The sequence below is a fragment of the Miniopterus schreibersii genome (assembly GCF_964146895.1).
Source record: "Miniopterus schreibersii genome assembly, chromosome: 20".
Classification (NCBI taxonomy): domain Eukaryota; kingdom Metazoa; phylum Chordata; class Mammalia; order Chiroptera; family Miniopteridae; genus Miniopterus; species Miniopterus schreibersii.
In genome coordinates, this window is record NC_138122.1 from 25,452,073 (window position 1) to 25,587,741 (window position 135,669).

Consider the following 135,669-nt stretch of genomic DNA (forward strand, 5'->3'; position numbering starts at 1 on the left):
GGTCACAGGTGCGGCGATAAGGCCCTGGGAAAGGCACCTGGCAGCACCAGGTGATAAGGGCCCTTCCACGCTCCGAACACACCCACCTTATGTCCATACCGTGGTGTGCCAGAGTTATTTATTTACAGGCCATTTTAGAAGGAAGACTGGGGGTTCCGCGAGGGCGTTCGCTCCTTCAGGCGTTTATTGAACTACTGTGTACACAGGCGCTGATTCGAGACAGCTGGCATCCAGTAGCTGCTTAACAAGTGTGCGTTACCTAGCATTCAGCAGGCACTCAGTAAGTGCTCCTTGAGTTGAATTAGGAACTGGCGCCAGGCCTGGCACACAGCTGGTGCTCAGTGACTGCTGAGCTTCATGAAGGAAGGACCAGCGCAGGGCCTGGCACAGAGGAAGTGCTCATTAAGTGTCGCGCTCTGCTCCCTCTCTGACCAGCCTCCACCCCGGGCCTGAATCCTGGACACTGAAGCCCAGAGACCAAACCGAAGGTCCAGACAGTCCCCTGTCCATTCATCCATTCAACCAGCATTTAACAGGGGTCTGCTGTGCACCAGTCACTGGGGGTACAGCCGTGGACAAAGCAAGGAGGGGGTCCTCTCATTTGTTCACATTCCAGTGGGGGAAAGAGACACTAAGTAAGCAAATACATTTAAAAAGCAAATAAACAGGTGAAGTTAAGGGCTTAGGTTGACATTAAGGAAACCGTGGTGATTTGAGAGGCAGCAGGGAGTGGTGGGTGAGATGGATTCATCAGGGAAAGGCCTCTCTGAGAAGGTGACACTGAGCTAAGTGAAGGGGAGAAGCAGCCAGCCATGTGAAGATCTGGGGGAACAGCATTTGGACCGTGGGAACAGCATGTGAAGAGTCCTTGAGGACTTGGCCGGTGGGAAGAACAGGGAGGATTAAGTAGCTCCAGTGTAAGTAAGCTGAGGGGAGTGGGGGATGTGCAGGAGAGAGAGAAAGGAGCTAGATCAGATGAGGCCTTCCCATCGCAGGCAAGGAGCTTGGGTTTTATTCTAACTCAGATGCAAAGCTGTTGGAGGGCTTTAAACAGTGTGGTCACCTTGCCCGGCTGGTCTGGCTCAGAGGTTGAGCATCGACCTAGGATCCAGGAGATTGCTGTTCAATTCCTGGTCAGGGCACATGCCCAGGCTGCAGGTTCCATCCCCAGTAGGGGACGTGCAGGAGGCAGCTGATCAATGACTCTCTCTTACCATTGACATTTCTATCTCCCTCTCCTCCCTTCCTCTCTCTGAAAATTATTTTTTTTAATTAAAAAGAATAATAATAATAAAAAATATATATAAAGGGGTAGAATATATATATATATATATATATATATATATATATATATATATATATATATATAAAGGGATATATATATATAAAGGGGTAGAAGCAGAGACACCAGGAGCAGGTTTTTTTCTGGGCAATTGATGATGGTGACCTGCAGAAGGTGGAAGATGATAGATGACGCTGGAGACAAGAGCACAGATTTTAAGAAAATGTTAAGGGCTACAGTCGACTGGGTTTTCTGATGGAGTAGGTGTGATAGCGGAAGGGCAGGGTGAAGGAAAGCAAGGTCTCAGGGGTGGCTCTTAGGGTGATCAGCACCCCAATTTCCCCACCTCCCCAGGGGCTTCATAGAACTGCATTGCACTTGCCAGGCTGTTCCTAGGAGCCTGGGCATTTTTGTGTGATTTGAGCTGGAACAGTTCTCGGCAAAATAAATGCCCTCAGTTAAAAGGCTTTTTACAAACCAGGGCAACGGATTAAAGGCGGCCCAGGGTCAGGAGACAGCTGAGCACGGAGACTTTTAATCTAAACCTTAAACGTTTTTATTTTGCAGTCCCTGGACCCAGGGTGTCACTTTAAATACATGTTTGGCAACATCGGCTGTTCTATTTTTCTTTTTAATTATACAAAGAGAGAGTCTGGAGACAGCTCAGCCCCGGGATGGAGGAAGAGAGGGAAGTTTGGCAGCGGTTGAAGGCAGAGACACTAAATAAAAATCCAGCGGATTTGAAATCCTTTGGAAGGAGCCCGAAGACCAAATTCCCAACTGCCCCGAGCTCCGGTGTGGTCAGCTCTGACTCAGGGTTTCTAAAAGGAGACTGACGGTGTCACCAGCTCAGAGCAGAGAGGACAGATGGGCAGGTCTCCGAGATAAAAATATCACCAGCGGCAGCCCTGCTCCTGTGCCTCGAGTGTATTCCCAGGCCTCTCCTCCCTCCGTTCATCCTCTGAGCAGCAAACGGCCGCCGGGCCCCTCACTCACCTGTGCAGGCTGCTCCCTCCGACCTGCCAGCGCGGGCCAATCGGCTTTGCGCTCAGCCTTTCGTGAGCAGGTGCCCTGTATACCATACGCCCATTTTCCAGGTGGGGAATCCGAGGCTCAGAGGGATTCAGCGTAACCCTGCTCCCCAGGGTTGGGCCTGGCCTTGTTTGTCCCCAGAGCCTGCCCTCTGCTTTGCTCTGTATCAGGGGGAGGCCCAGCCCTGCAGGCTGCCAGTCAACTAGCTTCCTGCACAGACCCACTAGCGGGAGGTGACAGGAGCCTGGGGGCGGGAAGAAGGGAGAAGCGGGGTATCTCCCCCCCCCTCTCCTTGGGCAGTATCTCCAGCGGCAGCCAGTTTCCTGTGTGTCCACTTCTCCCAGACAGGCCCACTGCGGGGCCAGCTTCCATCGGGTGACTCCGGTCCTTCCCGGTACCAGAAGCAGCTCCTCCTCCTGCCCTTCCAAGCCCAGGACTGTCACTGAGCCTTCGCTGCGTACGGATCGTTTCCACAAGAGGGAAACCAGGACCCACCATGTACTGAGCGTTGTGCTAACGGCCAGACAAACGTCCTTTCCTGGGACACTCCTAACAACCCCTTCTGCCAAGTCCCACTACTATTCCCATTTCGCAGGTGGGGCTCAGAGAGGTTGGGTTGCTGGCCCAAAGTGGCACGCTTATAAAGGGACAAAGCTGGGGTTTGGGTCAGGGTGGGCCTAGTTCCAAAGTCCGTGCCCCTGTCTAATCTCTGTTGACATCCGGAACACACTTACAGGCCCTGAGTAACCCAGCAGAACCCAGCTTCCTTGGCTGGCTGAAGATCCCACCTCGACTCTCCAGGACACTCGGGTCAGTCTCCCGGGCTGCCACAAACTGGGTGGCCGAGAACACCAGACATTCACTGTCCCACAGTCCTGGAGGCCAGAAGTCTGACATCCAGGTATCAGCAGGGCCCCGTTCCCTCTTTAGGCTCCATGAAAGCATCTGTTGCAGGCCTCGCGTCCAGCTTCTGGCAGCCGCAGGCATTCCTCGGCTTGTCGATGGCCACCTCCTCCCTGTCTTCGCTCTGGGCAGGTCTTGTGTGTCCAAATTTCCCCTTTTTATAAGCACTTAGTCATATCAGATTGGGGCTCGCCGTAATGACCTCATTTGAACTTGGGGAACTCTAAAGACCCTGTGTCCAAATAAGGTCACATTCTGAGATGCTGGGAGTTAGGACTTAAACGTATCTTTTGGGGGACACTATTCAACCCACAACAGCCCTCCCTGATCTCAGGTGCTCAGTCTCTACGGTGTGACCCAGTGGTCCTGTTTCTCGAATGGAGGATTAGATCTTCCAGGAAGATATTTTAATTCTGCTGACACCCCACCCCTTTAAAGATGCAATGACTTAATCTACTCGACTTCAAGACTTATTTTAAAGCTGGAGTAATCAAGATAATGTACATTGGCAGGAGAACAGACAAATAGAGCAAAGGACTAGAATAGAGTCCAGAAACAAAATCACTACATTTTATTTTAGTTTTTAGAAAAGTTACATGCTTTTTTATTGGTGCTAAGTTTTCCAAATTCATTGTGCACTGAGTCACCTCCTTTTTGACAAAACCATCCATGCATTTCAATGGGGAAACCTACCTCATTCAAAAATCAGTTGATGGGATCATACACCTGAACATACAAGCAAAAACTCCACAGTTGTTTTTTTAAATCTATGTTTTAAAGTTTTAAAACTTAGGTGAATATCTTCATGACCTTCAGGTTGGCGAAGATATCTTAGCCAGGACACAACACGCACTAACCATAAAAGGCACAGGCACAAAGCCAGAGACCCAGCAATGGCCTCTGACCAGGGGCAAGCGTGAGCCTGAGGAGCCCAGGAACTGGGGAGTTTTGTTCTATAAAGGCACATGCTTAAAATTATTATTGTTAATTTAGGGATTTCAAGACTCAGAGAAGTCAGAGGGGAGGCGTGGATGGGGGAAGGGAGTAAACCCAGGCAAGTCAAGCGATTATGATGGGCTCTGGCAAAATGCTCTCTTTTTGAACTGAAGTGAAAGTGATGATTTCTTTGAGGCCTTATCTGGGCAGGAAGGGGTGGGAGTGGGGGGTGGGGGTGATTCCTCTTCACTGGGGCATCAGATTTACCCTCCTAAACATCTGCCTGGGGGTGGGTGACTGGGTGTCCAAATTCAGGGTCCATGAATAGATATTTGTAAGATCTTCATCTTTGCTTAAAGGATTGGAGCTCACAGAGGTTAAGGTCACACTGCAGCTGAGTGGCCAAGGGGACAGCCAACCTTAATCACTGTAAAAGGCAAAAAGCAGTTAAAATTCAAGCTCATCTAGTTCGGTTCTCAAACTTTACCCCAAGACCTTGCTAAAAATAAACAGCTTGGGTGGGTTTTAGTAACTTGCATTTTAACAAAAACCTCTGGAGGTTCTGATGAAGTGGCAGAGGTGACTTTGGTGGTGGTTAAGCGCCGAAATCTGGATGAGTTTAATGTCCCGTACTACTATTTACTGGCTCTCTGTCCAGTTTTCTCATCTATAATATGGTGACAGTAATACCATGGGCTGTTGTAAGGAATTTCCAAGTTCAATGTAATATACTTAATACAATAAAATAATAATAAACAATAGTATAATTTAATATAGAACATGGATATAAAATTAATATATACTTCTATTTAGCCCTGGATGAGTAGCTTAGTTGGTTAGAGCGTTGTGCCCATACATCAAGGTTTCGGGTTTGATCCCCAGTCAGGGCACATACAAGAATCAACCATTGAGCCCTGGCCAGTGTGGCTCAGTTGGCTGGGTTCTGTCACATGCATCATGAGGTTGTTGGTTCGATTCCAGGCATGGGTTTTGGGCTAGATCCCCGGTGGGGTCGCGCAGGAGGCAGCTGATCACATCGATGTTTCTCTCTCCCTCTCCCTTACTCTCTCTCTAAAAAAAATAAAATAAAATTATTCTTATAAAAAAAAGGAATCAACCAAGGAATTGCATAAATAAAAAATAAGTGGAAGAACAAAAAGAATGGAAGGTGGGTATTCTTATTAAATATATTTAAATATATTATATTTTATACTATATATATAAATTATTTAATAATAAAGGGCTTAGCATAGCTCCTGCCATTGGTTAGTACTACCTAAGTGTTAACTACTTCTTTCACCCTATGTGATGGTGAGCTTGCTACCTGCCAAGGATGGTCACGCCATCTCTGACCAGCCCTGGGCTATACCCATTGGTCAAAGTGGTCGAGCTGGTTGCAACAGCCCTTTCAGTTGGGTCTTTACACCCTCATGCACAGTTGACTGAAAATTTCTATTTGGTCTCTTTGGGTATAAGCCCCAAAAGGCTGAGAGCACATGTCCCTGGCCACTAGGGGGAGCCACAGGCGGTTCTTGGAGGAACTGTGGATGGGCATCCTGGGTTCCAATTATGATTTTTCGCTGGCTCTTTGGTGTCCTTTCATAAGTGCTTTCTCTCTGAGATCTCAGTTTCTCCATCTGTTAAACAGGCATTCATGGTCCCACCTGGGTCTAATAGGGTGGGGAAAAGCTACTAACCACACAGGTTTCTCAGGACTCTAGGACCCTAGGGTGGGAAACAGGTTGTTCAGACAACTGCACCTCAAGTCTGGATAGCAATTTTATTATTATTATTAATTTTCTCAGTGCGGATGATAGGATTCAAACCCCGGTGAATTAGGAGGGGGGATGGGCATGACATATGAGCCTGAGAAAGGAAACCTGGCCCCCTCCTGCCACTCCTCCCAAGATCCTTTTGCTCTCCTTAATCAGCAAATCTCTCCTCCCAGCTTCCAGCCTCTTCCCCTTCTAGACCTGCTGGCCTCCCTCAAGCCCCATCAGCCTCCAAATGTTGTGTGCACCCAATTCTGGGCTGGAGGTTTCTTCGAACCAAGAACATTTTATTATTTTACTCATTAAACATTTGCTACGGGGAGTCTGCGGTGTGCCAGACCCTGTGAAAGGCCCTGGGGTGGCAGCAAAATTTGAATAGACATGAACTTTGCTCTCAGGACACTCATCTGTAGGGGAGCGGGGGCACAGCCAAACTGGTGAATATGTAAACTAGGTGATTTCAGATACTGTAGCCATCAGAGCTATAAAGGAAATAAAGCAGCAGGTGAGGTGACAGAACATGAAATGGGGAAGGTCTCTCTTTGGAGGTGACATTGGAACCGAAACACAGACGGTAAGTGGAGGGAGTAACAAGTACAAAGGCCACCAGAGAAACAAGTCCAGCGGGGTGAGATTTTGTTCTCTACTCTAGTGTTCCTAAAAACAGAGAAAGGCCTCTGGGGGGGAAATCCCATAGACGTTTTTGGGAGGGAGGGGGTGCTTCAACTTTATCCCATGAAGTGGGTGAGTGGAGGGGCGCTCTCTAGTGGTGACAACAGTTACATTTCACACAGCTGACCTGGAATGCCACAGGCTTAGGATTTGACTCTGGGCTCATGATGAGCTAGTTAGCTTCACTCATTCCCGTCTGTCCTACACTTTTTAAAAAAAATGTTTTCATTCACTTTATTTTTATTTATTTATTTATTTACTTATTTATTTATTTACTTATAATGTCTTTATAAGTAATATAAACAAGAGTAACGGAGAGGGAGAGAGAAACACCAGTGATGAGAGTCACTGATCGGCTGCCTCCTGCACGCCCCCCACCTGGGGTCGCGCCGAAACCTGCGCATGCGCCCTGAGCAGGAATCGAACCTCGATCTCCTGGATCCGAGGTTGATGCTCATGCACGAAGCCACACCAGCGGGGCCTGCTTTACTTTTTCTATACATTTATCACCTTCTAAACTATGATCATTTACTTCTTGGTATGTCGCCCCAGCTAGAATGAAAGCTCCAGGAGGGCAGGGCATCCGGTCCGCATGGTCCTCACCCCACCCCCACTCGAAGCCTAGCGCAGCGCCCGCGCCCGGTAGCGGCTCACTACATGCAGAATGAATGAGCTCGAGGTCGCAGCCCGCTTTTCCCTGCAGACCTGGAGCCGCCACCTGCCAAGGGGGAAACGGGCCTCAGGAACCGCCAGGGGTGACCTCAGGGGACCCGACCAAAGGGGCCGAAGTCCTGGAGAAGGGCCATCGGAGCAGCGGAGGAGGCGGGAGGCGCCGCAGCCCCGAGCGCGGCCGGGGCCCGGGGCCCCCCGCACTTCCAGGAAGACGCGAGGACGCCAGCGGCGTCGCGCCGGGGACTGTGGGCGGTGCCGTCGGAGGGGACGAGTCACATGACTCGCACCGGCACCGCCCCCCGTCCTGGGCGGGGTGTCAGGGGTGGGCGTGGCGCACGCAAATCACCCCGGGGCGGCGGCCAATCGCGGCGCGCGCCGAGGGTCCGGGCCGGGGGGGGATCCGGGACGCTGGCTCGCGCGCAGGCTGCGTCGCTGCCGCCCGCGGTGTTGCTGGCGGCGCTGCTCCCCCTGCGAGCGGCGGCGGCGGCGGCGGCTCCGCGACCTCCCCGGCGTCCTCGGCGGCCAGGCCCGCGCGAGGGACGGGCGGCGGTCGCCTCAGGCGGAGGCGGAGGCGGAGGTGCGGCGGGGAGCGGGGGCCGCTGCCTCCGCCGGCGCCGGCGCCCGGGCCGGCCCGCGCCTCAGCAGCGTGCTCCATGCATCCGGAGCCCGCCCCGCCCCCGAGCAACAACAGTCCCGAGCTTCCCCTCGGCGGCTGCAGCACCGCCAGCGGCAGCCACCGGAGCCGCCGCCGCAGCGGGGACGGGGAGCCCCCAGGGTCGCCGTCGGCGCCGCCCGCCGTCACCTACCCGGACTGGATCGGCCAGAGTTACTCGGAGGTGATGAGCCTCAACGAGCACTCGATGCAGGCGCTGTCCTGGCGGAAGCTCTACCTGAGCCGCGCCAAGCTCAAAGCCTCCAGCCGGACCTCGGCTCTGCTCTCCGGCTTCGCCATGGTGAGCTCGGGCCGCCCCGCCCCGCCCTGCCCCCTCTCCTGGCCCGGCCGCTGCCGCCCGCAGCCCCGACGGGGCGCACGGGGCCGCGGGCCGCGCGGGCCAGGCGGGCGGGGGGAGGGGCGGAGCGGGGAGAAGGCGGCCGTGGCCGTGAGGGGCGGTGGGCCGCAGGTGACACCTCACGTGAGCGATTGGGGGTGACCTACGGAGGTCCAGGGTTGGGGGGCGGGGGCGCCGGCACATGGGCAAACTTTGAGCGGCCAGGGTCCTCGGAGCGGGTCCGTAGCCCGCCGTCCCTCAGCTGTCCCGGGCCGGGAAGGGCACCGGGCGTCGGGAGGTGGGGAGGGTGAGACGAAGCCCCGAGCTCGCCCTCCCGCCCCCTTCCAGCCCTGGCCGGAGGGATTGGCCACGTTCCCTTATCGCCCAGTAGAGGGGATTTCCTGACACCCGCGTTTTCCGACAGCCTCTCACCCCCGGGGGGTTTGACAACCACTCGCCACCCTCCGTTTCTTCCCCGGCAACTTGCTCACTGAGTCACTGAGCGTGGGGGACGGGGGTGGGGACCGTTCCCGCCGAAAGGGGCTCTTGCTGGACTTAGGAGGGAGGCAGAGTTCCCTCTGCCGGTGCAGGGCCCGAGCTGGGGCTAGACGGGCGTGGAGTAGGTGAGGCTGCCGGTTGGGCAGAGCATGGCCCTGGGGGATGCCCTTCTGGCCTGGAGTCTTGGAGTCTCCCAGGGGCAGGGCGCTACATAATTTATTTCTCCATCACCTGCCTGCTTGCATGGGGTCTGCTGCCCTGCACACTCCCCGGGCCACATAATTTATTTCTCCATCACCTGCCTGCTTGCATGGGGTCTGCTGCCCTGCACACTCCCCGGGCCAGGTCTGTAGCCCAGAGCACACTGCTGCTGGTCCGAGAGTGAGCTCAGCCCTTAGCCCCGAGGGAGGGAGCAGCGGCTACACCCTTTGTGTTTTCTTGGGAAGGGAGTGTGTCTGGTCCTCTCCCTGTGTTCTATCTGCAAAACAAAGTGGGGCCCGGGACGGTGAAGCCTGAACTTTTCAGAAGCCCTGAACCAACCCAGAACACAGTGGGCCCCAGTGCCAAGGCCGGGTGATTGGGAGTGGGAAGAGCTCTCTGAGCTCCGTCGCTTGCTGCCTGTGTGCGATCTCAGATAGTATCCCTCTCTGGGCCTTGATGTCTAAATCCCTACATGAAGGCGCCGCTCCGAGGTTTCTCTGACGTCCCTTGATCTTCGCCAAAGGGCGGAGAAGCGATGTAGTTTCTCTGACTTTAAGAATTAAATTGAGGGAGGAGGGAGATTAGAGAGAAAGTGTGTGGATGAGGGAGTGGCACTCTAGTTTTTAGTTTAGGCTGATGTGATGAAATTCTTTTTTATCAGCCCCAGTTCCTAAGAGGCCAACCAGTCTGTGCCTTTGCCTGAAGAATCTCTAAGAAGAGCTGACATTTACCAAGGGCTCACTCTGTACGGGGCATTGTGTGGGGTTCCCTGTCTTCCACACTAACTCCATAACCACTCTGTGAGGTGACTCTGTCATGGGACTTCCCAAGGCCATGCATCTAGTCTGCTGCAGTGGGAATTGAACCCAGGTCGGCTGGCATCCGGACGTACAGAACTCTCCTGGGCACTTTTGTCGTTTGCGTGTATGGAGCTCTGATCGGTGCCCAGCCAGGGACATGTTAGGACCAGGCTCTTAGAGAATTAGAGCAGAAAAATTGTGTGTGTTTTTTGAAGTTTTTTTTTTTTTTACTGATTTTAGAGAGAGAGAGACATCGATTTTGTTCCACTCACTTATGCATTCATTGGTTACCTCTTGTATGTGCCCTGACCAGAGGTTGAACCTGCAGCCTTGGCATATTGGGACTATGCTCTAACCAACTGAGCTACTGGGCCAGAGCCAGAAAAAAAATTTTTTTAAGCAAAATAAAATTTTACAGTTTGGGGGAAGGGAGGTGATACCAGTGATTGTCAGCTCTTCACAGCAGTGCTCTGAAGATGGTGAGATTCCTGTTCCCCTTTTCTTGGGGTCATAAATTCACAGTTGCCCAGGCCCCTTCCCACTTCAGGAAAAGTGAGGATCAATGGGTGACACTCCTGCCTTCTCTAATCCTTTCTTCCGCTCACAGAAGCAGGCCTTCTAAACAAATGTCACCTCCCTCTTCCTCTTGCTAAAAACAGTGCGGGGGAAGTCAGGAAGCAGGGTCAGCCAGTAGCATTGGGTGGGCCTTGGCTCCCCCAGACTGTCTCTGGGGGACCTTTATTTTCCCGTCGGGGTGGTAAATCTGACTCTGCAGATGGAATCCCCAAAAGTTCTGCCGGCAGGGAAGGGCTGAATCCCATGACAGCCTCCGTTCTGGGGAAGCAGTTACAAGAGGGTACCTTTTCCAGGTGCCTGGAAATCTATGGCAGAGATGGGATTGGGATGGGGAGAGGGACTCAGGGCAAGTCTGCCTGCGCCCCACCCCCACCAACGACACCCAGCCTTGTGAGTGAGTCTCTGAGGGAAAGGGGTGCCACACAGCCTAGCACCATGGAAACAGAGTGAGTGAATTTCCTGGACTACTCTCCCTTGTCCTGTGAGTCAGCACTATCAACTTCCTGCCCCCCCAGGGCTTCCTTCCTAGAGACCTGGAAAACCAGAAGAGTTAAGGAGACCTTTGATCTCCAGGGATAGAAGAGTTAACAGGTGAGATTGAGGGTCTCCCATGAGCCTGGAGGAGATTGAGAGAGACCCCTGACACCCGCCCTCCCCACGGGTGGAAGGGCCTGCCCAAGTGTCCTCGTGTGCTGGGAAGATAGGCCGTGGGACCTCAGACAAGCAGCTTTACTCTATGGGGCCAGTTTTTTTGTGTGTACCGAGGGAGCACATATCCTCTCCCAGGGACTTGTCTGAGGATTCATTACAAGGCCCAGTTGGGCCCATGAGGAATTCTCAGGATCTGAGGATGTGATGTACACCTTAGCTGGACCCTCTAGTCTGCAGACGAGATTCCCTCTCCAGATGGCATTTCTAGAAAGAACAGGCCTTGTCTGGGCTCAGCATCCAGGCTCTGAACAAGGGACCCTGGATGTAGCACATGATCAGCATCCTGCAGGTGCTCTTAAGCCAAAGGTACCCTCGAGGGCTATGATTCAGTCCATCCTTGCCTCAGTTTACCTCTCAGCGCAAGGCTGCCAGCCTTGGCCTGACCCTGTCACCTAAAGGATTGTGGTGAGCACACGTGGCAATCTTGGTTTGCTGGGGAAAGCAGGCTGTAACGTTAGCCTAAGCAGAAGATAATTGGGAAGGTCAGCCTGCTGTGGTAAACAAAATGCTTTCCAGGACCTGGGATCAATTATTTTTGGATTATCTGCCTCCTCAAGTTCTCTGCCCGCCAGCACCCTTTGTTCCCAGGTTCCAGAGCAGGTTCAGAAGTTGCTTGGAATTTCTGTGAAAATGAGTTGGAAGGGAAGACTCAAATCATAAGACATTATTGAGCCTCTGTGACAAGTTCAGAATCCAGGGGGCATGGAGATGAGGAAGAAATTACTCTTACTTCTCATAGTGCTCGTTACTAATAGTGATCACTGCTGTTGTTGGTTGGGCTCTTGCAAGAGGTCTGGCCTTGTGCTAAGTGTTGTAATTGTACCATCTCTTGTGATCTTCACACAACCTAGAGAACCCAGGCTTGCCTGAGGTCATCTGGCTGATAAGCTGCAGAACCCTGCATCCGTGATGTAGCCCCATTACTGTAGGAGAGGAAGCAGCACAGTGGTGGGAGACTCGTGTATGGTCGAACAAAGTAAGTACAGGGACTCTGGAGCCAGGCATCTTGGGTTCAAATCCCAGCTGTTCCACTTACAACTGTGAGATCCTGGGGAAGTCACTTAATGTCTCTAGGCCTCAGTTTACTCATCTGTAAACTGGGGGTAATAGTAGTAGCAACATCATGGGATTTGGGGGTGAGGAGTCATTGAATTAGTACAGACAGTCCCCAACTTAAAGTGGTTCTCATGGATTTTTTGACTTTATGATGGTGCAAAACCGATACACATAATAAGTTACATGCGGTGTTCAACACTTTATTATAAAATAGGCTTTGTATTCATTGATTTTTGCCCAACCGTAGGCCAAGGTAAGTGTTCTGAGCAGGTGTAGGGTAGGCTAGTCTAAGCTATGATGTTCGATAGGTTAGGTGTATTAAATGCATTTTTTACTTGTGATATTTTCAACTTACAATTGGTTTATTGGGATGTAACCCTGTTGTAAGTTGAGGAGCATCCGTATTTGCAAGCACTAAGGATATACCTGGCCTGGTGTTGGGACTGCTTTTATAAGGGTTAACCGATTTGGAAGGAGAAGCCAGCTAAACCTTGAGGGCGGTAGAGTTAGAGCTCCAGGAAGAGCCCTCTGATCAGAGGAAGTGTTGGAAACAGTTACAAAGATGAGATTTATAGGGTCCCAGGGCAAGGCTGGAGTTGAGGGTATGTAGGAAGTAGTAGAGAAAGATGAATCTGTCCAGGTAAGACAATGCAGGGCCTAGAATGGCTATTTAGAGAGCTTGAACTCTTGTACAGGCAATGGGGAGCCATGGAAGGTTTGGGAGCAGAGGAGTTACAAGATGAATGCTAGAATAATGTTGATGATGTTGCTATTTGTTGAACAGCAGGCATGCGCTGTGTTTTTCTTTTGGTCTTATTTAACCCTCAGAACAGCTTTAAATGTCTGTACTATAGATAGGAAAACTAAGGCTCATAGAGGTTATGATCACCCAGCTAGTAAAATTCAAACTCTGCTCTGACTTGGAGCCTTTTCTACTCAACTACAGCCTTTCTACATCCCCTGTAGCTGGCTGACAAACTGGGCCTTTGAAGTCTCCCAGATGTCCAGTTCTGCACTCCGGGCTATGTATAAATGGAGTTTTGCTGAATGCCCCAAGGGGACAATGCTCCACGCTTAGCTGAGAAAGAAGCCTTTTGTAAAAGTTTACAAGTGCCTGTGGCACATTTCTGGAATTTTCAGGCCGCATCTGGTTTGAGCTCTTCTGGTTCCAGGGTCCTGGGCTGGTGAAGGACTCCAGGGTTTTCCAAGGGGGCACTGTGGCAATCAGTGCAGAGGTGGAAGGGGCTTGGAGACATAAAACTGAGAAAGTTTAAACCAAAGCCAGCTGGTTTCTCTCTGATGGGACTTCCAGGGGCCTTTAATATGCTCCCCAGAAGGGATGTCTCAACCTAATAGGAACAGACTTTTTTTCAGAGGAGAACCTCCTGGGACTATGATTGGACAGGCCTCTTTGGGAACATTGGTTTAACCCAGGAATCGGCCAACTTTTTCTGTAAAGGGCCAGGTAGTAAATATTTTTGGCTTTGTAGGCCATGCTATCTCAGTGGTACCTACTGAATTTGGCCATTTTAGCTTAACTGGTATGTAAATAAGTAGGCGTGGCCGTGTGCCAATAAAACTTTATTTACAAACATTGTAGGCCACAGTTTGCCAGCCCCTGGTCTCAATGATGGTCTCCAAACTTTTAGGTGCACACTTCTCTCAAATATTGTTAGTACTAGCCTCAATATTTGAATGCTTATATATCGAAAAATGTACACATATATGTATGTGTGTTATACCTTATGTATGAAATGCGTTCTGATAAAACATACATAAAAGTACAATATTGAAAATTTGAAAGGAATGAGCTAAATGAGAAGTTCATTTGAAATTCTGATACGGTCTTCTGAATTCCAGTGGGGTCACATAGGCTTGTCTGTCAGACACTTTAGAGGCCCTGGGTTAAAATACCTGAAGGTCAGGTCTTACCTCTGTTTAGAGGGCCAGGCCCAGTGCTGGATGCTGGAGGAACACAGAGTGGACTGGAGGAAACGTGGTTTGTCATTACATCTTCAGAACATGCTCAGTCAAGTGTGGTAGAGTTGCACTGATGAAGGACACTTAGTACATCCTGAAAATACATACTGGCCTGAATGTTCAGTGCCAGCCTTCCTCCCTTGGGTGGGGACTTGGCTATCTTCTGCTTTTCCTTCAGCAGAGCCACGCGACCCTCCAGGCACATAATAGATTCTCAGTGAACATTTTCCATGAATGAATGAATGAATGAATGAATGAATGGCTCTGCCCTCCATGGGGGACCATAGAATGGGGGTGACTTGGAAGGTAAAACCCGAAGAGTCGGAATTAGCCAGATGAAGATAAAGTCTAGGCCTCTTCTCTCCTTCACCTCCCCTAATCTGCAGATTTACGACATAAATTTAGTGAGTTGCAACCTGCAGGTTTTTTTTAATGGAATACGAGTGGAAAGAAATAGAAAGTAGCAGCGTGCATCCTGTGTTGTAAGAATTGACCTTCTTCGTGCTTTTAAGGATTAGTATTGTTTGGTGGAACTTTCGTTTCTGTTATAGATGTGTGTGCATCTATTTATAGAAACATTTGGAGTGCTGGAATTAGTGGTCAAAAGAGTTTGTAAACTGCTGGCCTGCACCTCAGCCCTCTCTTAATAGATGGTTTGCATCTGAGGTGGGACCTGCAGGCTCAGACAGCTCTGGGTGACCCTGGGTGACTGCGGCTTGGCGGCTGTCCTGTTCCAGGCTGCAGCCACCCACCCTCTTCAAAGTGAGCAAGAGGAGCCCAGGCTTGGGAAAGGAGAGTCCTGTCTTCCAGCTGTGGGCACTGGGTTGGACCAGGCATAGGAGGGCTGCCTCAGAAGGGCCTGGACTTCCAGGCGCCAGGTGGCCAGGGTCTCTGTGGAGCCCAGTAGGAGTGAGGAGAGGTGGTTGGCATTCAGGCATAGTGGGCAGACCCTGGCAAAGCCAAGCAGGCCCTATCTCTCAGAACCATATGACCCTCTTGGCTCATGTTTAAAAATTGGCATCCCAGTGTCCCATGTATGGGGAACCCATGGACCACTGTGAGGTGGGGCTGAACCCCTGTGGCCAGGTTCAAATAGGCCCTTGACTGGATGGGAGCTGTTTATTTTGGTTTAACGGGCCCAGTGCTCCAGCTATATTTACTCTGTGAAGCTGCTTGCAATCTGATCTATCTCTCCCGCAATCAGCAGGGCCCCAGGGAGTCGCCTGCCAGGTTGGTGAGGCCCCAGTGATTTTACACTCCCTTCATGTCGGGAGATTTCCCAAGTGTTGCAGTTGTTTCATTCCTGTGAACAGTTTTCATCAGGATCCATGATTTGTGCCAACCGTTCCTTTACAAAGCCCCATGGCACGGAACTTGATCCCCAATGTGGGAACGGTACGTGCAGCCAGCCTGCGTGGTCAAAGTTCCAGGAATTGTAGGGTCCAGTGAGGGTGATGGAGTTTCTTCCGGAGCAGGGCCTCGGGCCCCTCCCTCTTCCTCCGAGGGCCCAGTGTCACAGACTGAGCCACCCAGCTTCTCCCTGGCCCAAGAGCTGGGGGAGGGCCAGCCAGTTCTGGTGTCCCTAGGCCAGGTGTATCCCAACAGCTGTATCTGGCCCTGAGGCCTGTGGTTGTGACAAATGGTGTGCAAAGGGTGGTCTCTGTCCTGTTGACGTGGTCATGTGGTGGTTTGGGACACCTTTCTCCTTGTGCCCAGAGATTGTAGCTGGGGTAAGTAAGGCCCAGAGTGGGGGTCCAGCCCCTCTTTCACCCCAAGGAGTAGAACATGGGTATGTGGGTTTAGCTCTCTGCAGCCTGAGCTGAGGGCGTCCAAGGGCTATTTCTCTTCCACTTCACACCCTGTGTTTTTCTTTATAACTAAGATTTATTGAACACCTCCTGTGGGCCTGCCCTGTGTTAAACATTTACACGTCAAGACCTCATTTAATCTCCTCTGCGACTGTCTTAGTCCTTCTGGGCTGTTATAACAGAATACCACAGGCTGGGTGGCTTGTAAACAGCAGCCATTTATTCCCCGCAGCTCTGGAGGCTGTAAGTCCAAGATCAAGGCACCTGTAGCTTCTCTGTCTGGTAAAGGCCGACTTCGTGGCTCATGGACACCATCTCACTGTGTCCTCACCTGGTGGGAGGCGAGGGGATCTCCAAAGCCACTCGTATAAGGGCACTAATCCCATTGTGGGGGCTTCACCTTCGTGACCCAATCACCTCCCAAACGCCCCACCTCCTAACACCATCCCACTGTGGGGTTGGGCTGCAGCTTCTGGGTTTAGAGGGGATGGAACAGACATTCAGTCTGTAGCAGCATACTCGTGGAGGGAAATGCTCCTGTTACGCCTTTTCCACGTGCTTAGAGACAAGAGGACCTGAGTTCAGATCCCTCCCTCAACTGTAGCGTAATCCTTGGGTCTCTGACCTCACCTTCTGAGCCTCCATTCCTTCGTTTATAAAAGACGAGTAATGATGTTGCTAATAACCATTGACATTTTATTAAGCTCATTATACGCCAGCTATTGTTCTAAGGGTGAGTGAAGGAGCCAGTTCACTCTTAACGGCTATAGAGAGGGGGAGACACCAGGTAAGGGAGCGTGACCTGTGTATGCTGCCCCTCCCCCAATATGCTCCCAGTGTCCAGCTCAGGGCCTGATGGGTCTGGACATTTCCAGTGAGTGAGTAAGTAGCCAGTGGACCTGGGGCAGCCAAGCAGTGAGCTCTTGTCCCTTCTCTGGTTTCAGGTTCCGGGGCAGCAGGCCAAAACAGGAAGTGCTGGGGGTGGCAGGAGGCACCCCCTGCTGGAGGGTGCATGACCCCCTCTTTCTATGTGGGCAACCCTAGGGACAGAGACCATGGAGCCTCCAGAAGTGGCCTTTAATTTGCCATGTCTTGGTGGGCTGCCCTGATGCCCCATATCCCTCAACCACATGTACTAAAATCTTGGGGTTGACATTAGGCCACCAGTGGCCTTAAAAACACCCAAAGCCCTAATAGTGCTGCTCCAACTTTATGTGAACTTGAAACATTTTGTAAACTCCTGGGCTGAACAGTTCATACCATCCTCTATTATGGGAATTACAGAGTAAAGGTCCGTGAATCCCGTTGAATTTGTCTGAAAAGCCCTATGACTGTATAAACCTGGGCCTGAGAATCACCAGATTCTCAAAAGTGTCAGACCCCAAGTCAACTCTAGATTGTGTGGTCCCCAGCCGGAGGAGAGAAACCTTAGAGGATTTCACATAGAGACCATGGGTTTGGGAATGACGTTTCTAAACTGAGGCCCAGAAACTTGGAGGATCCTGCCAGAGCCCCAGCCTAATAAAAGGCAGAGGGGTCAGGGCTCAAAGCCAGGCTGCTTGGCTCCAGAGCCCATGCCTCTGACCACTGGCCCACACTGCCTCTCCAGGCCATGGGAAGGGTTCAGAGGAACAAGAAATGAAAGCTAACTGGACCAGGCATTACAGATAGAGGGAGAGCTGGTGGGGAAGGAAGGAGCCCACCACCATCCCCAGGAGTAAGGAGGTCAGGGCAGGGTGGCGTGGGGCTGGTGAACATATTTCAGCATTAGAACTCCTGCTGTCTGAGCCTGGCACACACGTAGTGGTCACTTCACAAAGGGTCACTGTCCCTAATGGTATTGCCATTGGTGCTCACTGCTCCAGGCCCGGCAGGCGGGCCCTGGCAGTGTGCCCACTGCCTGTTGCTCCCTGCCCAGATCTGATGAGGTGGCTCCTTCACATGGGGGTGATTTGCAAGGCCCAAGTGAGAAGCAGCGGGTGGCGGGCCCAGAGCATGCCCCTGGTGACCCTGGATTCATAGGTCTCCAGGAACTGGGGAGCAGCCAGTGCGTCAGCCTTGGGGCACTGAGCCCAGAGCTGGGGCCTGGGGAGTAGTAGATGGCCCCAGGATGTCCCACTGTATCCGGCTAGAGCCCATCTCTTCTGGGAAGCCTCCTGCAGTTCCTTGTGGGCTGGCGCACTGTATTCTCAGAAGGGGCCTGGGCATAACCTGGGAGGGCCTTCGTCTCCATCCTCACCAGCCTGCTTGAGGACGGGAATGTGGGCCACCAGGGAGGGTGGCAGGTGGTTGCTTTTTCTTTAATGCAAAATTTTTATCATAGTAAGATACACATAAAACCGTTCTAACCACTTGTGTGGTGAGAGGTTTTCAATACCTGGCTGGGTGGTAAGAGCAGTGGTTGCCATTTGGGAGGTGTTTGCCACGTGCCAGGAGCTCTCATTTAATTGTTAAAATAATCCTATGAATTAATACGATGTTCCTATTTTACAAGTAAGAAAGTGGAGGCTCAGAGAGGTTCAGGGACTTGCCCAAGGGCATGTAGCTATTGAGTAGTAGAACTAAATTCAAATCCAGGCAGCCTGGGCTCCAAGCCTACTTGCTAAACCAGTACTTTCTGCAGCTTCTCAGTCCCAAGTGGATGGGTCTTATGCTCTCCATTATACAGATGTGGAAACTGAGGCTCAGAGAGGCCAGGGGACTTGCCCAGGGTCACAGAGTTTGACAGGAAGAAAGCCTGTGTGAGTCATGACTATCCTGGTGCTCAGTCCCCCTCTGCTTATCCCCAGGTGGCAATGGTGGAGGTGCAGCTGGACGCTGACCATGACTACCCGCCAGGGCTGCTCATCGCCTTCAGTGCCTGCACGACGGTGCTGGTAGCCGTGCACTTGTTTGCGCTCATGATTAGCACCTGCATCCTGCCCAACATCGAGGCGGTGAGCAACGTGCACAACCTCAACTCGGTCAAGGAGTCGCCCCATGAGCGCATGCATCGCCACATCGAGCTGGCCTGGGCTTTCTCCACTGTCATCGGCACGCTGCTTTTCCTGGCCGAGGTCGTGCTGCTCTGCTGGGTCAAGTTCTTGCCCCTCAAGAAGCAGCCGGGCCAGCCGCGGCCCACCAGCAAGCCCCCGGCCCCCGGCGTGGTCTCCAACGTCAGCACGGGCGGCATCACCCCGGGCCAGGCCGCCGCCATCGCCTCTACCACCATCATGGTCCCCTTTGGCCTGGTCTTCATCGTCTTTGCCGTCCACTTCTACCGCTCTCTGGTCAGCCATAAGACGGACCGACAGTTCCAGGAGCTCAACGAGCTGGCTGAGTTCGCCCGCTTGCAGGACCAGCTGGACCACAGAGGAGACCACCCCCTGACACCCGGCAGCCACTACGCCTAAGCCCCCCTGGGCCCAGGCACCTCCTAGCTTTGGCCTTACACCCTTCCCTACAAGCTTGTCCTGCCCCAGCCTCAAGGACAGCCTGCACAGGGTGTGGGCTTTCGCCAGGGGACAGAAGTGGAGGGAAGAAGCTCTTTTTTAAGGAGAAATTACTGCACTTTGAAACTTTCCTCTTAAGAGAATAAGCACCTCCTGTTCTTCCAGCTCTAGGTTCACCTCCCATTAGGAGGCGGCCAATGGGAGCCAGAGCCGGGACAAATGCTCCCTTTGTCCCTCCTCCTCGCCCATGCCAGTGCCATCTGGATGCTTCCTGTCCTTTCTGTCTTGACCCCTTCCCTGTCAGCGTCGAGTGTGTGCGCGTGAGTGTGAGCACATAAATATACTCGTAAGGGATGCCTCTCGTGTCTCTGTTTGTTGGGTCTGGGCTGCCTGGTATTATTTGTCCTGGTGCCCCAATCAGGTGAGTCTCTAAGTAGATTGTTTTTCCAACATTTTGAAATTTCAAACCTACAAAAAAGTTGCATGAACAGGAACTGCTGAAATATACAGGGTGTCCCCCCCCCCAAAAATACACACTTTAACAGCTGATAGCTCAATTTTGAAAATGAAGTGTATTTTAATAAATACTGCCTTTATAATTATTCAAAGTTTGTGTATACCTTTTTTAGGGGACACCCTATATATACAGTTCATTCTTGTCATTCGCGGCGGTTCTGTTCTATAAAATCACTGTGAATGCTTGAATGAGTGGACACCGAACCATCTCTCCTATGGGAAATAGGGGGTTAGGTTCCTGCAAGCCTCTGGTCACAATATTTCTGTCAACAGATCAGTACGTACCCTTGTTTTATGTATGTTTCTATTTAAAGACACCTTATTTAATATAGTTGATTTATGGGCATTGAACCCAGGATCCACAGAACTATATCACTCATGCCTGAATGAAGCTTACCTGCCTGACAGGCATTTTCTCCGCTCTGCACATCACAGCCTTCCTGCGCCTCGGGTACAACCTTCAGCACTGCGCTTGAGAACCTTTTTAAGCGGCGAAATCAACAAAAAGCACAATACATGAAAAATGTGGCACTAAGTAGACCGTGGAAAGGATACTTGTTTACAGTCTGAGAGCTGAAACAAGGCAGAGGGTTTCCTTATTGACCTCAGCAAGGAGACAGATTCACAAATACAAAAACCGTGAATGAACACTGTGTTTTTGCCACTGAGCCCTATGCATTAGTTGTGGATATCATGACCCTTCATGCTTCAATACTTCCTCCAAAAACCAAAGACATTTTACATAACCACAATTCAGAAAATCTGACGTTGGTACAATACTATCTAATAGAACATTCGTGTTCGCTTTTCTACTTGTCTCAATCATGTCCTTTCTGGCAGTGGTTTTTCCAATCCAGGATCAGGGCGTTGCACTGAGTTGGAACAGCCTCTCTTTGTCCTTGTGACATTGATGTTTTTGAAGTGTCCAGATCTGTGGTTTGTAGAATGTTGCCTCAGTCTGGTTTCTCTGATATTTTGTCATTGTTACAATCAAGTTGTGCGTTTTGGCAGCAATATTTGTCTCCATTTTGCGGATGACAAAACTGATGCCCCAAGAGGTTAAGTAATTGGCCAGAATTCGAACCAGGGAAGTCTGGCCCAGAGCCTGGGCATTCACATGCACAGAGTCTGGCTTTGCTTAAGAAATAGGCAGATCCAGCAGTAGTACTGGGCCCACCCTCTTGTAGAGCAACAGTGAGCAGGAGCTGAGTTGTAGCCACCCTCTTCCTCAGGACATGTTTGCCACAGTCCCTACTGCTCCCTCTTGTCTCACACCAGGCCAGCTTCATCTATGCTACTTGACTAGCCCAAAGTCCTCTGGCTAAAGTGAAAATTGGTTGGGGGAAAGTGTAGCCTTAAGTTCTTGTCCTGTGCAGACTTGAACTTGGCCAACAGCAGCTTTGTGGGCTGAGGAGGGGGCTGGGAGCTGTCCTTTTTCCTATGGCAGCTTCTTGCCTTCATCCTGCACCACATGTACCAGGGCCCACCCTGGATGGCCTGGACCAAGTAGGACAATTAGGACAGGCCAGGGGCCCCTATTTGATACCTTCCACTGCTCCTGAGAGAAGATCAAGGCACCTTCCATGCATCCTCCTAAGAGCTCCACCTCCCCACTTCTACAGAGACCTGGGATCCTGCTGGAATCATTTCTCTGACTGCAGTCTTCTGTTTTCTTTCCTTAACTTACCTGAACTCAAGAATCACCAGATTGGCTCGTAAAATGCAGGTACGGAAGCCCAGGGCCCCTCCCCTGGGTGTGTCTGATTCTGTATTTTTAACTCCAGGGACTCTTAAATCCAGGCAACTTAGGGAAACGCTGGTAGTTAAGAAAAGTCTCTTTCATTTCAACTTTATTCATATTTTGAATGGGTAATATATTCACATGATTCCAAACACACGGTGAAATGTTTCCCTCCCAGGTTCCCAGTTCTCCCCAGAGACAATGATGTTGTTTTTGTTGTTTAAATGTTTTTATTGACTTGCGAGAGGGAGAGGAAGGGGGAGAGAGAAAAAAACATTGAGAGACATTGATCAGTTGCCTCCCCCCCCCCCCCCATGAGGAATCCAACTGGTGACCTCGGTGCATGGGATGACGCTCAGGCAACTGAGCCACACAGCCAGGGTGAGACAACCATTACTGCCAGTTCACTTTATTTCCCATAGATAGTTTATATATAAACCAGCACGCACACCCTACTTTTTCTGAAAAATGGCAGCCTGAACACTGCCACTGTTCTGTACCTTAAGAGCAGACAGACCTACATTTAAGTACAGTCACTTTCTACCTTGGTGACATGTGAACCTCCCTGCACCTCAGTTTCTTCTTCTAGAATGGCACTATTTATAGCAGAACACCTCATAGGTTGTTGAGGGGTCGTGGGAGAGGACACGTAAAGCTGTCAGCGTAGGACCCGGCACCCGAGTGAGCACTGTCCCAAGACGGCCAGGCTCAGCTCCTGGTGTCAGGGTACATGCCTTGGGTCAGGCCACCGTTTGTGATGTAGAGGCAGAGAACCAGTGTCGGTGAGAGTACTGAGCCTGCACTATGTGCCAGGCGCTTGCTGAGGCCTTTATTTCAGGGTTACACAGTGAGGGCGGGCTGAATCATTGTTCCGCAGTGTTCACACTGTAGCATGTTCAGCAGGATCCCCAGCCTCTACGCACTAAGCGCCAGTAGCATTCTTGCCAGCTCTCTCTCAACCAAAAATGTCTCCGGACATGCCAAATTTCCCCGGAGACAGGATTCCTTGTTTAATCCTCACAGTAACCACAACCACCCTGGGTGCTAAGTACCGTTATTGCCCCACATTAGAGGGGAAGAAACCTGGAGAACAGAGAGGTTGGGTGACGTACGCAAGAACACACAGCTGATAAATTATGCCAGGTTCACACCCAGGCGGTCTGACTGCAGAGCTTGTGTTCTTGCTCATTATGTAAGAGGCCCTCTTATCGCGCAGGAATGTTGTCTAGATGAGAGCCATGCAAAGCCCTTCCAGATATCTGCGTCACAACCAACCTCAATACATGGTTAGCAACTCAGCACCCCTGTGAGATCTCTCAAGTCCCATTTTACAGATGAGGCACGGAGGTCACTCGCTCGGTCACAAATCCAGTAAGTCGGGGGTTCTTGGCTCCAGCGGTATATTGAAGTCATCTGGGGGAGTTTTGAAGGCCCAGGCTTCACCCCAGACAGATGGGAAACTCTGGGTGTGGAACATGGGCGCCTGTAGCTTTTAATTTTTTTAAATCCTCATCTGAGGATATTTTTTCCATTTTTTTCAGAGAGAGTGGAAGGGAGAGAAAGAGAGAATCATCAATGTGAGAGAGACACACCCATTGGCTGCCTCCCACATGCGCCTCAGGGCCAGGGATCAAGCCTGCAACCGAGGTACGTGCCCTTGGCTGGAATCGAACTCGGGACCCTTCAGTCCCCGGGCCAATGCTCTAACCACGGAGCCAAACCGGCCAGGGCACATCTGTAGCTTTTAAAGCTCCCACAGGATTCCAAAGTTGAGAGCCCCTGTGTTCGGCCAAGAAGCTGGGTGGGTTGAACCCCACATCTTAGAGACAAATGTGACCAGATGCAGGCTTTCCCTCTGGAGTATCTCAGAGCTCAGAGGCTGGGAGACACCTCTCTCTCCCCCCCAGGACCAATCCATGCTGGCCATAGCGCCCTCTTCCCTCTTTGCTACCTGAAATCCCTCTTGTGACTCCCCCTGCCCCCCAAAACTCACACCACAGGCCCCAGGCTAATGCCACCAGGTTCTTTATTCTCATGCACTCAGGGATAGGGTCCTAGAATAAAGGCTGTAACAAGAGGCTCCCAAAGGCCGGCTAGGGAGAGAAGCATTCGCCCCTATTGGCAAAGAATGATCCAGTGCCGGGAGGACGAGGTGCCCTCTGAGGGTGCCAAGGGTGTGCCGGGAATCACCACTCACTCCTCCAGTGCGGGCCGCACCGGTCTGAGCAGTTGGGTGACATGGGCTTGACTTTCTCCTGAAACTCTGGTAGTCTCTGCAGGGGCGAGGGGGGGGGGAGCTGGCGTTTCAAAGACACCCTCTCCTCAAACCTCGTACCCACAGCAGGAGGGGCTAGGGCTGCCCGAGCCCACTGGACAGGTGCGCAAGTGGAGGCCTGGGGCAAACCACCTTACCCTCCTCCAAGTAGCAATCCTCCCACTAAGCCCAGGGCACAAACGGGAGGATTGGGGCAGGACTGGAATGAACTGTCTTCAGTGAAATGAGTTTTGAAGGGGAGGGACCAGAAAGGACCAGGAAACCCGCCCTCTCTGGTCCCGCCCCTGAATCCTTCTGCCAAAGGAGACCCCAGGATCTTCCTCGCCCACACAGAGGGTGACAGGTGTGCTCACCCCCTCACCTGGCATCAGTCTCCTTGCATTTCCTCTTTCTTGAACATGGCCATGGCTTCCTCCAGCACGCCATCGGGGTCTAGAAGTTTGACCTTTGGGGGAAGCAGCAGGGGTGGGTTTAAGGAGCCTAGAAGTCCCCGGCTGCCAGTTTTATGAGGTGCTGCCTGCTTTTGGGGGGTACTGCCTGCCTTGCGGGTGCCGCCTGCTTCCCTGGAGATGCCCAGACTGAAAACAAAACCTTGTCTGTTCCCTGGTTGGACAGGGCTGGGTCTGGGTGTGGCTGGGGGTGCTGTTTTCTACCTCTTTCCGGGTGTGGCCACAGGGCCCTGGTGAGAGCTGCCCACCTGAGGAATGGGGAACTGGGTGGGCTCAGGGGCCTCATCTCGGCCAAAGTCGATCATCGTGCCACACTTGGCTATGTCGTCCACCCAGAAGCCTTCAAACAGCTGACCATGGTCCAGGTGGAAGAAACGCCCAGACCCGTTCTTCAAGCCTCGCTGCCAGTAGCCCTCGTAGCGGTTCCCATTCTCTGGGAGAAAGGACAGGGAGGTGTGGGTGTTGGGCACGGCGATCCAGGCCAGACGACTAGGCTGGCCCCTCCAGCATGCCCGGCTGGCCCTCTGCCACTCCCAGGCTAGACGCCAGGCCCACCAGGAAGCCAGGACAAAACTAGGTTGATTCAAGAGAGCTGGGGTGGGGTCTGGGACAACTGACCTATAAACATCAGAGCCCTGGGGTGCCAGTGACTTCCAGAATCAGACCTGGTGCACGACTTGCCTCCACTACTTACTTGAACTTAGACGAGCCACATGGCGTCCTATTTGTAAAAAAATCTAGCTAATGCTACAAACCGTCAATGTTTGGTCAACACTTACTCTGTGCCTAGTCCCAAGCATGTTTCTGACCTCACCCCTCACAAACACGATTCTAGGAAAGATGAAGGACTCCATTTTACAGGTGCAGCTTGCAGAGCCCAAGGAGTTTGATTGACTTGCTCAAGGTCACAGCGTGGAGCTAGGGAGGGACAGAGGCATGATTTGAATGAAACCAAGGCCTGTTCATCAGGCTCTTAAGCAGGAGTCAGTTCAACTTCTCATCTGATGGTGTTGAGCTTAAGGGGAACTCCTTTGCACTTTTGGATGTCACAACTAAGGCTGTGCGACCTTGGTCAGGTAACTTAACCTCTCTGTGTCTCCTTTCGTTTGTAGAGTGGGGATAAGAGTACCGATGTCATAGGATTGTAGCGAGTACAGTGCTGTGTACATTGTAGCTATGATTGTGACCCTAAGAAAATGTCTTAATTGGGCGTGTTTATTGTTAGGCTCTCCTGGTAGAGCATAAACTCCCTGGAGCAGGGATCTGCACCTTAATCCATGCTGGAGCGGGGCGGGGCCTGATGGGGACCAGGTTATGCAGGGCCCAGAGGGGTGAGGCCCTGAGGGCATGGGGGCGTGGCCAGCAGCGATGGGCGTGGCCAGCAGGCCTTGGGGCGGGGCCTGGGCGGGGCGGGGCGGGGCGGGGCGGGGCACTCACTCAGGCGCAGCATGCCCTCCCCGTCCGGCTTGTCGTTCCACCACTGGCCCTCGTAGATGTCACCGCTGCTGTAGTACATGCGGCCCCACCCGCTGCGCTGGTTGCCACACCACTCACCTTCATAATACTCTTTGGGTCCAAAAAACTGGATCCCATAGCCCTGAAAGCACGAAGGTGTCCCCCTGTTGACGGCGCCCGCAGCGGCCTCCCAGGCACCCAAGCCGCGCACCTGCGCCGCCTCTCAGCCCTGCACCGTGCGCTGGAAACCACAGCTGCACGCCTTCCAGCGCCCGCCGTCCCTCGCTGTCCCTCCGCTACCGCCCGCGGGCAGCCCGCTGTCACCTCTCCCCTCCTCACGTCCCCTTCTCCCGGGCCTCGTGCATCCAACACGCAGCAGCTAGAAGCACCTGTCCGTGGCCCGTCTCATTACATCTGCCCCAACTCTGACTGGACCCTATTAAAAGCCACAGGTGCCTCTAAGCTATGGACTTTCTCCCCGGAAAAATGAGCATCATCACCAAACCTAGTCTCCAACCACAGAGAACCGTGGACTCCTGCAGAGCACACCTAAGGAGGCTGGGTTACTCAGCCTAAGCCTGCCCTCCAAACCCTGATAACCCGCCAACACATCAAGGCCCCCGCCCCTGTGGGCGCACAAACCTTGCTGACATATCCTTCCCTTTGTTTACTTCTGCCTCTCCCTTTGGCTACTTCCCCTTCTCCTTTTTTTCTCTCCTCGGTTAACTCTTTGCATTTTTTTTTTGGTGCCACCTCCTACAGGAAGCCAGCCGTGAATGCTCAGTGATGTTCCTCTGGGCTCCCTGTGCAAACCTCTGTCCTAACTCGGTATTCTATGTGAATTATTTCTTTTGGGACCTCTGTCCCCATTGGCCAATAAACAATTGGAGAGCAGAGATCATAAAATCCTGGGATCTGCCGCTTGCCAGCAGTGTGACTCCAAGTCAGGGACTTCTCGCCGGAGCTTGTTTCTTTATCAGTAAAATGAGAATGGTGGTGATGATGATGATGATGACGATGGAGTTAGCTAAGTACCATATCATGTTCCAGGATGGCAACAGTCGTTGTTCAGTAGCAATGCTATAGTTTTATCTGTTTCCATGGCCTATGGTAAGGGTTTGAGTGTTTATGGGCGAGGACATGCCTCTGGCTGGTTTCTACCCCTGGGACCTGGGACCTTCCTCTCTGGTCAGATGGCTAAGGGTGTGGCCTCAGCTTTCTTGCTCCCACTCTTCCTACCCTCCTCTTATCCTGGCCCAACAGAAGGGGGATTCTCAGAAAGGGCTGCCCAGGGAAAAGAAAGCCAGGAAATGAGTGGGGGAGAAGGGGGAGGAGACTTCCCCCCCACCCCCAGCCCGTAGCCTGGCTGGCTTCTTGTAGCCACAGGGTTTCAACGGCTCCTCCCTGGGCCCTCTCCTCGGGCTTCCTGTTTCCTGGGTTTTGTTCTGAGAAGCCTTAACGATTCCCCCACCCCTTCCTCCTCCTACCCGCACAGTACCCCTGTTCTCACGTCAAACCCACACCCCTACCCATGCCCACTTTCTCCCAGGCCTCTTTGACTCCCCCCCCACATGCACCCACACGCACATGCACACACACGCATGCACACACACCCCAGGGCATGATGGGAACCACTCACCGATTTCTTATTGCCTTTCCACCAGCCCGAATATACTCTCCTGTACTTTCCAGTCTCTTGGTCAGGAAGGCTGAGAGTGCCATAGCCATCTCGCTTCCCAAACTTCCAGTCCCCCTCATAGATGGCCCCTTTCTTCTTCCAGAGCTGTGTTCCTTTTCCTGATGACATACAGATGGGCCGACACTGCAGACACGGCCACCCTAGAGCTGGGGGGCAGTCGCTGGGCCTGCCTGGGCCTCAGGGGTCCCTAGACTCAGTGATTCTGGAAGACTGGGACAGGCTCTGTGCCCCGTCTCTAGACCCCCAGCACCCAGGAAAGCCCCAAGGAAGTTCCATTTCGACAAAAAGTGGTTCTCTAGCTCTTTGCCTTGAAGCCAGACTGATACAGCGAACCCCCAGGAGAAACAGGCCCCTCCGGCATTTCAGTTTCATCTCTTTAATAATAAGGAATGGATATGCCAGGTGGCCAGGGGTTTGTGAACAAAAAGGGGCTGCCTTGGCAAGCCTGGAAAGCTTGATAGCTAAAAGTAACCTCAAGGGATGTTTCCATCATTTGAAAAAATCATAACTGAGTAAGTTACGGTGGGAAGTCATGTCTTAAGGCCTGCATGACAGATGAATCTCTGCCTTGAACAAGCCCTGTCCATTGTTTTTGTGCATCTAGAAAAACAACTTAAAATGTCTAAATGATCTCTTCTCCAGTCCCTGGTACGAGGCAAGGCAACTCCAACAGTCTTCATTATTATCTTTTACCCGAATACCTCCGTAAACTGTATCTGTGAAATGTTGACTATCCTGCACCCACCAATGTAAAAAAAAAGAAGGGCCCTGACAGGTGTGGCTCAGTGGTTGAGCGTTAACCGATGAACCAAGAAGTCCCAGGTTTAATTCCCTTTCAGGGCACATGGCCAGGTTTCAGGCTCGATCCCCAGCAGGGGCCCTGCAGGAGGCAGCCCATGGATGTCTCTCCCTCATCCGTGTTTCTCTCTCTCTACCCCTCTCTCTCAAATCAATAAAAACATATTTTAAAAAAAGAATCTGGAATTTCGAGACTGGAGTGAAAAGTCATGCCACCTTTTAAAAATGAAAACTTTTTTTCCTTCCAGCCTTCATTTGTATCACAGAGCCCCCTGTGCCCCCGCTGGTTACACCCAGAGCCCAATCCAGCTGAGGTCTGAGCCCCAGCTGCTCGATGGCGGTGGGCGGTGGGGGGCTCCTCCTTCAGCGCCTGTTGGTCTGAACCCACATCAGGGCTGAGTTTGAAGACCAGAATCCCAACTGCAAGCTGATTTCCCAGGGCTGCCTTTTCCTCCTGCTAGCCAGCCCCATGCTTAGCCCGGGTCTCAGCGGGGTAGGGACAGAGCCAGTGTCCCCTGAGCCCCAGCTGTGACTGGGGCTGGTGTCACAAGGCTGCTTTGGGCCCTGCTGGGCCCTGAGACTTTCTCTCAGCTGAAGTCTGGGCGGTTCCTTTCCAGAGCCCCTGGCTGGTCCAGGTCAGCATTCACCCCTCGGAGGAGCCTCAGGGACACATCTTATGTCCCCAGTGACCTCTGTACGCTGTTCCCTGGGCCCAGAGCCCACACTGGCGTCCCCCACTCACCGTGTTTCAAGTTGTCTCTCCACTCGCCCACGTAGCGGTCACCATTGACAGCATGCACCTGGTGTCTCTGTCCGTTCTTCTGGGCCTTTCGGTCCCATGCCTTCCACAGGGGCTCCGACTTCTGTGGGCACTTGGAGATAGGCATGTTGGCTGCTCCTGAGGGGCCAGAGGGTGCTGGCAAAAGGTCAGGGACATCAGGGGCACATCCGTGTGCCCAGCTCTATGCCAGGGTTCTGGGGGTTCCCTGGGAGGCACTGTCTGAGCTCAAGTGGGATGGATCATGTGTGTTCTGAGTCCCTGGGGCAAAGGAGCTGCCCTCGGAGGGGATCCTTTTGTGTTGGACTGACCCTCGGCTGTCTCCTCCCGGCTTCTCCAGGGGCCCCCCGAGGGGAGGGGGCGGGCTCTGATGGCACAATTACCTGGGAACCCAGGGAAACCAGTAGAGCAGCTGGGTTTGTGATGGCATCAGGGAGAAACTGTCCTCCAGCAGGGGGTGATGGCCACGCATTTGCTAACCAGGATGACCAATCAGAGTGGCCTGGAGGGCTAGGGGACGGTTCCGAGACCCTGCCAGGTCGCACCTGCTCCCTCCCACCTGCGCCCACCTGCGCCCACCTGCGCCCACCTGCCGGGCGGAGCCTGGATCGGGGACCCCTGCCGGGGTCGCAGCGGGTCGCAGCCTGCACAGCCGCAATCGCAGCCTGCAGCGCGTGCTCCGGCGTCCTGGGCCCGGCCGGGGTCGCTATAGCAACGTAAATACACAGCCGTGCGGGCTGGCAGCGCCCGCCCCTCCCTGCGGAGGCGGTGCGCCCGCGGGCGGCGGCGGGGGGCGGTGCGGGTGCGCCCGCGCGCGGGGGGGGGGGGCAGCCTCCGGGCCTGCGGGGGTCGGGCGCCGGCTGAGCACCCACCTGGTGGCCGGGGGTGCGCGGAGCCAGGGTCTTGGCGCGCCCCCGGGAGGTCACTGACCTTTCCACCCCCACCCGTCTCCCCTCTGGGGTTCCCAGGGCAAATGCAACGCGGGAAACGGGCAGCAAAGGGTTAGAGGCGGCTCTGCCAAGAACCCAAGCCCAAGTGGCAACATTTGAAGGGAAAAAACCAACGTCACAGGGGTTCTTAGTCTTGGGGAGGGGGGGTTTCTAGCCGCCTTTGAGAATCCGAGGGAGGTCTTCTGGCCCCTCCCACCAGGGAAGGGGCTACATTTTACACGGACACGAGTAGACCCAAGTCGCTCCTCAGCTCGCTGCCTTCTCGGGGCTCCCCTGACCCTCAGGGGGAAGCCTCCAAAGCCCCGCTTCATCTGCCCGTCGCCTTCCCCTTTCCTGTCTGACCTTGTCCCCTGCTCAGCGCACCCGTGTCACTCCGCTCTAGACGCGCACACCTGCTTCCTGGAAAACGCTGGGCCTGTTCCTGCCTCAGGGCCTTTGCCTCTGCCAGGACAGGACCTCTTTTCCTCCAGAGAGCAGCCTGGCCAGAGGCGAAGGGGCTGCTTCTTCCATCGGCAGTTCTTCCTTGGGGGGGGGGGGGGCTGTCCCTGAGCTCCTACGGGACACTTCACTGTTTGGGCAAAGAACTGGGAGGGCTGGGAACTGGGGCTCCTGCAGAGTGTCCCATAGACAGTGACTGATACAGGAGCCTGAAGGCCCCGGCTTCAAGACTGATCGAACCCAGGTGTAATTTTTTTTCTTTTTGTGATTTCTTTCCTTTTGTTTTTTGTGGTAATATATACATAACATAAACATTACCATTTTAATTAAAATATATATATATATCTTTACTGATTTCAGAGAGAGGACTGGAAAGAGAGAGTTGAAACATCAATGATGAGTCATCATTGATCAGCTGCCTCCTGCAGGCCCCCGACTGGGGATCGAACCTGCAACCCCAGCGTGTGCCCTAATCAGGATTGAACCGGGATCTCCTGGGTCCTAGGTCGATGCTTAACTGCTGAGCCACACCAGGCTGGGCCCAAACTGAAGTCCTTATATCCATTAAACAATAACTTCCCATTCCCTTCTCCCCCAGCCCCCGGTCGCCTCTGTTCTGCTTTCTGTCTTCACACACTTGCCTGTTCTGGGGGCCTCGTTTCACTGGATTCATGCAATATTCGTTGAAGTGTAATTTTTGCTCCAGGCGGTGCTCTTTCATTGGTTTGCACTTCCTTACTGTTGAAATGAGAATTTTGCTCTGATTTCTATACGTATCATCATTTATAGTTCATTTGTTGAGTGTGTGTATCTCTCTCAGTGGATGGTAATTAATGGACACAGAGCTTCCACAATGTATCTCCTTGCTTTATCCAAGGCTCTTTTGGTTGCAAGTAGAGACACCTTCTCATAATATCCAATGAAGGAAATTAATTAAGGATACAAGTGTTGGAAAGCTGCCAACAGCAAAGCCATCACCCCTCTCCCCCTCCATCCCCATCTCATGTCTATCTCTGTCTCTGTCTCTGTCTCTGTCTCTGTCTCTGTCTCTGTCTCTGTCTCTGTCTCTCTCCATTGTTCACATAGTCTTGGTGGGAAATGGCTGCCCCTATATCACCTCCGTTCGCAATCACAGAAAGGTTGGCTCTTTCTGAAGTCCAATCCCTAATTCCTGAGTGGCCTAGCTAGGGTCCAGAGTCGCCCCTGGCCAGTCATGCTGTGACACTGTGGTTGTCCTCAGGACATTTTCCTCTCCTCCTCAGGTACCTGGCCAGCATTCCCAGCCAAGTAGGTCAAACTGTCCCTTGGCTTATGACTTTGTCCAGAGCTGCCCTACTGCCTGTTGAATGACCCTTCGTAGCCTAGAATCTTCTCTCTGCCTAGGCCAGGCGAAGACAGTCACAAGCCTCAGTCCCACTATTCAGAGGAAGGCAGGACTGTCCCCTCGAGAAGAATTTGGGGCAGGTTAAGGCTTATCTGTAGGCCAGCTGGAAAGACAGGTCACAGATCAATGAGATTATTTTCCCTATCAGGTCAGAATCTGGTATCTTTTATTCACAAACTCCTGAGTAGTTGCTATGGACTGGCAACTCCCCAATATTGAAGTGTCAGGAGCATCCAGCTTGAGGGCTCTTGTCCCAAATACTCTTCTGAGAATTACTTGCTAGATTTGAATGATTAGAATTTGGCTAGGTTCCTCTCAAGGGCCTTATTTGCAGGTTGAGGTGAAGGGAGTTCTCCTGTGTAGTCGATCAAAAGATGCATGGATGAACAGAATGTAGCCTATCCATACAGTGGAATATTATTCAGCCACGAAAAGGAATGAAATAGAGATACATGCTCCAATATGGATGAACTGTGAAGACATTATGCTAAGTGAAAAGGCCACATATTATATGATTACTCTTATAGGAAATATCCAGAAAGGGCAAATCTATAGAGACAGAAAATAGATTAGTGGTTACTTGGGGGGGGGGGGGCAGAAGGGAGATAGAAAGGTGATAGGCAGAGAATTTCTTTTTGCGGTGATGAAAATATTTTAAAACTGTGGTGATGGTTGCACAACTGAATAGACTACAGACTGTTGAATTGTGCACTTTAAAGGAATGAATTGTGTGGTTTGAGAATTCTCTCAGGAAAGCCTTCAAGGCTCTGATGCAGGATGAGTGCCCTCTAGGGGCTCTCAGATTTCCAGAGCCAGTCACAGGCCACTTCTATTTTTGGAGATTTTGATAAATGAAAAATCAGAAAAATGCCTAAAAAGGGGTAACACAAACACAGCGAATGTAGTTTACATTTCTATTGACGTGTAAAATACGCATAGAAAAGTGGGAATATCATCAGTGTATATAGCTTGATAGATTTTTGCAAACTGAACACACCCTTGTCTGGGACTGTCTTGGGAACCAAAAATCTAAATTCAGCCCCTTCATATTGGTGAGGCCACTTCAGAGTGACTCTGTAGGACCCCTCTTTTCCCCTCATTTTTTTCTATCCTAATCTCTAGGGTTATGCCATCAGGTAGGTGGCTATTTAATATTTAAATTTAAGTGAAATAAAACCAAAATTCAATTCCTCAGTCACACTAGCCTGGTTCCAAGTATTCAGTAGGCACATGTGGCAACTGGCTACCATAGGGGACAGCGGAGATACAGACCATTACTTTCTGAGACCTCTATCCCTTCCTTAGGAAAGTTTCCTTTTCATTCTTTCCACCCCAATCCTCTTTTTTTTTTCTTTTAATTGGTCAGAAAAATGCTTTGTCGGAACCTAACATAATGTCTGCAGGGATAAGCCAGTGGAAATTACAGTGTTTGAAAATAGTTGTTAGGCAAAGAAATGCAGATAATAAATCATCTGAAGGAAAAATGCACAGCCTCACTAGCAATTAAAGAAATGAAAGTTGAAACAGCCCTGCCGTACCATGACATACTGTCTAGACTAGGAAGAGGGTGTAAAAATGAAGGCCTGTGGCACTGGCAACACTGTTGGGAAACAGGCACCGTTACATACATAGGGCTACCCACCCTGGCGATTAAATATTTCCTTCTGAAGGACCATCTGGAACTATGTAACAGGGACTCTAAAACCATTTTCCGATTAAATAATTTCACTGAGTGACTACTTTTTAATGGTTTACTAGACAGGTGGTGTAAGGTGTAGTATGGGTACCCCACATACTTTATTTTTTAAATTGATTTTTAAAAGAGACAGGAAGGGAGGGAGAGAGAGAGAGAAACATGAATTTGTTGTTCCACTTATTTACCCATTCATTGGGGTTGATTCTCTTATGTGCTCTGACCCGGGATCGAACCCGAAACGTTGGCATATCAGGACGATGCTCTAATCAACTGAGCTACATACTTAAAAAAAAAATATATATATATATATATATACTAAAAAAAATATTATATATATAATAAAATATATATATATATATAAGTATATATATATATACTGTTCACAACAATCCTATGAGGTAGGTAGGAACCTTATTAGCATTTTAAAAATCAGCAAACTCATAAAACGGCCACGAGGATGTAAAATGCAGCGTAGGAAATACAGTCAATAATATTGTAATAACTATGCATGGTACCAGACTTATGGGGCATCATTTCATAAATTATATGAATGTCTAACCACTATATGGTACATCGGAAACTAATATGAAATAATACTGAATGTCAACTGTAACTGAGGAATAAAAAAATAAAATGTAAATTTAAAAAAATCAACACACTCAGCTTCACAGAAGTGAGGCACCCTGTCTGGAGTAACAGAGCGTGGACGGGCGGAGCCAGGGCTCACCCGCAGGCCTCCTGACCTAGGGGGCCTTGCCCAGGGCACCACTCTGCCTCCCTTTCCAATTATTGCCTCCAAGGGAATGGTACAATCGCAGCCAGGGAAGAAATTTACACAAAAATAACGTAATTATTACCATGATCACAAAAGGAACACCTGGAAAAGGCACACAGGAGACAATGTAAGTTGGGCTTGGCACCTAGTGAGCTTTTATTAAATGCTTAATTTTTAAAAAGCAATTCGTTGAAAAAGGGCTCTGGCCCTTTAAAAGTCAGAGGCAGGTGAGGAGAGAAAGGAGGCGGGTTCTGATGCTGACGTAAGAGCCGCTCGCTTTATTGACAGGAGCGTGCGTAAAGGCTCGCCCTAGTTCCGGCGCCACGTTCTTGCACTCCGTGCGCGTGCGCCGCCTGCACCCCGGGGGGGGGAGGGAACACGACGACTCTCGGCTCCGCCCACCAATTCAAGTGGGTGGAGTCAGTCGCGTGAGTTCCGTGAGCCCGCGTTCTCCCGCGCAATTGTCCAGCCACGCCCCCTCTTTTGCACATGCGCATGCGTCAGCCCTAATTAAGAGATTGATGGACGGCACCTGGAGTGGCGCCTGCGCTCTAGGCGCCCCTTGCCGGAAGTGAGCGGAATTGTGTTCCCAAAGCGGAAGGGGCGGAGCGAGGGCGCGTAGCGGAGGTGAGTGTACCTGAACGGGAAGCCGAATTTAGGGGTTGCCCCAAACGCCCTGCCGTAAATGACTAAACCTAGAAATGCGGAAAGACCAGGATGTGAGCCCTGAGAACTTCTCCATGTAAAAAAAGTTGTACGAGATTATTCTTGTTTACGTGTGTTCAGAAAACGTTTAGGGAGAGGGCAGCTGTCGCTGAGTTTCCTTCCCCCCGTGAATGCTTATATTTCTAGAAGACTTCAGGACTCGATAAAGAAACATTTGAAGGCCTCCTGTGCCCAGGTTGAAAACAAGTATTATTTAAAAAAAAAAAAAAAAGGAAGAAGACGGGTGCTTGGCCACAGAAACTTTGGTGGCCAGAAAACCGTTAGGAAGACCTGTTACCTACGGGCCTGAAAAGGGGACGAGTCTGCGCAGTTAAAGGGGATTTTGTGTCCTAAATGTATAAATGCTTCGGAAGCCCCTCGGGTCAGGCCATCCACTTTATTCCATTAGCATTTGCAGAAAGCATATTATGTTTTATATGTGCACACGGTGCCGGGTGCTGGAGATTCGGAGACGAATTACAGTTCAGGCCCTGTTCTTGGAGTTCACAGGGGGGAGGCATAGGAGTAGCCCGGGCGAGGCCTTGGAGGTGGAATGAGAGTCAAGTATAAGGACCCTGGAGGCTGCCTTGACTGAAACGGGTGGGTGGCCTCCAACACCTGGGAGCACGTGTCCTAAAACATAGCGGGGTAGCCTGGGAGTGAGGAGGTCTAGACGCCAAGCTCAGGAAGTCTGGGTCCAAATCCAGTGACCAGAACCATTCTGTTTTCTTGAACTTGCTTTCATGGCAGGGGATGAGGCAGAAGGTGACTCTCTTTTCTTTTAATATGTTTATATTATTTCAAAGAGAGGAGGGAGAGGGGGAGAGAGAGAGAAACATCAGTGATGAGAGTCATAGATTGGATGCCTCTTGCACGCCCCCTACTGGGGATCGAGCCCCAAACCCCGGGCTTGTGCCCTGACCTGGTTCCTAGGCTGACATTCAACCAGTGAGCCACGCAGGCCAGGAGTAAGGTGACTTTTTGACGAGGGTGACCTGATTAAACAGGGAGATGCTGGGCAAACTAAGAAAGTCTTAAGCAGGTGGGCAAAAAACCTCCATGCCAAGAGTTATATCCTAATTAAGGATCTGAAACACTGAAAGGAAAGGAAAGGTGATTCTTGGGTGTCCTGAGGAAGATGCTCAGACACTCTATGGGGCGAAGGAGAGAAGCTTTTTTTTTTTTAAATGTATATTGATTTCAGAGAGAGGAAGGGAGAGGGAGAGTTGAAACATCAATGATGAGAGAGTCATTGATCGGCTGCCTCCTGCGCGCCCCCGACTGGGGATCGAGCCCACAACCTGGGCATGTGCTCTGATCGGTAATCGAACCATGATCTCCTGGATCTTAGGTTGATGCTCAACCACTGAGCCACACATGGCTTCTTTTGTTTGTAGCCACCATCTCCTTAAGCTGTTTTCTCCTTGAGAGACAGGATCTTAGAAGGTTCCTAAGCTGTTAACAAGAATGACTGCTTCACCGGTACCTCATAAAGATTTCAGGCAAACCACCAGAAGCTAGGAGGGAGTCACGGAACAGATTCTCCCACAGCACCTCCACAAGGAACCACCTCTGCTGACACCTTGATTTCAGATTTCTGGCCTCCAGGACTGGGAGACAATACATTTCTGTTGTTAGAGCCATGTAACTCTTGGCACTTTGTTACTGCAGCCCTAGCAAATTAATACAATTCCCAATAAGTCCTTAATAAATACTTGTTGAATAGAGGGATGAATGAATAAAGGACAATTTTATTGTCAATGGCTCTTCAAAAGATGACAAAAGAGCTATCAAGGTAATAACTTTGTCCAACCTTTCAAATCTGGTGAATGATTGAAAACAGGCCCCCTCCCCAATGTACTTCATTTTCTCCTGTGATATTGTCACTGTATTTGATTAATACTGGCTTTGTCCTGTGCCTCAGCCTTGTCCTGGGCCATGATAATAAAGGCTGGAAGAGTGGGTGGCTATGGTGGTGGACACAATTGGTTGCTACTGAAATTCAACACCCCACCTCCCTTTCCTCCATGATGGCTGATCTCCAAATGTGTTAGCTTCCCTTTTGTCCAGGAAAAGTGATCCACTCCCTAGAGCCTGGGAGTTAATTATAATTGGGCAAACCTCTTCTGTAAAGATAGTAAATTTTTTTTTTGGCTTTGCAGGCCAAACATTCTCTGTTTTATATATATCTGGCAACAGTAACTATGCTTTTTTTTTTTTTTTTAATCCTTACCCAAGGATATTTTTTCCATTGCTTTTCAGAGAAAATGAAAGGGAGAGAGAGAGAGAAACATCGATGTGAGAGAGACACATCAACTGGTTGCCTCCCTCACATGCCCCAGTTGGGGCCCAGGATTGAGCCTGCAACCAAGGTACGTGCCCTTGACCGTAATCGAACCCATGACCCTTCAGTCCGCAGGCCAACACTCTAACTACTGAGCCAAACCGGCCAGGGCCATTTCTTTTTTGTTGTTGTTGCCAATGTCTTATTCTTGAACTGAGTCTTAGTTACATGGATTCTCTTTATAATTATTACTTAAACTATATGTTATCTGTCACAATAAAAAGGTAATGTATTTTCATTGTTGAAAACTGGGAAAGCAAATGTTTTGTTTTATTAAAGATAAAGAACATTGAAATATTTCTACTACCCAGACTCTGTGAGTGGTAGTTTTTCAGGTGGAAGAAAAAACAATATTTGTTAAGAAATCTTTGTTGAACAAGCCTTTACCTTTTGTTGGAAGAAACAGAAATTCTGAGAAGCTGCCAGCAGGTGGCGCAATGAAACAAGATTTAATCTTTTAGTCTTTTTTAAAAAATTTATTTTTTAAAAAAGCAAAACAAAACAAAAAACATGAAAAGCCCCCAACATTTCATCTGGTCATTGGAAAACATTTTGGTGAATTTTCCACTACCTACAATCTTCCACCAATATCAGCCACCATACAAAAGAACCTGGTAAGTACGGCTTCATTGAGGGAACTGTCAGATCTAATTCTTCGAATACATCGAACAAAGAGAAAAACATAGAAAGACGCTCGATGTTTTCTCCTTGTTGCTTGGCAGAGGGCCTTTAAAATGATACGATGGCCAGAATCCAGGATATAGGGCTTTTCTGTGTCTACAACAAATGAGGACAGCGAAGGTGTCTATAATAAATACATTCCTCAGATATTGTTAGATGGCTTTTGAGATGGATTAGGAAGTGTTCAATTTCTAAATCTTTATCAAGCACTTTCACTCATATCTTGTTGATCGTGGCCATTGGAGGTTGGGGAAATTTATTATTATTATTATATCTTTATTGATTTCAGAGAGAGGAAGGGGGAGAGAGAGAGAGAGAGAAACATCAATGATGAGAGTCATTGATTGGCTGCCTCCGGAATGCCCCCTCCTGGGAATCCATCCCGGACCCCAGTCAGGGTGCCTGCGGCAACCAATCGGGGTGTGTGTCTCTCTCACATCGATGTGTCTCTTTCTCTCTCTCTTCTACTCTCTGAAAAGCAATGGGGAAAATATTCTCCGGTGAGGATTTAAAAAAGAGAGAAAAGGGTACAAGCCGGCTTGAAGTGGGTCTCAGTGACTAAGTCTGTGACAGCTTGAGCATCAAAATAAATAACTATTATAATGGGTTATAACTCATTGACTAAAACAGAAAAAGATGAGTTCATGCTGATATAAATGAGTGGAAACTTTGATGAAGAGCCTCCCACAGAATACTTACAAAGGTGTCACGGTTATGCACACTGTCGGCGTTAGGGGAAGCAATGAGGAGTAGGTGGGAACTCTATGTTATCTTTGCAGGGTTTTTTAAAAATTTTTTTGGTAAATCTAAAAATATCCCCAAATAAAATATTTTTTAAAAAAACCAAACATAGGAGTTGGAATATAACTGCATCAACTACTGCCAAGTATTAACGACAGGAAACCTCATCACTTGAAACCAGCCCTTCATGTTTATAACTTAGAAGCCTGAGATATAAAGCCCACCATGAAGTATTCAACCACCGAAATTTCCCCAGCAGAGATAAACAACTCAGCGAGAAAAGCCCTGGTAAAATCTCCCGGGTTGAGAAATTCCCAACAGGAGGCCAAAGAAATTTGCCAGATACGCTTTATGCAGCTACGCTCGGGCCTTGCTGTAGAAAAGAAGGCCTGTTACTTTAGGAGAAATGCCACCAAAAGGCGTTCACCAACAACAGCTGGAGATGGCAAAGAGCCGCATCTGCCGTTCAGGGGCTGTGGGAAGCACCTCGAGCACCTTGAACAATCTGCAGGGGCCTGTGCCTTTGATATGCCTACGGACCAGACATAGAACAATTGATGGCTCACGTATCCTAGAACGTTCTGTTTCCCTGAGCGCATACAACGATCAATCCGTTACTCTTGTTTTTGCTGGTGGAGGTTATGAGATCCGTGTTGAAGAACTGAGAAAAAAACAGAGACAGACAAGGTTTTATTCCGTTACTATGATTCGCAGTCACCTGCGAGTGAACCAGGTGATGGTGGTGATGGTCAGAAATTAATGGTAAGCCTGAGTCCTACAAAAGACAAAGACTTCTTGCTGCGTGCCAACCGCAAGGAACACTGTGGAGCTACAGAAATGTGAACATCTGTTGTCAGACCAGACCTTTTTTCTTCATACAGACCCCGAGCTCTCTGCATGTGTTTCATTTGAATGTAAGAGCAGTCCTGGAGTGTTTACAGGAGTAAAGGATAACCATCCTGCTCTAATTAAGTTAAAGGACCAAACTGAGCATTCAAGAAGAGAGAATATTAAATTTAAGCACTCTTAAACTTAATGGGTTGGAAAGCTGTGAATCCTGGGTTGAGTAGCCCAAATAGATATCACTGAAGAGACTGTCAGAGAGAGAGAGAGAGAGACAGATAACATCTGAGGGAAACAGAGAGTGCGTAGCATGCCATGGAATGTTTTTCTCATTATGTTAAAATTATGTATTTTTTGAAATCCTTAAAACATAAAAATAAAAACTAAAAATATACCCCCAAACATGTAAAGTCAGTGCTTTACATATTGCCAGGCACTTTTCACCACCCACTGCATTTAACCCTCACAACAATCCGACCAGAGCGACCCCCAGTTTACAGAGAAGGTGGATTAGGTTCTCAGGAGCCCACACCCGGCAGGTGGTTAGAACCGAGATTTGCGCTCAGGTCTTTCTGACCGGGGCAGATACATCACACAGCTCCATCCGGTGCCAGGCCGGTCCAGTAATGCAAATCACCGAAAAAGGACATCTTGATGCCTGAGGAGTAAACATTAAATGAAATCTGATAATGCTGTTTCCACTGCATTCTGCCCCCCGGAACAGCAAGACGGGTTTAAAATTTCAAACACCTGCACGACGTTTCAGGAAATAAAAGTTCCATCAATTGGCCCGATGGACCACTCCCGTTATACTAAATTCACTTCATCTTTTTCAGGGTGCACAAGTGATCGTCTCACTTTATAATCAGTATACACACATTATTTTGGGTTCTACTTTTTTAATCACCGTGACTTCATTTACCTGTTTACAGGCATGCATTTCCCGCAGCGATCCCTGAAACAGCCACATAGTTTTCCCCAAAGGCAGACTGCAGCTTCCTTCCCCGCCTCCCTGCGGTGGGACGCCTGCGGTGATGGGAAAAGCGCTGCTGTAAACATCTTCGCACAGATCGCTTGTTCAAATCTCTGGGACTATTCTGAGCAAGGGCATCTTGTGGGAAGCGGATGGAGGAACAGTCCCTGGAATTTTCTTTTTTTGTTGCTGTTCCACTTACGCATGCATTCATTGGTTGGCTCTGCGATGGGCCCTGACCAGGGATGAACCCGCAACCTTGGCGGATCCGGGCGATGCTCTTAAGCCACCGAGCTCCCGGGCCACAGCCTGAGACCCTTGGCACCTTCACGTCCCCTTGGGCAGGCGTTTTTTCTAGATTGGCTCTTGGCACCCAGGAGTGCGAGGGCAGAACAGGCAGTGGCTGGCGATGGGGGCTGAGATGAGAGATGTGACTGGGGAGCGAGGCAGGGACAGAGCTCGAGGGCAGGGAATCTGGATTCAGTTCGCTTTGCGCCGGCTGTGTCATCTGAGCGACAGAAACAGCTGTTGGGACAGTCACCCGGGGTGGCAGAGGTCAGGGACCTAGGACGTTAACTAGCTGCAGTAAATAATGACAACGTGACATGCCAGGGCCCTCCCTGTGCTGCCCGCCCCGCTCGGCGGCCCGATGGAGAGCCCGCGTCGGTCCCCGCGGGGGCTGCCGGCTCCGGCGCAGGCAGGGAAAGCCCAGGGACGCTGCGCTTTCCCGTCCCCCCAAATCGCCCGTCTCCCGCTCGACCGCGGACGCTGCCAACAAACACAACGTATCCGCGACCTAAGGTACAGCAGCTCCGCAGGTGCGGCCGCGAGCAGGTGCGGGCCCGGCCGCGAGGGACGCTCGCGAGGCGCAGACCCGCCGCCCCGCAGCGCCGCCGACGGCCCCGGGCCCGCGCGCGGCGCACGGAGGCGGCGCCGGGGGAGCGCGTGCGCACGCGCGGGGCGGCCTCCCGGCGGGGGGCGGGCGCCGGGCGGGGCCGTGACGTCAGGTGCGCGCGTGGCTCCGGCTGCGCAGGGACAGCTGGCGGCCCGAGGACGGCGGGCGCGCGGCCGGCAGTGGGGTGCTGTGGCCCGCCGCCCCGCCCCGCCCCGCCGCGCCATGGCCGGCCCGCTGGAGCGCTGCGAGCGCGAGTGGCACGAGCTGGAGGGAGACTTCCAGGACCTGCAGGTGAGGCCGCGCCGCCCGGCCCCTCGGCTCTGCCAGCCCAGGTGCGGCGCCCTCCGCGCCCCGCTCCCCCAGCCCGGGCGGCGGGCACCCGCAGGGCCCCGGGGGTGCCCCGGGCCAGGCCCTGGAGGCGGGTGGTCGGCGAGGGCCAGCCCCTTCCCATCGCCCAGCACTTGGGCGCTTCATCCACTTGGGGCGCCCGGTCGAAGCCCCCATTTCCCGGCCGTCGCACCGGCTCCTGGCCCCGCGCACCTCCTTCGCTGCAGAAAGTTGGTCTGTGGCCTCCGAGGGGCAGTTCCAGGCGTGTCCACGCGGGGGGAGGCCTGAGGGGACAGGTAGGTGCTGGGGCTCCGGGAGCGCAGCCCAGCCCCCCACCTCCGCAGGGGTGTCCCCTAACCCCACCGGGCCCGGCCCGTCGGCTGGGGCGGCTCAGCTGCGGCTCTGTTTGCAAGAGGCGCCGGGGAGACGTTCGCCTGGAACCCGTCGGCTTTGCTTAGGGACGGGGACCCCCCTTGTCCGCCTTCGGGGCCCTGGCTTGGTGGATGGCATCTGTCGGCGCTGACAGCTGGGCTGCCCCCCCAGCGGGGTGAGGGCTGCTCTCCTGCCCTCGCCCTTCTGGCCCAGGGCCTGGCAGGGGGTGGGGTGGGGGCAAGAGAGGCCTCTCGAGGGAATGGCTTTGCTGCTGTGGGGTCCGGGGCAGGGAGGCTTGTCCCCGACGGGGGTTCTCAGAGGCCTCAGGAAGCCTGGGGTTGGCCAAGGGGACTCCTGGACCGTTTCTGGAGACGGGGCCGGTGCGGCGCAGCTGCGGGACTGTGTGTGTTTTCTCAGAGCTGGGCTCCGCTTCCCACACCTCCGCCCCGCTCCTCCCTGCCCTCGCTGAGCGCTGACATGTCCCCCGAGCCTGTAACTTCTGTCCACACTTGGCTGGCCTCTGACGGTGGCCGGAGGAGGGGAGAGGTGACGCCCAGGGTGTCTGTAATGGGCCTTTCTAGACGTGAGGCTGCAGGTCAAGGTGAGTAGAGCGGGTGCTGGAGAGAAGGGACAGTTTTGGGCGCGAGCAGAGGGGAAGGCGCCCAGCGCCAGAGGCTCTCCCTTCGTGGGCCTGCCCAGCATGTGTGGGTTGGTGCCCTCTCCCTCAGGTCTAGGGCTTGGGTCCCGGGGACCCTTGTCGTTGGGAAAACTCGGCCACTTCTTGGTGCTTGGTCCTGCTGAGCTCTCACATCGTGTCCCCCCGGGGGGGGGGGGGGGGGGGGGGGGGGGGGGCGCTAGGGTCTGGAGTGGGAGGAGAGGTTTGCTGTGTGGAGCTTCTGTTCACCATTCCTTCCCCTTGCCCTGCCTTAGACAGGGAGGAGGCGTCGTCTTCACACTTCAGAGCTACGCAATTAATGCAATTAACAGCCATCAGCAAGTCCTGGCAGGCAGAGGCCGCAGAGGCCACGGTCTGATTTGCTGTCCTGCTTCTGCGCGGCGTCTCCGGGGCTCCCGTGTGCGAGGGACCCGGCGGAATCGGTGCTGGCTCCGGATTTCATCCCCTGGCGCAGAGGGAGGGCTGCAGAAGGGCTGAGCCGGTGGAGGCGGTGATGTCGCCTGCTTAGTGCTTCAGCAACAGGGCAGCTTGGGGAAGAGGGACCCCCCGGCCTCAGGCTTCGGTGGCAGCTGCTGGGTCAGAGGCCGGTGACGGATGGAAAGCCACAGAGTCCCCTGGGGGTTAAGATAAAAAAAAAAAAACCCATACAGAACACCCTGTCTTCAACTCATAGGTGAGGAAACTGAAGCTGGGGCACGCTAATTTATAACTGGGGGGTCACACAGCTATTTAGTGATAAAGTCGGGCGCTAGAACTTAGTTCTCGAAACGTTCACTTCCCACATCTGTCTGTCCTTGTATGGGGAGGCCCCTCCCTGTCATATTAAATGTGAGAGCTCTGAACGCCTCAGATGAAAGTCTCTGGAAATGTGTATATGATAAACAGGGTGTCACTGGGTATGTATTGGACAGACCTTCAGATGTGAGTCGATTGTTGGGGAACAAGGGGGTTACAACAGGCAGGCAGGTGGGCAGAAGGGAGCCAGAAAGGGTAGCAATAGGAAGGGTTTTCGTGGTTTTTTTTTTTCCTCCACCAGAAAACCTCGGTCTATCTTAATTTTCCTACATCTACCTCAGCATCTGGGCTTCATGGGTTCCATGCCTGTATCTCTCCGATTTCACCTTTCTTGGGGCGACGTAGAACGTCTCTGGGTTTTTCCTCTCCTTCCCTTTTACAAATGAAGGGAGGAAAAGGGAAACCTAACCCTCGGGCCCTGGAGCGTTTGAAAGGTCTGTAGAATTCCTCCCTCCCCCCAAAAGTCATAATCTCTGGGAGTTTCCAGAGGAAAGGATCTGATTTCTTTTTATTGTGATTCACATCAGCCAGGGCCTCGCCGGACTCCCGGACAAGGTCAGGTCGCTATAGTTACTTTGGTTTTGGGCTGGCTGGGGTTTCAGCCTTGCGTGAATTGAGCGTGGCCCCGTGGCCGGTGGCGTGACCACAGGACGTCACTTAACAGACACGGGGGCTAGTAAGTAACAACCAGGAGCATGTATTTAATTTGGGGACATTAACCAGAAGGGGACTTAGCTGTCTAGTTGGCAGAAACAACAGAAGGCCTCCATCTGGTGACCGGTTCCATTTGAGACCACAGGCCCGGGTTGATTGGATGAAAGGCAGGATTGGGTGGTTCATCCTGCCCCTGCAAAAAGCATCTCAAAGCACAGGTCCCACCAAGGGTCTGCTGGAGATACCCCCATGCAGGAGGGTAGCTGGGGACTCCAAGGGAGGCAGGAATTGTAGCTCCCTCACCTCCCAGAACCACCCATGGACAGTGGTCAAGAGGCAGCTGCTGTGCCCTGGATGTGTCTCCCTCTCATCAATGTTTCTCTCTCTCTCTCCCCCTTCCTCTCTCTCTAAAATCAATAAAAACATATAAATATATATATATATTTTAAAAAGTGTTGATAGCATTAACATATATATGTTAATATATAATAATAACACATATATAACATATATAATATATATCATACATAATAATAAAACATATATGATAACATATAATAACATATATATAACATATATAATAATAAAAACATATATATATATTTAAAATATATATATATATATTTTTAAAAGTGTTGATAGCATTGAGAGTTGGTGAGATGTGGACAACTGTCATATGCCGTGGGTGAGACCGTAAATTGGTACAGCCACTCTGTGGGCAGTTTGCCAAGATCTGTTAAAACTAAAAACAAGCCTACACCCTCTGACCCAGCAATTCCATTTCTTTTTCCCAGAGAGACTCTTCCCCAGAGAGATCCTAGCGTGTGTTCCCGGGGAGGCAGGCCGTGCAATGATATTAACCCGTGGTGCATCGTGGGTGGTAGTCAGGAGACTGGAAACAACCTAAACGCCCAGCAGTGGGGGAATGGCTTAAATAGACTGTCGCGACTCCACAGCAGGACATGCTGCACAGCGCTAAAAGGAGCGAGCTAAATGCATTCTGACATGGGTAGATTTTGAACGCGGATTTGCTGAGTAAGAAAAGAAAGTTGTGGAATCATATGCGTATTCTGATACTGTTAATATATTTTTTTAAAAATCGAAAGTACGGCCCTAGCCCTGGCCAGTTTCCCTCCGTGGGTAGAGCGTCAGCCCGTCAACTGAAGGGTCTCGGGTTCGATTCCGGCCAAGGGCCTGTACCTCGGTTGCAGGTTTGATCCCCAGCCCCGTTTGGGGCTTGTGCGGGAGGTAACACACTGATGTGTCTCTCTCACATCGATGTTTCTCTTCCTCTCTCTCTCCCTTTCACGCTCTCTGAAAAGCAATGGAAAGAATATCCTCCGGTGAGGGGGAAAAAAAAAATCCAAAGTATGTGCTTTAAAGCATAAGCTATGCTGTTATAACAGAGAGAGTCCCCAAAGAGGCTTTCTTTCTCCAGGGTGAGTGGGATTCCAGTTATCCGTGGCTGCGTAAAACAGCAATCATTGCATTTTGCTCACGGATCCTGTGAGTCAGGAATTTAGACGGGGCACAGTCCAGACGGCTTGACTGTGCTCTGTGATACCAGGGGCCTTAGCGGGGAAGGCTCGAGTGGCTGGCCGTAGCTCACATGCTGGGGCTGGAGTCATCTGGAGATGTCTTTATCCCTGCGGTGCCTGAGCTGGAATGACAAGAAGGTTTGTCATTCCAGCGGGGACTGTTTATCAGAGTGTCTACTTGCGACTTCTTCTGTACAGCATGGTGGCCTCAGGGTAGTTGAATTTTTTGCTCCAAGAGTGAGTGTTTCGGCAAATAAGGTGGAAGCCAGATGTCCTTCCACAACTTGTTCTCAGAAAATATAGAGTGTCACTTTTGCCATGTTTATGCGTATATATATTTTTTGGTCCAACCAGCCCCGAGCTTACCTATATTTAAGGGGAAGGAACAGACCCCCACCTCTCTATGTGAGGAGTGCTAAAGGATGGACAAGTCATGTTTTTAAACCACCACAGGTTGGAAGCTCTGTCGTACGAGGTTACCTGGGATGCTGGTTGGTTTGGCCGGGGAGAGGACAGTGGGCTTTGCCATTTATATCATGTAGCTTTTGTCTCTGGTTTCAGTGTAACTGGACCCTTTGTTGCCATATGCCAGCCAGGGAAAGGGAGAGTGGAGGCCAAGCAGATCCTCATAAAAAATGTGGCTCAGAACTTATAGGCATCACTTCTGCTTGTATCCCATCGGCTAACTCTTAGTGGTGCCACTACCTCTGGCTGCAGGGGAGGCTGGGAAATGTAGTCTGTAGGCCGTAGGCCCAGCTACAGCTCTTTGGGGTCCTGTTGCTAAAAGGAAGCAAAGGAGAATACATATTAGGGACGATTAGTTTTTGCAACAGTGTACTTTTCATATATATATGTCTATGTATTTCTGTGTATATATAGATACAGGTCTATATAAAATGTAGAAATACAGAGATACATAGAATACAGTCTGGAAGACTCCGTAGGAAAAGGTCTAGAAGAAACTGGTAACAGTGATTACTTCTGGGGGTGGGAAGGAAGGACAGAGGTGTGTTCAAAGCTGTCTCCAGCTGTAGCTGTAATGTTTTACTTTTTAATAAGGATAATGTCTTCATATTTTACTTTGAAATTATATATATATTTTTAAATATGTCTTTATTGATTTTAGAGAGAGGACGGGAGAGGGAGAGAGAGATAGAAACATCAATGATGAGAGAGTCATTGATCGGCTGCCTCCTGCAGGCCCCTGACTGGGGATGGAGCCCACAAGCCGGGCCTGTGCCCTGACCAGGAATCGAACCGCGATCTCCTGGATCCTAGGTCGATGCTCAACCGCTGAGCTATGCCGGCCGGGCTGAAATTAAATATTAATTCAAACTGAAGAGGGCCTGGTAAGCATCTGGCTGCTGATGTTGCAGTCTTGGTCTTACCTCCCCTTGGTGGCACCCAACCCCAAAGAGGTCACCAGTTCGATTCCTGGTCAGGGCATATATCTGGGTTACGGGCTCGATCGCCAGTAGGGGGCGTGCAGGAGGCAGCCGATCAAAGTGATGTTTCTCTGTCATCGATGTTTCTATCTCTCCCTCTCTCTTCCTCTCTCTAAAATCAATTAAAAAAAAATCTTTTTTTTTTTTTAAAGAGAGATACAGACAGGAATACAAGGCAGGAGACCGAATTGGGTCCAGGATCTGGGGGGAAATTGCCCTCAATGGACAGTGAGCAGAATTTGAATCTGGGTGGTATTGGAGGTCACGGCATTGCACGGTACCAAGGATACATTGTCCGTATTTGATGGTTGCACTGTGGATATGAGAGAAGGTCCTTGTTCTTAGGAAATACAATGAAGCACTAAGGCGTAAGGAAGCGTGCCCTCCACAGCTGACTCCCAAGTGGTTCAGGAAAGGAGGCGGCAAACTTTTTTTGGCGCAGAAGCCAAGTAGCGAGGATTCTAGGCCTTGCGGGCCATATGGTCCCTGTCACAACCTCTCGCTCTGCGGCTGTCGTCCCAGGGAGGCCACAGAGAACATGTAAATGAGTGGGCCTTACGGATACTGAAATTTCAACTTCATAGACTTTCACTTGTCACGAAATATCCCTTCGTTTTTTTGTTTTTTTCCCAACCAAGGAAAAACCATTTCGAGCTTACTGCCCATACAAAATCATGTGGCTGGATTTGGCCCGTGGGCTATAAATTCCTGACGCCTGATATAGAAAAAGAACACGCATGGGGACTGGGGTGGGGGGAGGCGTAATGCCAACCGCTGGTGAATCTGGGGGGAGGAGGGGAGTTCTTTGTCCTCTTCTTACAATTCTTCTGCAAGTTTGAAATTATTTAAAAATTATAAAAAGTTAAATAAAATAGAGACAGAATTTTCCTCCCTGGGGGCCCGGGAGGGAGCGACCGGTGACACTGTTTGAACTCGCGGGACGGAGCCCTCCCGCCCGGGAGCCGAGGGAGACCCGCTGTCCGGGGCCTCAGTGCTGCCCCGGCTTGTTCCTGCTCACGCCGTTTCTCTCCTCCTCCGGTACCTTCTGGCTTACCCTGCATGTTTGGGGACCTGGCTTGGCAGGCACGAGAATTTAGGCTCCGGCCTCCCTGTCGGACCATCTCCCATTTCTCTCCCTCCGCTGAGTATACGTGTCTCCACCAGCCAGGAAGACAACCGCTTTAAATGTGTTCATTGGATCGTTGTATTTCACCTCACGCTTCTCATCCCTCGCGCTGGTTTCTCCAGATTGTCGGTATTTGTCTCAGATGACCAAATTTAGAGGGAAGGGCTTGTTTCCCGACCTACGGCGTCATTTGGGGGTGGTGTGCGATATCGAGAAGCAACTGTGTCCCATTCTCCCAGCTTTGGGGCAAAGTCTCTTGTATCTCCCGCGGCCTCATGGCCCTGAATGGTTATTTCCAGGAATGAGGTATGGAGTTCATTGGAGTGACCTGCCCGGGGTAGGGCGGGTTGGCTGCCAGGGAAGAGGTAGGCCCTTCCCGCAGTCGACACAGTAAGAACTCTCTTGGTTGCCAGGATCAGGAACCCAGCTCCCACTGGCCTCAGTGGGGAGGAGCTTATGAATTCACATAACCGGGAGTATTGGATGGCATCACACTCGGTCGCGGTTAGGGCCAGGCGCTGAGATGAGCTGAGAACTCTGCCTCTTACCATGTCTCAGCTCTGTTTTCCTCTTTGGCTTCATTCTTAGGCAGGCTCTCCCCACTCAGCAGCCCCACGTGTGCCCGCTGCCAGGTTAGCAAACCCGGGAGAAAGAGCCAGTGTTCCCAGCAGGGTCCCGGGGCTGAGCCTCCTTGGCCCATTTAAGCCATACGTCCGTGTCTGAACCAAACAGTTGCCAGGGGATTGGAAGGTACCGATTGGCCAGGCCTGGGTGACAGGACCACTCTTGGCGTGGGGACTGTCAGCTCTACTCATAGACCACCTGGACTGAGAGGTGGCCCCTCAAAGTCATATTTGAGAGGTGGCCCCTCAAAGTCATATTTGGTTGCTGTTACCCTCAGGAAGAATGGAGCCCGGGTAGGAGAGGAAACGGTAGCCATGCCCCCTGACACAAGCAAACTACCCAAAATGACCTGTTCGTGTTCACTCATACACCCTGCCCCGGCTGCTCCATCCCTCAGGAAACGCACAGGATCTACAGGCAGAAGCTGGAGGAGGTGACGGCGCTGCAGACGTCCTGCAGCAGCTCCATCCGCAAGCATAAGACGCGCCTGAGGGACCTGAAGCGCGCGCTCCAGAGGTAGGTGGGCTCCCCTGGTTCTCAGGCTCAGAAACCCAGCTCAGAACTGGCTTGAGCACAGAATGGAAATTGTAATGGGGAAAAAACCAACCAGGAGCGGCTTCAGGCATCACTGGATCCAGGGCCAGGCTTACGCCCTCCAGCCTTTCTCCCTTCTGGCTCGGCCACCCCAGCCCAAGGCACCCTTTCAGCCAAAGGGGATGGAGCCTGCAACCCAGGTACATGCCCTTGGCTGGAATCCAACCCAGGACCCTCCAGTCTGCAGGGGGCGCTCTAACCACTGAGCCTGACCGGCCAGGGCAAGTTATTCCTTTAACAGTAGCGAGCACAGCCCCAGACCCTTCGTCCTTCGTGTCCTAGCTTAGTTTGCAAAAGACACTGACATGTAATTCTGCTCTGTTGTAAGCTTTCCATTTAGTTTCCTTCCCATGATTAAATCAAAGTTATTTGGGGGCGGGGAGAAGGAATAGTGGGAAGAATATTGCCAGTAGATTTCCACTGAGCTCATACTGTGTGTCCAGTATCATTCTAAATACCTTACATCTCATTTACTCACTCACTCGCCACAGCGGTGTTGTCCAGGAGGTGGGCCTGATGTTTGATGCGATGCCTGTTTTTTAGACACGGAGAGTAAGGCAGAGAGGTTGAAGGGCATCCCCGAGGTCACGAGGCTCGCTAGCAGGGAGCCCGCATCAGACCCCGAGAGTTCAGGCGGAGGACTGAGACTGCCAGAAGCACTGGGACGGAAGAAAGGGAGGGCAGTGGCCGGAGCCTCCGGGCTCTTCCTCCAGCCCGAGTAATGGCCCCTGCAGCTCCTCCGCCCTCACCTCTGACCCCAGGTACAAGCGCCAGGCCAGTCGGGAGGAGGCGGAGCTGGTTCAGCAGATCGATGTCAGCATCAAGGAGCGACAGAACATCTTCTTCGACATGGAGGCCTATCTGCCCAAGAAGAATGGGTAGGAGCTGGGAACACACACACACACACACACACACACACACACACAGAGACACACACAGACACACACACACAGACACACAGACACACACAGACACAGACAGACACACATAGACACACAGACACACACAGACACAGACACACAGACACACACAGACACAGACACACAGACACACACACAGACACACACACACAGACACACACAGACACACACACACAGACACACACACACATAGACACACACACTCTCACACACACACACCCCGCCCCCTGCTGCGGACAGACGCCCAGGCCTAGGACACGTGGTCTGCATACCTCCCACCTTCCCGTTGGGGCTGCCCAGCGGTGCCTATCACGTCTGAATATTTTTGGTTGGGGCCACTCCCGGGGCTGTTAGGGATGTGGCGGCCTCACAGGTCTTTCCTTCCAGGCTGTACTTGAACCTGGTCCTCGGCAACGTGAGTGTGACCCTTCTCAGCAACCAGGCCAAGTAAGTGTCCCAGACCCCCGCCCGGCTTTATGGAATCCAGGCGTTTTGCTCTTTCAACTCAGGAGAGTTGGGACCCAACTAGAATTTTTGCATAAACGGAAAACCGCGAACAGTCAGCGCTCCGGCTCTTGGCCTCTCTGGCGCGCTCCTCCTCGGCGGGCTAACCCCCGAGAGAGAAAGGATTCCTCTCTTCCTTCATGCAGTCCATCAGCTGAGGACAGGACTGCCGGTTTCCCGTGAGAAACGGCTCTGCTCCGTTCCACGCCTCGCCATACGCTTTTCTCCTGGAAAGCCGACAGTCGTGTCCACCCAAAAGCGATCAGTTTCTAGAGAAATGGAGCCCTGGCGTTTCCATGGCAGTAGCTGGTTTGGGGAGGGGACCGTCTCTGCTCCCTGCCTGTCCCCAGCACTCCCGGAGCCCTAAAGAGGGAGTCCAGGGACGTGGGAAGCTTTCGGCCCTTGTTCCCTAATTGATGGTCACCACTCCTTCAAGGTCAGGTCTCCCCTTTTAGTGGGATCAGAAGGTCCTTACAGGATGTAAGTCAAGGCCCTGATGGGCCAACGGTCCCGCCCCCGATGGGACATAGTTATATTACTGCAGATGCAGTGATAGTCACGTGACCTTTCCTGGGCATGTCTGTTGTCATAGATTCGCCTACAAGGACGAATATGAGAAGTTCAAGCTCTACCTGACCATCATCTTGCTCCTGGGTGCCGTGGCCTGTCAGTTTGTCCTTCACTACAGGTAACGCAGCCTGGCGGGGTGTGGGGCATGCTGGGGGCGAGGGGGCCCTGGGAGAGGGATCCGGGGTCCCTCCTGCATCCGCAGTGTTTGGTGTGACGAGATGTGTGTAGATAGCGAAGGGCCATTTCTTATAAGAAGTAGCATCCTGTCCTCCATCCATCCATCCATCATCCATCCATCCATCCATCCATCCATCCATCCATCCATCATCCATCCACCCATCCACCCATCCATCCATCCATCCATCATCCATCCATCCATCCATCATCCATCCACCCATCCATCCATCCATCCATCCACCCATCCATCCAGCTAATACCTACCAAAGGGCTGCCGGAGATGCCTTAGAACGTGGTAAAGAAAGAGCCCCGTTTGGTATATTTGTACAGTGGAATATTACTTGGTCATGAAAAAGAAACGGCGTCCTAAGCCAGGCTACGGTGCAGGTGAATCTCGAAAACGTTACAGGGTGAGGCAAAAGTAGGTTTACAGTCGTGGGTACGTGAAGCCGTTTCTTTGTATGATTTATTATTTTCCGTACGAACACCTACCTGTAAACCTCCTTTTGCCCCACCCTGTATGTTACGTGAAAGAAGCCGGTCACCACAGGTCACGTATCGTAGGATTCCATTTCTGTGGGACGTTGAGAACAGGAAGCTCCACAGAGACTGAAAATAGATTAGTGGTTGCCCGGGGCTGAGGGGAGGGTGGAACGGGGAGTGACTGCTAATGGGTGCGGGGTTTCTTTTGGAGCGATGAGAATGTTCTGGATTAGGTCGTAGTGAGGGGTGCACAGCTTTGTGAATATACAAAAAAATCCCACCAAATGAATACCTTAAAAGGGTGAATTTTATGGTATGTGAATTTTATACGTCAAGTACAAAAAGAAAGAAGGAGGGAGGAAGGAAGGGAACAGAAAGACAAAGAGACAGAGGAGGAGAGAGAGATGGGTGACAGGTGGCCCAGGTTTGCTCCCGGCTTTGAGACTAACTGGCTGTTACCGTGGGCAGGTTCCCTCTGGAACCCCGTCGATACAATGAGGGTAACACCAGTGCCCACCTCACAGGATTCCTGTGACGATTCAGCGTGTGAACACTGTCCGTGGAGGGCTCTGCCCAGCGCGTGGCGCCCGTGGGTGCACTGAGAGCATCGCCGTTGCTGTCCGAGTAGGACGAGGCCAGGGGCTGGAGCCACGCTGCCCCGGGGGTTTCGCTTCTCCTTGTGGCCCTGGGTTTCCTGCCCCAGGGGAGGCGGTCGAGCACAGCTCGGGCACTTGGCCCACGCGTTAGGGGTTTATTTCCTAGCAGGCACTTGGCTGGGAGTCCACTTGCTGGTCTGGCCACTCGAACGTCCAAACAAAGGCTCTTTTAGGCCCTGGGCCCGTGCCTGCCTTCTGCCTCGGGCCTGGCCCGCTTCCCTGGAGGGCAAAGGCCGCACCCATTAGTAATGCCAGCTCGCACACCCCTCTGGAAGGGGTGAGAGTTCTCAGTGGGCAACCAGGTTCCTGAGCTGGGCCTCGGGCCCTCAGAGGCAGACCTGTGGTGTGGTGTCCAGGGCCTGGATGTTCCCACTGCTCCCCACCCGGTTCTGTCTTCATTTCCAAGGGGCGTCGTGTAACAAAGCGCCAGGAGCTGGGGGCCTTAAAACAGCAGAAACAGGTTTCCTCGCGGTCTGGAGGCCAGAAGTCTGAGATCGAGGTGCCGGCAGGACCTTGCTCCCTCTGCAGGCACATGCCTGGGTTGCGGGTTTAATCCCCGGTCGGATCGGTGTTTCTCTTTCACATCGATGTTTTCCTCTCTCTCTCTCCCCCTTCCTCTATCTCTCTAACATCAGTAAAAGCATATCCTCCAGTGAGGTTAAAGGGGAAAAAAAAGACCCCGAGACGGAGAGATGATCCTGGATGAACTGGTGGGCCCCGTGTCATCACAGGGGCCTTATATGAGGGAGGGTCAGAGTCGCAGTAGGAGATGTGAGGCAGAAGCAGAGGCCGGACCTGTGCGGGGCCACCTCTAGGAGCTGGAAGAGGCAGTGAAACGGATTCTGTCCTCGAGCCCCCGGAAGGAACACGTGGCCCGTTTCCGACTCTGACCTCCAGAGCTTTAAGGGAGGGAACGTGTGTTGCTTCAGGCCGCAAAGTGTGTGCCCCGTGGCTACAGCAGCTACAGGAAACGCAGACCCTTCGGCCCCCCGGCCCCCCCCACCGGGGCACAGCCCGCTCCAGCCGCGGCTCTGTCCGCCTCCGAGGCCTGCTCGCCGCTCTGTCCGCCTCCGAGGCCTGCTCGGGCCTGCGGCCCCTGCACAGGAGGCAGGGAGCTCTTACGTTCCTCTTACCCACAGCTCAGGCCATGGGAGTTGGTTTTGTTCGTGCAACAAGGTTTCCAGCTGGTTTAAGGGGACAGAGGGAGTTCGCATCGTGTCACTGCGGGTGGTGTAAAATAGCCTATTAAGGTTTCCTGATGAAAGCCCTCCTGTCGCCGTCCCACCAGAAGCGGCACGTCGGACGGGAGGAATCTGGAAGGGAGACGGGCTGTTGAGGGCTAGGTGGCCAGGGAAGGAGGGAAACCTCAGCGAGCGCCTTGTGGGCGGATAGGATTCGGGCAGAAAGGCAAGGAGGGCAATGAGCACTCAAGGGGGAGGGAAGACGCCTGAGGGCCAGGCCCCCTCTGCCTCCCCGGGCCCAGGAGGGGTCCGCAGGCACCCGTTGTGGGCAGCCCTCGGCCTGGTTCGCTGTTCCGTCGCCCTGGGGCCGGGACCGCCGTCCCTGGTCCTCACGCCTGCTCCCCTCCGGGGGCTGTTTCTCCACGCCAGGGTCACAGACGAAGTCTTTAACTTCCTGCTGGTGTGGTATTACTGCACCCTGACGATCCGGGAGAGTATTCTCATCAGCAATGGATCCAGGTAATTGGGGGCCCGGCTTGGCGGGGGGTGTAGGGGAGCCAGGGGAGGGCTGTCACCCTCAGCCTGCATTCCCTTCCTCCTTGGGGTAGTCCGTCTCTTGTTCACAAGAAACCCTAACTCACACGGGCTCAACACAGCAGGAAATTTATTTCCTCATGTCGAGAAACGGGTCCTTTGGGGTTGACGTCAGGTCAGGTTTCATCCAGGTGCTCAGACACCGCCGTCAGGACGCGGTTTCTCCCCCTCTCGCCTCTGCCGTCCACCGTGCTGTCTGTTCTCAGGTTCCACGTAGGGGCATCCGGCAGCTCCGAGCTCAGGTCTTTACTTCTAGCGTTCCCGGCAAAACAGGGCACATTCCTCTCCTGCAGGAGCCTCCCTGGGTCCCACTGGTGTTCGCTGGATCCCGCCCATCTCGGAGCCAGTCGCTGTAGCCAGAGACTGCGCCGCTGTGATTGTCCGGGCGTGAGCCCCCTTCCCCTGGCCCGCGGCTGTCCTTGGGAGCCTAGGAGCTGCGTGTCGGGGAGGGGCTGGTTCCCCAGGGGAAACTGGGGTACGGTCACTGCGAGGACGCTCGGGCTCTGAGTGCTGGTCCCCCACAGGGAGATGAGTCTCCGGACTCAGTTGAGATCCATGGCTTGCCCTGCAGGACCCATTTCCCATAGTTCTGATTCCTTTTTGGGGTGGCCACCGGAGCCCCTCTGCACCATTGTTCCTGTCCTTTCCTAAAACAAGAAGTTACAACTTCCCAAGCCCTCCCCCCTTCCTCTCGCCTGGGGGCTAATCAGGAACAACCAGGAGCATGTATTGAATTGAGGGCGTCTCCCAACTCCCCGAAATAATTTGCCGCCGTCTCACTTTTCTGCCCAGTGGTCCCTTAGGGCAGAGCCCTGCTCTGCCGGGCGTTACCCCGAAGGTAGAGCCAAGAGGTACGGACCAGGGGGACGGCCGTCCTCAGGTACGCAGCCCCGTAGCACGTAGCCTTTTAGAAAAGATCAGTGTTTCTCAGACTGCGCTCATTCCTGTCCCAGCCACGCCATTTTCGCCGCGTCCTTGTATCGCCTGGATGGTCATTTCCCCCGCTTTTTATTACTATTATTTTTTAATTTTTTAAAAAATGGATCTTTAGAGAGAGTGGAAGGGAAAGGGAGAGCGAGAGAAACATCGATGTGAGAGTAAAACATCGACGGGCTGACTCCCGCTCGCCCCCTACTGGGGGTTGATGTGCCCTGACTGGGACTCGAACTGGGGACCTCTAGGTGCCCTGGACGCCGCCTAACCGACTGAGCCACACTAGCCAGGGCATCATTTAAATCAGCCGTATTCTTTCCCCCCCCCCCCTTACTTAAATATTTATTTTAAAAGGAAACTTTATTTCACCACTTTACATGGAAAAGCGGCATCACTTGCAGGAAGGAGGAAGTAGTATGAAAAGATCACTTTGTTGTCGTTGTCTAATCTATTGAAGGCCCTGGGCCCGAGGCCTGCGGTCTCCTACGTGCGTGTTCGCGTGTAGAAAGGGAGACGAACGGATCCCGGGACGCGTTAAAGGCGTTCTAGCATCTACCCGGGACCCTCTCCTGGACTGAATCAGGAGAACAGAAGAGATAATTCGGTGTCATCGAGTGTTCCACGCGAGTGTCCTCGAAAACTCATTGATACGCGCCCCATGCTTTGGGAAACACTGAAGCAGAAAATCTTACCCAATATATCACATTCGTAGTTTGCCTTAATTTTGGTGAATAGCACCTCTCCGCTCTGGGGTGTGGTTGGAGGGGAGCCAGGGGAGCATTTAGTGGGGAAATGGGCCGGGGCGTTTGGCTTTTGGTTACTAATTGTCTCCCTGTAGTGTGGACCTGCTGTCTGTCTCACCCACCTGGCAGTGACTCGTACTAAGCGTGTTTGGGGCACACTGTGTCTCTAGTAGTCACTAACCCTTTAGTAAGAGTTACTCTTGTCAGCTCTTTTTCTAGTGTGACAAGCTGTGGATGGGAGTTACTAGAGAGAAGGGAGCAGGACTGAGTGGAGGTCCCTGCAGGTGTGGGGCACACTGGGAAAGTGGGGGGGGCAAAGGGAGAAAGTGAGGCTCCAAAGCCAAGCCTTATTTGCCAAACGTGTTAGCTGGGGCCTATTCCTGGGCTTTTCCAGTTTGCGCTCTGACGGGACAACGGGAAGTGCTGTCTCTGAGCTTGTAATGCAGAGCTTTGTGTGTGGTGCACTCTGTCCCCGCACACTGGGCCCCTACCAGGGAACAGCGAAGAAACGGGTAGCTAAGAGAGGAGGGGGGAGGGATGAACACGACCTCTCTCATCTCTGACGCGTCCCGGGGCCAGCTCGGGAGCTCAGCATTACTACCCAGTAAATGCCCCATGGCCTCTGTAGAAATGAATTCAACCCCAGCTCTGCAATGCGGCAGGGTCCTTGGGGCCACACCGGTGTCCTGACAGGTGGCGCTGAGCCATGTGGGCTTCCTGGAGGCCTGGTGCCCGGTTTTGGTCTGACTGAGCCTCTTTCATCCTGTTCGACATCGCTCTTGAGACCTGAATCCGGGGTGTGGCCAGGGGAGCAGGCCTAGAGAGGTGGGGCGTAGGGGGGCTCCCCCGTGCTGGGATGGATGGAGCCACCCTTGCTCTGTGCCTGACGCCTCCCATGTTTGAAGTAGCTCATTAGCTCAGTTTGTGCAATAAGCAAGTCAGCTTCCCCGCAAATTTTGCAAATGATGGAAAACCACCCCCGGTAGGAGTAAATATGAAGAGGATTTACGGGACTATATAAATCGTTCGAGGAGATAAAAAGGGCTCAGCGTTAACAGCCCCCACCCCCACCCCCTTATTCAGTTGGCGCCTGCTCGGACTCCCAGCGGCGCGGGTGGGCGTCCCCCTGGATCAGCGAGCCCGGGGTTTCCTCAGTCTCCTCGGCTCCCAAATCTCGCTGTGATTTTGAGACGTCTGTGTGATTGGTTGTGCCTGGGTCACACGCTCATCCCTGAGCCGATTAGCTGGCTCTGGGTGAAGTGCCCTGTTATATGTATTACTCAGCTGCACCCCAAGCCATCCAGACCAGGTGTGGGGGTGAGCTGGTTCCCCGAAAGAAAAGCTGAGGCCTGGAACCAGGGTGGGGGTGACGGACAGACAGGCCAAACAGCACCTGTCTCCTCCAGTTAGTTCTGGGCCAGAACAAATAGTGGACCAGGCATCGTATTCTTTTTCCTGGCCCGTGGGCACCGGGCTCTGACGAGCCTTTAAGGCGTCGTGGTGGCCGGCGAGGGAGCGATGCTCCGCGTAGAAGCCGTATCCTGTGCACACGTGCAGACGCGGCCAAGGTGCCCTGTAGGGAGGGCCACGGTCTTCCTGGGCACAATCCGCATATGCCAGGGCTCGCTGCCCCTACGTTCTGGCAGGGGCACCACCCTTCCTGGGGCATCTGCCATCTGCTCATGAAAAAGCCCCCCAGCCCTGCAAGCTTCGTTTCTGTCCAAAACAGACCCGGGGAGTGACTGCTGCTGGGTGCAGGTTTCTTTGTCCTAAAACTGATAGTGGTGACTGTGGCACCAATACAACCCCGCGAATCTGTATTTTAAATGGGTGCATCGTGTGGTGTCTGAATTATACCACAATGAAAGCGTTATATAAACACACACACGTGCCCCAGACCTTGCCCAGATCCCTGGGGTGTGCAGGTGGGCGATGGGGCCGGGCAAGAAGCGACTCCTAGCCTCTCCCAGGGCCGCTGAGCGGCAGCTGTCGTCGCTGGGCCCTGGGCACCGCAGGCCGTGAAATGAGAGGCTGCTGCTCCCCAGGCTTGCTGCCCGGAGCCTGTGTCTGACTCGGCCGCTCCCAGGGGAGAGCTGCAGGGAGTGGGACAAAGGAGCACGGGGCTTGCCAGGGCCCCAGGACCTGTGTGGGGCTTGGCAGAGGACTGGGAAGGTTCCAGGGAGGCTCCTTGGGTGCTCTTCAAGCTAAAAGCCTGAGGATGGGGCCAACTGCCTTTTTTCTATCAGCAAATTAGTGCCAGGGGCCCCGTAGACTCCGACAGGCAAGGCAGGGACACGGAAGAGGGAGGGACGGAGCCGAGAAATGAACGGACGTCTTATCTCGTCCCATGAACTCCGGTGGCAGGGGAAGGCCAGCAAAGGCCTGAGACAGACTCAGGGACTTTGAGGGGCAAAGGGGTTCAGGCCCAGCGTTCCTCACAGGCTGCCCGGACTCGGAGGGGGGAGTGACAGCCAGGACCCCTCCCCTGCCGTGGAGCGAGAGCCCTGAGCTGGGGGAACGCGGGGTTCTGGCAGCAGGGGCCCCGCAGCTCCTGGGCTGGGTGAGCAGATTCGCCAGGGCGCGGGGCTCCCAGGGGGCAGCCGCGTGCGGGGTGGGGCGGGACGCCGCGTGCCCTCTGCCATGTCCCCGCTTCCGTCCGGGGTGCTGTAGGCGGCCGCGGCTCCGTGGAAGTGAACATGCGTGTTCTGTGTTTATTCGACACACTCGCTGAGCACCTGCTCTGGGCAGGGACAGCGGGAACCAGACAGACAAGACCCCGCGCTTCTGGAGTTGGGGTCCGAGTGGGGCAGGGGTTCAGAAAACAAAGTGAGAGAAAAAATAACGAATAACTTCAGACAGCAGTGAGCACCGTGAAGATGGAACGAGATACTGGGACCCGGAGCGGGCTGTCTGGCTGGCTCAGCTCGGCCGGCCGGGGGAGGTCTGGGGGGAGGCCGGCGGGGGGAGGTCTGGGAGGAGGCCGGCCGGGGGAGGTCTGGGAGGAGGCCGGCCGGCCGGGGAAGGTCTGGGAGGAGGCCGGCCGGGGAAGGTCTGGGAGGAGGCCGGCCGGCCGGGGAAGGTCTGGGAGGAGGCCGGCCGGGGAAGGTCTGGGAGGAGGCCGGCCGGCCGGGGAAGGTCTGGGAGGAGGCCGGCCGGGGAAGGTCTGGGAGGAGGCCGGCCGGCCTCGGTCTGGGAGCAGAGAGGACAGCAGGTTCAAGGCCCTGCCTGTCAGCTCGGGCTCCCGCGAGGAAACGCAGCCGGGGCGGCTTAAACAACAGAAATGTATTTTCTCAGGATTCTGGAGGCTGCACGTCCAAGACCAAGGGACCAGCAGGGCTGGTTTCTCCCCAGGCCTCTCCTTGGCTTGCAGACGGCCCGGCCCCTGTGTCCTCAGGCGCCTTTTCTCTCTGCACACGTACAGTCCTTGCATGTCTGCTCTTCGTATTAGGACACCAGTCCTGTTGGATCGGGGCCCATCCTTACGACCTCATTTAGCCTTGGTGACCTGCTTAGAGGCCCCATGTCCAAATACCGTCAGATCCAGCGCTAGGGCTTCAACCTAAGAGTTTTGGGGACACGCAGTCGAGCCCATAGCGGGTCCTGCGGTAGCTGTGGTTCTAGGAGGAGAGGACAGGGAGGTGGGGCTGTGATCTCGGGGGAGCTGGGAGCCACCAGAGGCCCGTGTGCTTCTGAGGGCCCCGTGGCTGACCGGTGAGCGGTGTACGTGCGGTCGGGCGTCTCTGTAGGGCAGGGAGGAAGGCAAAGCCCCCGGCACGCACAGGCTGGGGAGCCAGGAGGTGCCTGGGCTTCTCTCCCCGCCTGAGCTTCCCCTTCTCTTGTTCCCTCCGAGAATTAAAGGCTGGTGGGTGTCTCACCACTACGTGTCCACGTTCCTGTCCGGGGTGATGCTGACCTGGTGAGTGCCTCCCGCCCCGGCCCAGCCCCTCCCCCCGTCCCCAGGCGGCCGTGCACAGGGACTGGTGGTGGGTGACGGGGCATGTGGCTTTCCAAGGCCCTCTGGCCTGGGCCGATGGGGCCAAGGAGAGTGTGACCAGCTTACAACCGAGCCCTGGGGAGTTTTCCTGGGAATGTACCATCCGCCTGCTGGCCCCGGGTGAAGGTGACCGGGAGCAAGGCTGGACAGAACAGCCCAGGGACAGGGCTGTGGCACCGAGGAGTCTGGCCCAGAGGGAGGGGGAACCCGTGGGAACTTCGGCTCCAAAACTACACGGGCTCCCCTGTCCCTAGAACAGACTGAAAGCAGAGATGGAGTGGACTGGGTCTAGCCCCACGGACACGGGTGGTCAAGAAGGGTGGACCTTGGGGACTTGGGTTTCACTGTAAAACCTTTCTGTCCCTCTCAGTCGGAACAGGATGGGCGGGATGGATGCCTGATATCCCAGCACCCCTCACCTCTCTCCCCCACTTCTCCGCAGGCCTAACGGGCTGATTTATCAGAAGTTTCGCAGTCAATTTTTAGCGTTTTCCATTTTTCAGAGTGAGTATCTCTCACCTACATTCAGGGGAGGGGCCACGGTTCCCTGTGGAGGGCCCCCCTCCTTCCCTGTGAGGGGTGTCTTTCCTGGAAGGGAGAGGGGCCTGGGGGAGGTCCCTGGCCAGTCTGGGGCAGGGGAGGGTCCAGAAATCAAGAAAAGAGCTACCTGCCCCCCAGATCAACTCCATCCTACCCCTCAGCCCCCACCCCCACCCCCGGAGCCCCCATCGCTGCCTTTTCCTTCCCTGGACCAGAACCGGACCTTACAGTCCCGCCCTGAGGGGTGACCGCTGGTAATAGGTCTGTGTCCTCTCGAACACTTTTATTTACAAACACGTATATACATATACGCTGCGTTGTACACGGTCCACGGACACGGGATCCCTCTGTACGCATGGCTTTGCGTATAACCTGGGTGTGCTTTTTCCTTTTAACAATTACCGTGGGCATTTTTCCACGTCAGCACAAATATCCCATTGTATGGAACTGTCTTGCCGTGTGGGCATCTTTTGCGTGCCTACTGCGTGCCTAGGAAAGCTCTAGGAGTTTCTAGTCTAGAGAGGTGGGTGTGTGTGCTGGGGGTGGGAGAGGGTTTTACCCTCTGGGCGGCGGAGACGCGCCCCTTTGCGGTGCAGGTGTCCCACAGTCCCGGGGCGCTGTGCCCCCTCCCCCTGCAGGCTGTGTCCAGTTCCTGCAGTATTATTACCAGAGGGGCTGCCTCTACCGGCTGCGGGCTCTGGGGGAGAGGAATCATTTGGACCTCACCGTGGGTGAGTAGCCGGCCTGGGGGTGGAGGGGCAAGTACCCGCCCCTGCCTGCTCCCCCAGACCTCGCCCCTGACTCCCCCGAGTGGGAGCACGGGCCAGTCAGGACGTAACAAGGCCTGCCACACACCGAGCCGGGCTGCCGGCCTCTACCCGAGCTGCTTCTCATAATTCATCGTGGATTCCGTTTCCGAAGCTACATGGGAGACCAGCTGGCTTCTCTATTTCTTTTTAAATGTCTGTTTTTCTGTCTGTGATTTATAATACCGGGTGTACCCCAAAATGTATGCACACTGTAACAGCTGATAACTCAGTTTTGAAAATGAAATGTATTTTAGGAAACACTGACTTCATAATTAATTATTCAAAGTGTGTGTATACATTTGGGGGGGACACCCTATATAAATTATGTGTAATACGTCTACACATAAATATATATAAACATATACATGTATATATATTGGGAGTGTGTGTAACTTTAGCTGATGGGGTGGGTGTCCAATCAGGAAAGCTTGGAGACCTTTCATCTAAACTCTCAGGGGAAACTGTTTTTAATGAAACTACGCTGTCTTTTAACATGGTCATGTCTCTCAAATTGCTCCGCAAAGCAGGCCCTGCTTTGTCAAGACTCTGTTGCCATGGTGCAATCAAAAGTCCACTATAGAATGCAAATTAAATTATTAAAAGCACATCAGCCTTCCGTGGTGTCGTCAGGCCCACTCGTTCTCGGTGACGTGAGGCTGAGGGCCGTCGGGCCAGGCGACAGGTGTGCCCATTCTCTGGGTGGTTTTCATAGCGAGCGCTCACGCACCCGTAAGAGCTGAGGCCTGTCTCCCCTCCGCCCCCCCTTGTGTGTGTGTGCGTCTAGCTAATCTCAGGGTGCCTGGCATGGCTGAGCAGTGGGTACATGGCAGGGCCGTGGGGGTGCCCGAGTCCCCCCCTCACACAGCCGTCCCCCTCTCCACAGAAGGATTCCAGTCCTGGATGTGGCGGGGCCTCACCTTCCTCCTGCCCTTCCTGTTCTGTGGCCACGTGAGTACCCTTGGCGTTTGTGGGTATCCCCTACTCTGTGCTGACCCCCAGGAACAGAAGGTCTGCAGGCCTGTCTTCCATTCACCAGCCACCCCTGAGCTGGGCCTCATGGGGTTCCAGGGCTATGACAGTCCCCCCCGGGTCCAGGGGTGCCAAAGGCAGGAGCTAGAACTGGCACTTGGGCTACTCTGTCTCAGGGTGCCCCAGTTGCCTTTAGGGGGTTTTCAGTGTCTCAGGGCAGTTGCTACCAGAAGCTGGGGGTCCTGGTGCATCCCCTGGGGCTTTCCCACGTGGTCCCCAGGGGACCTGGGGGCTGAGCAGAGCCTGCCTCCCTCCCTCTCTGCAGTTCTGGCAGCTCTACAATGCGGTCACGCTGTTTGAGCTCTCCAGCCACGAGGAGTGCAGAGAATGGCAGGTATGGTATGTGTGTGTAGCCGTGTGTGTGTAGCCTAGCCGTGTGTGTGTGTGTGTGTGTAGCCGTGTGTGTGTAGCCGTGTGTGTGTGTGTGTAGCCGTGTGCGGCGGTGGTCCTGGGGAAGGCTGGGCCGGCTCGGGAAAGATTCCTTCTTTAGCCCTCCCCCATGGGGCCCAGTCATCTCTGCTGCTGGGGCCTGGGAGACGGTGGGAGGGAATTGAAGAGGCCTGGGAGCCCCTCAGGGAGGGCTCCCCATTGAACGCCACCGGGGCCCAGGAGCTCCCCTGGCCCCTGCCTGACCCTGAGGACTCAAGTCCTTCAGCCCATTGGCCCAGATCTCTGCCTTTCACCAGCAGAACTCCGCGGTTTGTGGGGAGCTTGTGCTAAAGGGGCTCTGAGGCCTGGGGGTGGGGTGGCACTTCAGCAGGGGGAGCTCAGAGCTGGCCCGGCCTTTCCTCCTTCCGGCCAGGTGTTCGTGCTGGGGCTCACGTTCCTGGTGCTCTTCCTCGGCAACTTCCTGACCACACTGAAAGTCGTGCACACCAAGCTCCAGGAGAACAGGAACAAGGCGAAGCAGTCGTGAGCCCCGGGACCGCGCCCTCCGGCCCCTGTGAGCCCCGGGACCGCGCCCTCCAGCTTCTGTGAGCCCCGGGACTGGCCCTCTGGCCCCTGTGAGCCAGGGGACTGCACCCTCCAGCTTCTGTGAGCCCTGGGACCACGCCCTCCAACTTCTGTGAGCCCTGGGACCGGCCCTCTGGCCCCTGTGAGCCCGGGGACCGCGCCTTCCAGCCTCTGTGAGCCCCGGCACCGGCCCTCTGGCCCCTGGACTTTGAGACTGTAGGGGGGCCTCAGTCAGCACCCTTGCTGCCGATTTCTCCTTGGCAGTGCCAGTGGCCACGGGGCAACAATGACCTCAGGGGCCAGCGGCCGCACCAGGAGCAGGGTCAAGGCCTTCATCCCCAACTGGACAAGAGGAATGTGACCCCAGCCTATCTGCGCAGTATTAGCCACCTCACCCTCCCTATCTATTTATGACATATTTAATATGGGGGCCTCCCCCTCGCCCCCGCTGCTCTGGGCCAGACTGGGCAAGTCCTCCTGGGGGGAGGCTAAGCCTCAGGGAGCCCCTCTGTCCCCACTCCTGGCATTTGAACGCCTCAGGGTGGGGTGTGGACATGCCTCCCTAGGTTGGGTGTATGACCTGTGACTTAGAGTCCCAGGTGGGGGTGGAAGGCAGGCCCTGGGAGTCCTGTGGAGCCTCCGTCCCCAGGCGCACGCTTCTGCTGCAAGCTCCCACCTCCTCCCGGCCTCCGTTTCTCTGTGGGGCGGGTATTTAAGTTCTCAGAGAACCACTGTCTGTGCCTTGTGCTGTTTGTGCTTCCCGAGCCCCCTGGCTGCCGGCCGCCGGCGGAAAGCGGCCCCACCTCCCCGAGGCCTGGGGTTCTAGGTCCCTGGAGCAACTGGACGTGAGGCAGGAGGGTTTTCTGAGAGTCGCCACCAGAGGGCGCACCAACCTCTGCATCATTTGGGCGGGTTGAGGACCGTATTTGACACTAAGTTGGGGTCTGCTCTTGGGGGCTTCCTGGCCCTCACCCCTCGGCCCACCTTTCTGGATTCTTGCGGCGGGAACTCGGAGCGAGACGAAGACCCTCAGTTGCTGGCTGGGACTTCTACCAGCACAGGGGTCCCCCAACCCTCCACCTCCCTCCCTTAACCTCAGAGGTTCTAGAAAGTGTGTGTGGGGGGGCATCCGAGCAACCTCACTTTCAGGAGGCCGCCCGGGGCAGGGCTGCTGGTCACTTCAGGCTAGAATCTGTATTTGTGGGGTGGATGTAAGACACGAGTAGGCTCTGTTGAATTTTCTGCCCCTCCTCCCACACTTGGGTCTCAGCTGCCCCTAAGGACTCCCCTACAAATCCTCTTCGGCCAGAGCTCAGAGCCGGTGTCCACAGCCGCGCTCTGGCCCTCAAAAGGGTAAAATTTTTAAAATTACTTACATTTTAAAAATATGAAATCCACCCCACCCCCACTCCTTTAAGATTCTGCATAAAAAAAAACAAAAAACCCAGATCTCTACTTTGCCTAGAAAAATGGAGAGACCTGGCCACATTCCCACCGGGCGGTACTCAGCTGGGCTGCGCTGCCGCCTAAGGTGGTGCTTGCTTTCTAATCTGCTGCAGACCCCACCACTCCCTGTTACCCCTGCACTCCTTCCTGTTACTCCTTCCCTCTCCGGGCCTGTTTTCTGTAAAGGGCCAGATGGTCCCTGTCACGACTACTTTAGCCTGCAGTTGTGGGGCAAGGGCAGCTCACGCATAAATAAATGGGCATGGCTGTGTCCCAATAAAACTTTATTTACAAAAACACACAGCAGCCAGATTTGGCTCGCAGGCCACAGTTTGCTGACCTCTGTCCTAGGCCCTCGCTTGTCCACGAGGCTCTGGCCTCTGCTAGAACAGGAGGTGCTTGGTTCGAACACCCCGGTGAGTCCCCGGGGCATGGCAGGGCCTCAGGGAACCTAGGTGGGGTGTGGTGGGCTGCAGAGGCCTCTTTCCCTAGCAGGTGACTTCAGAGAGGCTCAGGCTTAGTGGCCAGAGCCCTGGGCACAGGGAGCGGAGGAAGGAGATACCTGGGGAGCGGGAGCCGCCGGTTGAAGCCATCAGCCCATCGAAGGCGATGCCGGCTCCTGAGCTCACTCAGGAACCAAGCAGCTCTCGGCCTCTGGGGTATTGGAATCACCTGGGGCCCTTGTTTAAGAAATCCTGGACACCTGACCCCAGACCTTCCAGAAGGAGTTTCCATGAATTGCGGCTGGGGGTCGATCAAGTCCGTTCACGAATGAGGCCGGGGTGGTCTCGGGCCCAGAACACATCTTGGCAGAGGTGGTGGCTGTGAGGGGCAGAGGGGAGCCTGAGGACTCAGTGGGCCGGGCTGTCCTTTTGCAGACAGAGACACAGTCTAAAGAGCACTGCCATGCCCAAATCAGGAGCTGCTGTCGTCTCCTCTCGTTTCCGGCAGTGGGGGGCTGTAGGTGAGGCCCCGAATGGGTCAGGTGGGGGTCCAGAATGTTCGTTTGCTCTCTGAGTTTCTCCTCCCCTGGTCATGTGCGCCCAGCTCTGGCAGGATGTCAGCCAGGCCAGAGGCTGCTACTGAAGTCCTCCGAGGGGGGCAGACGGGGGCGGGGAAGGGGGTGCGTCCCCGCGTCCAGGGCTGTGTTCTCCTGATAGGCCTGGTCTCGCCTCCTGGCCTGGGCGCTCCGGGGGCAGGAAGCCGGGCGCTGGAGGACGCAGCCCTGCCTATCTCCCGGCCCCGGGAGGCGGGTGACGTGGGGAACGCCGCCAGCTCCAGTTACCCACGGACCAGCGCAGTTTGTCACTTCAAGGGGGGCACATGCGGCTGGGGGGCGGGTGTGACGAGGGCACTCCAGAGTCCTGGGGGCAAATGCCGGCTCCAGGGCACGGGGGGACTGCGTCCGGCACCTCTGCCCACCACGCGGGCCGCAGCTGGGAAAGGAGGGGTTCAGAACGCCCCAGAGTCTCGCCACGGGCTCCAGACGCCAGGCACTGGGGACCCGGACTCCACGTGCCCTTGGAGCGGGTGGGCAGGGGCCCGGGGTCAGAGCAGCAGGCAGCGCCGCTGGTGTTTCTGCCGCCGGGCCTTCTTCAGGGAGCTCAGGGCCACCTTGGCGGCCTCCCGGAAGACGTCCTCCACGTTCTCCCGAAACTTGGCGGAACATTCCAGGTAGAGGGCGGCTCGGATTTGCTGGCAGGTGCTCAGGCCCTGGGCGGGGGGGCGGCCAGCGTTAGACGAGGGGCCGGGAGCCCGGGGTGCTCCTGACGCCCTGGGGGGTGTGGGGCCCCTCTGCCCCCTCCCAGGCAGCCCCCCAGCGTGTGCAGCGGGCACAGCAGGGTTCATCTGGTGCGGTCCTGCAGCCAGAGGCCCCCTCCTGGCCTCCACCCGCCGCTTCAACCTCAGGCAGAAACGGGGGTGACTTCTGAGAACCGGGTGGTCTGTTGCGCCTGCCAGGCCTGTGAGGAGAGGCAAGGGCCCCCTAACACACGGCTCTCCCTCCCCGCAGGCTCCCCGCAGGCTCCGCTTAGGCGGCTGGGCTGCTGCCGGAGAGGAAAGGATCTGTTCTAGAACACGTTTACGCTCGCTCACGCTCACCCCCTTTTATTCAACGTTGTTAGTTTCCCTTTGTGCTCCTTTGGAGTCTCGTGAGTTAGGGGAGGGCCGTCCCTCGGGTCCCCTGGGGTACAGGACAGAATGATGGCTGAGGGCCCAGACTCGGGCCGGAGAGACGGGGACAGCATCCTAGCTTCCCGTCGGTCAGCTGTGTGACCCTGGGCAAGCTACTTAACCTCTCTGAGTCTCAGTTTATCCCCCATAAAATGGGGAACACCAACAGCACCTGCCTCAGGGTGACAGGGTGAAATGAGGCAAGTGCGGGGCTCAGGTAAGCGGGCTGTCGACGTTTTTAAATTATTCTTAGAATCCCGTTGGCTTCCGCTGTCCGAAAGGCCACGGGGGTGCCCCAGCTGTGGAGGCCAAAGGCCTGGGAGTCGTTCAGGCCACGGCAGTGCCGGGGGGGCCCCCCGGGCTGCTGGCGGTGGGGTGGGGGAGGGAGGGCCCGGGCCCACCTGCATGTAGGTGATGGGCTCCAGCTGGGCCGCCCGCAGCTTCCGCAGCTGTTCCTTGTCCTTCCTCAGGTCTGTCTTGCAGCCAATGAGCACCATGGGGGTCCCGCGGCAGAAGTGGGTGACCTCAGGGAACCACTGTGGAGGGAGGGGCTGGGCGTCAGGGCTGGGGCTGGATCCGAGGCCCCCCTCCGCCCCCCCGAAGGCCGGCTGGCTGGGAGCCGGGCCTCACCTTGACCAGGACATTGTCATAGCTGGTGGGGTTCATGACGTCATAGCAGATGAGCACAAGGTGGGTGTTCTGGTAGGAGAGGGGCCGCAGCCGGTCGTAGTCTTCCTGCCCTGAAACCAGAGAGCGGGGCGGGGGGGTCAGGGAGGCGCCCCCCCCCTCCTTGTCCACTGAGTCCCTGGTCTGGGCTCAGAAGGGCTAGGGCTGGGGGCCTGCTGGACGCGACGTGTCTGGGCTTCGGTTCTGTCGTGTGGAAGGCAGGTGGCTGCCCGCCCTCCTGGACGGTGGCAAAGATGACAGGAGAGAAAACCCCGGCAGGGCTCAGAGCTGGGCCTGATTGCGGGGAAGTGCTGAGAAGCTGCGAGCAATTACCCTGGAGACCGGAGCCGGTTATCCACCCCCAGCCCCCCAAAACCCCCCAACCCCCGGCCCGGGTGCTCAGGCTGAAAGTGCAGGCTCTGAGGCCATGCCCCCCTCCCCGAAAATTCAGTTAGAGGAGGTGCCCCCAGGCCGAGAGGTGCGTGGCCTCGGGTGGAATTCGTCCTGCCACTCCGGCCAATGCTAGGAAGAGTGGGGGACGGGACACAGCAAGCTCCCCGCCCCCCCTCCCCACCCCCGGGGCACATCAGACCCACCCCAAGGCTGGCCTGGAGCAGCAGTGGGGTTTTTTTTGTTTGGCTTTTTAAAATTTATATTTGAAACTTACAGGAAAATTGCGAGAAACAATGCCAAGAACGCCCTGACTCGGATTCGCCGAGGGTTTACCTCTCCCCACTTGTGTTATCTGCGTGAAACACCTTGAAGCGCCCGAGAGGCAGGTGCACACGCTGGGCTGCTTCACCGGGAATAGTTCCCTGCGGGTTTCCTAAGCACATTCTAGGAGCGGGACGGCCTCTCACGGGCCACAGCAGGCCTGCCAGACTCCGCCACACTCGGGAAAGCGACGCCGAGGCAGGGCTCTGACCCACCCCACTGGCCGAGTGCAGACCTGCCTTCCAGCACTTTCTCCGCAGTCCAGAAGCCGGACGCTGCGTTTAAGTCCTGCACTTGGTTGCCATGCCTGGTTCTTTTAAAAAAACTCCCACAGTGAGAGATGAGAGCCTTTCGGGCTCATTGGCAACCCCCCGGGCACCTCTGCAGAAAGGCAAGGTGACTTCCTTCCATGGAGCAGGGACGTCCTAGGAGGCCCTGGAATCCACTCCCGGCCCCTCCCTCCAGCCTGCAGGTGCCCCGGGCTCCCTGCCAAAGGCCTCTCGGGACAAGTGGCCTCTCCGCGGAGCACAGACAGGCCAAGCCCTGCTTCTGCTCCCCCTCCCCGATGACAGGACACAGCCACCCTCTCTCCCCCCACTGGCCCTCCTGACAGCGGGCAGTGAATGGTTGGCAGTTATGACGACGGCTGGGCAGGAGCACTGTCCAAGCTGCCTGTCATTCAGCCGAAATCCCCCCAACACTGGAGAGGGGGCGGGAGGCAGGCAGGGCTCAGCCCACTCAGCCCCTTCTGGCCTCATCGCCACAAAGCTGGGGAAATCCTCCTCCCACGAGAACTGGCCCAGCATGCTATTCCTGCCCCTTTCGGGCCCCAAACTGTCCCCACCCCTAACCTTTGTCCGTGTCTTTCTAGACCTCTGCCGTCCTATAGGGCAGCCTCTAGCCCCACGTCGCTGTTTAAATTAACATTAAAAATTGAGGTTCTCCGTTACACTAGCGACACTGCAGGTGACTGATTACCACACGGGGCCAGTGGCCGGTATAGGTCACGTCCATCTTGGGGGGAGTCCTGCACAGCATGGTGCCTTCCTCACCCAGGCCACCGCCTCCCTGGCCTCCTGCTGCCCCTCAACCAATCCGTCCTCCACCCGGCAGCTGGATGGATCTGAAAACACGTAAAAGTCCTGCCCCTCCTCCCAGCTGAAACGCCTTCAACGGCTCCCTACGGCCCTTTAATAAAATCCAAACATCGCCCGGTGGTCCGCAGGCCCTGGGCCCCCGCCCCTGACCTCGTCTCCCTCCCTCCAGGCCCCTCCCTCACTGGGGTCCAGCCCCGGTGGCCTCCTCGCTGTTTCCCAAACCCACCAAGTTCTCGTGCCTCAGAGCCGCTGCATGTGCTGTTCCCCGCACCTGGGATGCTTTTCCCTCAGGTTCCCCCCGCCCCATTTTCTTTCTAGCATCATTATTTTCAAACATCCAGACCAACTGTCCACATTGTTTCCGTTTGCCTTCTATTTCCACTGACCCCCCCCCCCCCCCACACACACAAGTCGCAGGGCGCTTTTGCCTCTGGTGCGCGATACGGTTCACAACTGGGGTGCAGCCACCCTCTCATCCCCTCGGACGCGTGGCCGGGTGGCCCAGTGGGTGTAAAGTGGGGCCTCCTGCCCAGCTTGCCCACAATCTGTCCTGCGCGTGCCTGTTTCCTGCCTGTCGCCCTGTGGCCTGGAAGCACCCTGAGGGCCGGGACCACGTCTGTCCTTAACCGTGAACTCCTGGCGCCCGGCAGGCGTCCCGTCCGCACTGGCCGGTGGTGCTTTTGAAATTGTTCACCTCCGGTCCCACGGGGGACACTCGGGCCGCGACGCGCCCCGGGTTGGCCAATTCCGGCTGCGACGGTTTCAGCGAAGCGATGAGGGCAGAAGTGAGGCTGCCGCGGGCTGGGGGAGGAAGTGGGGCCTCGCCGGCTCCCGGGCCTCCGCCCTTGCTGCCACCTCTTCTAGAAGGCTCTTCCCCACACGGCAGCATGGCCTGGTCCCTCCTTCCCGTCAGGCCTCTGCAGAAGCGTCACCCCCTTCCCAGCAGGTCCCAGGGCTGGCTGTGGCTTTATTTTTCTTCCTGGCCCGTATCACTATGTGATGTCACAATATTCTGCTGGGCTTTTTTTTCCTTTTGGTCTCCCCCCGAGGACAGGGGCCATCTCTGTGCTACTCACTGTTACCCCTGGGACACTGACAAGCTTAGTTCCGTTTGCTGAATGAGCGAACGAACCAGAGGGTTAATGAAATGCAGTAAGAATCCCCGCGGCCCTCAGCACCTGCACTTTCATCCCGAGTTTGTTTAAGCTGCCACCCCGGGAAGTAAGCTGGGCATGGAGGGTTCTTCCTGTCAGGAGCCCGTGTGGCTCAGGGGGCATTTTTCAAGGTCACAGGCTCTCCAGGGAGCTGGAGCGCCAGCTCATTCCCCAAGTCCAAGGTCAGCTGCCGGCCACGGCACTCTAAAGGGACCAATTCTCCCAGGTAGCCTTCCCTAGCCTTCCCAGTTGGGAATTAATCCCCGGGCCTCGGTTTTCTCATCTGCGAAATGGGTATGCGAGAAGCAGGTGAGCCTTGATGACAATAATAATAAAAGTAATCAGTGTGGCTCATCATATGCCAGGCCCCATCCAAAGCCCTCTACCTGCCTTATCATTCCCGTGATCCTACAGGACAGGGCTGTGGTTACCACACTTTACAGCGGCAGAAACTGAAGCACAGAAAGGCGATGTGACTTGTCCGCCGTCACACAGCTTACAGGAAACTTTGTAAATGACAGGAGACCACAGGTAGGCTTATTGGGGTGCCCCCCTCTCACTGTCCCAAAGGATAGGGAGTGGTCCTCACCTTTGACAAACCCTAGCCCTGACCAGGTGAGGAAAAGGCTCCCAGCACAGGTGTCTCAAGGAGAGAGGGATTCTGGGAAGGGATGCGCAGCCAGCCCAGATGCCAGCTCCTCCTCCGGGCTGCCTTCCTGGCCTGACAGTGCCCGGCTTGGCTTTCCCCAGGATTCAGAGGGGGCCTCCACTCTGAACATGACGGACTTCCAGGTGCTGTTGACCTCACCTCTCCTTGGGAGTGTCCGGGACACCTCCCGTATGAGTCAGGAGGGCCAGGCTGCTCTCTGACTCACAACCCATGACTCTGGCACCTTCCCTCTCTGGGCCTCAGTTTCCTTATCTGGAAAAGGGGGTGACACCTCGCCCCTGATATTGAAAGCAAAGGACTTGTAGACTGAGCAATGCTGGGCCAAGGTGAGGGACGGCTACTGTGGTTACTCCTAAAATAGAAACTGCCAAGGGACAGGGTCCTGGGTGGAGGGGTTCTAACCCTGGCATGTTATTATTACTTTTTTAATATGTCTTTATTGACTTCAGAAAAAGGAAGTGAGAGGGAGAGAGAGAGAAACATCAATAATGCGAGGGTCATTGATCGGCTGCCTCCTGCGCGCCCCCGACTGGGGAATCGAGCCCGCAACCGGGGCCTGTGCCCTGACCGGGAATCGAACCTCGACCTCCTGGGTCACAGGTCGATGCTCAACCGCTGGGCCACGCCAGCCGGGCATAACGCTGGCTTTTTAGACCCACAAGCTTTATGGGGTCCTCCAGACACAATGCAGTATTATTACCTCCCCATTTACCGCCAGTAACGCCGAGGCTTAAACAAGGGGCCAAGGCACCCGTCGAAGGGCCTACTTGTGCTCCGCTCCGGCCTCCACAGATGGGCCTCAGACGTTAGAAAAAGCCCAGAGTTACATCAAGTGGAGGCACTTGTGTTTGGCGGGGAAAGGCCTGAGGGGAGGGAGGAAGTGGGGCTCCTGCCTCGCGAGAGGGTATTTCCTCTGTGGGACGGAGCTCAGCTGCTGCAGTCACCTTTCCGGGGCGGAGGTCTCTGAGACACAGAGGGGAGAGGGTGTCACCGGGCCACAGTGGTCCCCAGATCGGCTGGAGGACATACACTGGGCAGGTGAGTCCCAGCTCCGGCCAGGGCGTGGGGCAGGGCGAGAGGAGGAAGCTGCCGGAAAGGAACCCACTTTTACTAGTGCTTGGGGCCCACCCACTTGCATGGCCCCCCCCAGAGGCTGGAGTAGCTGGGGCCGGGGGAGCCCCAGCCTGCAGCCGGCCGAGGCCCGTTCTGACCACCCCGGGCCTCCGTGCTCGCGGCTCCTAGACACCCCCTGGTCCTTGTCTGAGCGAGTACTCTGCCCCTTTTCCTAGTGTCCCCATATCAGGGTGCAAAGGAAACCACAGCACCCCACCTCCCTGGGCAATCCCCACCCCAACCCGTGACGCCCCAGCCCCGGGCCCCACCCCAAGGCCCCGAAGGCTCCGTCTCTGGTTGGTGTCTGAACCTCCCACCTCTCCTCCGCTTTCCCCTGCCCAGGAAACTTCAGACCTCACCACAGCTTCCTGTCTCTGAGGGTGTCGGGGCCATGGGTGCTCGCAGCCCCCCCAGCTGTGGGCGCCGGCGCTGGCAGCCCTCCTGGCACCTCCCTCTGCTGCGTGTCTAACTGCTGCAGGCTGGCCGCAAGTGGCGGGGCTGGGCCCCGGCGGCGCACGCAGGTCCTGGGTACGGGCCAATTCAGCCTTCCGAGAGTCACCCGTCCCCAAGCTCTGGTCAAACCACTGGCTGGTTGGAGAGATGCCACCTCCCGACTCCCCGCCATAGGGTCTAGCCCACCAGGTTTCAGAACCTTCTCCGACAACCTTTATGACTCATCTCCACCTCAATCAGTCCCCTCCCTGCTCAGTGTCCACCTTTCTCTATGTGGTCACCTGCCACCCCTTCCTGACACGTTCTCCAGATATCTGTCCCCCTACAGGCAGACACGAATGTCATCATCGCCTTAGTCACACAGGACCTCACCGGGGGGTCTCTTTTTTCTTCCTGTTAATCTTCACCTGGGGATATTTTCTCCATTGATTTATAGAGAGAGTGGGAGGGAGGGAGAGAGAGACATGGATGTGAGAGAGACACAGGGTTGGTTGCCTGCTTCATGTGCCCCAACTGGGCCAGGGAGAGGACCTGCAACCCAGGTAGGCGCCCTTCACTGGGAATCCAACCTGAGACCCCTCGGTGCGCAGGCCGATGCTCTAACCACTGAGCCACACCGGCCAGGGCCGGGTTTCTTCATTCATTCATCCCACAAGCCTCCCTCTAGGACAAGCACCCGGTGTCTCCTTCAAGCTCCGCCAAACAGCAGGACACCCTTGGGGAGGGAGCCAGCCATGCCCTTCCTCCCTGAGCACCCCTCCCTGGGTGTGGGCCAGTCTACTCCCCGGGGACTTCGATGTGAGGCTGATACCGCAGGGGAAAGTCCTGCTGGGAAAGCAGTGGGGGGCCCGCCTGGGGCTCTGCAGGCCAGGAACTGTGCTCCAGCTGAAAGGGGTGGGGGTGGGGGCTAAAAACTCACCATGACAACACTTGGTGAGCTCCCGCTCAGAGCAGCCCCTGTACTAAGTGCGGCACGTTGCATGGACCTGATTTAATCTCACAACTATTTCAGCCCTGGTTACAGATAAGGAAACTGAGGCCCAGGCATCCCCAATGGCACCCAGCCAGGGGAGCCAGTGGGAAAGCCCAGGTCTGACTCCTAAACACGGGAGAACAGGATCATCACTGCCCGGGGTGGTCAGATGACTCTGACGACTGGGAGGTGGCTTCCTCCATCCCTCCTGGAGTAGCCCTGAGAGCAAATCCTTTCTTAAAACAGCCCTGGCCGGTTTAGCTCAGTGGTTAGAGCCTCGGCCTGAGGACTGAAGGGTCTCGGGTTTGATTCCGGTCAAGGGCACGTACCCTGGCCCTGGTCAGGGGCATGCCGGAGGCGACCAATTGGTGTGCGTCTCTCACATCGATGTTTCTCTCCCTCCCTCCCTCTCTCTCTCTCTCTCTCTCTCTTTCTCTCCCCCTTCCACTCTCTCTGAAAATAGAAAAAATATCCTTAGGAGAAAATTGAAAAAAAAAAACACCGCAAGTAGAAGCTTCCCAGAACCTTCACATGACAACCTACCCTGACACGTTCCCGGAGCATCTTTCTCTGGGTGACAGTGAACTAGGGACTCTGACGCCCTGAGGGCAGAGGAAGCCGGTGGAGGGAGGGAGACTCTGAACCTGCCTCTCCCTCGGTCCCAGACAGGGAACATGTGAAACTAACACATGGTGTAAAAATCACACCATGATTTTTACTGCCCTTGTGGCCACACCCTTGGGAATTCCTCAGAAGCCTTTAGTGGGCCGAGGCACCTCCCGGTTCTGGGGCAGCCCCTCAAGGGCCCTCATCCAACAAGAGGGGGAGGTCCTTAGAGGCCACTGTGGAGGGGGTGGAGGGGATATACCCGAACAGCGAGGCCTGCCAGGAGTCAGGAGCAGAGGAGGGGGCCGGGGCTGGGGCTGGGGCAGCCCTTTCCCGGACACTCCCCAGGTAGAATGAGAGACGCTAATGGCAGCTTGGGGGAGGGCTGGGGAGGGGTCTGGAATCTGGCTCCATGCAAGGCCAGCTGGAGACGTCCCCTTGTCACCTCACACGTACAAGGCTTGCCTGGGGAAGGAGTGTCTGATGACAGGGTTCCACGCGGGTCACTAAACACTGAGTCACAGAGGCTGGGAATCCCGATCTTTGCTCCCCAATGTTTACTCAGCGCAGATGGGAGCCCAGGGCAAGATGGAAGCCCCCCACCAGAGTCCTCCCAATCCTCCCAGTGGCTTGGGCGCTTCCGGCCCGTCCCCCAGCAACAGGCCTCGGAGGGCAGGATGGCTGGATGGCCGGGCAGGCGGCCGAAACCCCGCTAGGAGTTGCGGGTGGCCCGCAGCACCTCACTGCGATACTCCCTCGAGCCCGGTTCCTTCCTCGGTGCCCGGTCTCCTCCAGGGAACCCGGAAGGCCCCGGAACCGGAGCCACAGAACCCTCCAGCCACAGGCGCACAACTGGAGGCCACGGAATTCCCGAACCACGCGCGGCGGCCGTGGGACCCCGGGAGCGTGGCAATCAAAATCTGCACCCGCGGGACCCCGGGAGCCTCAGGGAGGCCGGCCGCAGCATCTTGGGGTCACAAGCTCTCATCCGTAGCCCGGACTATTCTAGAAGCACAGCCCCCAGAGATGCAGCCCAGGGAACCCCAGCGCCAGAGGACCCGAATCTGCAGCTCACAGAGCCTCAGGAGACCCCAGCAGGCAACACCCGAAACCCTGGCTGCGGGGAAGCGAAGGAGGCCCACGATTTCCTAGAACCACAGAGAGGAACGACGAGGGCCGCTGAGCCGCCAGGGCCACCCAGCCAGGCGCCGGCCAGCGCCCCTCGGGGATGCCAACGGGGATGCCAACGGGGATGCCCGGGCGGGGAAACCCTCGGGGGGGAACCCCGGGGACCCTCGGCCCGCGGCGCACTCACCCGCCGTGTCGTAGAGGTTCAGGGTCACCTCCTTGCTGCCCACGGTCACGCTGGCCGTGTACTTCTCGAACACGGAGGGCGCGTAGTGCTGTCGGATAAGGGGTGCGGTGGGTGCTTGGGGGGTGCCGGGCTGCCCCCCATTCCTTCCACCTTCACCCCATCCGGCCCAGCCCCCCTCGCTCCGCCAGGCTCTGGGGTTCCCGAGGGGGCGCCCCGGGGTGGCGGCCGGTGTCTGGGCGCAGGACGCCGGGGACCCCGCGCCCGGGCCGAGGCGCAGGCTGGGGTCCCGAGCGCGCCCCGCGGCCTCACCTCGGGGAAGGCGCCCTGGCTGTACACCATGAGCAGCGAAGTCTTGCCGCAGCCGCCGTCGCCCACGATCACGATCTTCAGCTCCTTCCTCCCCGGGGCCGGGGCCGGGGCCGGGGCGGCGGGGGCCGGGGCGCTGGGCGCGTCCATCGCCCGGAGCCGGCGCTACTGGCAGCGGCGCGGGGCCGGGCGCGGGGCCGCAGCTCGCGGCGGGGGCGGGGCGCCGATAAGCCCCGCCCCCGGCGCCCGCGCCACCTCCGCCAGGCAGCCGCCCGGGCCACCTCCCAGCCTCAGGTCCCTTCCCGCTAGGGGACCCGCCCGGGGCATTCACTGCTCACTCGCAGGGAAGCTGAGACACGGGGTGCTCGGCGGCAGCGGGGCTCCTGCCCGCTCCCCAGCTCATCGCGGCGCCCCCCGCCCCCCGTCCAGAGCCCATCGTTTCCGCCGCCTCCCGCGGGGCACCCCCTACCTGGCAGGCTCCGCCTCCTGCCGGGGGCTCTTTGATTGGCCGGCTTGGACTGGGGCCCTTTGATTGGCGGGCGGGCCCCCGGCCCCGGCCCCCTGGTTCTCGGAGCCCGGGTTTCAAGCTTCGGCAGCAGCCCCCTCGCTCTGCCCCGCTCCGGCTGCGCGGCCGGGGGCAAGTCCGCCTCCGGCGCGTCTCCCCCTGGAGGCAGGTAGGCTGGTGGTGCCAGGGGAGATGCTGGCGCGCGAGTTGTGCCCGCCCGCCTGGTCTGGGTCCCCGCGTGGGCGCGGGCTGGGGGTGGGGCGCAGCGGTTCCGTTTACCTGCCCCCACCTCCCTCGGGGCGCAAGGTGGGCTTCGGGCGCCCTCTGCCGGGCGAGCGCGTCGGCGCGGGCGGCGGCCTCCTCCTAGCACCCGCGGGAGGCGTCCCCCCGGCAGGACGCGGGCGAGGAAGGGGCGCGAGGCCCAGGGCAGCGCCCGCGGAGGTCAGCGGCGCCCCCCTCGCCCGTTTGGGAGACGGGTAACCCCTTCCTCCGCCCCGAAATTTAAATCGGCGTTCTCCAGCCTGCAGTCTTTCATCCACCCCTCCCAGCCCCCGACCAAGCAGCGCCTGACTGAGCGCTCACCCCGCGCAGGTGCTGCAGGGCGGCTGGCTGGCTGCCGCCCCCGCCCCCCGCCCCCGCCCCCCGCGACCCTGGGCCGACCTCTACCAGCCAGGCCCCTGGTAGGGGTGCCAGGCAGGATGGGCACCGGGGCATGGCCAAGTGAGCGAGCAGGGTCCTCCCGGCGGGGTCCGACGCCTGGGAGTTCCCTCCAAGAGGGGCTGGCAGGACTCAGGGTCCTCTTGCCCCCTACCCCACCCCGAAGATGACCAATTTTCAAGTTCCCAGCAAAGGCGAGGTAAACTTTCCTTCGGGCAGGAAACTGCCAACCTGGCAGCTGCATAAATGCCTGGTCTGACCACCGGAGGGCAGCAGCGAGCTGCCCGTGGAGGCCCCAAAGAGCCCAGAGCTGGGAAGAGGTGGTCAATTAAGAGCCCAGTAGCCCGACCCTGTCACCCAGCCAGGTGGCATCGCTGGGTCAGGCACCCCCCTAGAAAAATTTTACAGCAACTCATTCTTTTTTTGCAACAGAAGTTTATTGAGAGGCAATTGTGTTCCTGTGTTCTCACAGAAGGTTGAGAGCCGGGTGGTATGTGAACTAAGCTTGGCAGTGCTGGCAGGGCAGGCCAGATGGGTACCCAGCCTGGGCACGTGCCTGGCGGCTGGAAAACCCCAGCAGGTGTGGCAGTGGCTGGGGGGTGGAAGGAGGCCAGACCCTGTCGTCAAGGTAACCAGGGTTAGAGCACAGAGAGCCTGGCTGCCAGGCTCAAGCAGGGGACGCTGGACAGAAGGCTCCTGAGCTGGTCCAGCCACAGCTGGACCCTCCTGCTCCCTTCAGTGACCACAGAGGAGCTATGATTGGCTGGTGAGGCAGCCTGAGGTTGGCAGGAGAAGGGACCAGGTCCAGACACGTGTCAGAAATGACCACAGGAGGAGGGGGAGGGTGGAAGAGGGTTTTGCATGAAGGGACGACCACTTACCTCTGCAGCCTCCTCCTCTCAGGCCTGCCCTCCCCCCCCCCCCCAGGCAGGGAGCCTAAAGCTAGGGAGGGACTGGGAGTGTAAGAGAGGGAGGGAGGCTGCCTCACCTGGGAGGGGCCTGGGGAGAATTCACATAGAAAGGTCACCCCACTCTGAGCAAACTATGCCTCAGGAAACTGGGTTAACCACACGAGCCAGTGGGAGAGCTCCTGACTATTCTCAAAATCCTCACTTTTCCACTTTCCATCTGAGAAATGGGGCTGCAATTTTGACTTTTGACAGAACCACTTACACAAAGCTGAGGGGGGAGGGGGGAGAGGACAAGCGAGTCTTTCCAGCCCTGCCTGGGTCCAGCAGAACAGCTGACGCTGGCCCCAGCCTGCCCACCCACCCTTGCCTGGCCAAGAGGCTGGCAGAACCCCAGCCCCAGCCAGACTGGAGTGTGTTTGATTTGGACTCAGCTCCAGTGGTGGTGTAGGGACTGGATCTGTAGCTAAAAATACCCGGCAACCAGGCCAGCTGCTCAAGAGCTTCCTCAGAGGTGGCGGGGCCATGGCAGGCCAGCTGAGGAGCTGGGCACACCCACGTGCCCCCGGAGCCCTGCTTCCTTACCTGTGAGATGTCCCGGGGACCCATGTCCCTTTTACTCACCAGGAATTCCTGGAGAGATTCAGAAACACAAAAAAAGATACTTTCCAACTAGTCCTCGCCACAGAGCTGTTGTGAGACAGACGCCAAGGGGAGCTGGCCAGGTGGCATTTGTGGGGTGAACTCATTTGGCCTGCGCCATCGCGAAGCCAGCTGAGCCCGGGAGAGAAGGGGCCAGATCCACTTCTGCCTTGTCAGGGCCAAGTCCGGCCAGCTCAGGTTAGGATGGTTAATGATACGCCTATGGCTTCCACCTCCCTGGTGCCTGAGCCTTCACAGACTAAACTGTTCTCTGACGTCCTAGAGATGGGCGGTGGCCTGGGTGACCTGGGGAGTCACTGCCATACCAAAAGCTCCCCTCAAAAAGCCAGACTCAGAAACAGCTCAAGAGGTTATCCGCCAGCTTCCTCCTCCCGGTTCACGCGGGGAGACGACTGCCTCCCAGGGGGCAGGGACCTGCCAAGGTCACCGGCCAGTTGGAGGCAGCAGAGGACCCAGATGGCCTCGTGGTGGCGGGGTGCCTCGCTGCAGTCCACGCAGCTGCGTCTCCACCCAGAGGGTCCAAAAGGTCATATTCCAGGCTGGGGCGCCCGGTGGCTGGGCCGGAAGGGGCAGGAGCCTGGAGCCCAGCAGAAAGGCAGGTCTGGCGGCCTCCCGGCCTCCGTCGCCAGCGGCCCGCCCTTCGGTCGGCGTGGCCCTCTCCAGGCAGCCCCACAGGCTTGGCCCAGGAGCTGACCCGCCCATCGCCCCCTGGGTGACCGGTGGACTGGCCGCCCTCTGGGCCGGGAGGAATGACAGCCCACCCCTCCCTGCCCCAGGAGGTGACGGGGTGGGGGTCAGGGGGGCACAAAGAAATGAGAAGGGGTGAGAGAGACATGGAAGCAGGCTGGAGGTCTGCTGCAGACGATCCTTCCAGGTCACGGGGACACCTCTCTTCCAAGAATCACACCCAGACCACAGTTTAGCACCTAATTGCTCCCTAATTGGTCCCAGGGCGGGAGTGGAAGAACTGGCTGTGGCCCTCCAGGCAGCTGCTGAACGGGGAGGGTTCAAATCAATTATTGGACAATCTGAGGCCCACTGCAGGGAAAGACCCCTGCCCTGGAAGCCACCAGGGCCCTACCCTGAGGGACACCGGAAACTCTCAGGAGGCTGACCGGTTAAGCGAGGATTGAGAGTTGACTGGTCAATGGCAGAGCTTAACTTACTAAACCCCAGGCCTCAGGCCTGAGGGGAGTGTCGGAGGGAAGAGGCCCATCAGCTTTTACAAAGAGCTTTCCCCCTCCCCTCACGACAGGTGAGGAGGTAGAGACTGGTGCCAGGGGCGGTGGGGTGCACCCCCTTGTCCCCAGCAAAGGACAAGACGGACCTAACCCAGCTTATCTGGGACTGGAGAGGCCAAGGCATGGTGGCCAGAAGGAGCCAAGAGCACCACGTGGATTCCTTTCAACCAGACTGCTTTCCCAGCTCCAGCCGTGATGCCAGCAGACAGCTGGCACGGGAGGGAGCCCAAAATAACCCGACAGCTGGGGCAACGGGGTGCCATGGACACAGGCCCTGGCTGTTAGTCAAGACACCTGGAACCCCGTCCTGGCTGCCTGTGGTGACTTCCTGACCTTGGGTAATTTATACTGAGGGGGGTTGTGACCCCCAAATCGTGACTGATCATAGAGCAGGGGGCAGGCCACCATCCCAAATCAAACTACAGGGGTGGGAGAAGGAAGCTGCGTCCCAGCCTTCCCCTTCGCCCTGAGGCCCAGCCACGTGCTCCCGGGTGGGCAGGTGGGGGAGGAGCTGGAAGGCAGCCCGACCTCCACGCCCTCCAGCCGCTGGAGTGGAGGCCCACGGGTGTGAGGCCTCCAAGTGTGGCCTGCCCCCTTAATACATGTTACTGATGTTAAAAAATATACAAGTGACATTTACAATTTAAATTACGTTTTTTCAATACAAAAAATAAACATTTCCTTTTTTATTATTACGTTTTCTTAACGTTTCACTCTTGGAAAGGGTCTTCAAAAAGTTCTTTTTATTCTAAATTGTTTTTGTGTGAAATAATTTGAAACAGTTGTCTACACACAGGCCTACGTTGCACTTCGAGCACCGAAAAACAGTGCGACTCTTTGCCGCGAAGCGAGGGTAAGCGGCGCCTGGCCTGCCTTCCTCTCTCTATCCAGTGCTCGTGCCTCTGGCGTCCAGGCGAATGAGGCGCACGACGCTGGCCGAGGCGGCAGCGGGCCGGCCTACGAGGCAGCAAGTAGGTTGGTTCTCCCCCGGCGGCCTCCAAAAGATTTCTCACGAGCGCCAACCGAAAATCTCGATGGGTCACCTTGCTCCCTACAGAAACAAAGGCAACCCATGAGTTTAGAAATAGCTTTTTCGTCCACTTCCAAGGGCGCCTGCTAATGGAGTAACTATTGGCCATTCTGTGGGATTTGTCAATGTAACCCATGTGTTTGTTGTAGTCTTTTATGACTGCAGGTTTCAGAGCTCTCCCCTGGCTATCACAGAAGTTCCCCTCTTCAGGTGGCACGTGCGTATTTGTCACGTGCATACGGACATTTATCTCTCCAAATGATCGCCATCAGATCGCGTCTGCATCTCACCTTCACATCTCCGCGTTTCGTTTTCAATTTCTTGTCTTTGAATTCTTCCGGCAAACCAATTCGATTTGCTCTAACTGTCCCACAGCAATTTATTTTTATTTTCCTTAGGTCATCGAAAAGTTCGGGAGAAGAAAAAAAATTATCCATCATGAGCTTATGCCCCCTTCCTTCCACCCTTCTCGGCAAAGTTTTCACAGTCGCACGCGTAGCTGTTACGTCTTGCGCTGCGTTCTGCCTGTCCTGCCCCAGGTGAACAGTCATGTCTACTGTATATCCCGCCGAGTCACACAACTTACAGATTTTTATTCCGAACCTCTTGTGTTTTTTGGGAATGTATTGTTTGAAAATCACTCTGCCTTTGAAAAGAACAATGACTTCATCCACTGCTAGGTACTCTGAAGGCCTGTAAAGTTTAGAATATTTTTCACTGAGAACATCAAAAAGGTTTCTTATCTTCCAGAGTCTATCATAACTTTCATCATTCCTGTTCGGTTCATTCTCATTGTTTGTGAAATGTAAAAACCTAAGGATGTGTAAGAACCTATCGCATGCCATTGCATTACCATAGAAAGGGGTGTAAAACTGTTCCAGTCGTGCCCAATAGTCTTTTAGAGAATCTCGGATATCATGTCCCATTTGAATCACAATTGCCAAAAAAGCACACATTTCGGAGTATTTTATGTCGGGTTCTGGAGATGATCCAACTTCCTTTTTCTGTATAAACTGGGAGTAATATCTGTTTGTCTCAAGCACTAGCAGGTGAATAACTTCTTGAAAATAGAGGAAAAATACTGTCATGGGTGAGGAACTTGCTGTGATATTAGGAGCTTCATTTGCATTCAAACCCTTTTCATGGATGTTGCATGAATGGATGTTGGAATACGTAGCTCCTTGACTTTTGCACCCACTCCTCTGCCTGAGTTTGAGCTAAGTCTTGGTCGATGCTGCCGTCCTCTTCCTCGGAGCTGTCACTGTCGTCTGTAATATGTGCGTCGGAATCGCTGTCTGCGAAAAGTTCCTCCGTGATTTCACTCTCTTGTAATTTTCTTTTGCAATTCATGGTGCTGTTAGAGTGGTATTTTCCTGAGTAAAAATGCAGCGAATAAATACAAAAATATATGCACACAAAGATTTTTATCCAAGTGAGGATTGCTTCGTGGAGAAAATTTTCAATTATGAAATGTAAGTAATACATACCGAAATAAATGGAGCAGCCCATAAAAAGCCAGCCAAAGAATCAGAAGAGTTTGAATAAATGCTTATAACACTCGGACAACTTTGGGGGAACTGTTCACCATCGAAGTAGCAGGGGAACTAAAAAATCTTAGTCCAGAAGAGAGAGCAACAGTGAGGGGAAGCCAAGGCCTAAGCTTGTTGTATCCTCCTCAGATAAGTAAGGGCCAGCTTGCAGTCGAAAGGGGCCTGTGCTGAGCAAGGGGAATCCAAGGCCAAAAGTTCGTTGTCAGATACTCATAAGGAAGTGCCCGCGCAGCGTGTCAGAAGGGGGAGGTGTTGAGCGAGGAGGGGAGTTCCAAGACAACGTTTGTTGTTATAGATACTGCCCAGAAAAAGGGGGGCGGGCTAGCAAAGGGACATTTGTTGAGAGATAAATAGTCCTGACATCATTACGCACTCCAACCATCATCACAGAAGGAGTGAGAAATAACTCAAATGAAGTGGGAACGAAAGTTCCCATTCGGCCAGCGGGACCCACTCCTTGGGGGGAACTGAAGTTCCCTCTCCTCCGGGAAAGGTTAATCCTACTTAATCCTGACAACAGCATCACTATCATTTTACACCGGAGACTCGCCCAAGGTCACCAGCACTCTGGAGACTGGAGCCCACAGCCGCCTGACTTGGCCTCCGCTGATTAAGCCCGCAACAAATCCTGAGGGTCAAGCCCTGCAAGCTCCCCCAAAACCTCAGAGTAGCCCTCACACCGAGGGGTGGCGTGAAAGTGGGCGGCGCTGAGCCCCTGCGGGAGCCAAGCTGTGAGCCAAATGGAGGCAGTTCAATGCAATCCGTGGCACCTGGACCCAAATGGCTCATCAAAGTCATCACGCACTAGGGACCACATGGGGAGGGGGTCAAATCAAGGGCCACAGCGGCTCCAGCTGTGGGGAGCTTCCCAGAGACAAAGGGGATGGGAAACTGCAGGCACAGCTCGTGTGAGGGGGATTAGGAGAGAGCTGCCGTGATTAGGAGGCCACGGCTCTGTGCCAAGCACTGAGCGCTCCTGGCCTCACAACACCCCAGGTGTTGCCTAGCCCAAAAGTTCTCTAAATGGGCCCCCAGGTGGTAGGATCAGCACCGACTAGGGATTTGTTAGAAATGCAAGTTCTCAGGCCCCACCTACGGAATTTAGAAACTCGAGGACGGGCCCAGAATGGGTTCTACGGTGAGACTGGGCTGCAAGGCTGTTTGAGAATCACTGACCCAGCCCCGCGTGTGCAGATGCTGTGCATCCCATGCAAGGTAACAGCAGGTAAATAGGTGGCCGGCTGGCTTGCGCGACTCTCTTAGAGACGGGGCTGGTTTTGGCGTGGGGGTGGGCAGGGAATCCCGGGAATTCCCAGGAAGCAGAAGAGGCAAGAAACCTCTTAGAGGAAGCGGCCCAGGCCTCAGGTCCCGTGCTGCACCTCCCCAGCAGCCAGACGTCCGAGGGGAAGAGACCAGCACACAGTCACCCCACAGGCCCTGGCCGGGGGCAGGAAGGAAGGGCGAGAGCAGGGCCGGGCTTCCTGGCAGCAGAGGTGTCTTTCCGAGGCATCCAGGGCCCTCCCCTCCCCACAGAACACCGCTGGGAAACACGGCCAGTGCGGCCTCTCCTGTGCTACTAAATACGGCAGAGAATTGCATGCCCCAGACTCCTAACAGAGGCTGACAGGCGGGGATGGATGGCCCGGCAGGCCGCCCATTTCACACACACGGTCCCACACATCTGCGGGGGGGAGGGGCTGCAGAACCAGCCGAGCGGGTTTGAGGCGTCAGCCTTCTCAGGGCTCCAGGCCAAAGCCCCCCAAATCTCCCTTGCAGGCTGGGAAAGGGCTCACACCTACCTTAGTAGGAGGACTGTCAGAGTCAAGCTAGGCCTGCTCCTGCTGTCCAGAGGAGGGCGGTCCGCTCGGGGGGTACCGGCAACGCGGCCCCTTCTCTGGCCAAGAGCCTGGGGGGTGGGGGGGGGAAGAGATGCCGGAGGGTTTGTTAGGGAGTTGATGGCCACGAACCAGACACGCTCTCCTGGAGGAAAGGGGATCCGTACAAACGCCGCCCTCCTATTCCAGGCTGCCAAGGCGCCCTTACTCTGGGATGGTTAACCGGGGTGGGGGTGGGGTGGATGAGTCACCAAGGTTCACCCGGGGCGACGAGCAGCAGGAGGCGACTCATCTGCATTTCCAAAGGCCCGCCCCGTCCACATCCCCTCCCCTCCCCCAGCAAAGGCCAGAGACTCGAGTTTACCCGGGAGCCCTCCGCCTGGGGGGGGGGGGGCCGGGGAAAGCCCGCTCAGCCTTCCCAGGCTCAACCCCCACCCCGGCCTCTCGAGCGCAGGGCCGGAGGGCGTGCCCTGGACGCGCACCTCGCGCGTCGGTGGCTTCCGAGAGGGCCTCACGCCCCAAGTGGGGGCGAAAGGGGCCCCCCCTGCGCCTTGCGCTCGGCTATCAAAGAACGGCGGCGAGCCAGGCCTGGGCGCCAAGGGCCGGGAGGGCTGCCTGGGTCCAGAGGGCAGCGTCGAGGCCGCGGGCGCCTCCGTGGCCCTTTGCTACTGGCTCCTGCGCGGGAGGGAGGGAGGGACGGAGGGGAGCCGGGCTCCCGAGGCCCGCGGGGGCGCTCTGGCCCGGGTGCAGGGTCCGAGCGCGCTGCGCAGCCCGGGCTCGACGTCGAGGCCTCCGGGACAGGGGCGTCCACGCAGGCGGCGGCCCGAGGCGTGGGCGCCGCCTCCCCTCCCCCGTCCCCTCCCCCTCCCGCCTGGCGCTCAGCGGCCGCCACCGCCCGAGCCGCGGGCGGCGCGCGAAATGGCGCCGGGCCGTGCGCCTCGCCCCGCGGACGCAGCGCCGAAGCCCAGGCGCGCGACGCCCCCAGGCCCCAACCACCCCCCCACCCCCGAGAAACGGCCTCCACGGCCAGTCCCGGCGCGGGGGCGCTGTGCCCTCGCAGCCCCGTCCTGCCCAGGGACCCCCACCCCCCCGCCTGCCCGGGGCGCGCGCAACGACCAGCGGGGAAGGAGGGCGGGAGGCAGGGAGGCCGAGGAGCGCGGCCGCCATGAGCCCCCGCAGCCCGGCCCGCCCGGCCCCGGCCCCGCCGGCGGCTCGGCTCTGAACCTGAAAATAAAACTGGCGAGTGGGAGGGAGGAGCGAGCAGCGCGGCGGCCGGGCGCCGGGCGCGGGCCGCGCGGAGAGGTGCTGCGTCACGGTGCCAACATGGACGCCCGCCTTTGTCCTTCGTGGCGGGGGCAGCGCAGGCGCGCCCCGCGGCCTCGGGAGCCGGCCACGCGGGCCAGGCCCCCCCAGCCCGAGGGGACAGGGGCGCTAGGCCTGGCGGGGACGTGTCCTCGTCGTCTGAGTCCCCCCTTCTCCAAAGCACCTCAATGTCTTCTCCCCACCCAGGCTCAGACCTGGAAAAGCCAGGGAGGCGCGCAGGCGGCTCCCTGGACGCCCCGGGGCGCTGGGGAGCCTCTTTCTTGCCTCCCGGGCAGAAGGGGCAAAAAAAAAAAAAAAGGGTCTGAAGAGCCCTCCTCGGCCCCCAACCCCTCCCGGGCCGGGCTCCAGAAACCGTCCCCCCTCGGCTCCCCCACATTTGCAGCCTTTGGCCTGCTCGAAAAAAACACATTTCCTCGAAGGGGCAAAAGGCACTTTTTTTTTTTTTTAACTTACCCGTAAGCTCAGCCCGGTGCCATGGAGTCTGGAAGATGAAGCTGGGCGGAGGTTTGGGAGATGTTATTGGAAAAAAAAAAAGAAAAGAAAAAGAAAAGATCTTTGTGGGGGACTGTTTAGTTGGGAGTATCTGGGGGAAATGGTGGTGCCTTTGTTGTTGTTGTTACCTTTTTTGGGGGTTAAGTTACACTCTCATGGCATTTTCTGCTCCTTCCACTTCTGTAAACTTTCCAGGGTTGGGTTGGCAAAAGGCGGCTTCGCTGAGGACTGTTTACTGCTCTGGATATAGCAATGGTGTGACCGTCATTAAGAGACAAAAGGCGAAAACACACAGTCAGGTCAAACAAAAGGCGAAAAAGACACGCGGCCATCCCAACCACCATAGCAAACACCCCGCGAGTTAACAACGTCGGTGTTTGGCTCGAACCAGCCAGGACTTGTTTTCCAGTTTTAATCTAGTTTCCTGTGACGGCTTTTTCGTCTCTTTACACAAAGAGGTCTTCCTTTCCCTCACCCACCCCTCTACCAAGACCAGAAAAACAGAGCTGTTTTTTAACCCCCCCCCAAATAGATCGATTTTTCAAAGAAAAGTGTACATGTTCCTGGGAAGAAAGCTGACTAGCATTCATTGCTGTAAACATTTCCGAAAGCTAAAGCCTTAGCTTTCTAAAAGCAAAATCGTCTCAAAGCATTTTAACTGGCTTCTTATTTTAGACAAGAGCGACAAAGACAAGACATGCAGATGAAGGTTCAGAAAATTAAGGACATCTCAGCAACATTAACATGAAAACTGCACTGCGTTAAGGACAGAATGGATTGGGTACTTACAAGGTAAAAAGGTTTTTTAAGAACTTAAAAAGAGTTACAACTGCTTACAGTTTTTTGTTGCTGCCATTTCGCTAGTCCTAAAGCTATACATTTAAAACATTACCTTGTTACCAAAAAAAAAAAAAAGAGAGAGAGCGAGCAGAAGGAGTTAATAAGATGGCCAGGTTTAAGTGTTTAATAGAGGAAACTATATATTTAAAAATTTATTGTTCAGTCAAGAGAATACAGATTAAGACAGCTCCAAGCTCCCCCCCCACCACCACCCACCCAAGAAAAAAAAGAAAGGAAAAAAAAAAAAGATTAAAAAAATTAAGTATGTCATTTACTTAGGTTTTTTTTGGAATTCAAAATTGTTAACTGCTGACATTAATGGTGTGCTATGACCTAGTTACACAAGACAAAGATGGATTCCAAGTCATAAGGAAATATCCAGATCTTTTTTTAAAAAAAAAAAAAAAAAAAAAGGAGCCTTCTTCATTCTTCCAACTGTGAGTCCTTTTAGCCTGTTGACAAATGTTAAAACACAACACTGAGGCGTCCTGCACTCTGGATGGTGGAGTCAAAGGAAAAGCATTCCCCATTTGCAACAAAGGAAAAACCCACTTGGCCATTTAATTCCATTGCAGAAAAATGGCTCCCCTCATCTGTTGGCCTCTCCTTGGTGTCTGATGAAGGATGTTTTGAGATCAGCGTCTAATAACTCAAGCCCCATAGAAGCCGCGCGCTGATTGGCTGCCGCGCCCTGCCGCCCTGCTCCAGCCAATTACCTCCCCACGGCCAAATTACAAACCCCGAAAAGAGCCCCGATATGAAATACGCCTCGGCCGAGCCCCGGCCCCGCGGCTGCTCGCCTCGGCCGCCCGCCCCGGGAGGCTCGGGGGGCTGCACACGCGTCCCCCCGCCGAGCCCCGGAGCCTCCGACTTGCGCTCGCAAGATGCAAGCCGCGCGCTGATTGGCCGCCGCCACTCCCGGACCTTTAATAAAGAAAGGGGAAGGAAAAGATACATGCAAAAAAAAAAAAAAAGGGGGGGGGACTCTCTGCTCTGTTGGTGGCTGGAGGAAGAAGGGGGTGGGGGTGGAGGTGGAGGTGGAGCGGGGGGAGAGAAGAGAAGCATGTGTTCTGGACAATTACAAGGCTCTGCTCTCCGAAAATAAAAACAGAGCGAAAAGGTTCTATCAGCCAGGTCCAGGCGAGGGCTGCATCCTGCCAGGAATGTGAATGCTAATTTGGTTAAAATCCTGGTTTCCCCTCCCTAGTGCTGCGCGCCCCCCCCTCCGGGGAGGGGGAGGGGAGGGGACGGGAGGGGGAGGGGGTCGCCGGGCAGAGAAGAGGAAGCCGGCGCGGAGATACCTCGATTGCAACCCGCCTCGAGTCGTCCTGCCTCCCCCTGCGGCTTCGAGCGCCCAGACACACACACAATTACACCCCCAAAACCCCCAGCCCCCGTCCCCCCCGAGCCCCCCACGCGCCCGCCCCCGGCCTTGGCAGTTTGGAAACAGTTGTGGCGGCCCGAGGCGCACGGCGCGGCTCGGAGGGTAGCCTCGGCCCGCGGGAGGTAGAGCCCGGGGAGACCCCCGCCCCCGCCCGCCGAGACCCCCACCCAGGTCCCAGCAGAATAAATAAATTAAAAGGCCTTCCCCGGGGGAGGGGGCGGCGGTGTGGGAGCGCGCGGGTGCGGGGTGGGGGGCCGCCGGGCCCGGGGCTGTGGCGGCGCAGCTGCCGCCGCCGGGAGAGGGCCTGGGGAAGCGCGAGGAAGGCGAGGGGAGGAGGAAGAGGAGGAGGAAGAGGAGGAGGGTGAGCGCTCGGGTCGGGCTCCTTAGCGGTGTATTGTGGGATGTGCGGCTCCTGGGAGCCGAGCCTCCGCCGCCAGCCGCCTCCCGGGCAGCAGCAGCAGCAGCAGCGGCGGCGGCAGCAGCTCCGGGCCCGGCGGCCGCGGCGGCGGCCCCCCCCTCTCGCGGCCCCCCGTCCGGCAGCCCCGGCCTCGGCTCCCGCGGGGGACACCATGTACTGGCTGGCGGCGCAGGGAGGCCGGCGCCCGGCGGGGATGTAAGCGCGGCTCGGGGAGGGAGAGGCCGCGGCCGGCAGCCGGGCGGCCCGAGCCCCCAGCCCCGGCCCCGGGGCCCCGGGCGGGCGAGCGGGGCGGGCGGACGGGCGGGCGGGCGGGCGGCGCCAGGCCTGCCGCGAGCCCCGCGCCCGAGCTGGGCCGAGCGAGCGCGCGCCACGCCGGGCGGCCGGGCGGGCACCATGGGCCGGAGCCCGCGTCCTCCCGGCGCCCGGGGCCCAGCCCGCCCGCCCCCGGGGCCCCCGGGAGCCCCTCGCTGCTGCCCCGAGACGGTGGCCGAGCGGGCGGGCTTCTGATTCTCCCGGAAGGGTGATTCTCTCGCTCCATTCTTATTTTTGGGGGGAGCCAGCGAGACACAGTGCCTTTCGGGGCGCGCTGGTAAGGTGGGAGGGGGTGGGGGCTGGACGATTGGATTCTTTCGCGTGTGTGTAGAAGCGGCCGCTGCCGCCGCCGCCGCCGCCGCCGCGGCGGAGACGACAACAACTTGCTGGTTTTCAGGTTGGGTTAACGGCATGGAGAACAGTCACCCCCACCACCACCACCAGCAGCCCCCGCCGCAGCCCGGCCCTTCGGGCGAGAGGAGGAACCACCATTGGAGAAGTTACAAGTTGATGATTGACCCGGCTCTGAAGAAGGGACACCATAAACTGTACCGCTACGATGGGCAGCATTTCAGCCTGGCGGTGAGTAGCCGGCGCGCCTCCCCGCCGCCCCCACCCACCCCCAGCCGTGCCCCGGGAGGAGGGTCCGAGTGGCCCGGGGACCCCCGTCCCGACCACCCGGCCAACTGTCAGCCGGGTCCCCAGCCCTAGAGTTTGACAAGTGCCCGGAGAAGGGGGGGTCTGCCCCTGCCCCTGGGGAGTGGGACCAACCCTCCCATCCCGCCCCCCTCCCCTCCTTCTCTCTCCCCACAGATGTCCAGCAACCGCCCGGTGGAAATTGTCGAAGATCCCCGGGTGGTCGGGATCTGGACCAAAAACAAGGAGCTGGAGCTGTCGGTGCCCAAATTCAAAGTAGGATCCCTCCCCCCTGGCCCGCTGTCCCTCCTCCCCCTCCCCGAGTTCGAAAATAACGCCAGTCCTGACCGAGCCCAGCCGGATTCTGAGTTCCCGCCGTCCCCGGCTGGGAAGTTTTGGCGGGGAGGGGGGAGGTTGCTGCGCGAGAGGGGCGTCCCCTCTGAGCTGCTGTAAACAGAATAACACTGCGGTGAAACTGTAATCAACGTGGGGATACAGTGTCCTGGGGGCTGCGGGTCCCCACCTGGCTCCTGCCAGTCCGAGGGCTTGGCCCTGGGACCCGCCCCCCTTCCCAGCCTTGTGGCTTTAGAGGGACAACTTCCCAGCCCAAGGGGTCGCCCCTGACCCGACTGCAGGGAAAGGAGGCCGGAGTGTATGTGTGTGGGGGGGGGAGTGTGGGGAAAGAGAAACTGTTTCTTTTTCCCCTTTCCTTTCGAACCCAGAGGACTTCCACGTTCCAAACGATTTAATCCTCCGCTTCCCGGGCCCGCCCGCGTGCATTTTTTTTCCAATTTTTTTTTTTAATTTTTTTTTTTTTTTTTTACCCTTCATTGTTTTCAATGGGCAAGCCAGTGGGGAAATGTTGTATTTTCCCTTCCATGTCAGTGTTCTCCAAACTCCCTCCCCCCTTGTCTCCTGCCAGATCGATGAGTTCTACGTGGGCCCGGTGCCTCCGAAGCAGGTGACATTTGCCAAGCTGAACGATAACATCCGCGAAAACTTCCTGAGGGACATGTGCAAGAAGTATGGGGAAGTGGAGGAGGTGGAGATTTTGTACAACCCCAAGACCAAGAAGCACTTGGGCATTGCCAAGGTGGTCTTTGCCACGGTCCGGGGAGCCAAGGAGGCGGTTCAGCACTTGCATAGCACTTCGGTTATGGGCAATATCATCCACGTGGAGCTGGATACCAAAGGTGAGTGGAGGCCGGCTCGGGAGCCCCGGGGAGGAGCTCCAGACCTTCCCCTCCCAGAGCCCCTCCAGCAGCGTTGGGGACCCTCTCACTCTTCCTGGGGTGCCCCCCTACAATCTTTGTTGTTGTTGTTGTGGGGTTTTTTTTTTGCCCCCCCTCCTGAGGATAGAGTCACATGGAGCTAAATGTGTTGTCTGTTGCTAGGAGACAAGCTATAATTTACCAAATGTGCGGGTCCTTGGCCGCTGCACCCGTAGGGACCACCAGGAGGCTCCCCCAGCCCCTCGGGAGCCCTGGCGGCCTGGGTTTAGACGGTCCCCGCGTTGCCCTCCGTGAGGGGAGGAGTCTGCGTTTGTTTATTTGTGGGAGGGGGGGCCGGGGGAGAGCCACTAGGATGCCTTGAAATGCATCGGGAGTGGGTCCCTCAACTTAAACGAGAGTCCTCCAGGGATCCAGGGCGCCCCTCCCCCCCAGGCCACCCCTTCCCCCTGGAAGTGGGAACCAATCTGGGCCCAGAGTGTGGTTTCATTGATAATGTTCCAGATAGCGTGGGGCGGGCCGCGCCGGGTGCTCCGGGGTTGACACCGGCTTCCCTCCTCGCTCTTAAAGAGACAGCAGCACCTCCCTGCCCCGCGCGCACTCCCTGCTGGCTGCTGGGAGAGGCGGGCTGGGGCGGCCACACCTCCCGCCCTACAGGCTCGGGAGGCTCCTCCTGAGTGCTGGCCGGAGGGGCTAGTGACCACTCCAGTTCCCACAAAGATAGAAGGTGCCCAGATAGGGCTGGCTAGTCCTCAGAGTACCCAGCACCTGAGACTGGGTCCCGGGCCCCTTGAGGTCTGTGGGTGGGCTTAGGTGGGCCGCTTGGGGGTGGGGTGGGGTTGTGAGCTACCAGGGCACACGGAACCCAGGACAGAAAAATCTAAACCTTTATTTTTGGTTTTCGTAATGAATGCATATGAAGGGAGTCTGAGACCTTGCTGGGGGCTGGGGGCTGGGGGCTGGGGGGGGGGGCACTGGTCCTGGGAGGGCTCCATTGTCCCATGAGCTCTGCTGAGCTGTACCTAGTTCTGAGTCTCCTGGGGGCACAAGTCATCCAGGTTCCTATCTAAGCCACAGTCCCCCCACCTCCCCCACCCCAGGTCTAGTTTCAAAAATCTGCCAGCGGGGGTGGGGGGGCAGGTATACGGACTCTTTCAAATCTACATCCCCCTTGGGTGGCTGCTGCAGTCCTGTGGAGCCCCTTCCCATTCTAAGGAGCAGCCAGCTCTCACCAAAATTTCATTTCTGCTGCAAAAAAACCCACACAAAACACCAAAAAAAAAAAAAAAGGGGGGCCCTGAGAGGCTGCCAACTAAGTTTGTATTTCAAGAAAGAGACCGGTAAAGTGTAAAGTGAAGCTCAAGGAATGCGTCTCCTTTGCATATGTAAGCAGCTGCCTCACAGGGCTCTATAAATACCAGTAATCTGGGGCCCCTGGTCTGTAGAGGCCTCTGCGGGGAGGGGTAGAGGTTACCAGACAGGGCTCAGTGGGACCAGCCCCAGACAGCTGTTTAATTGATGGATAGTTAACAACAAACCATCACCTCTCTTCTCCACTTGCTACCAGGCCCTGGCTGTTAAGTGGGAAGGCAAAGGGACAGGACTGGGAAGACCTGACCCTTTCTTTGGGTGCTCAGGTGTGACAGCCAGGTGACAGGAAGGGGCTTTGTGTTGGGGGAGGCATTTCTGTATTTGGGGGAATCCCAGCCCCACGAGGCATTCAATTCTGTCTCAGGATGAGAAAAAGCCTGCTGTTTAGCAGCTTCGTTGAGCAGACAGGACTCCTGAGAAAGGTAGAGAGAGAGGCGAGAACTTGGTCATGGTCGCTCAGCTTCCCCAGGCTTGGGGTCTCAGGCACAAGGGACCCGCAGGGAAGCCAGCCTGTGGGGGCTGCCCCATCCGGGAACCTGGCTGAATCCTGCCTCTCTCGTCCTTCCACAGGGGAAACCCGGATGCGGTTTTATGAGCTGTTGGTCACGGGCCGGTACACACCCCAGACCCTCCCGGTGGGTGAGCTGGATGCTGTCTCTCCCATCGTGAACGAGACCCTGCAGGTGGGTTTAGCACCGTCAGCCTCCCCGCCCTCCCTCCATCGCCAGCTCTATGGTGTGGCCCCCACCCCCACGCCACCATCTCCAGCTTTGGACACCAGGGCCTAGGGATGGGAAGGAGCCTGGCCACACACAGGTGGGGGTTCCCACCTGGGGCCTGCTTTTCATGCAGATGCTGAAACGTGGCTGCATCCGCTATCCTATGTACCTGCTCCCGGAGAGCAGAGTTCAGGTTCCTCTTTCCAGAGCAAGACTGGCTCCTTCCCCAGTCGCTGCCTCCCAGGACGTGCACCTGGACCATCCTCACCTAGGCACAGTCTCCTCCCAACCCTTCCCCAGCATCAACCCAGCCACCCTCAGCAGTAGCTTTTCTGGAATAAAGAGACTTTGTTTACTCGCTGGTCAGCTGGGTTGTTCATTAGGCACGTTTAAACCTTAAAACGATAGGAGGCCGCTCCCTCACGAGACCATAGATAGTTCTTCCTGGAAGGTCTTTGATTCCTGCCAGCCTGAGACAGCAAGGAAATCCCAGTTCAAACCAAGATGTCATGAGCTTCTCTTGTCTCTGGAATAGGAAAAAGCCTTAAGATTCCTTGAGGATAATCGGCTACCCCAAGAATAGAGGAAGGGTAGGACCATCCAGACACTCCTCTGCCCAATCTGCCCCCTCCCCCAACTTTTACCATGTTGTAGTTCTAAAGCGACCAGTGTGGCTCTGAGCCTCCCGGCAGCCAGAGTGAGAAGGGAAAAGAGCCCCATTCCATTGCATGTCCACCCACCCCACCCCAGTGATCTCACCGTCCCCCTCTTTCTCTCTAGTTGTCAGATGCCCTGAAGCGCCTCAAGGATGGTGGTCTGTCTACAGGCTGTGGCTCTGGCTCATCCTCTGTCACCCCAAACAGTGGTGGGACACCTTTCTCCCAGGACACTGCTTACTCCAGCTGTCGCCTGGACACCCCCAACTCCTATGGACAGGGCACGCCGCTCACGCCGCGCCTGGGCACCCCCTTCTCACAGGATTCCAGTTACTCCAGCCGTCAGCCCACACCCTCCTACCTCTTCGGCCAGGACCCCACGGTGACCTTCAAGGCCCGGCGCCACGAGAGCAAGTTCACGGACGCCTACAACCGCCGCCACGAGCACCATTATGTCCACAACACTTCTGCGGTTACTGTGTTGTCAGGGGCCACAGCCACCTTCAGGGGTTCTGTGGACCTCCCTTTTGGGGCAGTCAGCAGCAGCGGGACCAGCGGTGGCCCCCCATTCAAGGCCCAACCGCAGGATTCAGCCACGTTTGCCCACACTCCACCGCCTGCCCAAGCGACCCCCGCGCCTGGAGTCACATTCAAGTCCGCTTTCTCCTCCTATCAGACCCCGGTGCCCCCTTTCCCCCCGCCCCCCGAGGAGCCCACCACCACCACCACAGCCGCCTTTGGGGCCCGTGACAGTGGGGAGTTTCGGAGAGCACCTGCGCCCCCGCCCCTGCCGCCCACCGAGCCCCTGACCAAGGAGAAGCCAGGCACCCCCCCCGGCCCCCCGCCCCCCGATGCCAACAGCATGGAGCTGGGTGTCCGGCCAACCTTCGGCTGGAGTCCCGAGCCCTGCGACAGTCCGGGCACTCCAACGCTGGAGTCGTCGCCCCCGGGGCTGGAGAAGCCCCACAACAGCCTGGACTCGCGCATCGAGATGCTGCTGAAGGAGCAGCGCACCAAGCTCCCCTTCCTCCCAGAGCAGGACTCGGACACGGAGCTGCAGATGGAGGGCAGCCCCATCTCCTCCTCGTCCTCCCAGCTTTCCCCGCTGGCCCCCTTTGGCACGAACTCCCAGCTGGGCTTCCGCGGCCCCACACCGCCATCCTCACGCCCCTCCAGCACTGGCCTGGAGGACATTAGCCCTACACCGCTGCCAGACTCAGATGATGAGGATGACCTCGGCCTGGGGCTGGGGCCCCGGCCCCCACCCGAGCCAGGCCCCCCGGACCCTGCTGGTCATCTGGGCCAGACAGCTGAGGTGGCCTTGGACCTGGCTGGAGACAGGACCCCAACCTCAGAGAAGATGGATGAGGTACCACCCTGTCTGTCCATCTGTGTCTTGGGATCAGTTTTGTCTGTCGGGTGTGTTTCCCTCTTTACCCCTCTGAAACCATCTCCTTGGAAAACTAGCTGAGACATAGAAAGGACACTGCTAGGGCATCCAGGATAGCAGGTCAACCTATAGAGACTATAAAGAGGACACAGAGCGTCAGGCTGTGATCGAGCCGCAGGTTTGCCTCTGAGCTTCCTAGCAGCCACGCAGAGAAGGGAAATGCGATCTCATTCTGTTGCTCTCCTTGTTAGGTATGGGACGTCGGGACTTTCCCTAGGGGTCAGTTCTGACATCATCTTCGGTAGGCGTTTGCTGAGATCCCAGAGTGTATGGGTTGTGGTGATGGTTCTGGGCCCCTTTCTCGGTTGGGTGGCTGGTCCTGAGGCTTGGGAAGATTGGGGGGAAGGGGGGAGCTCTGGAGCACTCTCCTCAAACCTGGTGCCTTCTGAACAGACAGGGAACCACGGCAGGCAGGGAGGCAGGGAGGGCATTGCAGTTTCCCTTCTCCCACTTTCCCTGGCTCTAGTAGTGAAGGAGTCAAGGGCTAGCCCAGGGGGGGGCCACAGCCAGAGCCGGATCCTCATTCTTAGGCCCTCTCCCGGGGTCTCACTGCCCCAACCTCCAGCTGCAGGAATAGGGGTGGGGGGGTGCTGCCTGCCGCATTTCCCTGGAGGTGGGGATGAGGTCATTTTCCTTGACTCCACTCCTCCCCCCTTCCTGGCCCAGGCACCTGCCCCAGCCCTCCTGGAGACCTGCGTTGGAACCTGTGGGCCCGATGGGCATGAGCAGCCAGGGGCATAGACAGAGCTCAGTGCCCCTGTGGGCGGCGGGGAGGAGGGTCCCTCCTTCCCAGGCCCTTTGATTAGGCCGGTTTGGCTGCCTCAGGGAGGAACAGAGAAGAACTTGGCCTGCCCAGGAGGGGACCGCAGGTGTCTGGGGCTCCAGGGGGCCTCCAGGCAGTTCTGGGGAATTGGTTTCAGGTGCCAAGGGGTCCAAGCAGGGGGAGAGATGACAGGTGTGCAGAGGGGGTGGGCTGCCACCCCCGCCATTCTCCCTTCCCTCCCTCTCTGCTGCCTGGGGTAGCGGGTGTTTACCCTGTTGACCAGCTGGGCCAGGGCAGAGAGGGGCAGAGTAGTCGGAGGGATTGGGCTGTCCCACCTTGTCACTGTAGGGAAGCGGGGGAGACAGGCCCCGAGAGGTGGGGTGCGGGCTGCCTCAGGACCTTAGCCCAGGAGAGCCTGGCAGCGCCGATAACCTCCAGGCTGGCGCTCGGGCGCCCCCTGCTGGCATGCGGGAGAGCAGCACCGGCTCCTCGGATGAACCGGGGGTCCCAGCCGCGGCTGGAGGGCCGCGCAGGGGGCCCGCTGGCGGCGGAGGGGAGCCGCCCTTGCTTCAGGCTCCGGGCCTTGCGCCCCGAGCCCCAGCTCTGTCACCCCCCGGTGATGCGACCTTGGGGAAGGCACTTTCCCTCTCTGAGTCTCAGTTTCGTTGTCAGTGAAATGGGAAGCCCGGGGCAGCAGCCTCGCGCCGTGGGGCCTAAGCGAGGGGAGCTCCAGGCGCTGCGTGGGCTGGGGCGGGCTGGGGCCGGGGCCGGGGCCGGGGCTGGCGGCCGTTCCCCCCGGTTCTCACCCTCAGGCGCCCCAGGAGGCGGGGCGGGGCCGGCGGGGCCGGAGCGCAGGTCCGGTCTCCCTGTGATTGGCCGGCCCCGGGCCGGGTTAACCCTCTGCTCGCTGCGCCGGCTGGCCGGGCGCTGTCCAGGGCTGATCTCGGGCACTGTCCCCGGTAACAGGCCGCCTGCCCGTCGCGCTGGCTCGGCACCAGCACGTGCGTGTGCGGGGGGCCCTGGGAGGGCGGGGGAGGGGGGGAGAAGGGGCGAGGGGGGACCTAGGAGAATCCAGAGCTTCCTGCTGCTGCCACGGGCTGGGTAGTCCTCTGCTCCCCCAGTTTTCCTTCCAGGCTTTCCTCGCCTGCAGGCTGACCTCTGACCTTACCGTCTGCACAGACCCCGCCCCCTCCGTCTTGAAACCTACAAAGGCTGTTTCTCAGCCAGGCTCATCCAGGGCACCTTCCCGCCTCTCCTCCTGGCACAAGAGCCTGGGGGTCACCCCATCCTTTATCTCCCTCCCCTTGCTTTTCCTTTTCGCTCCGCCTCCACCATGCAGACCTCCATGCTTTCCCCCTGTCTCCTAATGTAAAGTGGCCCCTGGCCCATTTTAGAGCCGGGGGTCACCCTCGACTCCCCTGTTCACCGGGCACCAGGTCCCTGGATTCCAACAGACAGCCCCGTCACTGGGCAGGCATCCTGGGGCTTGAGCCCCAGCGCAGTTTATGGCTGGCTCTGCCTCCCGGGCCGGTGGCTTTCAACTCTCTTGAGTGTTTCCTCAGCTGTCCAGAGGGACTGGCGTAGAGCCCCGCCTTGCAGGGTTACAGAGCAGATAAGAAATGAAGCTCGTATGTTCGCTGCGGCGTTGTTTGCAATAGCCGAGATTTGGAAGCAGCCTGAGTGCCCCTAAGTAGATGAGTGGGCAAAAAAGCTGCGGTACATTTATGCGGCAGAATACTATGCAGCTGTGAAAAAACAAACACGAAGGAAATCTTGCCTTTTGCGACAGCATGGGTGCACCTGGAGGATGTTACGTTAAGTGAAATAGGCCAGTCAGAGAGACAAATGCCGTGTGATTTCACTTACACATGGGATCGAATGAGCAAAATAAACTAACAAAACAGAAAGAGACTCATAGATGCAGAGAACAGACTGAGAGCTGTCGGGGGGAGAGGAGTTGGGGGGCTGGGTGAAAAAGATGAAGGGATTAAGCAAAAACAACAGCAACAACAAAACCCCTAAAAACTCAGACACAGACGGCAGTGTGGTGATTGCCAGAGGGAAGGGGGCGGAGGGGAGGTGGGGGGGGGACACACAGATGATGATGGGAGGAAACTTGCAGGAACACGCAACACAATGTACCGATGACGTATTATAGAATTGCACGCCCAAAACTATGTAATTTTATTAACCAACGTCATGCTGATAAATTCAGTTTAAAAGATAACTTTAAAAAAAAAAGAAATGAGACTCAGCCCCACACTGGCCCATACTAAGTGTGCAGTCATGAGACTGGGCGGAAAGAATAGTTAAGGAAAAAAATAAAAGACATACCTCGTATTTACGTAGTCCTGTCAACCCGGCCTCCCCAGCAGGCTGGCTGGGAGCGCAGGCCGGGGAGCCGCTTCTGGTTCAGATCCCGCCTCCATCTCTTGCTGGCTGTGTGGCCTTGAGCAAGTTACTTAAGCTCTCTCCGTTCTGATTTCCTTCTCGGTAAAAATGGAGATAACAGATGAGCTTCGTAGGGTTCTTCTGAGGATTAACTGAGATAATGTGTGTAAAGCGCTTAGGAAGGTGCCTGGCACACAGGAAATGCTTGTGGAGGTGTCAGCGATGAGTGTCACCGTCTCCGAATACAAACGGAGGCCGAAGGTCTCCCACTGAAACAGAACCTGCTCTCCTGTCTCGCCCCGTCGCCCTTCCCGGCTTGCTTCTCCTCCTGGACAGACTCTAGATTTCATGTCTCGCCCTGGTGACCCTCTGCCCTTTCCCTTGAGACGGTCAGCCCTCGAAGAGCAGGGGTTTTCTCTGGCATGTGGCCGGCACCTGGGACAGTGCCGAGTCAGTGTTGAAAAATGACCGAATCCTCATGGTAACCCCACGAGGCGGGTGCTGAGGTGCCCATTGTGGAAACAGGGAAACTGAGGCCTTGAGAGGCTAAGTGACTTGCTAAAGCCGCATGGCTGGGAAGGGGGGGGACCAGGACCGGAACGGTAGAATTCAGCCTTGCGGGAGGCCGCTCTCCCCCCGCCCGGTGTTTGGAAGGGGGCTCTGGGGCTCGGCCTCCCAGACGCCCGCTCACTGCCATCTCCCTTTTCTCCCCAGGGCCAGCAGTCCTCGGGCGAGGACATGGAAATCTCAGACGACGAGATGCCCTCGGCCCCCATCACCAGTGCCGACTGCCCCAAGCCCATGGTGGTGACCCCAGGGTCAGCGGCCGTGGGAGGCCCCTCCGTGCTGGCCCCGAACCTGCCGCTGCCCCCGCCCCCCGGCTTCCCGCCACTGCCCCCGCCCCCGCCCCCGCCCCCGCCGCAGCCGGGCTTCCCCATGCCCCCCCCTCTGCCCCCGCCCCCGCCCCCCCCGCCCCCGGCCCACCCGGCGGTGACAGTGCCCCCGCCGCCCCTGCCGGCGCCCCCCGGGGTCCCGCCCCCGCCAATCCTGCCACCTCTGCCACCCTTCCCGCCTGGGCTGTTCCCCATGATGCAGGTGGACATGAGCCACGTGCTGGGCGGCCAGTGGGGCGGCATGCCCATGTCCTTCCAGATGCAAACGCAGATGCTGAGCCGCCTGATGACGGGCCAGGGCGCCTGCCCCTACCCGCCCTTCATGGCCGCCGCGGCCGGGCTGCAGTTTGTCAACCTGCCCCCCTACCGGAGCCCCTTCTCCCTGAGCACCTCGGGCCCGGGTCGCGGGCAGCCCTGGCCGCCCCTGCCCAAGTTTGACCCGTCGGTGCCGCCGCCGGGCTACATGCCGCGCCAGGAGGACCCGCACAAGGCCACCGTGGATGGCGTCCTGCTGGTGGTGCTCAAAGAGCTTAAGGCCATCATGAAGCGTGACCTGAACCGCAAGATGGTGGAAGTGGTGGCCTTCCGGGCCTTTGACGAGTGGTGGGACAAGAAGGAGCGGATGGCCAAGGTGGGCGCAGGGCGCAGGGCGCCCGGGGTCACGGGTGAGCAGGCCCTGGCGGGCACCCTCTCTCCTCCCAAGACACGTTGCTGGGAGCACTGCGGCCCACGTCCCCGGCGTAGGGCCGTGCGAGTGTTACTTGCATGTCCTCGTGAGCTGTCGCCCCCGAGGGTCCGACAGCTCTGACGCGGGCGGCTGGAGGAGTCTGCTGGGCAGGCGAGGAAACTGAGGCTCAGGGAGGCAGAGAGCCCCGGGGGTGGCCTGAGCGGTGGGCCCAGCAGCGGGAAGTGACCCGTTGCCCTGCGGCGCCCGCTGCTGGAGGGAGGCCGGCCGGCCTCTCGGGGCCCCCCGGCGGGCTCCCCGGCAGGGCCGTCGCGGTGGTGACCGTCCCCCCCCTCGCTGCAGGCCTCCCTGACCCCCGTGAAGTCGGGCGAGCACAAGGACGAGGACCGGCCGAAGCCCAAGGACCGCATCACCTCGTGCCTTCTGGAGTCGTGGAGCAAGGGCGAGGGCCTGGGCTACGAGGGCCTGGGCCTGGGCATCGGGCTGCGCGGGGCCATCCGCCTGCCGTCCTTCAAGGTCAAGAGGAAGGAGCCGCCGGACGCAGCCTCGTCCGGGGACCAGAAGCGGCTGCGGCCCTCAGCCTCCGTTGATGAGGAAGATGAAGGTTTGTGGGGGGCCCCCCCCCCTTCGCCCCCGTGTCACCTCCCGCCGGGGCCTGGGGTCCCCCCCTTCGTGTCCTCCCCGCCCAGCTCTGACCGCCTCCCTCCCCACAGAGTCGGAGCGGGAGCGGGACCGGGACACGGCAGACCCCCCCTGCGAGCTCGCCAAGCGGGACCCCAAGGGCGTGGGGGTGCGGCGGCGGCCGGCCCGGCCCCTGGAGCTGGACAGCGGCGGCGAGGAGGACGGGAAGGAGTCGTCCTCGGCCTCCTCCTCGTCCTCGGCGTCCGCTTCCTCGGGGTCCTCCACCAGCTCGCCCTCCTCCTCGGCCTCCGACAAGGAGGAGCGGGACAGCACGGAGGAGGAGGGGGCGCCGGGGGAGGGCGCCCCCCGGAGCCAGGCCTCCTCCTCCTCTTCCTCATCCACGTCGGACAAGGTACCGCCCGGGCCGGGGAGCCCCGGGGCCGGGCGGGGGCCGGGGGCCTCGCCGCTCACCCGCCCACCTGCCCACCAGGGCGAGGACAGCGACGGCGGGGACGGCTCCAAGAGCGACGACGAAGACCTGGCCGCGTCCGAGGCGAGTGACCAGGACGAAGGGGACTCGGATGGCGGTGAGTGGGGCGGGCTGTGGCCGCCCGGCCCGGCCCGGGGTCCCTGTGCGGCGGGCAGAGCCCGAGCATGAGTCCCCCATTCTTCACGGGCCCAGTTTCTTGCCTTTGAGACGTGAACGCGTTAAAACGCGCGCTCGATGGATCCCACGCTCCTGTTTGTGTAAAATGCCCGGAGCGGGTCAGGGCCCGAGCGGGAAGCGGGTGGACTCGTGGGCGCCTGCAGGAAGGGGGCGAAGGGGCGCTGGGCAAAGGGGGGCAGGTGTCATCTGGAGCCCGTGACAGTGTTTTGGAACCAGACGGGTGGCCACTGTACATGTTGCAAATGCACTGAATACCACTGAGTCGCTTGCCTGAAAATGGCCCGTTTTCTGTTACATGGATTTAACCTCGATTTTTAAAAAAAAACGGTGCCCAGTTCACACAGACACCCCATATTTCCGAGGGCCACTGTCAGCCCAGGGGTCACCTGCTGGAGCCCCCCGGGGAAGCGCCTGGTCGGGGCGCAGCAGGTGACGGGAGGTTCCCCGCCTGTGTCCCCTGCCCAGAGGAGACCGCGAGCATCGCCTCCGGCAAGACTGGCGCTGGCTCCTCCAGCGAGAGCTCCGAGTCCTCCGAGTTTGAATCGAGCTCCGAGTCCGAGTCTGAGTCCGAGTCCGAGTGCGAGTCGTCCACGGACAATGCGGAGCTGGAGGCCGGGGAGGAAGAGGAGGAGGCAGCCACGGACGAGAGCATGGCCCCCGCCGCGCCCGACGAGGGCTTTGAGGAGGGGGCGGCCCCGAGGCCACCCGAGACGGAGCCCTTGGGCACCGAAGAGGAAGTGGACATCGAAGCTGAGGACGAGGCCCCCCGGGAGCAGACCCCCACGCTGGAGGAGCCGCCCCCGCCCGTGGGTGCGAAAGAGCTGGCTGGTTGCAAAGAGCCCCCGAAGGAGCCAGGTCCGAACCGGGAAGGGGCCAGGGAACTGTCTCCAGAGCCCCCTGCGAAAGAGACGGAGGCCCCCCTCCCGCCATCCCCGGAGCCCACCCGAGGTAACTCCCGCCGCCCCGGGGAGGGAGGCGGGGACAGAGGCAGGACGTGCCGCCTCCTTTGGGTAAATCACGTCACCTTCCCAAGCCTTCGTTGCCTCACCTGTAAAATGGGGTCGATGGGCAACGCCTCCGCCACGAGGTCAGCGGGAGGGCGTATAATCTGCCAGCACGGAGCCTGACGCCTGTTAGTTCCCCAGAGGGGACCCCTGCTGTCACCGTTCCCCAGTGCCGGTGCTTCCTCACAGATTCATCCCTGGCCCATTAGTCCTACGAGATGCTCCCCAAAAAGAGGGGCAGGCCATGCGTGGTCGTTTTAGCGACAGGTGGGTAGGGGGGGCTTTGGGATTTTTGGGGCAGGTGAGCACCGCCGTGGACACCAGGCCCGCCACTGTCGTGATGGAGCCGCACAGAGCATATTAAAGGCTGTGACGTTGCTGTGACACCGTGGTAGAAACGATAGGAAACGATCGTTCCTTCGCTCTCAGCCCTGCCCAGTAACTGCAGCCACTAGACACAATGTTATAAGAGCACTTGATGCATGAGTAGCTCTGTGGAACTGAGTTTGTAATGTTACTTAATTTTAATTCATCTAAACTCAGCCGCATGTGGTTAGTTGTAGCTCTGATGAGTCCTTTAGGAAAGAAACCTGCTACATTGTGTCTCGTTCGGTGCTACTTGGCTACAGAACCACAGAGCTCTAAGTATTGTCACAAGTAGTTTATTAAGGCCTTGTTGCTTCCCCAGCACTGTTCTAGGTACTAGCAATGCAACAGTGGAACAAACAGACAGAAATATTTGCCGTAGTGGAGCTTACATTCTAGGGCAGGGTGATAGGTAATAGCTGGTAAGTTAGAAGACGTGTAACGTGACAGTGGAAATAAACGCTCAGAGAAAACCTTGAAGGCTCTGACAAGTCCTGCTTGGATTTTATTCCACAGCAGAGCTCATTTTCTTGGTTCACAGAACGTTCCCTGTTCACTGGAACACTGTTCTAAAGACAGTGTCAAAGGCCAGCCACCATGTCTCCTCCTCTAATTTACTTCATCATTTATCAGGCACCGTCTGTGTACCTGACGTTGGGCTGGGTGCGGAGCGGTCCTCTGGTGGTTTAGCTTCGGGGGGATGGCGTTTATACTCAGAGGAATCTCAGGGAACTCGGGGCTATGAGTCAGTCAGGCATCGAGCACACAGTAGGGCAGAAGAAATAGGGCGCTGAGAGGTGTTTGAACCAACTAATAATTGGCCGGGTTTCGCCCGTCTCTGCAGGGGAGGACCTGGAAGCGAAGCCCGAGCCCTCCAGGCTGCTCTCCTTGCCCCTGCAGCCGCCGTTGCCGCCGCCTCGGCCCCCCCGGCCGCCCAGCCCGCCGCCCGAGGCCCCCGACCCCCCGCTCCTCCCTGTCCCCCTGGAGCCTCCCCCCGAGGAGAAGCCCCCGCGTACTCCAAGCCTCTGTGGCAGCCTGGCCAAGTCGCAGAGCACGGAGACAGTGCCGGCCACCCCAGGCGGGGAGCCCCCGCTGTCGGGGGGCAGCAGCAGCCTGTCGCTGAGCTCCCCGCAGGTGCCCGGCAGCCCCTTCTCCTACCCGTCCCAGTCCCCCAGCCTGGGCAGCGGGGGCCTCCCCAGGACGCCCGGCCGGGACTTCAGCTTCACGCCCACCTTCCCCGAGCCCGGCGGGCCCCTGCTCCTGCCCATCTGCCCGCTCCCGGCCGCCCGGCGCGACGAGCGGCCCGGCCCGCTGCCCTCCCAGGTGCTCCTGGAGACGGGCCTGCCGCTCCCGCTGCCCCTGCCCCTGCCCCTGCCCCTGGCGTTGCCAGTGCCTGTCCTGCGGCCCCAGGCTCGGGCCCCTGCCCAGCTGCCACCCCTGCTGCCCACGCCCCTGGCCGCCTGCCCGGCCCCCATTAAGAGGAAGCCGGGCCGGCCCCGGCGGTCCCCGCCGGCCATGCTCTCCTTGGATGGGTCCCTGATCCGGCCCCCGGGGGGTGCTGCCCTTGGCAGGGAACTTCTGCTTCTGCCGGGCCAGCCGCAGACCCCCGTCTTTCCCAGCACCCACGACCCCCGGGCTGTGACCCTGGACTTTCGGAACACGGGGATCCCGGCCCCCCCGCCGCCCCTGCCTCCCCAGCCTCCCCCGCGCCCGCCGCCCCCCCCGGCGGAGCCCACCAAGCTGCCCTTCAAGGAGCTGGAGAACCAGTGGCTGTCCGAGGCCATCCCCCCGGGTCCTCGCGGGCGTGACGACGTCACCGAGGAGTTCATGGACCTGGCCAAGGTGCCGGGGACCTGGCGCCGGCCGCCTAAGAAGCGCCACGAGGACCTGGTGACCTCGGCCTCGCCCGAGCGCTCGCCGCCGCAGCCCCTCTTCCGGCCCCGGACGGAGTTTGAGGAGATGACCATCCTGTACGACATCTGGAACGGCGGCATCGACGAGGAGGACATCCGCTTCCTGTGTGTCACCTACGAGCGGCTGCTGCAGCAGGACAATGGCATGGACTGGCTCAACGACACGCTCTGGGTCTACCATCCCTATATCCTGCCGGGCGGGCGGGCGGGCAGGCAGGGCGGGCGGGCGAGCCACGCGGCCTAGTACCGGGCATCCTCCCCCACCTCCGAGTCGCATCTCCCGTGATGCCCGTGAAGGCAAGAGCGCAGGTCAGCAGGGTCTGTGTGCCCCTGCGGAGTCAGGGCTGGCGCTTCCAGAAGTGCCCCCTCCGCCCGGCCCAGCTCGGCCCGGGGTCGGCAGGTCTCGGGGCCGAACGTGGTAACGTGTGTTGTGCGGCGTGACCGTGGCGGAAACTGACCGAGGGCTCCCGTAATCTAACGTCATCCTCCCCAGAGCCCAGGGAGGCGGGGCTGTTATTCCCGTTTTATGTGCGGAGAAACGAAGGCTCAGAGAGGCGAAGCAACCTGCCCAAAGTCACACAGCTGCAAAGTAGCGGCGCTGACATTTGAACCCAGGCCAGGCTGGCTCCAGAATGTGGGCTCCTCACCACAGTGCCCCCCTGGCGGTCGACCGCTAATTACAGCGTTTTGAGGTTGGGCCGGCTGTCGTCTCCCCGGTTGTACTAAACTCACGTACTGAGCGCTTGCTCCGTGTCGGGAACCCTGCCGGGCACCCTGAGCACAGGTCATCACCCAGAGAGGCACCATTGTGAACCCGATTTGCAGATGGGGTAACTGAGGTAGAAAGTGGGTCACTGTAAAACGCACCCAGGGCCGTGCAGCCGGGTGCTCCTGACAGGCGTTCTGGCCGCCGGTGGAGGCGGCCGGCGGGCCAGGCGGTGTGGTTGTGGGCAGGGGAGCTGGTACCGTAGCCTCCTGGGCAGTGGGCTGAGGGTGGGGAGGCCGGGCTGGTGGGATGGGTCTCGGGAGGGACTTGCCATCAGTGTCCACGTGGCCCTTGACCCACGCCCACCCACCAGCCTCTCTTCAGCCAAGAAAAAGAAGCGAGAGGATGACATCCCCGAGCACGTGACAGGCTGTGCCCGCAGCGAGGGTTTCTACACCATCGACAAGAAGGACAAGATCAGATACCTCAACAACACTCGCGCCAGCACAGACGAGCCCCCCACAGACACCCAGGTACCTCCGAAGTCGGGTGCCTGGACGCAGGGGTGCTCCCGGGTGGGGTGCAGGCAGGTTGAGGGGTTGTAGAGCCAGAGGGGCCGGCACGCAGAGGGTGTTACCTGGTTGCCCAGCGGTGAGGTGAGGTGAGGGGTGGGCAGCGGAGAGCCTCTGAGTTGTTTTAATTGGGTGTGAGCAGAGCCAGGCTGCGTTTCTATTACTCCTTTTTATCTATTTTTATGTTGACTTTTCAGAGAGAGAGAGTGGCATTAATATGAGCGCAGATCATCGATTGGCTGCCTCCTGCATGCCCCCGCCCCTGGATTGAGCCCAAAACCCAGGCACATGCCTGACTGGGAATCGAACCTGCAACCTGTCCGGGCACGGGATGACTCCCAGCCAACTGAGCCACATCAGCCAGGGCGAAACTTGCGTTTTAACGGGGGTTAGGAAACAATCGAGTGAACAAATAGGATGGGGAAAGTGCTGTGTCAAGAAAACAGGAGAGGAGGTTTCAGATTGGTGAGCCGGGGGGTCAGCGCAGGCGGCCTCTGAGCCAGACCTGGATCAAGCAAAGAAACAAGCCCCGGGGGCAACTGGGAGAGACCCACAGAGAAGCCCAGAAAGACCAGGAAAAAGTTAAATTGGATTCACTGGGTCCAGTCGGTCCCACGTGGCGAGGACGGCCTGTGCAAAGGCCCCGGGGCAGGGAGGGACTCCGCGGGTGGGAAAGGAAAGGAAAGGCCAGTTGTAGCCAGAGACAGACAGAGACCAGGTCACCAGGGCCCTGGAGGCTGCGGTGACGAGGTTAGGTGTGCGTTCTGTATGTGGCCACAAGCCACAGGAGGGTTTTGAGGGGAGGAGATGAGGGTGACGCGGTTCCGTCTGTAACCTTCAAAGCTCAGCACTGGCTGCTGGGGAGAGAGTTGACTGCTGGGGCAACAGAGACCCAGAGCTTAGCGTGGGGTTGCCAAGGACGTGACGGGGACACGGGTAGCATGGTCAGCGGGCCAGCTCCCCCAGGCACCCGCGCCCCTTTGCTGACCTGTCGCCCGCCGCCTCGGCAGGGCATGAGCATCCCGGCCCAGCCGCATGCCTCCACCCGGGCCGGCTCGGAGCGGCGGTCAGAGCAACGCCGCCTGTTGTCCTCCTTCACCGGCAGCTGCGACAGCGACCTGCTCAAGTTCAACCAGCTCAAGGTGAGGCCGGGGCCCTGTCGGGGCAGCCAGGGTGGCCCGGGACCCGCGACCGGGGCCCTCACCTCTCCTCCCCTCTCCCTGCCCTCAGTTCCGGAAGAAAAAGCTCAAGTTCTGCAAGAGCCACATTCACGACTGGGGCCTGTTCGCCATGGAGCCCATCGCGGCCGACGAGATGGTCATCGAGTACGTGGGCCAGAACATCCGCCAGGTAGGCGCTGCCCTGGGCCCCGGGGGGGCGGGGGGGCAGGAGTGGCCCGGCCCTACCGAGGTGTTTTCTTCCCCGGCCAGGTGATCGCAGACATGCGGGAGAAACGCTACGAAGACGAGGGCATCGGGAGCAGCTACATGTTCCGGGTGGACCATGACACCATCATCGACGCCACCAAGTGCGGCAACTTTGCTCGCTTCATCAACCACAGCTGCAACGTGAGTGGCGCCCGGGGCGGGGGGCGGGGGGGGGGGGCCTCGCCCAGGCAGCCTTTCTCCTCTGAGCATCAGTCTTCCCGTCTGTGCAATGGGCATGAGACAAAAGGGGCTCGGGAAGGGCTCGTTCCGCTGGTAATGGTGGGGTTCCTTCCCGCCTGTGCTGGGCTCTCTCTGTGCCTTGGTGGGCACATCCTGGGGGGTGCTGGGAAGGCTCTGGGTCCCTGCTGTCCACGGATGCAGTGACGAGCCTTGAATCGTGGTTGCGTGACTGAGGAGCCGAGTTTGTGGGCCTGTGGTGGTGGCGGGCTGCATTGGGGCGCCCGGGGGTCCCCAGCTCACCCTCCCCCCCCTCCTGGCCCACAGCCCAACTGCTACGCCAAGGTGATCACGGTGGAGTCGCAGAAGAAGATCGTCATCTACTCGAAGCAGCACATCAACGTCAACGAGGAGATCACCTATGACTACAAGTTCCCCATCGAGGACGTCAAGATCCCCTGCCTCTGCAGCTCCGAGAACTGCCGGGGGACCCTCAACTAGGCCCGGCGCCCGGCGGGGGACGTCGGCCGTTGCCCGGGGCTCCCAGTGGGGACCCCGGGGCCCTGGGGCCCGGCCCCGCCCCCATTTCAGGTGCTGTCCTTTACCCAGCGGCCACGTCAGGGCCTGGCGCCCCAACACTACCCCCAGGACCCCGGCTCCAGCCCCTCGGTGGGAAAGGGCTTCTCTGTCTGTCAGCCTGCGTCCGTCGCGTCCTTCCTTAAACTGCTCCCTCGAGGGTCTGCGTTCGGCTCCAACATGAACTTCCCTGTTCCTGTGTCGCCCTCCCGCCCCCCCCCCCGGTCTCTCCCTCCCGGCTCCTTCCCGTGAATGCTGCTACGTTGTTTTTTGTCTTTATTTCCTTTCTTGTCACGAGAAAAGACATTTTAACCGTTGAAATGTGAAGGCAGAATCAGAGAGCGGGGACCCCCGGCGGGGGCTGCAGAGGCCTCGGTTTGACGGCGGGTTGGCCCATGTTCCGGACCCCCCCCCAACCAGGGCGCTGGGCCAGGTGCTGCAGAGAGAGGAGGGGGTCCAGCCAGGCGGCTTTGACCTCAGAACACTATGGAAGCCCCCCCACCCGTGGGCCCAGTGAGAAGACCCTCCTACAGACCCCCACCCCGGGCTCCCCCTCCCCCAGCAGCCTGGGGGGCCGTTTCCCCCGCAGACCCTGGTGGAGCCAAGCTGGTCCCGGGCAGGAATGTCCCCTCTGGGCTCTCTCTGCCACCCCCCCCAAATCTTGGGTTCAATGTTTACTTTCTCATTCGAATGCCAGCAACGGGGGACCCTCCAGGAGGCCCCAGCGTGGGCCGGTGGGACCCTGGGAAGGGTCTCGCGTCTACTCTCCCCTGTCCCCGCCTTCAGGGGCGAGCGGAGGGCCCCCCCGGGCCGGCGGGGTCCCTAGTCTCCCCACTACGGGTGTCTGACCGCGTCCGCGGGTGGGATTTTTCGTGTATAAGCTTCTCCTGCCCGCCCCCCGCCCGCCCCCCGCCTCGCCCTGCCAGCGGCCCCCTTGCCCCACGATGTCAAGAGCCTAATTTATTTTTGGATTGAGATGACTTCTCCCAGAGAAAGGAAAATCTTGGGAAAGATTTTAAAACTCGGATCTAAACCTGACAGGTTGTCTTTCTTTTTTTTTTTTTTTTTTATGCCCCCCCCCCCTTCCCGGCACCCTCTTCAGGGTTTACGTCCGTGCTTTTGTGTTTTGTGCGTGTATAAAATCAAACAGAAGGGGGGGGTAGGTTTTCGAGGTTACGAACCGACCTCTGTACATAGGCCGCCGTCAAGGACTTTTTCTCGGGAACATTGTTTCTTGTAGAAACACGTGGGAAGACTTTTTTGCTGATTTCTTTGTACTTCCAAAAAAAAAACAAAAACAAAACAGAACCCCCCCCCACGAGCCCTCCCCTCCTGCACCCCAGAACACAGAACAGGCGTGTAAATAACTTACGGAAAGTGACTGTTGTGACCAGGACTCCTCCTCGCCGTCGGGAGAGCGCCCGTGGGCCCCCCGCCCCGCGACGGGCCTCTGGTATCTCAGCTTGTGTCAAGCTTGTTAATGTAAATTCTGTACAAAGAATTGTTATTTTTTTCTTTTTTTCTTTTTTTTTTTTTTTGTCGTTGGTGGTTTTGTTGTGTTTTTGTTTTTGTTTTTTTAATTTCTTCACCCCACGCCCTCTCTGTTTGAGACCGTGCTGCGGTTTTCTAGAAGCCGGCGGCATTACGGACACAGAGGGGCGGCCTGGGCACAGCGGCGACCTTCTCTCTCCCGTTTGCGGTTTTCTGCCCAGGCGTGCAACCGAGGAAATATTTATTTTGCGCACGAGGGAACGCGTAGCTCGTGGAGACGGCCGATTTAAGTTACTCGTGCAGCCCCCAAGGGGCTGTCTTTGCTGTTCTGCCCCTTCCCCCCCCCCAAAGGCATGAGGGGGGCTGTGGGGCAGCCGGAGCCTGGGCCGGCCTCGGCCCTCACCTTGCCCTCCCCGACCCCAGGTCCCCAGGAACCCCCGCCCGCCCCTGGAATGGTTTGCCGTTTCCAGAAATGTGTTGGCTCATTTTTTGTGGGTTTTTTTTTTTGTTTGTTTGTTTTTCTTTCAACGGTTCATTTTCATTGAACCATTTTCAGTTTCATTCCCAAGGTCTTTGCTTTGGAAAAGTTGGGGGTTTCTGCCCTTTCCCCCCCCCCCGCCCCTCCCTCCCTGCCCCCTCCTCCCGCCGAGAAGGGAACCCATCAATTTTAGGGCTGTCTGGGCATCTAGGCTCCGTCCGAATGGAACTTGTTTTGAAGAGAAGTGTTTCCGTTGTGGGTGTGTCTTGCTGTAAATATTTGTTCATATTTTTGTGAATTCAATACTATGTACCATTGTATTATAGTAACTTTTATAAAGCAAACCATAAATATACTGACTTTTCTTACAGATACGCCGTCTCTCTTGCTCTCCTCTCTCCCTCTCCCTCTCTCCTTTCTTTCTGTTGGGGGCGCACCCTGCTGCGGGGGGGGGGGGGGAGTCCACTCAGGACCGCAGGTCTTAAACTCTTGAGTCGCAGCTTTTTAAAGTTTTCCTTCCAGAACCTTTCTTAAAACCTTAGGTATCTAACGCTGCTAATCGTCTGCAATTAAGGATACTACACACAAGGTCCTGTTGCCGTCACTAGAACTAAAAAATGTTGACTGTTTAAGGAGGCAGTGCTCTTGTCTGCCTTTGGGGGGGGGGCTGGTAAAATAGGTGACTAAGGGGCCCACAGAGATTTTTTTTTTTTTAATTGACTTGAGAGAGAGAGAGGGAGAAACATGGATTTGCTGTTCCACATTTTATGCATTCATTGGTTGAGTCCTGTATGTGCCCTAACTGGGGATCGAACCCGCAAGACTTTGTCATATCGAGACAGTGCACCAACCAGTTGATGCTACTGGGCCAGAGCACGGGTCCATTATTTCCTTGGACCCTTGGACCCTTGGGGGAAAGGCATTCCAGGCAGAAGGAACAGTCAGTGCCAAGGCCCTGAGGCAGGATCCCACCTGATGTATTAAACACCGGCAAGGAGGCCTGCAAGGCTGCCTCTGAGGGGGGAGGAAATAAGGTGTGAAAGGTACTGTGCGGGGGAGGGGGAGGCCGATGCTGCAGGGCCTTCCAGGTCCAGCACCGGGCACACAAGGGAAACACAAAATCTGAGTTTCTTTCATCGTCTCTTTTGAACCTGCCCCCCCTACTCCCAGGCTCAAAACCTGTAAAATCCTGGACTTCTCCTTTCCCCTTGGCTACCAAGTCTGATGGTTCTCCGGCTCCCTTACTCTTCAAATCACCCGGTCCCGCGGGATAAGTCCTTCCCTCACTGGTTCTGTGGTGGGGACCAAAAAGGGAGCCCAACCAAGACGTCTGCATGCACAGGGCAGACCAGGTTGGAATGGGGAGGGGGGAGATGCCAGGTGGACTTGGGCAAAGCCCCTCTCAGGCCCCTCTCCAAAAATAAGAGCAAACGTAGTGCTGACGCTGTGCCGGCCAGTTTTAAACACCTTTGATCTTAAACTCACAGCAGCGCTTGGAGGCAGGCATTTAACCCCCACTTAACAGATGAGGAAAATCGAGGCACTGAGAGGTCAAGTAAAGGTCACAGCAAACAAGGGGCTGGTGTGGGGTGAGAACCCAGGTAGCCTGGATCCCTAGTCTGGGCTCAGTTAATGTGGGTCTCCTTTGTCCAGGCCCCATCTAAAGAGGCACCAATGCCCGGCCGGCGTGGCTCAGTGGTTGAGCGTCCGCCTGTGAACCAGGAGGTCATGGTTCGATGATTCCCAGTCAGGGCACATCCAGGGTTAAGGGCTCTCAATCCCCAGTAGGGGGCGTGCGGGAGGCATCCTATCAATGACTCTTATCATTGATGTTTCTCTCCCTCTCCCTTCCTCTCTCTGAAACCAATAAAAACCTATTTAAAATAATAATAAAATAAAATCAAGAGGCACCGACCGCTTGGCACCAGCTGAGTGTTGCTGGGTAGGGAGGCAAGCCCAGAATCACCTGGTGGTTCCAAGTAGAACCAGAGTCCTAGGACTTGTATGTGAAATACCCCAACTTTTGGAAACGCTGGCTGAAATTTGTTTAAAACCACGCAGACAAAATACATCCGTGAGCCAGATTTGGCGCATGAGCCACCAGTTGACAATTTCCCCAGTTATAGAATTTCCTTTTTTGCATAAGCCATGGGAAAATAGAGGGAGGGTATTTTTAACCACCAGCCGGGGCCTGGGGTCTGCGGTTCATTGTTGTCTGGGTTCTCGCTCATGTTCTTTTCAAGTTCATGACCCCAGAAGCCCTATCTTCTATTACCTGGAAAAAAAAAAATCCCCCAATTCTCCCATTATATCAACTTGGATTTTTTTTTCTGTCTTGCATTGAGATCCACCTGCTCCCAGTTCTGAGTTGAGTCATCCTCAGGGAGGATTGTTAAACATCAGAAGTAAAACATCTGGTTTTGAAGAAAAAATTTCCTTCCAAGGGTTTTAGGGCCGGTAGATCCTCTCCCACCTGTGTCACTTACAAGGGTCATTCTCACTTGAGTACGAATTAGCAAGGCTGTGGGGACTGGAGCTGCGCTGAGGGAAGGGGGCACTTGGTGACGGCCCGGCTGGGGGCTCAGATCCCTCCTACCCACTCTACCTCTCAGACCAGAAACCATGTCCCACGGTGGCAGAGCAAAGATGCTCCCTCAAAGCCCCTTTGCTAACACCATCCCCTCTCTATGTCCAGACGTTTGGGCTCAGGGCAGCAAAGTTGGGGACGGCTCATCTGTAGAGACCACAAAGCCACCAGACGGGATGCTGCCAAGCGCAGTCCCACCTTAAGGCCTCTTTACTCTTGCTCTTTCCTCTCCCTGGGAAGCTGTTTTTCCAGATTTTCCCACGCTGGCTCTCAAATGTCACCTCCCCAGAGGGGCCTTCCCTCGATGGAAATTAGTCTCCCCTCCCAGCTTCATCTCCGCACAGTCTCGCCACCTGCTTTATTTTAATAGCATTTAAAGCCACTCCACTAGCGATACTGCGATGCCGTCTGTGTTCCCCTCCCGAGTGCAAGCCCTCTGCCCCCCTCGGTTCCCGAGCTCCCCCTGGCGGGCGGGGTCCTGTTAGCGCAGCGCTTGCACCCCTAACGCGCTCCCCACCCGTAACGCGGACCTGCCGCCCCCTGGCGGCCAGGCGGCGCCACTGCTCCAGGCCCGCACAGACACCAGACACGGCGTGGGACCCTGCTCCGCTTTATTCCCGAGGACCGCAGGCGAGGGCGTGGTCAGGGGTGGGCGGGACCTTGGGGGCGGGGTCCCGGGCCGGCTGGTGGGCGGGGCCTAAAGGGAATGGCCAATAAGAAGGGCTTGCTGTTCAGCGCCTGTGAGGTGGGCGTGTTCCAGAACTAGGGGGCGTGGCCACCGTGTCCTCGGGTGGGCGGGGCCTCGGCTCGCGGGGCGGGGCTCGCGGGGCCTACATGCCCCGCACCACTCCGTTGGTCTCCATGTCTGTGAGGTTGCCCCGCAAGTTCTGCTCCTCCTCGAAAGCCTTGAACAGGGCGTTGAAGTTGCCGGCTCCAAAACCCTGCAGCAGGAAAGAGGAGATGAGTGGTTGGCGCGTCCAAGAGGGCCAACCAGGTTACCCACCTGCACGCTGGGGCAGGTGGCACCCACCTGGTGGTTGTGGCGCTGAATGACCTCCAGGAAGAGCGTGGGCCGGTCCTGCATGGGCTTGGTGAAGATCTGCAGGAGGTAGCCTTTCTCGTCGTAGTCCACCAGGATTTTCAGCTCCTAGGTGGGAGACAAGGGGGGCTGCGTTAGGGGGAGGCCGACCCGCCCCTCTAGCCTGGCACCGTGGGATCCTTAGAAAGTCCATAGGAAGGGGCTCCTGCGCCCCCTGGGCCAAGGGAAGACCTGTTTCTCCAGCAGTTCCAGGCAGCTCAAAACAGATCCCCAAATTGTCCTATCACCATACACCTGCATCACCCTAGTAGCCTCCACAGAGGTCTCCCTGCTTTTCTGCTCTTGCCTCTTTACAATCCATCTTCCCCACAGACACAGAGGGATCTTATAAAAATCAGGTCACGCTGCCCCGCCGGCGTGGCTCAGCGGTTGAGCATCAACCTAGGATCCAGGAGATCTCGGTTGGATTCCCGGTCAGGGCACATGCGGGGGATTCAGGCCCGGTCCCCAGCAGGGGGCGTGCAGGAGGCAGCTGGTCAATGACTCATCACTGACGCTTCTATCTCTCCCTCTCCCTTCCTCTCTCTGAAATGAATACAGACATATTAAAATAAAATAAAAATCAGATCATGCCATTCCCTGCTTAAAACTCTCCAGTGGAAATTGGAACTTGTACACAAATGACCATAGCAGCATTACTCATAGCAGCCAAAAAGTAGAAACAACCCAAAGAGTCATCAGCTAATACATGGATCAGCAAAATGGAATATTACTCAGCCCTAAAAAGGGACGGACCGTTGATACATGCCACAGCGTGGATGAACCTTGCAAACATGACGCTGAGTGAAAGAAGCCAGGCACAAAAGATCACATACTGGTCTGTTTCCCCTCTGAGTCCCGGTGCCTGCTGCAGGGGAGGCCTTTGGACAAAATGTGTGCAGCAGGTTGGAACTCCGCGCACTCTGCCAGCTGACCGAGGAGCCTGCTGTAGCCTCACCTCCAGGGTATCGATGCTCTCCTTCACCCGGATCTTGGCCAACTTGAGCTTCTCTCGAAGTTGCTTGTAGTACGTGGATGGGACATCCAGGAATTCCATGCCTCTCTCTCGCAAGTGGCGAATCTGTTTGAGAGCAGGGTCACGGTTGGCCTCCTCTGTCCATGCTCAGCACCCCTAGCCAGGTGGGGGTGCTGGGCCAGGAGGAGGCAGGGTCCCTATCCTAGCTCCCCCAAACTGCTGAGGTGTGCTGTGAGCTCATCCCCTGCCTCCTCGGGGCCTCGTGGGCCATCAGTAACATTTATGGGATGCTCCCCCAAACTGCCTGTCTCAAGCTCTTTCTATGTGTTGCCTTGTTATGTCCTTGTAGTGACCTTCTGAGGCGTTGGGATGATATTATCCCCATTGCATAGCTGGGTGAAACTGAGGCACTGAGAGACTAAGTATCTATTCTCAACATCATAACCAGAGTGCCACCCCCCTCCCATTTTGCAGAGGTTGGCTCTGGAGCTGAGTGGAAGGCGAGTCAGGGCCAGGGATGGGCTTCTAACCGCTGTGATGATGTCTTGGGTCTTGAGAGCGATGTGCTGGACCCCAGCGCCCCCGTTATAGTCCACGTATTCCTGCGGGAAGGCAGCAAGGACACACCCCCGTCATTGGCCCGGTCACCGCGAGAGCCCTCAAACCTCCCCCCTGCTTCCTTCTTGCCCAGGACGGCCCCACCTGGATCTGCGACTTCTTCCTGCCTGGCGCGGGCTCGTTGATGGGCATCTTGATGGATTCCTCGTAATTGGCCACCACGATGGAGCGCAGGGAGCTATACTCCGTGTGCACCTGCGTGTCATCCACGGACCAGAAGCGGTGGAACTGCAGGTTATTCAGGTACCTGTGGGGTGGCCGGGAGGGCACGTTGGCGCTGGGACGGGCCCCGGGCCCCTCTTCCACCTTCCAGAATTGTCTCCTGAGCAGGCTCCAAAGGCGAACCGAACTTGCTTCTAATTTGCACAAGGGTGCTGTTTGGGTGGTGACAGTCTTCCTCCCAGCCCCCACCTGTGGGTCGCTTTGGACCTTAAATCCTCTGGTCTCCATGGGGACAATTTTATAGGGAACAGGTGAATGGGGGGCCTCAAGCTGACTTCCTACCCCCTGGTGCCCTGTTTCCCACTGTGGCGCCCCGGGACAAGAAGAACCGGGTGGTGAGCCTTTGCCGGGAGGGCCTGGGCCAGGGACTCACCATTCCGAGGCAGACAGCATCTCCTGATCAGGCTGGTTTCCCACGATGTGGTCGATGACCTCGAGGTTGCTCTGGGGTCTGGGAGAGGGATTCGGTTAAGGGGTGAGAAAGTTACTCCCTAAATCGATCCTCCTTCCCACTGGCCCCTCAATAGCAATAACAATAATAGCTCATTGTTAAGTAGCCCCGACTAGACCCATTTCACAGATGAAGAGACTTAGGTGCGGAGAAACAAAGCACCTGGCCAAGGTTAAGTAGCCGCGAAGTAACAGAGCTGGGGTTTGGACCCAGCAGTCTGGTCCCAGGGCCTATGTTCTTAGCCTCTGTGCCGCCTCTCCAAGCCACCCTGGGACCCTCAGGAGCTCCCCCAGCAGACTCGCAAAGCTTCACCCCTGCAGAGCAGCCCAGAGGAGAGGAGCACTGCCCCCCCCCCCGCCCAAGGAGCACTCACAGCTTGGACAGCGCGGGGTCCACTTTTGCCATGGGCTCGAATCCAGGCAAGAAGAAGCCGGTGTAGTTCATCTTCTCCACCAGGGTGTGTGTCGTGTCCCCATACTACAGGCGGAAAACAGCCTGGCTGGGCCCCGAGCTCCCATCCCCCGAACCCAGGACTGACCCTAACTCGCTGGGTGACCTTGGGCAAGTCCCTTCCCCTTTCTGAAATGAATTGCAATCTGTTATTTGGGCATTTCTTTGACCGTCTAGTTTGTCCGCCGCACAGGGCCAGAGGTTCTAGTTTGGATCAAACTGTACCGAAGGGCTCTTTCAATCTTTTTTTTTTTTTAAATATGTTTTTATTGATTTTAGAGAGAGGAAGGGAGAGGGAGAGAGAGACAGAAACATCAATGATAAGACAGAATCATCGATCGTCTGCCTCCTGCACGTCCCCTACTGAAGATTGAGCCCGCAACCCGGGCCTGTGCCCTGACCGGGAATCGAACCGTGATCTCCAGGTTCAGGGGTCAATGCTCACCCGCTGAGCCACACCAGCAGGGCTCAATCTTAGCCATTTTTTTTAAATTTTTTTTTTAATTTCAGCCATTTTTAAGCCGTATTTAACCTTGAGAAGGTAGGACTTGTGGTTGTCTCTGCACGACTATCACACAGGTGTGAAACACACTTGGCAACCTTTGCCCGAGTGTCTACTATGCCCGGCACGCTTGTAGTGATCTCATTCGACCTTTAACCCCAGGAGGGTTACAGCTGAAGAAACTGAGGCACGCGAAGGTTAAGCAGTGCGCCTCAGATCACACAGGGGGTCCAGCCCCAGTCCCTGCTCATTTAAATGTAGGCACAGAGAGGTGAAGTGACTTGCCCAAAGTCACACAGCTAGTGGGCGGGCGGTGGGGCTTCCCCAGACCCGCTCCCTCTACTTTCTTCAAAGTCCCTGCCTGAAGCCCACATCCCCATGATGTCACCCCCCTGGGGAGGAAGGGAAGCCCCGGGGTGGGGTGGGGGGTGGCAGGTAGCTCTCATCAGCCTCCCCACCATGGCCAGGCCTTACAGGTGATCAGCCTCGAGGGAGAAGTCTGTGGTTTGGAACCTGGGGCGCAGGGGGGGGGCTGACATAAGGAGTCTTGGGGGAGGGAGACCCCGACATCTCAGTGGATACTACGTGCAGGAGGGTGGGGGCACCGAAGTTTACTCACCGTCTGCAGCACAGCGAACTTCACCTTCCCAAACTTATCTTGCTCCACCCAGGGCTCCCGGATGATTTTGGCGCCCCGCTCCCGGGCTCTCTGCAGGGGAGATGGGTGGGGGAGGTGGTAAGGGCTGGACCCGCGGGGAGCCCTTGCCGCCTGCTCCTGCTGGATCTCCTGTGCTGTGTGTGGTCCAGGCCCAGGCAGGCACCCCAGCCAGCTTCTGCTATTGCCCCTGATACCCATGCCTCATGCTCATTTGACAGATTGGGAAACTGAGGCCCAGAGTTGAGTTTATGGGAGACAAACCCAGTGGGGGTGGGGGCCTGTCCTGCCTCTTCTAACTCACTCTGTGGCCCTTCCCCGTCTCCAGTCCTCAGTTTCCCCATTTGTAAAAAGAGTGGTTCCATAAGAAGACTATGAGCAGGCATTAACTGAGCACCTACTATGTGTCAGACTCTCTGCCAAGTGCCTTACACGCATAATTCATGTATGTGTGTCTTACTGCATGTCTGTGCTTGTCGCCGGCGAGGCAACATTATACGAAAAGTGTTGTGATTGTCTCCATTTTATAGGCGAGGAAACCAAGGCACAGAAAAGTTAAGCCATTTGCCCAAGGTCACACAGCTGATGAGACTGAGGCCCAGGCAGCTTGCCCCTGGAATCTAGTGCTCTGGACCTCTCAATGGCCTCCCGAGTACAGTGAGGTCCAGAGTCGTGCTCAAGAAATGGTGATGAGGAATCACTGCCTCCCTGTGAGAGCTCAGTGAGTAGGTGCTGTGGTTATGCCCATTTTATAGCTGTGGAAACTGAGGCCCAGAGAGAGGACACACAGTTGGGGCAGGGGTCACGAACTCAACAGGTGTTCCCTCCAGCCCCGACTGATGGGGGTCCCCGTGGCGGACAGAGGGCGGGCTGGGCCTTGTCACCGCGTCTCGGCGCCAGCCCAGGTCTGGCCTCACCTGCACAATGTAGTCACAGTCTTCCACCTCGAACGCGATGTCCTTCACTCCGTCGCCGTGTTTCACCAGGTGATCGCCCATCTCTGTGCTCAGCAGAGCGGTGGGGGTGGCACTGGAGTCATGGCCCCCTCACCTGTACTCCCGGCCTGCTGGGCTCTCTCCCCTGAACCCCGATCTGCCCCAGTGTCCCTGAGCCCACCCACAAGATCAAGTCTCCACCCCCTGGCACCTCGAACCCCTCCGGGCCCCCTCACCTTTGTTCCAGGGGTTGAGAGCCGAGGAGAAAACAAACACGATCTAAGACACGGAGGAGAAGGGGGTGTGTGGGCAGGTGTGTCCCCACCCCCTCCTCCCTGGCACCCTGGTAGGGACAAAGGGATTAGCCCTCCCAGCCCCGGCAGGATCCCTGGCGCTGGGTTGCAGTCCCTGCTCTGCCTTAGTGTCTCCCCTGGCCCTGAGGGATTGGTGCTTCTCGCGTGCCAGCCACCCCTGGGGCCTGAGACAGCTGCTGAGCCAGGTCTCGGGCCAGGGACACTGAGGCCTCTGCCAGCTGTTCCTGAACATCTGTGAGGCCAGCACCAGAGGCCCGGGTCAGCCTGGAGAAAGGGCCTACTGGTCTGCCTCACCCAGCTGCAGCTCCAGAGTCAGGGGCTCAGAGACCAGCAGGAAGAGGGGGACAGGCGTCCTGGGCGAGTGGCAGTCCTGGGTGGGGACTCACCTGCCCTTGTTTGACCACGTGGCTGACCACCTCCCTGGAACCGGTCTCCAGGCCCTTGTAGGCTAGCGGTTTAAAACCCATCCTGCTGCAGTAGAAGGACGCGGCCTGGATCAGAGTGGCGACTGGTTCGTGAGGGCCGAGGGGCCAGCCTGGGGGGGCTCCGTGAGACCTCCCAGTGCCCCTCAGCTTGTCTGCCCCATCACCCCAGGTCAGAGTCCCTCCGGGGGAGAAAGGCTGCACTCTGACCCCTCCTGATGCCAGATAAGATTCCCGCTGGGGTCCAGCCCTGATTGTGCAAATAGGACCCAGAGTGTCTGTCCTTCCTGGGCCCGTCCCAACACTGGCCCGATCCTCCCCTCCCGGGGGCCAATCGCAGACTCGGCTGGACCCTGCCTGGTCCACGAGGCCCTCTTGCCCGCCCTCTGCCCATCCCGGCCCTCGCCCTGGCCTCTACCTGCTTGGCGTTGCCAACCCAGAAGGTCACGGAGTGGAAGTGGAGGAATCGGCCTCTCTCGGGCTGAGGAGAGAGGGGGTGAGGCTGAGTCCCTGGACGTGGGCCACCTCCCTTGTCTCTCCCCCTCCTTGCCCCCCACAGCCTTGCTTAGCTGCAAAACAGATTTCTCATGTAGAGCTTGAGCTCCTGGGGGGCCAGGCTGGGGAAGCCCCCTCAGGAGGCCTGGCCAGGTTTCCCAGAGGGAAACAGCCTGGTGCTATAGCAACACGGATTTCAGTTGGACTTTAGAAAGAACTTCCAGACAGGATTAAGAGATTGGCAGGAATTTAAGGAGATAAGCATTTTTCCTAGGAGGGCGAGGTTGAGTCCAGCGAAGTCTGGAGGCCAGAGGTGACCTTGAGTACATTAGGCATTACAAACCCGCTGTACTAGTCCTCTTTTTTTTGTTAATTTTCATCCAAGGATATTTTTTCATTGATTTTTAATATGTCTTTATTGATTCCAGAGAGAGGAAGGGAGAGGGAGAGAGAGAGATAGAAACATCAATGATGAGAGTCATTGACCGGCTGCCTCCTGCAGGCCCCCAACTGGGGATCGAGCCCTCAACCCGGGCACGTGCCCTGACCGGGAATCGAACCTCGATCTCCTGGATCCTAGGTCAATGCTCAACCGCTGAGCCAAGCCTGGTCAGGCTCCATTGATTTTTAAAGAGTGGGAGTCAGGGAGAGAGAGAGAGCAGAGAGACAGAGAAACATCGATGTGAGAGAAACACATCGATTGACAGCCTCCTGCACGTGCCCCGACCTGGGCCAGGCATTGAACCTGCAACCCAGGTGCCTGCCCTTGACCGGGAATCTACCCTTTGGTGCGCAGGCCGACGCGGTCACCACCGAACCACACTGGCCAGGGCCTTATTCCTCTTGTGACTTTTGCTGATACCCAGTCCCCCCGGGGCCGGGACCCACACGTCCCATCCTGCTTACCTTCTCTCCTTTGTTGCTGTAACTCGTCTAAGAAGGAAAAAAAGGACAGTAAGCCTTGGAAAGTCAGCCACCCGGTGTTCCTGGACGTCTCCCTGCAGGTCGGACCACCCTAGGGAGGCTGCCATGGCCCTAGGCGGGCACTTACCATGGCTGATCTTGGTCACGCTTCCTGCCGTGAAGACTGGGACAAGAGGCCGGGAGGAGCTCAGGGCAGAAGTATTTAACACCCAGTAGGTCCCGCCTCTGGCCTCCTGGCCCTCCTGGGGGTGGGAGCTGGTCCCAACCCTGGAAGCTCCTAGGCCTGGGTGCCTCTGATCCAGCTGTGGCCTCACTGGACGAGGCAACTCAACCGGGTCCAGAGAGGGGGAGTAACTGGCTCAGGTCCACTAGGCAGTGGCCAGAGCAAGAAGCCAAAGGCACATTCTTTCTAGGAGAACAGGCTTGGACTGTGATCTCTGCCCTCCAGAATTCAAAGCTCAGAAGCCAAGGCCACCTGGATTGCAGCAGTGGCTCCCGAATTCTCATTTTCAGGGAGAATTTGAGGGGGGATTAGGGACTGGTCTTGAAGCCCCGTTTGCAGGGCAAGCGTGTGGTTCAATTTGGGGTAAGAAGGTTGCATTCCATTGTATTCCATCGTGGTTAGGGGCACAGGTGTGGGGTTCAAATCCTGGGGCTGCTACATCCTACGTGACTGGGGAAAGTCACCAACCCCTCTGAGCCTCAGCCTCCCCATCTTTGAAATGTGAGCCATAACAGTGTGGTGGGGATGAAATGAGATTAATAAAGCTTAAGTCTTCTGCAGTGGAACCTGGTGCACAGTAAGGCCTTTGTTGATGTTGGTTATGATTGATTATGTTTCTTTGGGGTCTGTGTGGCTGATGGAGAATGGAGTGGGGCTTGGTGTTGCCATAGCCTGAGTTTGGGGACAGAGTTTATGGCTCTGCCCCTGGCCCAGGTTCTCGGCATCTCCAGGGTGGTGGGTTGATAGAGTTGACGACTCTGGAAGCAGGAAGGCCAGGCTCTCTGGGCACCGTTTCACCAGAGTCCTCAGGTCTCAGTTTCCTGAAAGATGGCGTGGTGACTGTTGCCTGGACATGGCATTTACCTGAGGGCTCCAGGACAGTCCCAGTCCCCAGAGCTCTGTGGCTGAGCTGTCAGGGAACTGACTTTGTCAATTATCCTTGTTGCCTGGAAACTCTTTTTCCAGTCCTGACACTGACCACGTGGGCCCACGGCGGTGCTATGACCCCCTTCTCTCTTGCATTTTGGCTCCCAAAATGTCCTATATCAGCCTTAAAAAACACACAATAACCACAGATCATCGTGACTAGTAATGTCCTCAAGGATCATTTGGCTCAATGTTTTGATTTCCCAGGTGAGAAAAACTGACAAATAGCAAGAAAGTGCCCGGGGCTACTCCCCCACAGGTTGTGGACCCGGGAAAAACAGAGATCCAAAGTCCAGCCCGTGTGTTTCTGATGTTGGATCTCATCCCACCAGTCCAGATATCTCCCTTCCTTTGTCTGTTTTCTGGGCAGATCTGGAGGCAGGCGAGGAGGTCCCTCCTCCTTACTCTGCCCCTCCTGGGATATCTCACCAGACCGCCCTCAGTGTCCACCTCACCCTGCCCCCCTGGGTTTAGGTATCCAACTGAGAAACCCAGCAGAAGGAGCCCAGAGCAGAGCTCACAGGCCAAAAGGTAGAGGGCCTGGAGGGACTTGGGTTTCAGGAGGCCTTTGCCTCCCTGGGCCTAGACTGTCTGCACAAGCCACGTGCTTCATGCTGAGCTACTGCTTCCCTTGTAAGAGTCTGGGATTTGGGTACATGCTAGGAGGTGGGTGCCTATGAGACAGGCATCCAGTGAAAACTCTGAAGTCTCAGGCTCGAGAATCTGGTAGACAGCATTTCCCAGCCCCTTGCTGGAGGACTTCTGTGCATCCTGGGCGACCCCACTGGGAGAAGGGCCTCGGTAGCTGGCCCTGGTTTCCTCTGGACATCGCCCTGTGCACCTGTTCCCTGGGCCAGTTTTTCTGTGGGTTTTTTTGCTGTTCTATCTATCATCTATCTATCTATCTATCTATCTATCTATCTATCTATCTATCTATCTATCTATCATCTATCTATCTATCTATCATCATCTATCATCATCTATCATCTATCTCTATCTATTATCTATCTATCTATCTATCTATCTATCTATCTATCTATCTATCTATCTATCTATCATCTATATCTATCTATCTATCTATCTATCTATCTATCTATCTATCTATCTATCTATCTATCTATCTATCTCTATCTATCATCTATCTATCTATCTATCTATCATCTATCTATCTATCTCTATCTATTATCTATCATCTATCTATCTATCTATCTATCATCTCTATCTATCTATCTATCTATCTATCTATCTATCTATCTATCTATCTATCTATCATCTATCTATCTATCTATCATCTATCTATCATCTATCTCTATCTATCTATCATCTATCTATATCTATCTAATCATCTATCTATCTCTATTGATTTCAGAGAGAGGAATGGAGAGAGATATAAGCATCAATGATGAGAGAATCATTGACCCGCTGCCTCCTGCACACCCCCTGCTGAGGACTGAGCCTGCAACCCGGGCATGTGCCCTGACCGGGAACTGAATTGTGATCTCCAGGATCCTAGGTCAATGTTCAACCGCTGAACCACGCCGGCCAGGCTGCCATAATATATCTTAGTCATGAGTTCTCCTAACACACCATCCCACCCGGGGGTGGCCTTGGGAACCCCTGACTCAGGGTGGCAGCAGGGGAATTGGCTCCATGGGCCCAGCCTCGCTGGAAGATGGCAGAAGCGTTGCTTGGGCTGTCCCTGGCTCTGAGCTCCTCTCTGAAGACCTTGCTGAGTACTGGGTACTGACTCATTACTATATTTGGGAACCATAAAGAAACCAAGGGACTTTTGTTACCTCTGAAAATTGGACCTAAACACAGTCAAACAGCCCTGGGCCCTCCTTCCTAGAATCTGTACCGACAGACACCCAAACAGAACTAAGGGGGTTCCCGAGGCACAGGCCTGAGAATAGAATGTCCCTGTCCCCTGCCAGGCCCCACAGCCCTGCCCCCGAGGCCTGAGGTGCCGGCTAGGACCTGAAGGGATGAGGGCTGGCCCGGGTGCCCATTTGCTATCAGGGCGCCTGCAGCAGGGCAGGGCCAGCCGGGTGAAGCTGAACTTTATCTGCCAGGGCACAGAGCCCAGGTGCCGGAGCTGTGGGGCGACAGGCGGCTATATCAACAGGCCTCAGACTGGGCGGTCAGAGAGGCGGTGGCGCCTCTCTCTCCCATCTGGCTTCCCTCCCCCCTTCCTTTCATCAGCGTGGATCCCTAAAACGTCTTGCACCCCAAGCTCTGTCTCAGCCTCTGCTTCCGGACAACCCCTTTTGTCACAGTTCCTTATTACTCGGGGTGGACAGCGCCGCCTCTCCTGCCCTGGCATAACACTGCCCAGCACTGTGTTATCCTCTCAACTAACTAGTGTTTCTCCCGGTTTACAGGTGAGGAAACTGAGGCTCTGGTTAGAGGATGCTGAGCCAGCCCTGGCTAATTTGGCTCAGTGGTTAAGCATCGGCCCGTGGACTCAAGCGTCCCGGGTTCAATCCCTGCCAAGGGCACACACCTTGGTTGCAGGCTTGATCCCCATCAGCTGCGGAAGCTAGTTTACCTGCCTGCTTAAAAAATAAAAACTTTAGCCCGGCCGGGCGTGGCTCAGTGGTTGAGCATCGACCTAGGATCCAGGCGATTGGGGTTCGATTCCCGGTCAGGGCACAGGCCCGGCTTGTGGGCTCGATCCCCAGTTGGGGGCGTGTAGGAGGCAGCCGATCAATGACTCATCATTGATGTTTCTCTCTCTCCCTCTCCTTTCCTCTCTCTGAAATCAATAAAGATATATTTAAAAATAAAATAAAAATAAAAACTTTAGAATGGGTCCTGGCAAGCACTTTCTGTGGCTCAAGATAGTAAATAATTCAGGCTTTGAGGCCCATGCGGCCTCTAATGCAACTAACTTTTCCGCCCTGCTGTTGTATGCAAATGAATCAGTGCGTCTGTGTGCCAATAAAACTTTATTTACAAAAACAGGTGGTGAGTAGTCCAAATCTGGACCAGAGGCCAATAGTCTGTCCACCCCCTGCCTAGACAAACAATAAAACAAATGAAGCCTTGGTTTGTAGCATGAATTCTATGGTGTAAATACTCCCTATAGCCAAGTTCGAGCTCCCAACGCGGGGTCACTGAACCTGGGTTTGAGAACAGCGTGTGCAACACCGATGAGAGACACAAGCTCGCAGGTAACATTAAGATGCATTAAAATAATACAGTTCATTTAGTTGTAAGTTCATATTATTTAATTTTTAGTTTCTTTTTAATTTAATCCTTAGGATAATTTCATTTTAGGTAATGCTAGTGTTTTAAAAAAAACAGACAAAGCGGTTCTCAGGCTTCCCAAAGAGTCAACAGCGGGCCCGTCCGCGCCAGCAGGAGCCGCTCCACTCTCTGGCTGCCTGGGGCTTGGGGGCGGGAGGCCCCCAGGCGCGGGGACCAGGCGGAGGGCAGTCGCGGTGCGCAGGCCGAGCGGCTGCTATGACATCAAGGCCCAGGGCACATCAAAGGGTTTTTTTTCCTTTCCTCTCAGGCCAAACTACCATCACGTCAGTACCTTTATCACTTGCATAAATCGGGGATGGAGTTAGTCAAGGTCAATCATTGGTTCCCTTCCAGAACGGACCCATGTCCTCACCATCCAAAGTCCCCAAGCTTTCAAACATGTCCCACCCTTCACCGCAGAGCAGCGACTTTCACTCTTCACAGGGGAACAGGGGAACTGGCTTGGGCCTCCTGTTTGCTGAGTTGCCTTCAATCTATTGCTTAACCTCTCTGAACCTCTTTTCCCCATCTCTGAATATTAGGAAGAGTTATAGTAACAGAGTGTCGTCTATAGGGATAGGAGTGACTGTGCCCAGCGCTTTGCATTTACCATAACCCTAGGAGGGAGGCATTATTACTGCGCCCATTTTACAGTTCAGGAAACTGAGGCTCAGAGAAGCTAAGTGGTTCAGACTGTTCAGTGGTGGAGCTGAGATTCATTCTCCCTTATTCCCTAAGTTTTTCATTTGTTTCTGGTGTGTCTCAGGCCTCTGGAGACCCTGAGGATTTTAACAAATGAAAACAGTCGGAGAGGCCGTTGTCTAGGGACTTGGATCCCAAATGCTCCGGGAGCCAGGAGAGTGACATAGAAGAGAGAGAGCCAGCTGGGATCGTGGAGCTTCAATTCCCGATTTGTCAATAAGGGCAAGGGTTTCTCAGCTTCAGCCAGTGGTTGCCTGTGGGGACATGGGCCTAGTTGGGTCAGATTTTGATCAAAAGAAGCTGGAAATTTTAATTTTTATGTGAGATCTATTGACCGAAAAATTAGGCTGTTTTAGCATCTATTTATATGAAATTCAAGTAGGATAAGGAAATCCGTGGAGACAAAATGTGGATTGGTGGTGGCCAGGGGCTGGGCGAGGGAGTGTTCAGCGGGCGCCGGTTCCCTTTGAGGTGATGAAAAGCTTCGGAACTAGACAGAGGCAGTGATTGCACAACATTCTAAATAAACTAAACGCCCCTGAATTGTTCACTTGAAAAAACGGTTTATTTTATGTTGCATGAATCTCATGTCAATTTAAAAAAGTTGTAGTGGTTCCAAAATGTTCTTCACGATTTTGTGTATATTTTGAAGTTGGGAAGTAGTATTTCCACGGAAGATTAATATACATGAAGAAATGCCAAATGGACACGGCTCTGAATTTTCACAAGCGGAATGCACCTGTTTCACCAGCTCACGGAGGTGTTTTATTTATTCTTCATAACAGAATTAATACAAGTTAAGTTAGGGGAAAAAAGAGAAAATACACATAATTTAAAGAAATTAAAAAGGACCCAGCCGGGCGTGGCTCAGCGGTTGAGCATCGACCTGGGATCCAGGCGATCGCGGGGTTCAATTCCCGGTCAGGGCACATGCCCGGGCTGTGGGCTCGATCAATGACTCTCTCATCATTATAGCTGTTTGTCCTGACCCCCTGCAAATCTGTTGGAGAAATCATGACACTGCACCTCTAAATACTTCAGCATTCATCCCCTATGACTAGGAGATTCTCTTAAAGGATCATAATACCATTGCCTTACTGAGGGAGGTTAACCTCGATACACTATAATCTAATATCAAGTCCGTATTCAGGTTTCCCCAGCTGTCCCAAGAGCGTCCTTCATAGCTCTCCTTTATTTCTCTGGAGGGGAACCGGGTGCGTTTCACTGTGGCCCTCCGCGGCCTTCCAGCGCAGGGGCCCTGTTTCACAACGCTGACCTTTCGGAAGCGTCCAGGCCAGTTCTGAAGAATGTTCCTCCGTTAGGGTTCGCGTGTTTGTTTGCCATGGTTGAATTCGGGGTAAACATGTTTGAATGCTACCTAAGCGATGATGGGTCATTTCCCATGAAAACGTTAGGGGGCACGTGTTGCGATACTGAGTTTCATCGTTTGGCTTGAAGCTGGCTTGACATTTGGGCTGCCAGCGTGGCTCCTTGGGCGAGTCGGTTATTGAGACGGTTTTCTCCGCTGTTGAAGTGAGGACAGGAATAATCCCGGTTTCAGGAGGTTTACATGGAAGGCACTTAAAAGAGTGTCCGGCACATCAGGCACAGAGCCCAGCACTCAATTCTTTTTCTTTTTTTTTTAAAGATTTTTTAAATTGATCTTTTAGAGAGAGAGAGGAAGGGCGATGTGAGAGCTACCCATGGATTGGCTGCCTCCTGCACGGCCCCTGCCGGGCACCTGGCCTGCAACTCCAGCCTGTGCCAATGGGGGATCCAACCCGCAACTCTTTGGTACACAGGACAACTTCCAACCAACCCAGCCACACCAGCCAGGGCCCACCCAGCCCTCAATTCTACGCCTCCAGCACCTAGGACAGTGTATGGCACACAGGAGGTGTTTAATAAATCTTTGTTGGCAAATGTCAGCTCTATGAGGCAGATATGGAGCCAATATACAGATGGGAAAACTGAGGCTCAGAGTAAGTAATTTACCCAGGGTCACTACATGGCACTAAGTGGCAAGAGCCCTGGATCTGAACCCAAGCTTGTAGGGTTTGTTTAAAAAAATGAGAGATAGGAATATGAATGCGGTTTGCAAACCCCCCAGCGCTGTGTAGATGCGGGGAGCTGGATTGGAACCCTACGCACGCACAGTGCCCCCGCACAGACACACAGTAGGCGCTCAGTCAATGCGAGTTGAATAAATGAGGACAGAAAATGCGTCATCTAGGGAGCGATCAACTTGCGGGGGGCCCGGGCCCGCGCGGTGGGGTGCGGGGGGACCATTCCTCCGCTACTGCCCCTAGTGGCGGCACCGCAAGCCCGCTGGGGCCCGGCGGGGTGTGGCTTCCGGAGACCCCGCCCCCAGCGACGAAGCCCCGCCCCCGCGCTCGCGGGCGGCCGCGGTGTTTTGGCCTCCGGGCGGAGCCGTAGCCACAGTCCCCTCGGGGGTCCGCAACCCGGAAACGTCCGGAATCCAGGGGGTCAGATCCAAGATGTCGGAGAAGGAAGGCGGGCCGAGCGAGCGCTCCCCGCAGGCCAGCGGGGTGACCGTCAGCGACGTCCAGGAGCTGATACGGCGCAAGGAGGAGATCGAAGCGCAGATCAAGGCCAATTACGGGGTGCTGGAGAGCGTGAGTGTGGGCTCGGGGCGCCCCAGGGCCTCCGGACTCGGCACGCACCCCCCTGCCCCCCAAGACCCGGGGGACGGCGGCCTCCGCTGAGCAGTCAGCTCTGGATCTCGGCGGGCAGCAGCCAGAGGGGCCGGGAACCGGGAGCGGACAGGTTGGGGCCCTCGCCGGGCGCTGTTTTACGGGCTTTCGTGACGTGGGTGAGCGCAGGGCAGCCTCGCAGCCCCGCTCTGAGGCGCGGTCTCGTATGCCCCCACTTTAGGGGCGGGACACGGAGGCAGTGCTTAGCTTAGGCCCGCCCCGGCGGTCGGGGGGCTGGCGAGTTTGCGGAGGCCGGGCGGGGGGTCGTCACCGGCCCCCTGGGCCCCGGTTGAACGTTTTGCCGGACGCCCCGCGTCGCGCTCGTCGCCCTGACGGGGGCGGGGCCGCCCGAGCGACGCTGCGCTTCCGGCACGTTGTCAGCGACGCCGACGCCGCGGAGCTTTGAGTGACAGCCGAGGCTCCCGGCACGTGTTGAGTTAAAGAGGAAATTGAGGCCCGGCGTGGGGCTAACGCCTGGGTCTGTCCGACTCCGAAGCGGGTCGTTTTTCTTAAGCCACGTAGGGTAAAGCCACAGCGCCGTTGGCGGAGAAAGCAAGTGAATTACCCCCTGGATAGGGCGGAAGGGGGCGCCTTCTAGGGAATGGGGGTAAGATGAAGTGCCCCACGGAGGCCAGGTACCGCTTTCCTGGGAGCTGACTGTGTCTGTGCCTGAAGGGGGCTCTCATCAAGGGGGAGTCAGGGTGCTCACAGTCACAAAGCGGGAGTTAGGCCTCAGGCCTGTTGAATCCAGAACCTGTGCTTGCTGCTTTTTTTTTTTTTAATATATCTTTATTGATTTCAGAGAGAGGAAAGGAGAGGGAGGGAGAGATAGAAACATCAATGATGAGAGGGTTATTGATCGAGCCCACAACCCGGGCATGTGTCCTGACTAGGAATCGAACCCCGATCGCCTGCATCCCATGTTGATGCTCAACCCCTGAGCCGCGGCCGGCCCGGCCAGAACCTGTGCTTTCAAGTGGGAGACTAGCAGTTTCTTTCTTTCTTTATTTTTTTATTATATATGTATTTTTTTTACAACTTTTTTTTTTTTAAACATATCTTTATTGATTTCAGAGAGAGGAAAGGAGGGGGAGAGAGAGAGAGATAGAAACATCAATGATGAGTGAGTCATTGATCTGCTGTCTAGCCCACAACCCGGGCATGTGCCCTGACCGGGAATCGAACCCCGATCGCCTGGATCCTAGGTCGATGCTCAACTGCTGAGCCGTGCCCGGCTGGGCAGGACAGCAATTTCTTAAACTGCAATTACTGTCTACCACAGGCAGGATGCTGTATCCATACACTTCCTGTAGTGTTATTCCCTTTATGTTTTGTTTTTGTTTTGTTTCTTTAAATCCTCACCGGAGGGTATGTTTTCCCTGATTTTTAGAGAAAAGAAGGGAGAGAGAGAAACATCAATTGGCTGCCTCCCGCAGGGGCTGGACAGGGGTTGGAACCCGAAACCCAGACATGTGCCCCCAATGGGAATCGAGCCTGAAACCTTTTGGTGTATGGGATGGTGCTCCAACCAATGGAGCCACCTGGCCAGGGCTAAGTTGACCCACTTTTTCACTTAAACAAATTTATTTTAAAAGGAAATTTTATAGTTCTACAGCATGTGAAAAAAATGAGAACCTCTTCTCTTAAGTGTAAGGTCACATTCCCAGGTTCTAGGGTTAGGACATATCTTTTGGGGGCCACTGTTCACCACACTTTGCATGTTGCCAGCACTGTGCTAAGCACACTACAGGTCAGCTCCTTCATTCTCACAATAGGTGGGATGGGAGTGAGTACCAAGGGCACCCAGATTGTCTGTAGCAGAATTGAGATCCTATCAAAGGCTGTCTGACTGCAAAATCCCTGCCGTACATCATCATCAGCATATAACATGTTTCACTGCTTTTGTGTACCATGCTCGAACTTATGTAGGAAAAGACTTTAAAATGTTAAAACAGCCCTGGCTGGTGTGGCTCATTTGGTTGGGTGTCATCCCATGCACCGAAAGGTTGCCGGTTCGTTTCCCAGTCAGGGCACATGCCCCGGTTTCAGGCTTGATCTGCAGTAGGGGGTGTGCAGGAGGCAGCCGATCGATGTTTCTATCTCACTATCCCTCTCCCTTCCTCTCTCTCTAAAGTCAATAAAAATATATTTTTTTAAATGTTAAAACAAATGTCTCATTTCAAATAGGGAATACATTCCTATGGTCAAAATTCAAAGTCTACTAAAGGCTGTAAAATGAAATGTCTCTGGCCCTCCCCTGTCCCCCAGCCACCCAGTTCCTCTCCCTTGTCCGCAATCTGTGATATCAGATGCTCTTTGAAATCCCTCTTAGATCTTTTTTTATATTGAGCAGAATCAAAGTTCTGCCACAGCTGGGTGTGTTTAGGGGCTTTCACTCCCTTCCAGTGTCCAAGGCCATCAGCCAGGTGTCAGCTGCCTGGTGGAAGGAGGGTTTGGAGGAGTTGGAGGAGGCTGGCCTTGGGGTTCGCGCTTAAAGGAGCCATCAGTTTTATCTGCACAGCTCCAACTTCAAAAAAGAGAATGATTCCTACATGACTTGTGTTATCAAAGATTAATTTTAAAAAATAGTGCCCACCTTAGAGGGTACTTGCGAGAGGATGTGGGGAGCATACCTGGTCTGTGCCAAGTGGACAGCTTTCATTACTGTCACCTTTATTGTGACTGCAAAGGAAAAGAGTGGGGAAAGAGGTCTTCAGGGCTTCCTACCTGTGCGATTTTTAAATCCACGTTTCTGCCCTCCAGCTAAAAGGCGTTGGGATGAACGAGCCGCTGGTGGACTGTGAGGGCTACCCCCGGTCCGACGTGGACCTGTACCAAGTTCGAACCGCCAGGCACAACATCGTCTGTGAGTAACCCTCGGGGCCCACCTCACAGAAGGGGACGTTCAAGGCACACAAATGAAATCCCCAGTGTTCCGCTTCATCTGCTTCCCTGTCCTCTGCTGCAACAGGATTGTCTCATTGTCTCTGTGGAGGGGTGAGGACTCGGAGAATGGGTTAAACTGGGGGTCCCCTATTTATAGTTTCATTTTTTTTTTTTAAGAACTTTACTTCATTGTGGAAACTTTATTGAAATAACAGTAGAAACCCAAGGCAGATACTGCTTACGATCCTAATCAAATCAATTATGTGTTAGGAATTAAGTTTAGGTGCTAATGATAGTGACCCCGGAATGGAGGGAGAATGGGGGGCTGGTGTAGGAGTTTTCTTCTTCGGATATAACAGATCACCACAAACTCAGTGGCCTAAAACGTTGCAGACTTGTTATCTCACAGCTCTGGAGGTGAGATGTCTGAACAGGTCTCGCTGCGCTAAGATCAAGGTGCCGGGCAGGGCTGGGTTCCTTCTGGAGGCTCCAGGGAGAGGCCATTTCCTTGTCTTTTCCAGCTTCTAGAGGCTGCCCACATCTCTTGTTTTGTGGCCCCTTCCATCTTCAAAGCCAGCAACCCCACTGTGCAATTCTGAATCTGTCCCATCTCTTTCTCTCCCTGCCTCTCTCCTTCGCTTATAAATACTCATGATTGCATTGAGTATTAATCACCCTCTGGATAATTCAGGATAATCTCATCCCACGGTCCTAAACTTCATCACATCGACAAAATCCCTTTTGCCCCGTAAAGGGGCACAGTACAGGTTCTGGGGGTTAGGACGTGAACATCTTTGTGGGCTGTTATTCACACTGCCACAGGTGGGCCACCAGCGGTCTCCTACCAGGTCATATTAGAAGGGAATTATCACCCACGTTTTCTGCCAACCGACTTCTGTTGCCTGTTTGAATCCTGACTCCATCTGAGTGCGTTTTGGTGTAAGGCTGAGCATGTAGGAAGCGCTCATTCAGTATTCAGTGAATGAATGTGGAAGTCTTGTGTCCTCGGCTGTCATCCTTGGCCCCAGTATGGTTTTCTGCTCCCAGGCTTGCAGAATGATCACAAGGCGGTGATGAAGCAGGTGGAGGAGGCCCTGCACCAGCTGCACGCTCGGGACAAGGAGAAGCAGGCCCGGGACATGGCCGAGGCCCAGGAAGAGGCCATGAGCCAGAGCGAGGGCCCTGGCACCCCTCAGGCCTTCGCCAGAGTGAACAGCATCAGCCCCGGCTCCCCTGCCAGCATCGCGGTAAGCCAGGGCCGGCCACCCAAATCTGTACTCAGCGGGTGCTGCGGGTCAGGCAGCCTTGAGGCAGGGTTGGGATGGGGGAACAGACCCATGCTCTCTCCATGCTGGAGCTTGACTTCACTTACTCATCCGGTAAACACTGGCCAAGGCCTGCTGGGGGCCCAGAGGGAAAGGAGGCAACCCCTGCTGCCCACCATACTGGTCAGGGAGCGACTTGGGGACACAAGGTAGAAGGTGGCAAATGTCCCAAGTGAGGGACAGAGAATCTGATCTTGACCCCATTTCACCTGGGAGGAAAAGCCCCCGGGGCCTGATGTAACTTGCGCTAGAACACGCTGTGTCCTGACTGCAGGTCCTGCCAGTCCTGTTTATGATTATAAGATGGCAAGTTACACAGAAGCTCTGCTTTATTTGCCACTGTGTCCACAGCATCTTGCATGGGGCTGTCATTGGCCCTTGGCAAATATTTGTCGAAGGGATGAATGATTCAGCATCTGTGTTCTTAGAATGAAAGGGTCACACTAGTCCTGAGTCAGCCTTGTGCCTGTGGCTGCTCCTTTGAGGGCTTCTAGGGCAAACTTGTCTAAATCTTGGCCCCTGAACAAAAGAGGCCCAGACTGGCCTGCCCTTGTTTGCCCCTGAACCTGGGTCAGACCCCAGAGAGCAGCATTTGGCTTTCCCCCCACATATCTTCAGGCCTCCACAACTGCCAGCTTTTATCAGACATTGGGCAGACCTGGCCACCTTCTACTAGATCTGCCCTAGCAGGAGCCCCCACCCCTGGAAGAAGTGGCCCAGTTTTCTGCCTTCTGCATGAGGTTTCTAAGTCCCTGACCTCTTTGCTCTGGGCCTGCCGTTGTCCCCTGTAGGAAGCAAGCTCTTGACCTGGATGTTAAATTGGAAGTGGGAGGGTAAAGAGCACCAGAAGCACATTTAACCTCTTGCCTGGTTCTCTGTTTCTCTCCTTCCTTTAGGGTCTGCAAGCAGGCGATGAGATTGTGGAGTTTGGCTCTGTAAACACCCAAAACTTCCAGTCGCTGCAAAATATTGGCAGTCTGGTGCAGCACAGCGAGGGGGTGAGTTGGGGGTTAGGTGGCACAGTTTGGTAACCCTAGAAGTCCCAGAATCATTATAGTATTTGTCCTTTCGTGACTGGTGTGTTTCATGTAGCATAATGTCTCTGTGGTCCCTCGATACTGTTACATGTGTCAGAATTTTCTCCATTTTTAAGGGTTGCTTTTTTCACTCTGTTGATAGTATAATACATACAGCCCTGGCTGGTGTGGCTGGTTGGTTGGGCGTCGTCCCAGGCACCAAGAGGTCGCTGGTTCGATTCCCAGTCCGGGCACATGCCCGGGTTGCAGGCTCCATCCCTGGTCAGGGGTGTGCAGGAGGCAGCCAGTCGATGTTTCTCTCTCTCCCTCTCCCTTTCTCTGTCTCTACAATGAATAAGAACGTGTGTGTATATATATGTGTGTGTATGTATTTCTTTTAATATATCTTTATTGATTTCCGGAAGAGGAAGGGAGAGGGAAAGAGAGAGATAGAAACATCAATGATGAGAGTCATAGATCGGCCGCCTCCTGCATGCCCCAGACTGGGGATCAAGCCCGCAACCCGGGCATGTGCCCAGACTGGGAATTGTACCGTGATCTCCTGGATCCTAGGTTGATGCTCAATCGCTGAGCAACTCCTGGCCGGGCAGAACGTATATTTTTTAAAAAGTAATACACATGGTTAGAAAATTAATGTTATAGAAAGTTATGCAAATAAACATTGTCTTCTCTCCATTCTTTCTGGGAAATAACCAGTATTAACAGTTTTTTTGGTGTCTCTTCCAGGAAACTTTGTATGTACCAAGCAACACATATGTCCTTTTAGAAAATATATTCAAACAGGTTCCTACTTCGTTGGTTTTGCTCTGTTTTGTGTTCTAAATCTACCTCATTCACCAGACTTTATTTGAATAGTACTTTACTAAGTTATATTTTGGGTGTTTTCAGTTTTTGAATTTATAAACAGTCCTGGGATGAACACTTTATTCGTATATCATCTTGTACTTTTGCAAAATGTATTTCGTATGCACCTATTAAAGATTTTTTTGGGGGGGGGAAACTGAGGACGGGGGGACATGTTTCTGCAAGAGGATGGTACCGATTTGCAGGCCCACCAGCTGCCCCGAGAGTGCCACGTCCCCCACCCTCCCATTGCTGGCTGATGCTTAAAATAAACATCCTCACCAATCCGGTGGGTGAAACACAGCATCTCAGCATTTTAGCCTGAACCTCTTCGAGTGCTAAGGAGGCTGAACGTAAAACAAGCTCACTTTCCTTTCAGAAGCCCCTGAGTGTGACAGTGCTCCGCAGAGGAGAGAAGCACCGGCTTAGACTTGTCCCAATGCACTGGACGGGCAAAGGACTGCTGGGGTCGAGTATCTGTTTCGGGTCATTCACACGCACTGCTGATTGCGGGGGCAGGGGGGTTGGGAAATGATGGGAATCCGCGGGTGACTGTGGAACTGTGATGATGATGGAGCCTTGTGGCAGGAATGAGACTGCAGGTGCAGAGGTGGAGGGAGCCCTGGTCTCTCTGGTTCTTTCATTAACTGGGCATTCGCTTTACAGAACTAAAGAATGTCCGTGAAAAGCTCAGGGGGGCTCACCTTCGGATCCTCCTGAATGGAGCTGCCAGACTTACCCTGTTTCCATTCTTTTTTTCCTCCAGCTGCCACATCATTCCTCTGCAGCGCTGATTGTCCCTGCAGA

The 135,669-nt window shown here is 55.9% G+C and overlaps 7 protein-coding genes, 1 long non-coding RNA gene and 1 pseudogene across 30 annotated transcripts in view; 5 read left to right on the forward strand and 4 right to left on the reverse strand.

Annotated features, from left to right (window-relative positions):
* The first annotated feature begins 7,694 nt into the window (after positions 1 to 7,694).
* LOC308550167 (calcium release-activated calcium channel protein 1) lies at positions 7,695 to 20,483 on the forward strand. The gene is made up of 2 exons (XM_081123671.1): positions 7,695 to 8,222; positions 18,678 to 20,483. The coding sequence occupies exons 1-2, from the start codon at positions 7,923 to 7,925 to the stop codon at positions 19,278 to 19,280; spliced, it is 903 nt and encodes a 300-aa protein (XP_080979797.1). The 5' UTR covers positions 7,695 to 7,922; the 3' UTR covers positions 19,281 to 20,483.
* Positions 20,484 to 21,657: 1,174 nt separating this feature from the next.
* MORN3 (MORN repeat containing 3) lies at positions 21,658 to 29,789 on the reverse strand. 18 transcript variants are annotated; one of them, XM_081123189.1, is made up of 8 exons: positions 29,620 to 29,725; positions 29,414 to 29,505; positions 28,995 to 29,168; positions 27,395 to 27,552; positions 25,738 to 25,897; positions 24,549 to 24,733; positions 24,213 to 24,296; positions 21,662 to 23,089 (listed from the first exon to the last, which is right to left on the reverse strand). In XM_081123189.1, exons 3-7 carry the CDS (start codon positions 29,137 to 29,139, stop codon positions 24,219 to 24,221), a joined length of 726 nt encoding a protein of 241 aa, XP_080979315.1. In that variant the 5' UTR covers positions 29,140 to 29,168; positions 29,414 to 29,505; positions 29,620 to 29,725; the 3' UTR covers positions 21,662 to 23,089; positions 24,213 to 24,218. The 18 variants fall into 18 exon arrangements, with proteins under 18 accessions (XP_080979302.1, XP_080979313.1, XP_080979319.1 ...); XM_081123191.1 differs by having other exon boundaries at positions 29,610 to 29,725; XM_081123190.1 differs by lacking the exon at positions 21,662 to 23,089 and adding an exon at positions 23,586 to 23,849.
* Positions 29,790 to 37,797: 8,008 nt separating this feature from the next.
* Positions 37,798 to 39,775, forward strand: LOC308550095 (interleukin-33 pseudogene; annotated as a pseudogene). The gene has a single exon. The product of its transcript is annotated as an interleukin-33 pseudogene (transcript).
* Positions 39,776 to 41,565: 1,790 nt separating this feature from the next.
* On the forward strand, positions 41,566 to 65,438 carry TMEM120B (transmembrane protein 120B). Its single transcript, XM_081123500.1, has 12 exons — positions 41,566 to 41,746; positions 49,410 to 49,528; positions 50,368 to 50,484; positions 50,914 to 50,973; positions 51,623 to 51,718; positions 54,527 to 54,616; positions 60,218 to 60,283; positions 60,804 to 60,865; positions 61,540 to 61,632; positions 62,594 to 62,658; positions 63,005 to 63,073; positions 63,542 to 65,438. The coding sequence occupies exons 1-12, from the start codon at positions 41,678 to 41,680 to the stop codon at positions 63,653 to 63,655; spliced, it is 1,020 nt and encodes a 339-aa protein (XP_080979626.1). The 5' UTR covers positions 41,566 to 41,677; the 3' UTR covers positions 63,656 to 65,438.
* An 84-nt stretch (positions 65,439 to 65,522) lies between these two features.
* Positions 65,523 to 76,542, reverse strand: RHOF (ras homolog family member F, filopodia associated). Its single transcript, XM_081123501.1, has 5 exons — positions 76,382 to 76,542; positions 76,073 to 76,160; positions 67,942 to 68,051; positions 67,713 to 67,847; positions 65,523 to 66,852 (listed from the first exon to the last, which is right to left on the reverse strand). The coding sequence occupies exons 1-5, from the start codon at positions 76,526 to 76,528 to the stop codon at positions 66,688 to 66,690; spliced, it is 645 nt and encodes a 214-aa protein (XP_080979627.1). The 5' UTR covers positions 76,529 to 76,542; the 3' UTR covers positions 65,523 to 66,687.
* A 4,481-nt stretch (positions 76,543 to 81,023) lies between these two features.
* Positions 81,024 to 88,738, reverse strand: LOC308550098. 5 transcript variants are annotated; one of them, XR_013997835.1, is made up of 7 exons: positions 88,724 to 88,738; positions 88,162 to 88,346; positions 87,975 to 88,036; positions 86,711 to 86,822; positions 86,544 to 86,584; positions 84,732 to 84,838; positions 81,024 to 82,755 (listed from the first exon to the last, which is right to left on the reverse strand). It is a non-coding gene; the product is annotated as an uncharacterized lncRNA (long non-coding RNA). The 5 variants fall into 5 exon arrangements; XR_013997836.1 differs by lacking the exon at positions 88,724 to 88,738 and having other exon boundaries at positions 88,162 to 88,350; XR_013997837.1 differs by lacking the exons at positions 87,975 to 88,036; positions 88,724 to 88,738.
* A 210-nt stretch (positions 88,739 to 88,948) lies between these two features.
* Positions 88,949 to 109,661, forward strand: SETD1B (SET domain containing 1B, histone lysine methyltransferase). The gene is made up of 17 exons (XM_081123673.1): positions 88,949 to 89,419; positions 89,934 to 90,118; positions 90,350 to 90,448; positions 91,095 to 91,365; positions 93,343 to 93,455; positions 94,272 to 95,516; positions 99,466 to 100,275; positions 100,672 to 100,933; positions 101,043 to 101,362; positions 101,441 to 101,537; positions 102,083 to 102,565; positions 103,832 to 105,085; positions 105,973 to 106,139; positions 107,189 to 107,320; positions 107,409 to 107,528; positions 107,609 to 107,746; positions 108,110 to 109,661. Exons 2-17 carry the CDS (start codon positions 89,948 to 89,950, stop codon positions 108,281 to 108,283), a joined length of 5,856 nt encoding a protein of 1,951 aa, XP_080979799.1. The 5' UTR covers positions 88,949 to 89,419; positions 89,934 to 89,947; the 3' UTR covers positions 108,284 to 109,661.
* A 3,847-nt stretch (positions 109,662 to 113,508) lies between these two features.
* Positions 113,509 to 121,280, reverse strand: HPD (4-hydroxyphenylpyruvate dioxygenase). Its single transcript, XM_081122604.1, has 14 exons — positions 121,084 to 121,280; positions 120,939 to 120,965; positions 119,956 to 120,018; positions 119,502 to 119,606; positions 119,038 to 119,080; positions 118,784 to 118,866; positions 117,831 to 117,920; positions 116,633 to 116,736; positions 116,182 to 116,259; positions 115,671 to 115,833; positions 115,499 to 115,570; positions 114,951 to 115,073; positions 113,945 to 114,061; positions 113,509 to 113,855 (listed from the first exon to the last, which is right to left on the reverse strand). Exons 1-14 carry the CDS (start codon positions 121,084 to 121,086, stop codon positions 113,745 to 113,747), a joined length of 1,182 nt encoding a protein of 393 aa, XP_080978730.1. The 5' UTR covers positions 121,087 to 121,280; the 3' UTR covers positions 113,509 to 113,744.
* Positions 121,281 to 128,435: 7,155 nt separating this feature from the next.
* PSMD9 (proteasome 26S subunit, non-ATPase 9) overlaps positions 128,436 to 135,669 on the forward strand; it is a 7,501-nt gene continuing 267 nt past the window's right edge. Inside the window, exons 1-6 of the mRNA XM_081122899.1 lie at positions 128,436 to 128,693; positions 131,535 to 131,637; positions 132,705 to 132,904; positions 133,879 to 133,980; positions 135,242 to 135,330; positions 135,629 to 135,669. The exon at positions 135,629 to 135,669 is cut by the window's right edge and continues 267 nt beyond it. Coding sequence (XP_080979025.1) covers positions 128,556 to 128,693; positions 131,535 to 131,637; positions 132,705 to 132,904; positions 133,879 to 133,980; positions 135,242 to 135,330; positions 135,629 to 135,656 — 660 coding nt within the window. The 5' untranslated portion in view covers positions 128,436 to 128,555 and the 3' untranslated portion in view covers positions 135,657 to 135,669. The remainder of the gene's footprint in view (positions 128,694 to 131,534; positions 131,638 to 132,704; positions 132,905 to 133,878; positions 133,981 to 135,241; positions 135,331 to 135,628) is intronic.

What these genes read in the sequence shown, in the direction of transcription:
- HPD (XM_081122604.1), bottom strand. An exon ending in ACGTGGTCAAACAAGGGCAG is followed by an intron (nt 119,081 to 119,501) that starts GTGAGTCCCCAC and finishes TCCGTGTCTTAG; the next exon opens with ATCGTGTTTGTTTTCTCCTC. An exon ending in ATGCTGTCTGCCTCGGAATG is followed by an intron (nt 115,834 to 116,181) that starts GTGAGTCCCTGG and finishes GCCACCCCACAG; the next exon opens with GTACCTGAATAACCTGCAGT.
- LOC308550167 (XM_081123671.1), top strand. Translation starts at nt 7,923, where the DNA reads ATGCATCCGGAGCCCGCCCCGCCCCCGAGCAACAACAGTCCCGAGCTT. An exon ending in TGCTCTCCGGCTTCGCCATG is followed by an intron (nt 8,223 to 18,677) that starts GTGAGCTCGGGC and finishes GCTTATCCCCAG; the next exon opens with GTGGCAATGGTGGAGGTGCA.
- MORN3 (XM_081123176.1), bottom strand. Translation starts at nt 29,139, where the DNA reads ATGCCTATCTCCAAGTGCCCACAGAAGTCGGAGCCCCTGTGGAAGGCA. An exon ending in GAGAGACAACTTGAAACACG is followed by an intron (nt 27,553 to 28,994) that starts GTGAGTGGGGGA and finishes GTATGTCATCAG; the next exon opens with GAAAAGGAACACAGCTCTGG. An exon ending in GGAAAGGCAATAAGAAATCG is followed by an intron (nt 25,898 to 27,394) that starts GTGAGTGGTTCC and finishes TCGTGCTTTCAG; the next exon opens with GGCTATGGGATCCAGTTTTT.
- SETD1B (XM_081123673.1), top strand. Translation starts at nt 89,948, where the DNA reads ATGGAGAACAGTCACCCCCACCACCACCACCAGCAGCCCCCGCCGCAG. An exon ending in GCTCTGGGTCTACCATCCCT is followed by an intron (nt 105,086 to 105,972) that starts ATATCCTGCCGG and finishes ACCCACGCCCAC; the next exon opens with CCACCAGCCTCTCTTCAGCC. An exon ending in TCATCAACCACAGCTGCAAC is followed by an intron (nt 107,747 to 108,109) that starts GTGAGTGGCGCC and finishes CCTGGCCCACAG; the next exon opens with CCCAACTGCTACGCCAAGGT.
- TMEM120B (XM_081123500.1), top strand. Translation starts at nt 41,678, where the DNA reads ATGGCCGGCCCGCTGGAGCGCTGCGAGCGCGAGTGGCACGAGCTGGAG. An exon ending in CAGTTTGTCCTTCACTACAG is followed by an intron (nt 51,719 to 54,526) that starts GTAACGCAGCCT and finishes TCTCCACGCCAG; the next exon opens with GGTCACAGACGAAGTCTTTA. An exon ending in CCTTCCTGTTCTGTGGCCAC is followed by an intron (nt 62,659 to 63,004) that starts GTGAGTACCCTT and finishes CCCTCTCTGCAG; the next exon opens with TTCTGGCAGCTCTACAATGC.
- RHOF (XM_081123501.1), bottom strand. Translation starts at nt 76,528, where the DNA reads ATGGACGCGCCCAGCGCCCCGGCCCCCGCCGCCCCGGCCCCGGCCCCG. An exon ending in GAACCTCTACGACACGGCGG is followed by an intron (nt 68,052 to 76,072) that starts GTGAGTGCGCCG and finishes CTCTGGTTTCAG; the next exon opens with GGCAGGAAGACTACGACCGG. An exon ending in AGCCCATCACCTACATGCAG is followed by an intron (nt 66,853 to 67,712) that starts GTGGGCCCGGGC and finishes CCCCCCGCCCAG; the next exon opens with GGCCTGAGCACCTGCCAGCA.